Source organism: Stegodyphus dumicola, chromosome 9 (genome assembly GCF_044657685.1).
Source record: "Stegodyphus dumicola isolate Sdum_Otavi_A_Nest chromosome 9, ASM4465768v1".
NCBI classification, from domain to species: Eukaryota; Metazoa; Arthropoda; class Arachnida; order Araneae; family Eresidae; genus Stegodyphus; species Stegodyphus dumicola.
The window spans coordinates 145,001,284-145,123,179 of NC_140776.1; the positions used below are offsets into that span (position 1 = coordinate 145,001,284).

The following is a 121,896-nucleotide window of genomic DNA, read 5'->3' on the forward strand; positions in this document are numbered from 1 at the left end:
ATCATATTTTTGAATTTTCAATATAGGAAATTAATAAGAAGAGAAACATGCCAATATAATAGTTAAAATTTGTAAAAAAGTGAACTTTAAATTCGCGTAGATTTTTAAATAAACATTTATCAATTTCAAGAGCGAACTGGCATAAGTCCTTCTTCTTCAGACGCGAAACAGATTTACTGCAATTTGCCTGCTCAAGATTGCTCTAGAAATCGATAGTGTATTATATCCTTACGTATTTTTCCCACTATCGTTTTAGCTGCAGGCTCCGTAAGTTAAAAAATATTCCTGTAACTTTCCCTTTCCTCAATGCGTTCAGAGGACGCAGTCCTCTAAATTTTAAATTGGATTCGTCCACGTCGTGATTGTTTTCATCTTATTGACAAAAACAAATCCCTGCAAACTACCTGTGAAGGTAACGCCGAACCTTTCCATCTAACTCTTGAAATTTATGCCTAATACAAGAACCGACGAATAACAGCGAAGTAAACCAGAACTGACATTCACTCTATGATTTATCTAAGTCAGCTACACATTCCTCTTCTCTAATTATTTACGGATGTCTTGGAGCCTAGGAGTAGCAGCGACAACTTTAAAAACGGGAAAGCATCAGCTTTAACACTGTACAGAGAAAAAAAAAACATTTCTTATTTAATTTCATATAATTTTATCTAACACGATCCAAGACACACTTATTTCAAGGCATTTTAATTTAATTCTGAAACTATATTTCCGTTCAAGAATGTGTTTCTAGAATTTATAACAAAAAAAGACGCTTCTTTAGGGAAATGTTTAAAAACAGTTTTAACTTTGAAAATACAGCATCTTAAAACTGAATTAAAATTTTTTCAGTGCACTAAATTAGGCAAAATTCTTCTCAGTTCTACGTTTATTCGCACGATGGTTTTAGTCTTAATTTTCATTTTAAGTTAGAAATACTTAAAGCATTAATAAAAGTGAAAAAAATTATATTTTGGAAGTTTTCTGTGCGTATGTACGAATTTAGAAAAATTTCAAGTAATTTACCGTTTTTCAGTACATGATTTAAAATCATCATTATAAACTTTTAATATGGAAAAGGAATTTTTAATAAATAAAATCATTCAAAAATCTAGATAGTAATATAGTTTATCTGAAAAGAGTTCATTTATGTGGCGGCTTTTCACTTTAGACGATCTTTTATCATTGCACTCTACTTCATAACACAGTTTTCTTTCCGCAAATCTCTCCAGCGACGGGAGGGAAGGCATTGAGGGTCTTAATGTAGCAAAGAATATTTTATTTTTATCTAAAAAAAGTATTTATAATAACGATGAATAGGAAGCTGAGAATTAAAGTTAAGATTTTGGTAGGAAAAAAAGAAAAATGCAGAACTTGTAAAAACTGAATGGTATAGGAAAAATTTTAATTTAATATTCTATCATATAAATTCGTTGTGATCAACGTTCAAAGTTACCATGTAAAGAAACATTTTTGAAATTCAAATTCATCTCAAATAGATTTAGTAATAATTCAAGTCAATGTCGTTGGAAAATATTCATGTTAACGTCATTCAGAAAAGATTATTGATTAGAATATAAATTGAAGTAATTAAAAGATAAAATAAGTAAAATTAGTTGTTTATTAAACTATAGGCTAACGTAATGCATTTTATTTAGTGCATAAATTGTGTACGTTTTTATTTGTATAATGCGATGAGTAGAAAATATTGATGACCGTATCTTTTCTCTAGGCCTAATTATTAGTTCTATTCTTCTTCTTGCTACGTAATGCAAATGAGTAATGGTGCAAAGTTATGGTGGAATCAAAACGTAATTTTCTATAAATTTTTGCGTGAGGAATGACTACAATTTTTATGCAGATTTTGTGAAATATTTTAGTAAAACACGGAGAAATAAAAGTAAATAATTTTCCAAATAAAAAACTAAAAACGTAAAGCAATATCAATTTCAAACACATATTCATAAAGTACGTACGCTGTTTAAAATCTGCTTAGTTACGCAGCCAACACGGCGATAACCACTAAAATCTGGTATACATTCAATTAAATCTTTCTTGCCATAACGGGAGTCTGCTGGACAAAAGGACATGGACACGTCAATACACCCCGCTGAACGACGGTCATTTGAGTGGGGGGAAAGCAACTAAAGACAGCGAAACGTCTGCCGCTTTTAGCTTTAATCTGGATACAGAATGGGCAGAAGAAATAGTAGAATCTGGTTTCTTTTCAAGACTTGAGATGAAGAGATTTTAGTTGAGGGTCTCGGCCACTAGGAAGGTTAATTTGTTTGTAGTAGATAAGTTGCTTTTTCTACCAAGAATAGGTCGCATAGTAGCTGTGGTGATTTAAAATTTTTGTACTACGGACCGGAAGTGGGTTCTGTAGGTAAGTTTTTGATCAAGGGTGACTCCAAGGTATTTGCTTTCATTAATCCAGTCTATTTCTTCGTCAAATATTTCAGGGGGTGGAGGATAGTATTTCATGTTTCCTTTATGGAAAATTTTTGTCTTAGTTTTATGAGTGTTAATTTTAATCTTCCAAAGGATAAGCCATTTTTCCAGTTTTATGAGATAGCTTTGGTGTTGGTTTCTTACGGCGATAAATGTGCAGGCTTTTGTAAGTATGGCGGTGTCATCGGCAAAGAGTGCAAGATGAACAGAAGGGTCTTTAGGATGTCTTGTGTATAAATATTAAAAAGGTACGGCGGAAGTGCCGACCCCTGTGGGACACCGGCATTGATTACTCTGGTGGTTGAGTTAGCAGTACCGATTTTGATTCTGAATGTTCTGTTGCTGAGAAAAGAGGCTATTAAGCGAATAAAATGATCTGGAAAATTGAGAGTGATTAGTTTGTAAATAGCGTTCAGTGATAATGTTGATAACTCCAAGAAGTTGGTGGCAAGTGCTAAGATGATTACGAAAACCGAATTGTTCTTCTGGGAGAAAATTCGTGGAAGGGTGAATTTTTTGGATGTGTGACTACTACTAAGATCGTATTTTATTCTCGAGTGTCAAGATGTAGAAACACTCGGCTTCTGATAACAATCAGGAAGAACAGAAGGATCTTTAGGGATGTATTGCGTATATATATTAAAAAGATGCAGCGAAAGTGCCGACCCCCTGTGGGAAACCAGCTTTAATTACTCTGATGAATGAGTAAGCAGCACCAATTTTGATTCTGAATGTCCTGTTGCTGAGAAAGCTACCAAAGATACCAACAAGTCTGGCAGACCCAAGGGGGTTAGAAGAAGGAGGTAAGGTTCAACTCAAGCCGTGAATCTTGGCGGGACTTCTGCAAGGAAGTCTGTCATTGCAGCATTTTTTAGCAAGTCATCTTCTGTTGCATATGGATGCACAAATCGATTTTCAAAAAAGATTCCTGGGATTACTTTTCACTCGTAAGTATTGGTTTTATTATGCAATTTGATAAATATGTTGACAAATATCAAAATGTCATGTTATTTTTTTCCAGATGTGAGAAAAAAGAACTTCATAATAATTAAAATATGTTAAATACATTTTAATGTTTCTGTTTATAGCTGGTATTTTCGTTTCTTAACACACAATGATATATGCTAGAATTTAAACTATATAATTTAAACGTTTTAGGTAATTCGTTTTATAATTTTCATGTAAAGAAAGAAAACAGTTGTTACTATATTTATGAATTGTAAAGATGTTAAACAAAATAATGCTTTTCTTTATAAATTAACTAGCATTAATTTTTAAATATTGTAAACTGTTATGAATATAATTTGTGCATTTGAATTGTTTGCATAAACTTACAAATTTCTGGGCAGCATAACGATAAAAGTAAGTAAAATATTTACTCAATTAAACATGTGGAAAGAGGAAAGACGTATCCAAAAATTTATTTAGGTATGTTTCTGTAATTCAGCATAATTCAAGGCAATTTCTTTGATATTCCTAAATATGAAACACGCATAAACGGATTTCATTAAATTCGCATAAATCTGTTTTATTTTATTGATATTTATTTTCTTGTTGTTATAAAGTTGTTCATTCGGAGGTGGGACAACGTGCAAGATAAACGTCTTATCGCTTCGCTCTACGTTTCCTTGCGATGCTGCCACCCCGCTACTGCACCGATTTCATCGACCTCGCCACGGCTCTGGGTTGTTTTTTTCTTTGGCTCTTGCCTCGCAGAAGCGTCGCCTTAACTCCACTGCTGCATCTTTCGCTGGATAAAACAGGTCGTATTTTATTCTTTCTTCTGATTCTCTTTATTCACCGTGCTGATAAGGGTACCTACGGGAACGGTCTCTAGTTAGGCCTTTTTTCCAATCTATTTGCCTCACATGATTAATCAATATGACACAACAAACATAAATGTAACTAACAACAACACAAACATGGAAAATTCACCTCCAAACTCAGAAAATAAGGCCGAGAGGTAAAAACCGCTGAACACTGGTAGTTTGGTCCGCGGTTCGAGTCCCGACGAACGGGCTGGCTGCATGGGCGTTTTCGTGGTTTTCCCCATGTGTAACGTGGATACGAGCCAGTTTCCCTTAAAAAGACCTCCACGGGGCATCCCTTCCTTTCTGTGTAGTGCCTTACGGCGGAGCACGTAATAAGTAAAAAAAAAACTTAGAAAATCCTCACATGAGACATCTCAATGATGAACCCAACGTTCTCCAAATATTAAGTCACAAAATTACTTTATCCAATGACGTCGAAACTACCAGATCCTTGTTGAAAGATATCCAAGATATCCGTAACGACCGAAATGTGATTATATCCGCTGGTGATAAAAAAGAACTAAACTATCTCCTTGTAAAAGCAATTAATCAACTGCGTATGCAGGAAAACGAGATGGCCAATGCAAAAATAAACGAATTACAAACCTCTAACGACAAGCTCGCTAAACAATTTTAAGAGATTAAAAACTTCTGCGACGTACTTCAGTTCACTAGTGGTTTCAAAGAACAAAGAAAAAGAAAACGGATTCTGACTAGATTAGATAAACGGATTCTGACTCCGATGAGGAGCCTTCCCTCAAAACCAGCAATCGAGATAAACAACTAGAGAACCAAATAGACGACATGCATTTGGACAACGAAGATGAATCAGCCACTCAGCTCACTACCACCTCAAAAGACTAACCAAACAAAAATGACACCATTCCCGCAAATAGAAAACCAAACTCCAGCCCGAAAACAAGCAAAATTGATAAAGTGCCCATTATTGTCGTAGATGACGTACCAAAAGCGGATGAATTCTTAAAAAACGTAAACAAGCAAACCGGAAAAGAGATAACGGCACCTTAAAAGGACGCCGCCTTGAAATACAGCCCGCAGACTCTGACTCACATCGATTCATTCGCAAAATAGTTGAAGAGAGAAAGCTTAAGGCCCACACATACTTATTACCCGAAGATAAAGTTTTAAAAGTCATAATAAGAGGCTTACCCATCACCAGAGATCCCCAAACCATCACTCAAGAACTACTTGACAAAGGATTCAAGGTTAACTTTATTACACTATTAAGAAACAAAAAAGAAAATAAACCAATGCCGCTTTTACCAAATCAGGTTACATATACCAAAATCAGAAGAAAATAAGGAAGTATTCAAAATCAAACGCATAGGTTTTATAAACGTATCAATAAAATCATTACGCAAGAAACCTGGCCCTCCACAATGCTATAGATGCCAGGGATTTTTTCACAGTTCCCTGCTCTGCACCAGAGACTGGGTATGCGTCCGTTGCGGAGGCAATCATAAACCTATAGAATGCACCCATAGTCGCGACCAGGCAGCCATACGTTTTCACTACAAAGGTCCTCACCCAGCCAACTTCTCAAATTGTCAACCAAAAAACAAACAATTGTCTCAGACCAAAAAACAAACAAGTTCAATTCCAACCCAGTCCTCCACCAGCACTCAATCCTTGGACTAACAGAAGACAAGACTTTCCTCCGCTGACATCAAACAGTAACGAAAATCTTGCTCAAACCTCCATTCAAAACGAAAATCCAACAGAAGAAACTACCAGCACCGCAGAATCCTTCCTGTCAGACCCCTTCGACTTTTCTTCGCTAAAAACAATCTGGACCATAGTGATACAAGGACTCAAAAACATTAAAACCAAGAAATCACCTCTTGATAAAATAATCGCAGTAGTCTAAATCATTGAAAAAATAGGAAATCATCTTTAATTCTAATAAATTCAAGAATAGGCGCAACATAAAAATCTTCTCTTGGAACGCAAACGGTCTTTATCATAAAAAAGATGAATTATCCAACCTCATTATTGAAATTGAACCTGACGTAATACTCATTCAAGAGACTCACCTTAGACCAGCACTCAAAGTACTTAGTATGCTAATTATAACACCTACCTATGTCTACGGATCACGAGACAGGAAGAGGCGGAGGCATCAGCACATTTGTTAAAAGGAGCATAAAACACTCTCAAATTCCTAATCCCAGCACTACTTTTGAAAGTAACACAATAGAAATTGTAATAGAACATAAAAAATTCAAAATTTCTAATATATACATCCCACCAAATAATAATCCCAGCGCACAAGAATTGATTCACCTCCTTAATTCTAATACTTCTACCATTGGAGGGGACTTCAACGCCAAACACCCCTGCTGGAACCGAGGACCTGCTAACAAAAAAGGAAATGGCAATTTAAACTCATTCAATCAAATAATTATATCATTCATGCCCCAGACGAGCCCACCCATTACCCGTACAATAGCGCCACCACAATTGAATTCTTCATCTCAATTAAAATTACTAACAGATGCAATATCTCTGTAATTTCAGCCCTGCCTTCCAACCACAACCCATTGTATTTGAAATTCCCATTAATAAATACCTCCCCTCGCTTGACAGAAGTATATGAGTTACAAATTGAATCAAATACTCTGAAATTCTGAATAACTCCATACAAGGAAACCCATGCATCATCAACAAAGAAGATTTAGAACACGAAGTCTCAAAATTTACCAACTGCATCAATTCTGCTTTAAAGGAAGCCACCAATACTTTTTATGTGAACAAGCCTTTCCTCCCCCCTGCCTGCCGATATAAAAATAGTATTAAAGGGAAAGACCAGGACTTAGAAGAGAAGGGCTAGCTCATAGAGCTTTCCCCCCTGAAGCAGAAAGTGAGAAGTGATGACGTAGCCATGATGACACTGAGCGCGCCAATATAATTCACAGCTTGGAAGTTAGCGTTTTTGAACCAGCATTTAAAATGAGCTGTGTGTGAAAGATAGCTATAATTTGGAAGAGGCAATGTTACTGCTTTATGCATTTTAGACTGAACCATTAAAAAATTTAATAATGCTTACTCAATTTTAAAATAATAGATAAAATGTGCTACTCTTTTAACATAAAGTTCCGTGGTTTTTTTTTTTATTTTTATTTGCAGGTTTTTTTATATTTAATGCACGTTTATTTCTAATCATTTCTTTATTTTGCATGCTAACTGAGAGAATTTTTATACTGCTTCTAAGATAACTATAATAGCAGCTATTTAAATTTACTCAAAAACCAACTTTACATTGACATAGGTTTAAACATATATGACATATATGGCAACATTTCTGCTAACCTACGTTTGATTTTTTTGCCTAATTGTAAATTTTACATTGTTATAATTCTCTTCCGATTCAATATAATAGATATTTTTTAAATAATTTTGGAATTTATACTTAAATCTATATTTCAATTAAATAAATGTATATAAGATTGTTACCTTAATTTTGACAAAATAGCTTTATTCAGAGTACCTAAAACAGTTATTTAATTTTTCAAAAGTGTGAGTAAAGAAAGCAGGTCTTTTTATGCCAATTACTTTGATGTTTTAAACTATTATATTTTATCTGGAATGCTAATCTAGCACAAAATCTAATCAATAATTAGTTACAAAGGATACAATAAAAATAACTTTAACAAGTACTTAACAAAATTAGTTTGTTAAATACTTGTTATTTTTGTTGGTACTATTTTGGTACTATTCATAATACCGAAGATATTATCGATTAACTCATAGAAGTCAGATGCTTTCTGATTTCCTGTGGGGTAGAGTATACATTTTGCGGTACTTTTTGAAAATAATGTTTTCTCTGGAGCGACTTTGTCTCTCGTTTCCCTTGACCATTAACTAATTTGGTTTTAGTTTGTGACACAATCTGATTTCTTCTCAATCTCTATTTAAAACCTCTTTAATAATATCAAAATCTAAAACAGTTACATCTTCTAAAACAAATCCTCTATCTAAAATGCGGTTTCTCAGTAATTTGAGACCTCTGATTAAAACAAACTGCACATTTTGAAAAGAACCAACTTAGTCCAGTTTAGAGTCATAGCAGAGTTTTCAATCTATATGCATTTCGTCGAAACTGAGAACGCATATTTTTTCTACAGAATACAAATATTCGCCTCTTTCCTTCTTTAGAGTAAGAACATTACTTTGAATTCTTGGACTACACTAAAATTTAGAAAACACTATAAAAAATAAAATAAACACAATCTCTTTAATTTGATAATACTAGGTAAAGATATTCCAATTTTTTTCTTAATTTTTTTCTTTCCAAAAATCATAGCTTTAAGATGGCAGAGCTTTTATGACAATGCAACGTGAAATATTTTCACTAGTCCAAATGATTTTTTTCTTCTTTTTCAGTAATGCATTAATCTGCGTCTTTATAAAAATAGGCTTTAGACATTTTTCCAAATTCTCCGATTTGTGCTTCCCCCCCCCCAAAAAAAAATTTCGCTATTTGAGATTTTAATTTCTGATACCAATTTCTGTTTAGATGTCGTCCACCTTCTTTGTCGCTGAACAAACATTCTAAAATTTTTCTTTTCTCTATTTTTCAATACTTTAATACAATTTAATACAATTCCCTAAGGATATTATTTTGTTCTTCAAATTATCAATGCATTCTTGTTTATCCTTATACATTCAGGATGATCTACATTTTCATTTGTGAGTTTTATTTCAAAATCATTAAAATTTGATTTATTATTGTCATCATCAATTTCGGTTTATTGTTGTCATCATAATTTACTTTCGGCGCAGCATTCCATTTCAACAGTTTCTTTTTGTGGCCATCCAAACAAGCGATTTTTCATATCATCTTTATAAACACTGCATAGAAAATGTTCGCTGCAGATTTTTCCGCTCTTCACATTAATAGAATCTTCGCTTTGACATTTGTGTATCCATTCTTTCGTCAAAAGCAAACTCTCATTTGGATCCTTTGGTCCCATGAAATAAAATATCTCATCCTTTCATACTTCTGTAAGTGCTACGGCACGTTACTTCAGCGCAAAAAGCCATATTACGTAAACGATACTTTACAATATAAGAATTTAAAATAAAAACTGACTAAAATTACATATAGTATATAAATTATTTTAAATATATACATTATTAGAAAACAGATATATATATTATTAAAATTAATTTGGGATATGTAACCCCTAGAAAATCGTCTCGCAGCTCAATGAAACTACTGTTTTAAACGTGGGAAATCAGTACAGGTGGCATCGCAGTGACGTCAGATTATTGCCTGTTACGTCCCCCCATTAGACTCGCGTCGGCGAGGAGTCGAACAAAGAAATGAGCTAGCCCTTCTATTTATCCCTGGGGAAAGACCGGATCCATAAAAGATGGCAAAGCACCAGGGATTCACAACTCAAACGCGAATTAAACTCTATGCAAAAAGAAATCAACAGAAGAATCAAGAACTTCAAAAACGAAAAATGGACCAATTTCCTAAATAACCTAGCTATAGAGGACAATTCCCTATTTGACATTTCCCGCAAATTCAAGAAACCTTATAAAACTATCCCACCTATCCATGGACCTAGTGGAATTTCATATACAGAAGAAGATAAAGGTAAATCTTTTGCGGATTATATGGAAGATACATTCACTCTTAATCCCACTCCATACGACAATAACCATATTGAACGGGTCAACCAGGTGGTCAATAACTTCCTTGATACCCCTGCTCCGTACAACTTCACTTTCCTGACTACCCCAACAATCGTTGCCAACACAATCAGCGCCTCACAAACAAAGAAAGCCCCAGGGCACGATGGCATCTCGACCAAAGCACTGAAGCATCTTCCGATCAACGCTCATACCTGCCTAAGATAATCAACAACATTATCAAATTCGCTCATTTTCCTAACTCATCGAAGCAAGCTATAATAATTGTTTTCTAAACCGCAACAAAATCCAACCTTCCCACCGAATTATCGCCCTATCAGTTTACTTAGCCATCTGTCTAAAGTTACTGAGAAAATCCTACTTTTCCACATCCAAAAAATTCACCCTTCCATGAATTTTCTCCCAGAAGAACAAATCGGTTTTCGTTATCATCATAGCACTTGCCACCAACTTCTTAGAGTTATCAACATTATCACTGAAGGCTACAACTGCAAGTTTCCGACCGGTGCTATATTCCTCAATATTGCGAAAGCTTTTGACAGGGTATGGCATCGAGGCCTTATTTACAAACTAAGTCTTATTACAAACTAAAACTACTTATTACAAACTAAAATTCTCCAGGTCATTTTATTCGCTTAATAGCCTCTTTTCTCAGCAACAGAACATTCAGAATCAAAATCGGTACTGCTAACTCAACCACCAGAGTAATCAATGCTGGTGTCCCACAGAGGTCGGCTCTTTCGCCGTACCTTTTTAATATTTATACACAAGACATCCCTAAAGACCCTTCTGTTCATATTGCACTTTTTGCCGACGACACCGCTATACTTACTAAAGCCTGCACAGTTACCGCTGTAAGAAACCAACACGAAAACTATCTCATAAAACCGGAAAAATGGATCACCCTTTGGAAGATTAAAATTAACACTCATAAAACTAAGACAATAATTTTCCATAAAGGAAACATGAAATACTATCCTCCACCCCCTGAAATATTTGACGAAGAACTGGACTGTATTAATGAAAGCAAATACCTTGGAGTCACCCTTGATCAAAAACTTACCTTCAGAACCCACTTCCGGTCCGTAGTACAAAAATTTTAAATCAACACAGGTCCTATGCGACCTCTTTTTGGTAGAAAAAGCAACTTATCTACTACAAACAAATTAATTCTATATCGCTCCATACTGCGCCAAGCGCTCCTTTATGGAGCACCGATCTGGGAACATGCAGCTAAAACCAATATTAAACAATTACAAATTCTACAAAATAAAATTCTACGAGAAATTATCAATGCTCCTTGGTATATTCCAAACATCGACATTCACAGAGACCTTCGAATCGAACTTATTCAAGAGTATATTATACGATTAGCGGTCAACTTCTTTTATTCAGTACAAAGCCACAGTAATAGCCTTATTAGCACTCTCAGGCACTCCCCGCATCCCAGAGAAAAACATCGTTACCCAGTACCATCCTACCCACATAAGAATTACAACCTTACTTGACTCATTCACGCTTAATTGACTCTGCGGTTTACCACCCGCGGCTACATCTTATAACGACACTGAACTTGCCACACTCCCTTTTTTCGCCGCCGCTAGGGCGGACTTGACCTTCTTTTTCCGCCTCCCACACTTCCTTCCAGCCTACTCTTTTTCCTCCCACCTGATTCTTATCAGAATTCGAGTAAAAAGATGTTTCTACATCTTGACACTCGAGAATAAAATACGATATGTGTGTGTAAAGTGTGTATAAGGTTGTTGGTTTTGAAACGAAACTATTTAAAACTTTCATTTAAAAAAAATGCGACCTGTGACCATTTCTTCAGATAATTATATGCTAAATATGTGAATTTCGCATACTAAAATAAAATAACTTTCTTTCCTATCTCTTTGAGATGTTTCTTTAATAAATTATGATAATATTCTGAATAAATCAGAAATATCACTTCTGAAAGAAAACATTGGAAAGTACACCCAACAGATTGCTAATAAAACCTAAACAAATACTTGAAATATGCAGAAACATCATTTTTAATGTTATAAGCATGCATTTAGATTTCGAACTATTTCTTATTTATTTGTTAACTTTCTAATTTTCTGTACATAGTAAATTATGGATATCATTTTTACTATTTTAAAACAAAAGTTTAACGATAGTGAAGCATTTTGTTAAAAATTTAAAATACTTTTACTGGAGAATGCATGCTCGGAACAGCTTAGAGAAACACGTACGTTTTACTGTCGAAATACAATGTATTAACAGAACAAATGTGTTAATATTTTGCTAAGGACGTAGCCGTTAAACTACCTGATGTCAAGTTTTTATTCCGTTTGAGTGGTGATTTTCTAAAGGTTACTGATTACCAGTGGTTACCCGCACTGATAATGATCATAGGACTCTGAGTAAATATTTTCTCGAAAAAGGCATCGATCATTTTGTAGTCAATCTTAGGCATGAAAAGCCTGTTAAGCTGCTACTGAGAGGTCTACCTTCTGATATGGAGGTCTCCGAAATCAAAGATGAGTTAGTTAAGCAAGGATTCAAGGTTCACAAAGTAGTGCAGCTGACAAAAAATAGGATTCGGGTCCCCATGCCCTTATTTCAAGTACAGTTATTTAAAAATGAAGTAATCGATCGAATCCATAAACTGACTGACTGACCTGTGCGTATTTTCAATTACAGTGGAAAAATATGTTTCGAAATTCCAAGTTCCGCAGTGCTTTAACTGCCAGAAATGGCACCACTCCTCGGAGAATTGCCATGTTTTCCCATGATGCGTGAAATGCGCTGGACATCATAATACTCAGGACTGCGATAAAGGACGCTTAGACGTCCCTAAGTGATGCAACTGCGGAAAAGAGAGTCACCAAGCCTCGTATAGGGGTTGTGAAAATTTCCTAGCCTTAAAAGACCTAAAAATTTGCGGCGATCAGAAGAGGCCCTCTTCTGATTGCCGCAATGGTGTGAGTTATGCTCAGACTTTAAAATTAGGTAGTGAAGAACAAAACTCCAATTCCTCTTCGGAACCTGCTGCTGTGGACATAATTTTTTTTACAAATCTCACCAATGGCAGAAACGGCATGAACTCCAGTAGTTTGCCAAACGGCAGTAATCTGATGGAATTATTGAAACTAATCAAAATTCTATCTGAATTTCAAAGAGCATTTGGAACTAATCTACACAAGGTCACGCAAATTTTTAAAAGTAAACTGCCTGTTATGCAGGCTGCAAATGACTTAGGTACTAAATCTAACATCCTCTACTCTCTTATGGAGGTAATAAACGCTTTAAATTTATTTAACTTCCTGTGTCGCTTATTTTCAGCTAATGCTTAGTAGGTCTCTCAAAAATTAATTCTTTAATACATTTATCAAAATATGTAATTTTCTGTATTTAAATGTTTATATTTAATTGTTTAACTTTTGGTACCATCTCTTGCTTTGGTTAAGACTGCTGGGTATTTTTGCACTCCTTAATTTTTGCTTCCTCCTAAGTTAAAGTACTCCTCATCTTACTTGCATTTCCCAGCCTAATTTGAGCGTTGCCACTGGTGTAGCCCTGAAACATTTCATCGAGGACTTTTTCCACTTCCTACACTGTTCCTGATCGAAGTAATATCCACTTCGGAAACTCTATAATTACTCTTTCCTACGAGTTTTTCAACATAATGTTCTCCCTCTTCTATGCTCGGACATATTACAGATCGAAAATCGTCAACATGTTTAGCCCGGGATAGCGCTGCCGCGCGGGTGCCTGATGTTTGCGAACTGCGTTCGCCTGGATTCGACAGAACAAATGTGGACGCCGCTTGTTAGATAGGGTTTCATTCCTCCATAGTGAAAACTGTGAACCCTTCCTCCTTCTATTCTAACCTCCTTGGGCAGACCATTGTTCTTTAGTTTTCCATTAGATTGCTTAGACTCTACGGGCCATAGTCTGGACACTGTCGAGATGGAAGAACACGTCGTTTTTTTGAATCTGCTCGACAAAGGTTAGGTTAGGTTAGGTTATTTAAGTACGGCAAAGCCTTGAGGGCCATTTCCCTAAGGGGAAGGATGCCTTCGTGGAGGACTTTCTAAGGGAAACTGGCTCGTATACACGTTACACATGGGGAAAACCATGCAGCCAGCCCGTTAGCCGGATTCGAACCTCGTACCGAACTACCAGTGTTCAGCGACTTTACCGCTCGGCCGCTGGTGGGACTCTGCTCGACAAAGAGCGAGTCTATTGTCATCGTCTCGATCATTACAGAGATCGACGCGTTCGAAATTTTTTCGTCAGCTGAGTATCTGCCGTTTAACATCCTGACTGTCGTTTTTGAGCTAAACTGAAGACTGCGTAGGTCACAGATAGTTTTTGGAAGTGTACGTAATGGATATTTTAATTTATTAAGATTTGCGAAAAACTCGAGTGTTTAGCGATAGAAATAACGCATTTGATGCTGGCGATTCTATTTTTATTGGTTTATTTCGACTTACCAAACTTATAGCATAGAGCCTTATCAATAAATTAAGGCCATACTTTACAGGAACATCCACATCAAAGACAGCACTAACTCCTGAATTAAAGGTAAGGAATAATTTGCTTGTTTTCATATCTGTGTGATATAGGTTTCTGGCTATTGATCTATCAGATAAGTAATTCCTTAGTGAAAATAATATACACTCTTTTGCAAAAAAAATCGGAGCACCATGAAGGAAGTGGTTGTTTTAGATGAAATTGAATATGTGTATAGCTTATGCACAGGTAATAAAATGATTAAAAAATCAAGGTCATAGTACGTGTCCACGGCTCACAATCACCCATTGAGTGTTCAAATTAATAGTTGATCGAACCGCCCCTGGCAGCAATTCAATTCAATTGAATTCGTCGAGGCAAGGAGTGGTAAAGATTCCTAATGTCATCCTGCGACACATTCTGCCAGGCATTCATCAGTTGTCCCTCCAGATCTGTGATATTTTGCGGTGCCCGAATCTGGCAGCCTACCATGTCCCAGACATGCTCTATTGGAGAAAGGTCTAGTGACTTGCTGGCCAAATAAGAGTATCAACCGCCTGGAGACAGTCCAGAGATATGCTAGGGGTATGTGGCCTGGCATTATCTTGTTGGAAAATGGCCCCAGGATGACGTACCATGAACGGTAATGTAACCGGCCGCAGGATGGTATCAACATATCGTTTGAAGATGTACGGAGGATGACTGAAGATGACCTGCTGTCATAAGAAATAGAGCCACACACCATAACATCATACTTAAATGTAGTGCTTCCAATCATCATGTATGGAATTGGAGTCTGTGGATACAGGGCAGGAGAACTAGTTAGATAACGGATATTCAGAGAGCTTGGGGTTTAGCTTTAACCCGATGTTTTAGAACAGTGCCTATCGAGGCCGTCTTTGTGTTGGCTGGGCTGCCTCCTCTCTCAGTTTTATACGAATTTTATTATGAGAAACTTTTATTTAGAACCTTACGAATGGAATTGAAAATGTATGAAGATTATTTAGTTACAAAGAATGTTTTTGAAAAATTAATTATTCATTTAATACATCCTTCCAATAGATTTGTTTTTGTTTTTGATAGAAGTAATCCAACTGTTGATGTGTTTGATGTTTATACAGATGGTTCTGGGGTCGGAGGAAGCGTAAGAGCTGCCTTTGTTGTTTTTTACTATGGAACTGAGGTGTATTATAGAATGTTTAAGTTGAATATATATAATTCAGTTTTCGAAGCAGAAAGTGAAGCGTTCAAACAAGCCTTATTATGGATTAAAAATACCTTGTTTATACCCACGTCTGAAAATATTTACACTTACTGCCTCTCACTACTCCATGCGCTCTCCCGCCCAGACAATTTCAATCCATTAATTGTCGAAATTAAAAGTCATATAAAGTTCATATTTAAATATTAAGCTACATTGGGTTAAAGTCCATATAGGCTTTATTGGTAATGACAGTGCCGACAGCCTGGCCAAGCAGGCGGTCTCAAATGTCAGTGCAATGGATATTGAAGTAACAGGTTCGAAGAGAATTGCCTATTCGAAGAATGAAAAAATTTTACGTTAACAAATGGAAAATACAGTGGTTCTCTTCACCTAAAAACAAAGAATTTATGGAACTAATTAGAATCGCGAATAAAATGAAATGTATGAACAATATTTATGTTTATCAGGGTTTAACTGGACATGGTAGGTTTCCGTTCTACTTCAACTGATTTAATCTGCAGAAAAATAAACTATGTAATAGTTGCCAGGTTGATGGTGATGCTAGGCATTTTGTGGTTGATTGTAGTTTAACAGCCTCTATTAGACATAACATTACTGATTTTAATGTAAGTGTCATTAATTTTAAAGTTTTTAAATCATATTGTATTGCTCTAATGAAGTTTATCAATGAAAACAGGGCGCTGGTAGGAATCTTCTGTTAAAATTGAATTCTGTATTTATATGGGTTTTAGATATTTGTGGTATTCAATGTTGTGAATTTGTGTTTATGGATTTTTTATTGTTTGTTTGTTGGTCTGTAATTTTGTGTTTACTTATTTTTGATTTAGTATTTTTGTTTGTTGCTTGAGGGTGGCTGGGTTACTGGCTGCCCTCGTTTGTGGAGATACTGGGCCCCTTCTTTTGAGCTATGGGGACACTCGTGTCCAGGCGGGCTGAAGGGAGCCTCCATTTCTTACAATTCTTACTCCCTCGCACCAGGAGTTATGGCTGTATGTGTTTGTAAAACAAAGGCTGATTGGGACCGCAGGCCCCGTCCTTTCCAGACACGAAAACGGCGGTCATCTGTTGCAATAGTAAAGCGAGATTCATCGCTTAACACTATACGATGCCAGCCTTGCTGATCGGCTGCGACACCACTCCAGATAATACCGCCGATGTTGTGGGGTCAAAGGCAAACGTTTTAATGGCCTCTGAGAGCGTAACCCCACCTCAGACAAGCGACGTGAGATAGTGGACGGTACCACGAGAGGTATAGACGTAGCTGCAGTGCGTTGAATAGTCGACAATGATACCGTTGGGGCGGTTCAGGCCTGGCGAACAATCATCCTATCTTGCCTCGCATTTGTGCTCTTTGGCCTTCATTTCGTCGGCAATTTCCTTGCAGCAAACATCGCTGTCAACATCTTTGCACAGTAGTGTCTGTACGCTGCAGGTGGCGGCCTATTGCTCGGTATGATCACCCATCTTCCCGCAACCCTACAACGTGACCACGCTCGAAGTTGTTTAGTTGTCTGTAAGATCTTCGATTTCATCGTAATGGCATCTTTAGTTGCTTCTTCACGGAATTACAATGTCAGCAACAAAAAAGATAAAATTTCCGCCTCTGTTACTGGTTTTATACTTTTCGAAATGCGCGCTATGATCGCAATTCCCGTTCACTTGCCTTGAAACTTTGAAAATTTGCATGTTCGATCAAGATGCTTTTGCACACTAAATTTCGTCACGATCGCAAAAGTCCTTCTTGGTGCTTCGATTTTTTTTGTCAAAGAGTGTATTTAGTGTTTTCCTTTTTCACGTATAAAAAAGGAGTGCATATTTTTATTTAAAATTGTAATTTTTAAACTAATGTCTATATTAATATACACAGGAAAAAAAAAAAAAAAAGGGAACAGTTATCTCATTTACTGGGCCGATTGACAAAATTCAAATTGCGTGTTTCATGTCTCGAAAGCGCGACTTAAAATATATATTAGATATATATATAGCACTGTTCTAACGTAGGTATTTTGGCACAAAATCGGACTTTTTCTAAAATAACATACCAATTTTTGTCCATATTTCATTTCTCAAATTATGCCCAGATAATTCTCAAATTATGCCTAGATATTAAATTTGTAAAATTTGGTGCGAAATTTAAGGAGAAATTCAAAAATTTATCTTGGCGAAATTTTTTTCAGTTTGGCCAAAAAAGGAAGGGAAGAAAAGCACCTTGTTCCTACCTTTTTACATTATGCATGAGCGGAAAAAGTCACATCGTTTCTATTTCCAAATAATTTTAGCACAGTGTTTAAACCAGATCTGATCTTTTATCGCTTTCAACAAATATGTCAAATTTCAAAACGCGCCGATATATAAATTCACGTATATCTTTGGAAATTTTGAATAAAAAATTGTAATTTTTTGCAAGTATGCTTAGAAATACTTTTAAGATGATGGGAAAATTTTATAGCTTATAATTCAAAACGTTTTTTGAAAAATTTATAAAAATTACTTAAAAATACAAATTTAAAAAATAAATCATAAAAAAATGGGTGAATTTTATTTGGAATGAACCTAAATTTCGAAATGTGAAAGGGAGAATTAAATAAATAAAAAAGAGAGGTTAATCAATATATACCAAACTCAATTAACATTGAGGAGCTAAAACTCTTACACACTCGAAAACAAAATTTAATTACGAAAATATGTTTTACATTCTAACATTAAGCAATTATTATCTAAAAACCGTATTATTACTTTAAAAAAAATTATTGTTAATTGAAAATATTAATAAATATTATTTAAAACATAATTGACTGTTGCACTATAATAAATATTTTTTCATTGAAGAAATTGTTGAAAATTTTTAATGACTTTTATTAAGCCCATCTTTATAAGTATTAATGCTATTTGCATATTTATTTTTATGAAAGAACATTAATAATAGCTGATTTGGAAAAATGTTTTATCTTAATTGGTTTTGTCCCAATAATTTGGATAAATGAGAATTCTACTTGAATATTTTACTAGATGTACTTCTCTTTTTTTTTAAAAAAAAAAAAAAAAAAATTATTTTATATTAAATGCAAAATAATTTTTTTGTTTTAACAATAAGATTTTTGACAATTAATTGTGCTTGAATGCAATTTTTTGTCATTTGCTTGCTTAAAACGTATTTTTTCGTTTACGTTATTTTATCTCGTATTACCTATTTTATGCTTTGTAAGTTACGTTTATATCAGTTTAGTTCAAAATTATCTTACACTCAACTATTATACTGATATTGAGCAACACGATTAATTTAATTTGGATTTTTTTATTTGCCAAGTAAATAATGAAAGGCCAAATATCGTAACCCAAGCAAAATCACGGAATTTCTAAGCAGCCAATGGCATTGCAGAATTCGAGGATTTCGGGTTAAAACGGAGATATACGTCTCTTTCGGGAAGCAAGTGGTCTTGGATTGGCAGGTAGAGATACACTTTGATGACCGAGAAAAGAAGGCATTTACTACGGGACAAGGACTTTGGCAGTTCAAGGTGATGCCGTTTGAACTCTTCAAATCGCCGGCTACATTCGAACGCCTAACTTTGAAAGGTCTTTTTTACGAAGCCTGTTTGATATACCTGTATGACATCATCACTGTCGGAAAAAGTTTTGAAGTACATCTAGGAAATCATAGAAAGGTTTTCCAGAAACTAAAAGAAGCCAATTTAAAGCTGAGTCCCGCTAAATGCAAATATTCGGACAAGAAGTGACATACCTCGGAAGGTGTGCGCGCAGATCCTGAAAAGGTGCCAGCCGTTAGAGACTGGAAAGGTCTCGAAAATGTCCATTAGCTGAGAAGCTTACTAGGGCTTTGCACCTACTATAGGAGATTCGTGAAGGACGTTTTTTCCATCGCAAGACCTATTCACAAGCTGACAGAGAGCAAGCAAAAGTTCTTGTAGGTAAAAGAATGTGAGGATGCGTTTAAGAACCTGAAGGAAGCTTTAACATCTGCTCCAATCCTGACGTATCTTATGCTGAAGAGATCATTTATTCTCGACACGGGCACGAGCAATGAAAGTGTCGGTGCTGTTTTGCCTCAAGAAATAAATGGCCAAGAACGTGTAGTGGCTAACTGGGACGAGAACCGGAGAGGAACCTGTCTAAATCGGTGAGGAATTACTGTGTCTCCAGGAAAGCGTTGTTCGCCAAAGCCGTAGAATATTTCCATCCCTATCTATACGGCAGAAAATTCCTGCTCCGCAAGGATCATGCATCATTGGCCTGGCTTTTAAATTTCAAGAATCCTGAGGGTCAAATAGCTGGGTGTACACAGAGACACCAGGAATATGACATCACTATCCGCCATCGGAAGGGATCATCACACGGAAACGCCGACGCCCTGTCTAAAAGACCTTGTCCAGAAAGCTGCTGATATTTTTCCAGGGTCGAAGAGAAATACGAGCTGCTAAGTCCAGTCGCTCGATAAATTACATCAACATTGGCTAATCGAAGACCTATGGAGTGGCAAAGAAGTCAGGAAAGACCAGCTGAGAGACGGCGATATAAAACCATACCTGATTTAATGGAGACCTCAAACAAAAAAACCTACCTGACAAGCTGACAGAGAGCAAGCAAAAGTTCTTGTAGATAAAAGAATGTGAGGATGCGTTTAAGAACCTGAAGGAAGCTTTAACATCTGCTCCAATCCTGACGTATCTTATGCTGAACAGATAATTTATTCTCGACACGAGCTATAGTTCCACGACAAAACAGTATTGGGCTGTCTGGGACTCACTCCTTATTTGATACGGAGCCTTGTAACCGGAAATCGAATCGGATGAAGCGAAGACTTTCCGATGGCAACTCATACTTCCAAGATCCCGGATATCCTTAAAGAACCACATAGTAGACCTAAGGGAGGTCACTTCGGAATAATGAAGACCTTGCAGAACGTTCGGGAGCTCTTCTACCGGAATAATGCAAAGAATGACGTGCGAAAGTTGTGCGCGCTGTTGTGATGCTTGTGCAGGTCGGAAAGGCTAAAAGAAACGCAGCCAAGGCAAGCTGCAATGTTACAATGTAGGAGCACCTTTTGAGCGTATCCCCTGTGACATCTTGGGACCTCTGCCACGAGCTGCTGATGGCAACAAATACATCCTCGTTGTCATTGATTACTTCACCAAATGGCCTGAAGCATATCCTATTCCTGAGGCAGTCACAGCACTGGATTTTCAGGTTCAGAGTGCCTCATCAGTTACATTCTGATCAGGGAAGGAATTTTACCTTGGATATAATTAAAGAACTCTGCAAGCTACTCTGCATTGAAAAAAACCCAAACGACACCTTTACATCCCCAATTGGACGGCATGGTACAAAGGTTCAATCGAATCATCCTTAATGACCTGTCATAGGTGGTTTCCAGAAACCAACAGGACTGGAACAAGAAGTTACAACTTTTTCTACTGGCTTACCGCAGTGCTGTTCACGAGACTACCGGCTATTCCCCATCACAGATGCTGTCCGGTCGTGAAATGCCGTATGATCTTTTGTTAGTTCGCCCTCCGGAGTCTCCTTCATCGCTTGAGGAATACATTCAAAATCTCCAGGTCCGGATTGAAGTGATGTACAATTTTGCACGAGAGCGAGTCAACTTGGCGACGAAGAAGATGAAACCCGATATGACACCAGAGCTACTGGACTTCGATTCAAGGAAGGAGATAGGGTGTGGTTGTGGATCCCAACTCGACGGAAAGAACTCTGAAACTACAGTAAACAGGCTGAACGAAGTCGTGGTTCGAATCCATAAGTCATCGTTCATTACGTTCGTAAGTCGTTCATTACGACAGGTTAGCTCCTTACTATGGCCATGGTACGCAGTGTATATAATTGTAAATATTAAAAGAATCTTGTCCTTTTTTTTTCTAAATTTGTATTTGTATTTAGTATTTGATTTGATTTAAGCTAGTTATCGTAATTATTGCTTATGTTGTTTGTTATTATAATGTAATGTTTATTGTTGCCTTAGTTGCAACTTTGGTTTCCTGTCCAGGGATTGTACTGTCCGGGATGTGCAGTACTTGAAAAGAGGGCAGTGTTACGGTTTTTGTATATAGTTGCTATTTCTTTTTAGTATAATTGTATTTAAAATTATTTCATTTCCCCGTGCAATGCAGCGCATGAATAGTTTGAAGAGAAAGCTACGCCGGAGAAGTTAAAATACAGGAGCACAGCATTTAATAAATAGATATCTCGTAATTTTATATTTAAATTGAATAAATGCAATTGTGTGTTAGCTGTAACTGTAATTCTACTCTTTTGCTCTCCGAAAACCTCGAGAAAATAAAAATTCCCAGAATGTTCTCGTGCATGATTAAAAAGCCGGAAGAAAACATCTCAGTTCAGTTTTTTACTTAGTTCTTGTTGATTTTATCGAATTCGAGCTGAGGTCGATTAGCTTTCTATGCTTTGAATTGTGTTCTGTTTAACGTTTCAGTAGTTTAAAGTATAACTACTATGAGATATTGTACGATTATCTCTGAGGAAATTTCAGCATTTTGTTTTATTTCTTGGGATAAGAAAAAATATTATTAACTTTTTATCAACTTGTGCATTTAAACCATTACGAACCCGTACGCACGCAACAAAATATTCTTACCCCCACTTATTTCTGATACCCTCGGACATACAGGACGGACATTTTCGATGAATCCAAGTACCCAGGTGATGCACCACTATTATCCAGATACCACATTGTTTCAGAAAGGGCTAGTAAATTCTCCTCTTCCTGTTGAGAGATAATACAGAACAGTTTCCAAGGAGTACTGTCAGAGCCTAAATTGCAACAGAGCCGACCGGAGCTCTTATATATAGTAGTGTTCTTATGTCTCAGGATGTTGCATTCATAAAATTAGTATTTTGAAGCGGCCCAGATTATGTAATGCTGGAGTTCTCACACTTTTCCGCCCCTTTCACCACTGTTAGAAGTTCATTCCCCTTTTCCCAAACCTGAAAATTACGTATATATTTATTTAAGTTCAGTTGATTTTTTAACATGTTTTTACTAATTTATTAAAGAACAAGGAAATGTTGATAAATATCAAAACTTTATTTTACATTCATAAATTAAAACTAAATACTGAACAGTTAAATAAAAGTTTGACCACATCTCTCCCCCTGAAACTATGAAATTCCACCCAAGGGGTAATTTATCAATTTTCTAGATAATATTAAGTGTAATCAAAGCGCACCATAGCATTTAAGTGAGAGGGCTCCAGCATTTCTTTTATGTAACTAAACTACAATTCCAACGGAAAATTCCTTGGATTTCGAAAAACTGATTTTAACAATACGTCTGCCCTAATCGTTTCGAACTATTAAATGCAAGGCGTCTTTCTTTGGGAAACAAGTACTTTGATGAAAGTTGAGATGGTAGGGATGCCGCCGCCCAGGCTCATGCTCCGTGAAGTATAATGAATTAATGAATGTGGGCACATTTTTCTTTCCTTGTTACAAAGTTGCTGGACACTTCTCTTTTTTTTTTCTTTAAAATATTCCGTAGCCATGCTCTGTCACCCCAAATTTTCTTCTCCCGTTGCCGAGAACCCATAATCGGGTCCCATCAACTTCCCTCTCGTGATTTTCTCTTCTTTCAAACAACTCGTTTTTTAAATTACTTCTAACTGCCCTGTAACGAACGAATCATCCCTCAAGAGCACTCGCTTCCGACTTTGTTCAAAAGTTCTAAGTTTTTCTGCTGGTTAAGATGGTTCTTGAATTTTCTTACTTCTTTGCGTAAAATATTCTACATAACAATATAGCGCGAATAACAGTATTTTACATCGTGTTATTACGTATTTATATGATTATTACTCAATAAACGTGTGCAATATTCTAAATTTTTAAGTTATTTGATAACTACCTACCTATTTAAAACATTTTTATAATTTTACGGAATAAATTAGAATTATACGATGCTCGCTTAAGTCACTTATTTAAAATTTACGCATCTTTATTACATGCGGCTTAAATATCTGTTTGTCGCCGATAGTTTATTGGTTGCTTCCGTAACTGTACTAGCCAATGGGGTGAAGTTGCCACAGCATTCAAATAGTCCATATACACTGATACCATACATGCAGTTATCATTGTTTTAATTAAATTATCATGGTATTTAAGAACATTTAAATATTTTTAATTCATACAATTGTTGCTCATTATGCATTTAACTATATTTACATATGGATTAACTAGAAACTTGCAAACGTTGAGAAATTAAAGGAGACGAAACCAACTAACCAGTTGTGCGTAGTACATCTCATCAGGTAGGTTTACCCAAACTCCTATACTAAATATCCTTTCGCGTAAAGAGTTTAAAATTTTGCCCGATTTTATTCCGACATTGTAAACTCAATTTTCACCTCAACGCAAATTGAGCGTGTCAGGGGGAACGTGAACATTTGTCTGCATTAGCAATCATCTGTTTTTGAAATGGTTTACAACTGAACGCAAATTCAGCATCTATCTTGAGCACTTGTTTTGCTAAGTCTTCAACAAAATTGTTGAAAAGACTTTCACCAGTTGAAAATTGCGATAATTCTTCATAGTTCTGCACATTTATATTATCCAAACCCTGCTTTAATAGCTAGCTTGACAATTTCATCGACATCTATAATACGTAGATTTGCTGATGTCCGCATCCTTGCTTAGCTTCGTCATACATTTCTCAGTCATCACATTCCGGAAGAGAGTGATATCGTAGTTTTTCTCAAAATCTCTGGTGGATTATTTTTTCTCTTAATCGGTTTTTATCAATCAGTTGTGGAAATGTCTGGACAAAATAATCCAGCAGTACCAATACAATCTGCTATTTCGGAAAATGCTAATACTACGGCGTAATACTAAAACAGTGTTACGAGAGGTCTCTGAGTGAACCAGAGCTCTAAATAAATGGGCTCCAGCACGTCTTTTATGCAACTCAACCACAATTTCAACAATGAATTCTTATCTTGAAAATTTTATTATAAGCCTTAAAAATCGATTCTAACTTCTGAATGCAAGCTTGTCTTTTCAATGGACACAAACATTTTACTGAGGTTGAGACTTTTAATGAAAGAAAAGCTCTCACCCATTTGTCAAAGGCTTCTTCTCCAGGAAGTGCATTTAATTTACGAAAGCGGGTAAACTTTTCATTTCCTTGGAATACAAGACGTGATCATCCTGGTCTTACATATACCAGGCTAATGACTTCTCTCACAAAGACAGTTTCTAAAATGATGTAACCAAATATGGATGACGAAAATCAACACTTGTACAAAGCCCTGCTCTCAATTACCACTGCACTGTGCTTCCTTGCATAAGTTTTTGTATAACTGGAACTGTATTGGTCTCCGGATGGGATGTTCCTTTTAATAAAGGCCATGATGTGCATGCGATGTAGAAGTTGATGCAAAAATAAGAAAATGAGAAACTTCCAGTGAACAAACTTTCTTTACACGATTATGCTTGGCGCTAGCGACTGAACCTGTTGCTCTAAATTTAGTGATCAGTTTCTGCACAACACATTTTGCTGGAGCAACTGTCACTGGATATTTTATCTTGAACTTTTGATTTAGCGTTTCGAAAGATTTACATCCAAAATAAGTTTCAAGAATAAGCACTCTATGTTCTATTGAAAAAGGCATTCTGCGGAAATGTATTCACAACAAGCACTAAACTGACTACTGACAACACAACACTACACTGATCACTAAATCGCCATTCGACATCACGTGATCCCACTCAAGCGCCGCACTAACATCAAGATATAACAACACTCAGACTCAGATAGCTTCAAATATCATGTTCATTCCTGAGTAGAACAGTGCATGACCGCAGTACATAGTTGTATTGAACTTAAAACCATCGAAGAATATTCAATTTCGAATTCATCAAGTGAACTAAGAAAGAATATTCTAAAAGTAATTACAAAAGTCCTGACTTGAAAAACATAATAATAAAAATAACATGAAAAGTCTGGAAATTAGTTGTGGCTGTCGAGCTGAAGACGTGAGAATACGCACCACAGGATGTAGAAAGCAGTTACGAATATATAAGACACGCAATAAAACTAAGAAAAACCACACATACAAACCAAAACTACATATGCTTAAGCTACAGGTAAATACAAAACTATCAAAGTTCCCACAGAAATATTAAACTCTCAGCACAATAATATCACACATACTTAAGTTTCCATTTATATCAGGCCCACCAGCGGCCGAGCGGTAAAGTCGCTGAACACTGGTAGTTCGGTCCGAGGTTTGAATCCCGCGAACAGGCTGGCTGCATGGGTGTTTTCGTGGTTTTCCCCATGTGTAACATGTATATGAGCCAGTTTCCCTTATAAAGTCCTTCACGAAGGCATCCCTCCCCTTAGGCAGATAGCCCTAGTGTGCTTTGCCATAATTAAATACACCAAACACCATTTATATCAGATAAATTTTTGCAAAATATGTACTCCAGAATGTTAAATAGCATAAAAATTTGTCAATAGAAATGGGGGCAGCACGAACCTCATCCATACAATCAGCGATTGTTCCAATTACATCGACTATGGAATAGTCACTGAAAGTCTTATTTATTTTGCCAATGATCTTCATAAAATCTATAAAAGCTGCAGAGATGCTGCTTGCAGAATTTTTTTTTTTTCAGCATTTCTATTTTTTGTTTTATCTGCTCTGCTGAGCGATGGCAATGAAGTCTGGTGATTTACATCAACGGTTTTATTAGATTTTCCTGTATTTGTGTCTCTACTGTGGCAACAAGTGCTAGATATTTCAGAATGAGGAGTTTATCCCTGATTGTGGGCGGAAACATGCCCTCCCCTGTGACTCAGTTCGAGTTTCCTTAACATCCTGGGTTCTGATGGGTTTCTTTTTCATATTATGGGATATTTTGGATATAATCGATAACTGGCAGCATGTGCTCCCCATCCACCACAGTTCCAACACGCGAGATTATTTATAAATTTTGCTTCGCATTCCGAACTCTTATTATAAACACCGCACTTTACATATCTCGTGGAAGAATGCTGGCAATTGCCACGTTGAGATATGCTACTTTTGAACTTCAACATTAAAACAAGGAAAGTTTAAAATAAATTTCCTCAGTTTTCCAAACATTGGCTAAATGAACCTGAGAGGCAATCTTGTCCTAGTTTTAAATCTGTATATTTGATTAATCTTTCGGATGCTTAATTCATTGGCAACCAGCTCTTTTTTTACTTCTCCCATGGTGCAGTTGGAGGGCAAGCCTCGTAAAACTACCTTCATTGGCTTGTAATTTTTTGGCATGTAATACATAATTTTGGATACTATTACCTTCCACGTATCTCATAGGTGACGGTCACCGATAAGTGGTAATAATATTAAATATTCGCAAGAAATTTTAGCAGTAAAAGCCACATTTAGTTCCTCATTGAGCTTTTTGACAAAGTTATTGAACTTAAGTGAGTGAATAACCATAATCAGTATAATCCTTGGTTTGGATAAGATTTTCAAATATTTTGTATTAGACAAGTACATGTTTAATATCTTATTAGGCATAAAATTTTCTTGCACTGACAGAAAGACATGGGTTAATTATTAACAATGAAAGATTTCCTAGTCAGAATAGTCATATTTTTCACTGGCAGACAGACAGTCAGTTTTGTCAGAGGTTTGTAATATGATGCAGTGTGGCACAGTTTGCAATACAGTTACGAATACAAATTTTCTATCTGACAGACATCAAGTGTGGCATGACATCTATACAGCATTAAAGGAAGTTCAGTTCAGCTGTAATTCCTGCTACATGATAGCAAATAACTTCTTCCAGTATGGAAAATAAAACCACAAACCTATGCACACTTGTGACTTCAAGTAGCCCTATACGAAGTCAGATTTGGAGATCTTAATACCCATTTGTGTGGGAAAAAAATGGACTAAGCACATGATTGTCAAATATCAGTTGCAGCACATATGCTCAGAATGGCCTATGCAGAGGCAATTCATTCTGTATGAACATTACACTACCTGATGGTGATTGAAACAGCTTGAAATGTTCCTGTAGGCTTCTTCAAAGATAAAAGGGCTTATGATGAATCAAAGTGAACCAGCACTGCATTGCCATCTTTGGCTAATGCAAAGATGTTTCCACAATAATGTTTGTGGTTTTTGTATCACCCAGATTCAATGGCTGTGTGCATTTACATGTCCATTAAGTGACAAGTGTCCTTCAAAATTTTGCAAGATGTTTGACAGACAATAGATATGGTTTTCCATCAGTTGAAAGGCAAATTTTCAAATTCATCACATCTCCTTAAAAACTGCTTCCTTTCAATTCCTGTATAAAATGTATTACATAATTTTCAATCTGCTGAAAAGCCAATTTGCAAATTCATGACATCTACTGAAACTGCTCGATTTCAGTTCCTCTGTGTGCTGGATTTTGTAGAGATACATCTTAAAAATAATCCCAAGTGTTCACTATACGATCCTGTATGAAATGCCAGTCCAACAGGATCATAGAGTGCTATGTTGGTGGAAAAATATAATTATTCTAGCAATATGACTTCTCATTAGTTAATAAATAAAATAAAACAATTAAAAAAACTTGCTTTTCTGTTCTTGTGAAAACTACATCATGCTGCTGTCTGTATTTTTTTTAATTATTGAAGGTTTACATTTTTTGGTACTTTTGGACCACCCAGCATGTGGTTTAACTGATTTAATATTTGTCATATGAATGTATACAGTTTAGTATAAATTAAGGGAATAAAATTTTATAAAATTATTAAATATATCTGATAGTGTAAAGAATTCACATACAATTTCGTTTACATATAAAACTTTATTTTTCTGCATATTATTATTATTTGCTTACAAATCCGAAATATAAAAAAAGATTGGAAAACATTTTCCAATTTTTTCGTGGACTAGATTATCAACATTTCAAATTGAAATTTTCTTTTATAGTTATGAAAACATGATCCTTTTACACACATTTACAACTTTTTTTACAGTAAAAAAAGAAATGCTTAAGATTTTGTTGAAGAAAATTTTATAATTAAGACATTGTTATTATACTGGAAAAACTAAGTACTTCACATTAAAATAACATAAAATGAACATTACAGCTTACAAAACATTAAACGATCATAATTATGAGAACAAAATAAAACAAAGATAATTTCCAATTCATGCACCTAATGACTTAATTAGAACAGATACTGTCAGACTGAAATTAGCACAGATATTGTCAGATTACATATTTATTAAAATATACTACAAACAATAACAAAAAGGGAAAAAAAAAAAAAAATGCCACCAAAAAAGGAATATTTAAACATGTCCTTTCAAAACTAAAGTACATTAAAATTATGCAAAATCCAACATTACAAAAAATTATAGTCAAAATCCAACATTACAAAAACTTATTTTTCAGAAAACTGCTCAGTAAAATTTTACCTATGTCAAACTTTTATGCATATTGTTCAAACTTAGAATCAGATTATTAATGAAAGCTTAAACTAAAATGCATTTTAGTTCACTCTAATTAAAGTGCAAATCGGTGGGAGAAGGAGAATGCAAATTAAAAACTAATAAATTAAAATATGCAAAAATATGTCATTGTCATAATTCAAAATCCTCCAAAATTTTTTGATTTAAGTAGCCCATTTCAAATAATATGTAAATTCCAAAACAGAAAATATTTTAATTCATTTAAAACACAGATTTAAGGTTTAACATAATTAACAAGTATAAATAAACATTTCTATTAGTTTTACAGACCGTGTATGGGTGAAATTTTAACACTTTTCAGATCACATGATTTCAAGTGAACTGTTGCCAGATTTTGCAAAGAGTCTTTCTTTAAAATTTGAGTATACAGTCAAAAGTCTTTAATCCGGACTTGTCGGGACTTCGGCGATTCCGGATTATAGATCATCAGTTTAAATCTGGTACGATGGCATGCAGAAATTATAAAATTAAAAATATGAAACCGTAATTTTTGAAATAAAGGGCAATTAAATGATCTAAAAGGTATCAAAATTTACCAAAAAAAAAAAAAAAAAAAAAAAAAAAAAAAAAAAAAAGAGCTTAATATTTATTTGTTTACTTTATTAAACATTTCTTTCAATGTGCGCATGCGTAAAGCATACATTACGCATAGTCGAAATTAGAAAATTGCAACCAGAAAACTATTTGATGTGTACTCGTGATATTTATAATGACAAGGAATTTGATTTAAATCATATCAAAGACGGAATACATCGAGATGAAATAGTACATTTAGTAAGGAATTATAAGCTGAATAAAATAAAAACATCTGCCCTAAAGATAAGGATAGTGCCGACAGATCAACTTCCAGTTCATTGTGCGCCGCGACGTAGCATTCTCTACAATTAATGTCTCTTTTGCCTAATTTTGAAGTTGAATCTGACTCCTTTAAGCTTGTCAACCTGACGAAATAAATGGTTTTAATTACTGTGCATTGTCCGTGATTTAAAATGCACGTAAACATTTTTGAAAGCAAATTTATTTATTAGGTGTCTCAAAAACCTGATGTAGCCAATACATGACTTCCTTGTACAGACTATTAAATTATACACATTTTTAGCGCAAATCAGTATTCAGAAGGGCTATTAATTTTGTTTCGGCATTTTGCATTGGTTCACTATAAAAGTCTAAATCACTTTTCAAATTGTTGCCACCAAATATTAGAGCCCGGATTATATTTAAAAAAATTAAATAATGAAGAATCTGCATGAATGTATGTATGTATGTTTCTTGTATTATGAAAAAACGATGGTACCTAGAGACATCAAATTTTGAATAACATAGTTCTCCACTCAAATATGGGCATCTGGTAGACCAAATTTGGAATTTGTATTATTATCTATTTTATATTTTGTAAAACTTTAACAAATTTCTTAACAAACTCAATGATTTCAAGATTTCAAAGCATTCGATTAACACCACTTGCACCTTCATGCATGGATATTTTATGCACAAAGCTTCTTTTTTTTGTGATATTGCTGTTGAACTGAATTTTATGGATTAAGTGCAAAGAACATATTTTTAGTCCAAAGGGGCAATTTGCCCTGAAGGACTATTAATTTTATTTTGGCATTTTGCACTGAAAATTTTAAAAGGTTGTATCACTTTTCAAATTTCTGCTACCAAATATTATCGACCTGTATTATATTTGAAGAAATTAAATAATGAAGAATCTGCATAAATGTATGTATGTTTCTCACATTGTGATAAAACAACAGTACATAGAGCCATTGAATTTTGAAAGATGTCACCTTATTGCAAATATGGAGATGTGGAAGCCCAAATTTGAAATTTGTTTTATCAAACTCAAGGATTTCAAAGCGAGCAATGGCAACATTGTACAGAAAAAACATTTATCTGAAACCTTTCAGATTCCCTCCCCCTCTGTCCTTTATTTAAACTTCTGTCCTCAAATTATTCTAACTTAACCCTCTGGTTAATCATTCCGCAGGCATAAGTTTTTCTTCCTTTATCGAGGAGCGCATCCTGTTTTTATCTCGTTTAATGATTGAAATAAATTATATACTGTATTAGGCATTTAGTTTACCTTTTGGCCAACAGATATCGTTAGTCGTCCACTAAATTGCAGCATTTGAAGACACGTGGTATTAGTGCTCAAACTTCACTTTTTGTCACTTTTTTCTTACAGAAATGGCTGCTAGAAAATGTTCAGCAATTATCTTGATTATTTAATTTATTGAATCTGGTGCAAAAACTGTTGGACTTTGCCTTGAATGCTGTTTTGAACTCTATTATACTAAACTGCATTTCTAAGGTATTTTTCCCTCAGCGCTCTATATTTTCTTAAATTTTACTTTTTTATATTATGCAATAAATAGAAATTAACTGTAATTCGACTGAAATTTATTAAAAAAAAAAAAAAACTTTTTTTGAGGGGGGGGGGGGACACACCACAATTTTGGAAGCGATTTCGGTCCACAAATTGAGCAGTCAGAGGGTTAATTAACTGATCTCTCAAGGCAGGTTGCAAATGACATAAAAAATTGCAGAGTAAAACTTCTTATAATTTTAGTCACATAACGAGTATAAAACTTCCCCAAGAAACCGAACCAGACAAATGAGATTTCATTATTTGCCAAAATGAATTTTTTCTAAGAAAATTTTGTCAGCTCAAACATGAATATTTTCTTCATTTAAAGCACTTCTGTAATTGTAAGTATATGACTAGAACCAATAATTGCGAAAATAAAGGCCGGGCAAGGAGGTGGTATATGTATACAGTATAAAGTCCGTAATCCGGAATGATCTATAAACCGGATTTCAAAGCCACAAACTTTTTTTTTTTTTGTATGCTTTGCACATGCGCATTTAATGTATAACGGATGGTATAAGCTAGGCTAAAATTATCTTTACTGATTCTAAGGCATATCAGTTAATGTTGCAGATTGCACTGTTCCTTAATCTTCTAATTGGATCTGGCTTATTATTTTTTGCAGACTGTCAGAGCAATTTTATAAAAATAATGCTTGAACTTAATTGAGAACTTCCCAATTCTGGAGCTGCCAAAGGATCTACAAAGCGAAAGCATGTTTCGATGTCCATCAAACAAAAAGTGGAATTGCTGCAAAAAATGGATAAATGCATATCTGTCTCAAAATTATGCGAGGAATATGACACTGGAAAGTGAACTGTATATGACATAAGCAAAAAGAAAAAGGAACTTTTTGAATGTTTTGTGGATTTCAACACCCCACTTGCAATGAATAACAGAAAAAGGGTTCGTTATGCTAAAAGTGGCAATCATGACAACGTGATGATTGAATGGGTCAGACAGTTTCGCAGCAAGAGCGTGCCATTGACGGGTCCAATGCTAATGGCTCAAGCCAAAATATTTCATGAAGAAATGAACTTAAACACCGAGTGCACATATTTGACAGGTTGGTTAACCAAATTTAAAAATTGCCATGGTATAAGACAATTAAAAATTTCCGGTGAAAAAGCTTTAGCTGATACTGAAGCTGCTGAACAATTTGCAGATGAATTCATTGAACTCATTACTAGTGAACAATTATCCCCAGAACAAATTTACAACACTGATGAAACTAGTCTTTTCTGGAAATATGTACTGTGAAATGCATTGGCAACCTCTACAGAAAAGGCTCCAACTGGTGTCGAAGTTTCCAAACCGAGACTAACAATTTTAGCGTGCACAAGTGCAAACTTTTCGTAATCGGAAAACATGCACGATCTCGAGCATTTAAAAGAGTTACGATTTTCCCCGTTATATATCACGCAAATAAAAGAGCATGGATGACACAAGCATTGATGAATGATTACTTTGAAAATCCTTTTATACCAGAGGCTCAGCGGCATTTGAATTCGGTTGGTTTACCTGATGATTCAAAAATAGTCCTGATTGTTGACAACTGTTCAGCGCATACTTTACTTAAAGCCTTAGTTTGTAATGTATTTTGCAGTAATTTACAAAACAATCTTCTTAGTAGAACATAAATTTTATTTCTAGTTCACGGTGATAGACAAATTTTATACAATTCTTAAGTGGCAAAATTTTCATCCTACTCCTAGCTGTAAAATCTTCAGAATACTAATCTTTTTTTAACAATATCTCTCGTTGCTGAGTAACGGTTTGATACAAATATGGCGTTGCCACTTCAACAATAATTATACTTATTTATTAAATAGCAAGATATTACAATGTCTATCATTCAGCCTATGGATATAGTGCACGTGCTGAAATGCAAATATAAGTAGCATTTAAAAAATATATGTTAAATTTCCTGAACAATTCAAGACTTTTTGAAATTTTTTAGTATAAAATCTGTGTGGAGCATCGCAAGATCGTGGGAGGATGTGTCCCCAGATATGTTAAAATATGCTTGGCATAATTCATGGCCAGCTACCATATTTCATGGTGAGGACGATGAAGATGATAGCCGCAAATTTGAAGGTTTTCGGACATCACAAACTAAAGGTGAAATTCTTCAGTTATTGGATTTTGTAAAAAAACGTGGAGAAGTGGTAATAAATGAATAGAAGTTTTTCATTGTAACAACAATGCCCCAATCATCAATCAATTAACGGACAGCGAAATCTGTAGTATGGTTCTAGACTCAGAAAATACCACTTCCGAGAGTGAAGAAAGTGACAGAGAGGTTACTGAAAACGAAAAAATTTCGATTGACAAGTTAGTTGGTATTCTCAACACAGCAATTACAGGACTTGAACGGTGGAACTTTGTAACTGAACAAGAAATTATGTCTATTTATAGAATTAAAGTATTAGCACAAAAAACGAAGCAACTTAAACAACTTACATTGAAAGAAATGTTTACTACAGTAAACAAATAAATATTAAGCTTTTTTGGGTAAATTTTGATACCCTTTAGATCATAATTGCTCTTTATTTCATAAATTACGGTTTTATATTTTTAATTGTATAATTTCTGCATGCCATCTTACCAGATTTAAATTGATGATCTATAATCTGGAAAAACCCCTATCTGGAATCGCCGAAGTCCCGACGAGTCTGGATGAGACTTTGTACTGTATTTGGTATGCTGATTGCAATAAAAAGAGGAGTTGCACAACTAAATGTTATAGCAGTCCCATATACAAAATTTGAATGTTCTATGGCTAATCGTTTATAAATTATATGAGATATACATATGTACATATGCAGAGATGTCAAAATAAAACCCTTTTGAATCCTTTTACAAGCTATTTTTGAAACAAAGAGTCCTTTATTCTGTCCATACGTACAGACATCATACACAAAACTCATCCAAATGGATTTGAAAATGGTCAAAATGAATATTTTCATTCAAAGATGATATCTAAATTTTCCATGATTACTATACTTCACAAAAGAAAGTAAAAAAGTTCAAATGTGATGAAGTTCATCGAGAGGGTAAAATACTTGTTCAAATGCCTGTTAAAAAAAATTATTCAGAAATAAATTCAAGACAAGCAATTTAACATAAAAATCTTCATTTAACATTAAGGAAATTAATTTAGATTTTAGCATTTAATATTCTATTGCATTCCATTTATTTAATTTTCTCCTGCACTTGAAAATAACGTACACGGTCTTTGAAATATAGAGTGTCTGAATCAAATGTACCTATTTTGAACAGTTGATTAAAAACAAAGTTTTAGTGCTACGAGGGCAATATTGGCCACATGTGGGAGCTGAATTCATAGAGTTTGGCAACAATATTTTTTCTCGTGTCTGACACACCTGCGCTTTTGCTAAGCCAGCAAACGGAAAAATGGTGTCACCCCAAGAGAAGGCACAAACTGTTCTCTGGTATGCAGAACACAAATCCATAGTAAAAGTGTCACAGAATGTTTCAAACAGTTTATAAAAGAAATCTACACCAGGCTAAGAGCATAAAAAAGTGGCACAAAATGTTTCTAGAAACGGGAAGTGTGCGAAAAAGATCCGGAGGTGATCGGCATTCACATTCTGATTCACGAGCGGAAGATGTTCGACAAGTTTTCGTTCGGAGCCCTTGTCAGTCAATCAGGCAGGCAGCTTCTGAATTATCTATGCCACGATCAACTATTCATATGCGCAACATCGAAAACTGAGGGTGCACGCATATATAGGTTTTGATTCGGACACCGTGTACATTGTTATTTTGCACATAAGAATATCTTCAAGTATGGTAGTTACAAAAATTTTATGAAATAATATTGAAGTTTTCAAGAAATCAATTTCATAATAATTCTGTGATCCTGATAACAAAAGATAATTAACACCTGTTAAAAATATTCAGAAGTTCAAAATAAGCAATTACATTTTACAAAAATTTCTTCATTTAATATTAAGAAAAATAATTCAGATTATAGCATTTACCCTTCTATTGTATTATATTTATTTAATTTTCACCAATACCTGAAAATAACCTGTACACTCTTTGAACCATATTGATATTTTGTATATAAGAATACCTTCAGGTATGGCAGTTGTAAAAATTATTATGAAACTAACAGCTAAGCTTTTAAGAAATCAATTTTACAACAATTCTGAGAACTTGATACCAAAAGATAATTAAAATATTATCATCACCACATCAAAACTTTGAATCTGCATATTTAATCTGTATATTAATATACATATGCATAAATGTTTTAGAGTGTTTTTCAATATTCTGCTCAATACTAAATCAGAGAAATACATACAGAAATGCTACTTAAAGATCCTAACTTAAGTTTCCTCAAAAGCAAGCATATGCAAGTAAAATATTTTAATTCTTCTTTAGTAGGAAATATCCAGACATTTATGCATATAAACGCATGGTTGAGTTTCATCCAAAAGAAATTGGAAGAAAGGAACAACAATGCATCTGTGGAGTTGCTTAAAAAAAGATAAATTACTAATAACTAGTTAATTTACTTGAAAACATGTGTTTTATTATTTCTGTAATAAAATGCCAAGTAATTAAATAATTTTCTCTAAAAAATTCCAGTGATAAGTGCAATAGATTTTTTATTTATTTACTGATGATAGATTTTGTTCTGAACAATGAAATGCAACAAGAAACCGGATAATAACAAAAAATAATGATCTATTACTTTTTGTGGTATTTTTTAATCAGAGAGTGCACCATTTGCAGAACCTTACTTTACTGATACCTTTTGCAATGTCTTAGAATTCTGCTGTATGTGGAAAAGAACACATCCAATTTCTGAGCTTCTACATAAACAATGTAATAGAATGAGATAATTTGAAGTTCAGCAGTATTTGAACAAGTTTTCTCTTCTTTCAAATTTATCCATTCAGAATTACAAAACAGATTATTGCATACATGAGCATTAAAAAAAATCTGTTTTGCTATATGTTACAATGCATTAATGAGGATGCAGATTCAATTTTGTATTAATTAAAATAATTCTTTTTTCTGTTCTTTTTAAATACATATGTCAAATCTCTATTTTTATTACTATTAGAAAGTGAAACTGAGTTTCAAAATCCATACAAACTCATAAATGTGAGAAATACATATATATTACCAACAATCATAAACAATATAATAAGCTAAACATACAAGGAAAAAAAAAAAAAAAAAGGAACATCTCCAATTTCTAAAAAATATTCCGTTTTGACAAGTTATGTCATATTCTTTGTAAATAGACAGAGAAAGGCCATTTCATTTATTAAAGCACAGTGAGCATTTCACTCATTGGAATTTTTCCTATTTCACTCGACTACACATCTGTTACTTTTTCTAACTGCAGATGATTTTACAATCTGATCTAAGGTCACATAATTTCCTTGTATTACTTGTTCACATATTTATCAAGATTAAAGAGATTTATAATTTTTCTTTTACATTTTTATGATAATAGGAAACTTGTGGAAGTTTGCCTTTCCCCTTCCAATAGGACTCTTGCAGAAAGCATTTGTTTCAAAATGGTTAAAAAACATGAATATTTAATTATCTCAATGAATTCTTCAGGATGTGACACAGCGGGCAGATTGAAACCATGCCAAAACGAAAGAGTGGAACACATACATACAATCAAACCGCACGAATCAAACTCACATCCTTGATTTCAGTATAATAGTCAAAATCCATAAAAAATTATATCATTCAAGGCACCAAGGAAACTGATTTCCAGTTAAGAATTCTGAAAATGTATAAAATCATTTTAAAAATTTTATAACAAAATTTTTTTTGAAGAAATTTAATTATGAAACTCAGCAGAATTTCCCACTACATTGAGCAGAGAATGCTGGCTAGACTAGACAATTTTGTTACGAGTAGGTGCAAAGGATTATTCTTATTATCTTTCAATAATGAAAATAGAGCAAAAATTTAAAAAAAAAAAATCAATTATATACATTATAAACTATTTGAATAAGTTGTATTAAGAATTATATCAATCAGAACTGTAGCTTTCAATATTATAGTAAAATTTTGGGGCTTACATGCTGTCAGTCATTCCAAGAAAACACATTAATTTTTGGATTGGAATCAAGAAAGAATATTTCCTTTTGTCACAAATTTCAAAAAATATTTGTTCATTTTAAAACAACTGATTTAAGTGAAAAACTAGTTCATGATTTTTGACTGCTTTAAAAAATAAACATTAGAACATGTTGGACATTACAAATAACTTTCACTTTTACCATTTCAAGTGCGAGTGAAATATGGAAGTGTAAACAAACATGATTATTTCGCTGATTACTCAATACAAGTTCACCAGTTAAAACTTTTGCAAAAGTCACTATTTATTACTACTACTACTAATCATAATATTAGCAACCTACCAATGTACAATGTAAAGTTAAATAAAAAAGTAACTGTAGATTGATGCTGAATTAACACGTTCATGTCGGCATGGGATACCAGTGGCCCACACTAGCCTGTCTCATCGGGCGGCACGTACCACCGGTGGCCCGCAAAGTCAGTCTTATCGGGCGGCACGTGCCACCGATGTCACACATTTAATTGTGTTATTAGATGCTGAAAATTAAAATAATGAAAAATTAGCATTTATTTATAAAAACTTTTTAATAACGATTATAATTAATAACTATTAGCAAACTTACAACTCGTATACAGGTCTCAGCAGGTAATAATCACGCGCCACCAGACGAAACGTGGCAAAAATTCGAGCGTCGTCTCACGGCGAAGAACATTTAAATTGGCCCCAGCGTGAACGTGTTAAAATAAAACTCTTACCAGTTTTTGGTGATAATCAAATACCAGGGTTCGTACACATTTCCTTACATGAAAATTAAGGACTTTTAAGGACCATCAAAGAAAAAATTAAGGACCTATCAGGAAAAAAAAAAAAAAAAAAAAAAAAGGAATAGAATAAAGCAATTATCCATACAACCGACTTCATGCTTGTAATTTCACTTTAAGAAACTAACAGAAGTGTGTATTATGCACTATTATTAAATTCACTTTAATACTCACCATAAAACAATTTTGAAAATTAAACTAACTCCCTACAAGTTATGAAGTAGATAACATTAAATTAGGAACATAATTTCTTTAAAAACATGTATAAGTGTATTTTACACTAATAACAGTCACTATTTTAGAGATTTACATGATTATTATATAACTTTTTTGATATTTATTTAAACACAGTCAACTACTGTTATAATCACAATGTAAGAATATTTTGCAGATTAAAATAACTGATTTGTAAACATACAATTTATTTCCTTGGATTTTTGAAAGATACTAGAATAATAAACTGTACAATAAAAGATACAAAACATTTGTGCTTTTTTTAAATCTGAAATCTTTTCCGCTATTTTAACATCTAATTTATTTATGTCTATTTCCTTTTCTTTAACTATTCTTCTAAGTTCATTTGCTTTGATAAAAAAAATCAATGTTCATGCTGGTCTCAGCTTCATCTGCTAAAGTATCTACTTCTTCATTAATATCTTTAATGTCCCTTTGAAGAAATTTTTTCTTCTGCTTCATATAATCAATTTCTTCCTCAATGATATTTCTTTTCCTCTTTGAATTTTCAGATTTAGTTAAAGATTTTTGTTCTTCTAAATACTGCATATATTTAGACCTTGCAGAAGCTGCTGCTGATCTCATTTCTTTATTAATTTCGATATTAAGAACACCTCCAGAAAATTTTATGTAATCAAATACTGTGCGTTGAAAAATGTATGATGAGTCACTTAAATTTACAATTTCAATTGCTTTATTTACAGAGAAGCCCCTTTCCACAGAGGCCTGTCCATGTGACAAGATAAGAATCATTTTTACTATTTTCCATACTTTTGAATAGTGAAAATCATGAAAATAAGAAGTGAGAAATGTGTCACGAGAAAGATTTTGAAGATCAAAAGTAGAAAATTCATGTAAATTTGTCTTAACTACTTTGTCTAGAATCTCTCCAAACTGCAGCAGAATTTCATCACAATCATCTTGTAAAACACGTTTATTCCGCATTAATACTGTTAGAACTATTTTCATTTTGTTCTGGGCTTTTTCTGGACTATTAACCATCAATCGCGGGTCTATACAAGATGCATTTCGAATAAGAGAATAATTTATTGGACATTTAGACATTAAGTGTTGTACCATTGTTAAGACACATTGTTGACCTTCTTGTTTCAATGCAAAACTTTCAGCTTGTGAAATGTCCTTCTTGCGGCATTTATCATTCATTAACTGCTCAGCAATGAATCCCAAATAAACTTTACTTTCATCATTATAACAATTTGGATCATTAAAATTAAATTTATAAAGATTTTCTGCTTTAGTTATTTTTGAATAATCTAGTTTCAAAATTTTAAAGTGCTGAAGGCAATCATTCACAAGTTTTAAGATATCTTCAGCAAAAAAGGGTATAAGTGGTTTATCACTTTGATAATATTCAAGGAAAGGCAATAATATTTTCGACAGAGAGAGAAAAAAATTTAATTTTATAAGAAATGTTTTATCTTTAGTTGCCTCCAAAATATTTGAGAAGGTTTTGATGAATTTGTTTTTAAACTTCCCCATTTCAACTTTTTTAATGTACAGTAGCAAGTCATCCCATATTTCAATGGCTCTTTCAACTGCTGGGACATTTTGCAACCATCGGTAAAAGCAGAACTTCACAGGTAGCTTTTTTAAGCCAGATATACTTAAAATATCTTCACATCTTGCAGGAGAATCTTTAAAAATCCAATATAAGGAGGATAAGAATGATGGAATGTCCCAGCCAGTGGATGACATTCCATGCTCGAAAACATTGTTAAGAATGTGTAAACCGCATGTCCCTAATGTCAAGCATTGAATGTCATATTCCTTTGTCAAGTCCTGTTGCAATAAATCATAAAATTTCCAGTTTACTGCAGACCATCCATCGATATTTGTAAGAGTTATGACAAGTCTAGTTTTTCAACACATTCATAATATTTGGATAAAATAATTTCACTTGTTGCATGCCCTATAAATGCAGAAGTAAGATACTGAGTTCTGACCTTATTTTCATGATGCCAGTACCTCGCATGAATATCTAGTTGCTTCTTTTGATTTGTCAGATTAAGAGTCTCATCAAATAGTAATGTAAAAAACTAAGCATTTTTACAATGCTTTAGTAACAAAGTTTTAAAACAAGGGCCAAGACCAAAATAACAGATATAAGCACATTTCTTTTCACCACATGAAAACTGTTTTGCAATGGAACTATCCGGGAACATTTTAGTGAATAACGGCCCAATATCATCGCACGATTTAAAAGAATAGTGGCTTTTGATGCACTTAAAAGCCCCCAATATTTCTGCATCTGTAACTTCAGATTTGAAAAGAAAAGAATTGATTTTATTATTTTCTACACTTATTGATGTTGAATTAGCAGTTACATCTTTTCCTGAAGTAGATGGTTCTTCTAACTTGACAAAATTCATGATACTGTTAGAAGAAACTTGAGAAGGGAGAGATGTTTTGCACCTAAAAGGGGCATTACACGCAAGGCATTAGTAAAATTAAGTATCGCATATATATGTATATAATGTATGTATATATATATATATATAATAAGAAATGTATACTTAAAATATACATTTTTTACTATATATATACAGTACAAAGTCCGAGATCCAGACATCCAATATCTGGAATGATCTAAAAATCCGGACTTCAAAGCCACCACCAACCAATTTTTTAGGGCTTTTTTTGGAGGGAAGGGGTATGCTTTACGCATGCGCATTAGATTTTTTTCCTCATCATAAAAAAAAACATGCAGGAAATCCCGATTCTTAATCTCAGTTTGGCGCTAAATAAAATATCTCATTATTGAAGAAATAATTATTTTAGCATAAATTTGTGTGATTAGTAACTTGATTCCATAGCTGCGTATCTGCTTGGCAACATTTGTTAATTTTACAAGAAATTAATATTTTATATCCTTGATGCCGAAATCGCGAATCATTATTTATTGTATTTTGCTTTCATCACCGCATGTTTATCAACGGATGACAACTTGAGTGATGACTCATGCAGCGACGCCAAATAACAAAGCATTATCCGAATACAGATTTAAGTTTAATGCGCTAAAATGTTGACAAGGGGAGATTTAACAGAAATTTCTTTCCTTATGCTAAAAATAGATTTTGTTAATGATACTCATAGGACAAACGATTATATTTAGTGCTATTTGAATTAAGAATAACTGATTTGTTATTCACATAAAGCCAGAACCAGCACCAGAGCTCGCATGGCCGCACCAGGCGGCAGAATTTAACATGTCGGGAAGTTAAACAGAAGTTTTTCATTGCGATGACAATGCCCAATCATCAATCAATTAATGGAGGACGAAATCTGTAGTATGGTTCTAAATCCAGAAAATACAGCTACCGATAGTGAAGAAAGTAACAAAGAGGTTACTGAATGAGAAAAAATTTTGATTGACAAGTTATTCGGAATTCTCGACACAGCAATTACAGGACTTGAACAATGGAACTTAATAACTGAACAAGAAATTATATGTCTACAGTATTAGTCTAAAGTATTAGCAGAGAAAACAAATCAAACAACTCACATTGAAAGAAATGTTTAATAAAGTAAACATATAAATATTAAGCTATTTTCTTTTGTAAATTTTAATACCCTTTAAATCATAAATGCTTCATTATTTCATAAATCACGATTTCATATTTTCAATTTTATAATTTCTACGTGCCATCTTAGTAAATTTAAAATGATCTAATATCCGGAAAAATCTCAAATCTGGGATCGCCGAAGTCCCGACGAGTCCAAACCTCGGACTTTGTACTGTATCTATCTATCTATATATAATACAGAATGTATATTTTCAGTTAAACTTCTGCCCAATAACATGAATAGTAATTCATGAAAGTTAATTTTGCGTCTAGTTAATTCAGGAAAATTAGTTTCAATTAGTTGTTTTCAGCTTTAAAAATATTAAAATTTTTTTTAATTAGTTAGTTGTTTTCAACTAACAATTGTATTGCCATTAGCAAAAATAATGCATTACTATTACCAGCATGGGATTAAACCAAATACTTAATTGTCTATTGAAGCTTCAAAACGTATTTCCAAACTTCACTTTTACTCGGCTAGCGTTACCGACTTTGCCCTTAGTGACCTAAAATCGAAATGGAGCCAACAGATTTCCCGCGAAATCAATAACAGACAATCTGCAGAAATACTCATAATCTCGATATCCCATACATATAGTATGTGCAAAAGAGAATAAACTCTGTAGAATGTGACAAAAAATTAATTTATGGCTTAATTGAAACAAACACAGAAATTAAGCTAAGCAAAACCATGTAAAAACAAATTGAAATGATAAAACGAAACTTAATTTTCATGTGAATTTTCAGTGCTGACTCTCCCATTCTAGAAATTTCAATTTGTTTCAGACAAAGACCACATTTAGCTTTATAAGGATTGTCATCCATCAATATTCAGTCTTTGTAGTCAGCTTGATGAGGCCACAGTTTATTGAAAATGCCCTTTCCAGGCATCTCGTTCCTATTGGCGTCGGAAGGGTTGTGGCCTTCCAGGTTGGAACTGCTCTAATTTGGGCAAATATTTTCAGAATTCCCCCCTTTTTTTTTTCTCGAGCACCTTCATCATCACTTTCGCCTCTTAAAGAACTTCCGGCTTCACGCTTTCGTCACAATCTGCCTAAATTTATGGATAACACCTGTTTCGAAAGATTGGGTGAATAGCCAATCAGACACCGATACTTTCGTTCGAGTAGCTAATTTATTTATTTATTATTTTTTTTTTTATCGTTTGCAACGCAAATCCGCCAACAGATTGGTTAAGAGCCGTGTAATTTTAATTCCATATTCACGAGAAATCGCAATTCACACTGAGAATGGCAATCATTAGAAATGATAAGAAATGTCAAATGAGCAAAATTAAGGACCGTTTATTCATTTTGTCCAAAATTAAGGACTTTTAAGGACCAAAAATCATTTTTGAAAACATTAAGGACTTTTAAGGATCGTACGAACCCTGAATACAGCTCCCTTTTCTTTAAGAGCAACATTTTGTTTCCTCAATTTCATGATGCCTGATATATATATATATATACTTCTATTTATGCTTTGCATAACTGCAAGAAACTTAAAAACACCCAATACTGTGTTAATGTTTTTTTTTACATAGGATTTTTAATTCCAACTGCTTACCTAACAGCCATGTTTTAAAGGTGTTACCCTCAAATATCAATGACTAACATCTTTATAGAATATGTTTTCTGGCTTTGTGGATAGCAAATTTATTTACACTGGTTTAATACATAACTGCAAGTCTTAGAATTATTTGAACCAAAGGCATAGCAAAAGGAAAATTGTGATCCAAGAATAAACATAAAATTCTGATTTTAAACTTTCACCCAACAAGAGAATATGCAGGGAAAATTTACCTTATGATGAATGACATAATTTAAAGTAGTTCACAATAATTATGCATTTATCAGACGTCTCCTTTCTTCTACATCCCGTCTTAATGATCTTGGCGATGTACTACCTATTCTAGGTAAATTTCGCGCTCTGGATATTAGTCTCTCAAATCCAGCACCTCTGGGTCTAAAGAAAGGACCACCAAACATTAAAAACATATATGGAACTTTAAATAATCGTTTATTAATTTATTTCAAACAATTCTATAACATATAACTTCTGAATTAATCATAACAAATGAAACACAAATTTTGTATCTAACCCTTTAAAGACAAATATAATTAATTCTATGATCATCTACATCTTAATTGTAGTACTTTACAAATATTGTTCATTCCATAGACCTTTATTTATAGAGAGAAAGTGTCTAAGTTATTCAACAGTCAAAACTTAAGAAACTTCCCTTAACTGTCAAGCAAAATATAATTATCAGACATACACTGGAAATTTTCAAGAATTTCATACTACAGTAATAAATTTTAAGATTATTTAATTTCTATGTTATTATTAAATATGCTAATTTTGTTACTAAAAAAAGGAAAAGTGAGGAATATTGTAATTTTTGATTATGTGCCTAAAAGCTGATGATAGTAGATGAGAGGAAGAATATTTTCAACAAGGTAAGAAGTTTCGATTTTAACCAGAATGGTATTCATAGACATGAATGAATGAATACTGACTAGAAAGGGAGAAACCAATATCCCCCCCTTAAGCACAGGATTATATCAGTAATCGCACAGTCAAATTGGACAAAGGTTGAATGCACTAACTAAAAACAGCTAATAGACTAGACTTTTTTTTAAAAATAAATTTCACTTACTAAATACTTATCAAAACATATATAAAAAAACAATAATAAGAACACAAAGGAAAAGCTTTAAATTTATATTAAATTTCTATCAGAAATCTAAAGGTTGGTACCTAGAAGAAATTTATGTTTGTTGCGCTTTGGCAATTCAAATTTATTGACAGCTAATAATTAAATTTTCAAACCAATATCCACTTCAAAAAATTCCGATATGCTGAATCAACCACTAAATAACTTATTTAAAACAAACAGATTAAGAAAACTTTTTCAAGTGGGTCAAACCTTGAGAATAAATAATGACCACCTATTTATTCTCTTATATTTATTAAACTTTTCTTTGAAACATTAAATAGATAGATATGTTTGAATGCGAATAATCATACATTTTGTTTGTTACAACAAAATGACACTTGCTGGCATTTTGATTCTGATAAAATTTGCAGAAAATTGTTGCAAGGAAACTACTACAAACTATCTTCATCATGAATTCTAGATGCACATCTCTCAGCTGGGTTTTCATAAATTTTCAATTAAGAAAAATGCTATTCACATATAAATATATTTTCAAACAAAGTGAAACACTTTTCTTACTGCAAAAGTTCATTACTGAGGACATTTATATTTTGACTAGTATGAATACAAATTAGTCAAAACTGCATCTTCAGATCTTTGACTAAGATTTATACATCACACAGCAAATTAAATAATTGCAAATTAGTTTGCTCCATTTGGTAGATTTTCTAATGCAAGATCCATGTTTGTTTTTAATGGTGATGAGAGTAATATCAAATCGGATTTAAAATTATTATCACTTTCTTAAAATTCCTGCATATTAATGCTATTTTTCTTGCACATTTTTTAGATTTTTTTCATTTGAAATAATGTGGCAGGTTTTAACCACTTAACTGTTTGATTTTCCTGCCATATATTCATTGTGAAAGAAAATCGTGGCAGTGGTGGAGGAAGATTACTAGTATTAATTTTACAAAAGTTCCGAACCTGAATTAGATCAGAGCTCTCCGTTTCCTCCTCATCACTAGAGAATTCCATTAAAGAACTTTCAGGACTACCAGAATCATTTATAGAAAATTCAGATTTGCTATCTGATCCAATATCAGAATTATACTTTGTTATGAGCCATGCAGATTTAAAAGAATGTCACCCATTGTTCTTTTATTTCATGAAAAAATTTGAAAGGAAAAATATTCAAAAAGCCTAATACACTGAACAAGTGCAAACAAACTCATTGAATTTCTCCTCCTAAAGAAAAGCAGTAAAACCTATCCTTGAACTGATTTGACAATCTAATCTCTCCTGGACTACTAGAGAGACTGCAAAGTAAAAAATGTAAAAAAGTCGGGAATACCGGTGGTGTAGGGAAATACACTCCCCTAGTGTTGTACATCAAAAAGATCCCTTTTCACAGCACCCGAATGGTGCTCGGGCAAAACAGTTAAGTAGTTAATATGCAGGAAATGTGCATTAAAAAAAAAAAAATCCAGTTGTGTTTTCCACAGCTACAATTTAACTTAAAAAGCTTTAATACATACATTCATAATGATAAATTTATTCTTTCCTTGCAACTCCTTAATGATTGGTTAAACCAAAAGAATGCTGGTTCATGTACGATCATATAGTGACAAAGGCCGAACCTATTTATTTATTTCATCTATTTTTTCTGTAATAGTAGTCATGCACCTGAGTTCAATCCATAGCTCTATGTTTCCTAAAATACATGCATCATACTTACAACAAATAAATATTTGAAATGTTTTTGCAATCAATGCAAAACTGCTTCAGGGGCTGCCAGCTTGAAATCACTGTTTTATAACACAAAACAACATAATTTTAAGATCTGAATGCTAACATTTGTTGAAGTTTAAGTAGATGATGTCTAAAATGTCCTCTATCTGAAAAACATTTCTAAGATCAAAATAAAATTAATTATATTTGTTTATGCTTAAGAAATAAGATGACTCACAGTAGTACAATTACACTATCAGCATAACTGCAAGAAATTTTAAATAATAATAATATTTTCACACAATACTGTGTGTATGCTTACTTAAATAGAATTTTTAATCCATGTTTTATTATTATTCCAGATTTTTCTCATCCTATAGCCATGGTGTTATTAGTTGCTTACCTAACAGCCATATTTTAAAAGAGTTACCCTGAAATATCAAGGACTAACATCTTTATAAAATATGTTTTCTGGCTTTGTGGATAGCAAATTTATTTACACTGCTTTAATACATAACTGCAAGTCTTAAAATTATTTGAACCAAAGGCATGGCAAAAGGAAAACTGTGATCCAAGAATAAACATAAGATTCTATTTCTAAACTTTCACCTAACAAGGGAATATGCAGGAAAAATTTACAACAAATAAATATTTGAAATGTTTTTGCAAGCTACGTAAAATTGCTTCAGGGCCTTCCAGCTTGAAACCACTGTTTTATAACACAAAGCAACATAATAATAACAATATTGGCATTAAGAGCATTAATAAGCTCTTAATGCCAATATTTGTTGAAGCTTAGGTAGATTATGTCTAAAATGTCCTGGACACCTACCTGAAAAACCTTAATAAGATCAAAATAAAATTAATTCTATTTGTTTATGTTTAAGATTTCAGATGATTTTCAGTAGTACATATTACACTATGAAAATTTTTAGAGTGAATAATGAGCTTTGGTTATGGAAGGGGAGAAATGGAATGAGTTTTGAACAAAATGACAAATTTTATGCTTTTATTAGATTAGCAAGCACATTTATTTGCCAACACAAGAATTATGTTTTATTTAAAGAAATTTCTATAAACAAATACAGTTCTTTTGCTCTTTATGTAAATTTTATTACATAAGCTGACTTGGTTAAATAAAGATCCTACCACTTAAAATATCATCTTAACAACAAATAAAAAAAAAAAAAAAAAAAAAAAAAACCTGGGATTTGAAACAGAAACAATATCTCCTAATAAATTTCTCAGTTTATTTCATATCAAAAAGTTTGAAGCATGTTTAAAAAACCCTTGAAGATAATGATGAAAATTTAAACACATTTTTTTAAGCTTTCCATTAAGCTCTTCATGTAAGGTACACAGCAGTATTATGCTGAACATTACTTTAAACATTCAAATTAAATGCTCAGTTGCAAATAACAAAGTCTTCCAATCAGAAGTGAAAATCAATACAACATACTGAAATCCTTCTGTATAACTAAAAAGGGTTAAGCATGAACAATTAAGCATGAACTTTTCACCCAAAGGATACAAACTGTATCTGATGATAATTAATTTAAAATACAACAGATCTGATGACAAATTACAACCACCACAAAATTTAGATTAAAACATTATAGAAAACAATCACATCTGCAAAGCACAGATACAATAGAAGCCTTTGGCAGGCACAATGGCATCCTTTTGTCTTATGTGATGAGCCTTATTTATGGTTAAAATGTAATAAATCAATATTTAGAAGAAGTCTGGCAATACAGGTATTTCAGCATACATCTTGAACATCAATCATATAGAATGAATCCCTTGTGTCATGGAATGGTAAGTCTTTAACAGTATTAAGTCCATAATTTTTCACTGTTACTGGAATGCCGCAGACTGCAAGAGGGCATGGCCAAACTGTAGACTTTACTTCCATACTACAACAAGATAATGGAAATCCAGTTTTTAAATATTGACACTAGAAAACACTTTAATTAGGGAGCTGATGCAGGAATCTATTGTAACTATTTTGCATTGTATAAGGCAGTGGGAAGAGATACTACCAATTCTGATAGTGAAGTTGAGACTATATTTATTGCTTCGAATCAATTAAATGCTCGGGAGAGTAATTTCCCTCAGGCTGTTATTTTCTCCAATAGTAAAGCCGCTTTGCAGGCTGCAGGCTATCTCCAACAATAAATTTTGCACTTCCCAATGAATTTACCAATGCAGGAAGATTCTCAACTCTCTGGCTGACTCAATTGTCTTGTAGTGGATTCTTGCTCACTGTGGCACTGAGGAAAATGAAAGAGCCAATTTCCTGGCAAAGAAAGGAACAACTATTCTACAACCACTAATAACCAAATGATTTTTAGTTTCAAAACTCCTAATTAAATTAGAATTTAAGAAGAGATTTGCCTCCTACCTATCAAATGAAGCTAAGGGAAAGGCCTGGGAGTGCCTCACCAGTTCAAAGCCAGTTATTCCAGATTTTCCTCGTCCTATAACCATGGTGTTATTAGTTTTTAACTGGGCATGATTGTCTGAATGCCCATCTTTTTAAAATTCGACTTACAGACTCTTCAGTCTGCACTCTTTGCAACTCTGAACAGTCCATGGATAAGGAGCATATTGACGAATGCACTGAACTATTAGCTTTTAATTCTATTGTTCTGAAGTATTGGGAAGCAAGATTAAGGCTAATAGCTTGGTGGCCAAATGTCTGGCATTTGTATAAATAAATAAATAAATAAATAGGACACTCATAGGTGTGTCTTCACAATAACACAACCAAGTTCTCTTTCATCAGCATTCAGTTTAACAAAGCTTCGATTAATCAAACATATATATATCACTAGGTAATATCATATATCTTTTGGTAATTCAATGAAAAAAATGAATGATGTGATAGCAAAGATGCATGAAGCATACATATTTGTCCTGCCTTGAATATGATATTCAACACATTCCCTTCTTTAGAAAAACCAGAAAGAATATTTTTGTTTTGGATTTTGAAACCATAAAATTTTAAACTATATTTATTACATGCATGAATCCACAAAAACCAAGCTACCATTCAAGCAGCTTTTGGAAGGTGCGATTCCAACTGAAGGTATATATTTTAAATTAATGGGGTGGGTCTTTTGAAGATTATTTAAACCACTGAAAGAATAATACCTAAAAGTAATGCTAATTCAAAGCAAGAAAAATATTTTGGACATTTCAATTTCCATATTATTATAATGGTTATAGAGGGGAAGGGGAAATCAATTTTGTTATTCTTTGGGACCCTTTTCATAAAAGCACTAAATAAAAAAAATTTCCAGTTTATAGAGTAGTAAGATTCTTAATTTTACAGTAGATGTGGCAATCAACCAGTTTGTGAATGACAGATAAGCTGGAAATAATACTGAAACCATGAATACATTTACCTAAATCAAGCATAACATACGTTTCCCCCCCTTTCTTTGGAGCACACCATATCAGCAACATGTTTTAACCCTTTCTAAACAGCAGTCCAACTCCTAGAATCTCACTATGATATGAAGCGCCAGGCTTCTGTGATGTCCCCACAGGATGGGGTGAGCTTGATAGCTAAACCTAATTTTGCTAAAAAATTTGGCAAAAATATGTTTTTATTCGAATTTACTCAGTTTTTTTCAAATATTTCAGAAAATGCATTTATCTTTATGCTTGGTGAATTCCATAATTAAATACATATAAATTTTGCAGTTGTAGTGATATATGTAGACAATGAAAGAGGAATTTTAAAACAAACGTTTAGCATTTGTTAAACAACAATTGAAATATTTAATGTAAAGCAATAAACCTACACAGGCACATCCACACACACGCACATATATGTATACACAATGAAATTTAAAATTTGTTTTCTGTGTGATATAATCTGAAGCATGGATCCATGCAGTCCTATATTACAATCTTTGCACTCAAAGATGTTTCTCCCAAAGCTTACTTCCTCTGCATAGCTTGGGAGCAAAAAATGCATCTTCTCATTTTTTCTTTGTTCTCATAAAGAATTAGAGATGGAAAATGCCTTTCTCAAAGGCGAAATGGCATCATAAATATCGCTTTTGTTTTGAAATCTTAATACAAGAAATAAAAAAAAACTACCATTCTCACAAAAGAAAGAACACTCTACACTACTTATGATAAGAAGAAACTAAATAAAAATTGGACTTATGACAGATATTCTTCCCTCAAAAAGCCACTTGAAAGAAAGAAAAACAAAAATGCAGGTGCCCAGCATGCTTTTTTATATTACGGAATCATGCTATCTACTCTTCAGAATCAAATGAAACAGTCCAAGGTCAAAGTTCAGGCATCATAATTCCCATTTATCTCTGTACCATGGGCATAAGCCACTATATGTTAGAATTAAAATTGTTTACATTTAATTTCATATGACTATAATGTATATGTTACAGTAGTCTAGCCAGGCCCTAATCCTCTGAGACGCAGACGTCAAACCTGCCATCCGAATGCTACTGTGACATATATGACACACCCGTTTGGAAAGGGTTAAAAGATTATTATTTAAAAGTTCTTGACTAAAACAGTTATTGTCTAGCTCTGCAAATTCTTATGTATACATAATCATACAAGACTATTAGCAGACCATAACATTTTTAGGATAATGGAATTACTCTAAACTATGTTCAAATAGATTCTTTAGAAATATTTGTAAAATACTTACGAAGCCAAGGCTTCTGCTTCTTCTACAGATTCAGGCAACTGCCTGTTGTGGGTTTCAGGTAATGTCAATGCCAGTAATCCAGATATAATTGCTGCTACAGCAAATATTATCATTGGCAAAGGATTATAGACTTTCCTCTAAAATAAAATTCAACAGAAAAAAAGATTAACATTTTAAATAACAGAAAAGTACTGATGCTTTATAAAATGCTTCTTTGTACCTTTTTTATGTAATAAGCTGTAATTACTATTGAAGATGTATCCTACAGCCTGCAGTGAGAAAATAATGAGACTAGTTTTTATGAAGAATACAATACAAAGTTGGTAATCCGGACTTGTCGGACTTATACGATTCCGGATTAGGAGTTTTTCCGGATTTTAGATCATCAATTTAAATCTGGTAAGATGGCATGCAGAAATTATACAATTAAAAATATGAAACCGTTATTTATGTAATGTCTGATGATTAAAGAGCAATTATGATCTAAAGGGTATCAAAATTTACAAAAAAAAAAAAAAAAAAAAAAAAAAAAAGGCTTAATATTTATTTGTTTACTTTATTAAACATTTCTTTTAATGCAAGTTGTTTATAGAAAATAACTCATTTTTTTGTGCTAAATGCGCATGCGTAAACACATTCCGTGCATGCGTAAAGCATATAAAAAAAAAGTTTGTGGCTTTGAGGTCCACCGGATTACGGACTTTGTACTGTATTAATATTTCAAGGAAATTTTAAATACAATTAAGTCTTATTATAGCCTGAAATATTTGAATATAAAAATAAAACACAGCATTAAAAAGACCAATGTGATGTCTGATGGATTACTTTGGTAAATACCAGGGCTGTGGAGTTGGTACGGACAATGACAGACTCCTGAAATTTTAATGACTCCAACTTCTTCATATATATAACGTTACAGCTTTAAAAAAAAAATTTTTTTATTATAAAAGTAATAGATGCCATAGAAAAAAATTGATGCATATAGCAAATTTTTTACATCGATTTGCATTTATTATGAAATGGAAAAACTGGCATTAGTTATTTTTAAAAAACAGTAAAACTTTGGCAAGATTTTCTTTGTTAGAGGGCCATAGATCCGATTTGATAAACTTCAGAACTGAGAAAAGTGTTTCCACCCAAAATTGAGTAGGAAGAAAGAGCTACTACTGTTACGTCTACTTTCTTTAATGTTTCAGGATAGGTTTTCATAAATTCTAAAAAAGGTGTCTTGCAAGAGCAATCATATTTATCTATTTCTTCAAATAACATGTATAAATCTTGTTTGTATTTTTTCATTTTTATATCTAAAGGCTCTTGGTTCGTGCCTTAGCCTTTTCAATATCATCCAAATATTTCTCAAAATCTAATTAATCAGTGGAAGAGGATGATAGAGACTCAGTTGTAATGTCTGCAGTTTGACTGTCCTAATTTGAATACTCCAGTTGTTTCGAGAATAATTTCATTCTTAAAGAAAGTTCATAGATGGCTTTCTTTGCCTTTTTAATTTGTTTGTGATCCAACAAAATTCGCCATTTTGGATCTACATATATTGAAACCAGCATGATCTTAATTGTCTAGCAAACTAGTTTCTCTTTTCTTCATCGAAAAAAATGATTTCTTCTGCAATAAACCCTCCATTTCAGAAAGAACAAACACCACAATTCTTCCAATCTTGCCTTTTGTTAATTCTTCAGATTGTAGCTTTTTGGTGGTTATATATGGTATAAAAAGAAGAGTTTCCAATTCTGCAAGATCATTCCACTGTCTTTCTGTTAGTGAAACGTTAGGGTTAGCTACATCTAACATTCTCGTCCCCTGTTAATTCTTCAGATTGTAGCATTTTTGTGGCCATATACGGTTGTTGATAGAAGGATTTCCAGTTCTGCAAGATCATTCCACAGTCTTTCTGTTAGTGAAATATTAGGGTTATTTACATCTTCTGAAAAAGTTCTTAATCCTAACAACCACTGTATCATCAAATATGTATTTCTCCATTGCATTGCTCCTTTTCCTGCTCGCGTCCTAAGAATGGCATCAATTTTGGGAGTTCTTGCTGCTTACCTAAATTCACCAATGAGATTATTAACTAAATGAATTAGTTTAATCAATAATGGCAAATATCACACCCATCCTGCTCCCTTATATTTATTTACTAATATGTCAATAAAATAGAAAATAACTATTTATTAATATATATAGTTTATAAATAAAAATATTATCTCAGTTAGTCATTAATTTTTTTCAATTCACTTTAATTTCATTTCAAATTCAAACTGTTCAACAAAAACTGGAGTTCGAGTCAATGTGTTTTTTAGCGACTCCAACTCTGACTTCTTTTACCACCAAATCTACTCGACTCCGATTCCGACTCCACAGCCCTGGTAAATACCATTAAGAAAATTCAGCTACGCAATTAAAAAACTTCTCACTTGCTTTAATAATTGGTTCTAGTCAATAATATAGAATACAATTACTTAGCTTTAAACAACTGATCAAATATCATGATATGCAAATTTTTATAGTAAATCTTTATAAAGAATGCTACTGTGCTATGTGAAAAACTACTTTGTATTAAAAAACATTTTAATGATTATAAAAAGACTCAAATAGCCTACATTTAAATTAAAAATAAAGAACTAATGTTAAACACAAAACAAACTAAAAAACATAAATGATTTTCATATATTATAAAATGAAATAGAACAACTGATAAAACATATATAAATTATATATATGAACTGAATACTATAACTACTATACAATAACTGAAAAAACATATATTTGAACATAAACTTTCTTTCTTTAGACATTTATATCTACACAAAACCACATCTTCTGATCATAAGCACTTCTGTTTATCTAATCGATTTATGGACTCTTTTGTTTCCAAGAAATTCTTGAAATAATTTTAAGTCTGAGAAAACACTTATAATCCAAAAAAACATTAAGCATAATTGATTCAGTAGTGCTCAAAATTATAAGAACAACAATAGTTTGTAAACAGAAGAACAGTAAAAGAAAAAGAAAGAAGAAACTTACATAGCCTTTATGAAACTTACAAGAAAGAGAAAGTTAAATTACTGTTATTATAACAAACCAAAGACCTATATAACTTTCCCTCCTCATTTTGAGGTTGGACTAGTCAGACAGATTCCATTCCAACTTTTGATTTGGAGCCCTAACTTTTGAACTTAGACAAAATTAGGTTGTTACACCACTGGCTGTAAACAAAAAGATAACTATCTAGGCAGAGACTCCAAGACCACCAAGGCATAAAAATACGTAATCCACTCCAAGCTATAATCTTACTTATTCTTTGTAATTGTTTTACGTTCCTAAAGTTAATATTTTAAGTTACTTGTCAAGCTATTATTATGGGAGGAAATTCTCTTCCATGTTACATTATGTAATCAAAATGCAGAACATGCATGTCTTTATATTAATTATGATGATTTTAGATTGACCACATTCTATGATAAGGTAACAATGATCAACATTATTTTAAGTCATTGCATGTTCTGAGGAGGAAAACTAAAAAAAAAAAAAAAAAACCCAAGAAGCTTGGAAATTTCACAAAAGAAAATCATAGCATAGTTAATTATAAGATAATAAAGGTATTATAGCAAATATCGTTAAAAGGGATCATGATGTGTAACCTTATTCCGTGTATTAGCTGAATTCTTCCCCCCCATAAGTATATGCAAAATCATTTTTTCAAATAAGTTTTTACAGAAACATTTTAATCTGCATAAATCAGACTGTTTTCACTAATACTAGGATGAACTGCAGGAAGAAACGGATACCCAACAGAGTTAATAATTCAGAGATCAGTAATAAAGGAAGATCAGTGATGGTTCGGAATGGCAACTCAGCAAAAGTTGAGGACAATTTGGTTTTTATATAATAAGAATTCCAAGCTTTATTTAAACTTCTTAAATGACTATTGGCATATCGTAAGTCATTAGGAGGAAAATAAATCCACATAAATGTCAGAAACAATGTATGAAACATGTTAATATGATTCACATATGCTCACACAAGTCGTAAAGTCAAAAGTCGTTAATCCGAACTTGTCGGGACTTCGGCGATTCCGGATTATAGATCATCAGTTTAAATCTGGTAAGATGGCATACAGAAATTATAAAATTAAAAATATGAAACCGCAATTTATGAAATAAAGAACAATTATGATCTAAATCTAAATGGTATCAAAATTAAAAAAAAAAAACAAAAAAAAAAAACAACTTAGTATTTATTTTGTTTACTTTATTAAACATTTCTTTCAACGCGCGCATGCGTAAAGCATACATTACGCATAGTCGAAATTAGAAAATTGCAACCAGAAAACTATTTGATGTGTATTCGTGATATTTATAATGAATTTGATTTAAATCATATAAAAGACAGAGTACATCGAGATGAAATACTACATTTAGTAATGAACCATAAGCCGAATAAAATAAAAACATCTGCCCTGAAGATATGGATAGTGCTGACAGATCAACTTCCAGTTCATTGAGCGCCGCGACGTTCCCCTACCCCGCAGAGCAGCGTGAAATTGATAAACAGATTTCGGAATGATTAGAGAAACAAAGGATATGCCTTTATCCATTTTTTGCAGCAATTCCACTTTTTGTTTAATGGACTTCGAAACACACTTTCGCTTTGTAGATCCTTTTTACATATTAGTAAATATATATCGGAAATTCTATCTGACATAATCGAAAGTTCAAGCTTACTTTTATAAAATTGCTCTAACAGTCTACAAAAAATAATAAGCCGGATCCAATTCGAAGATTAAGGAACAACACAATCTGCAATATTAACTGAATTAGATAATTTTAGCTTAACTTATACCATCCGTTATACATTAAACGCATATGCGTAAACGTATTATGCGCATGCGCAGAAAGTTTGTAGCTTTCAGGTCCGGATTATAGATCATCCCGGATTATGGGTGTCCGAATTAACGACTTTTGACTGTACTTAAGAATTTATAAGTTAAAATGCCATACGTAATGTATGGTTTGAAATTTAACCTTTTCCTGACAATATGCCTAAAAAAATAATTCAATATCTTGAAAGAAAGGATGGAAATATAAAATATTAAATATGATCACAAAGAAAAATATTGAATTTTTAGTACCATGTACATATTTTAAATTTACATTAAAAACTACTAAAAACTAATTAAAAACTAATTAATTTTATATCAAAAATGAAAAATATATTTAAAAAATACATTATTTTTTCCACAGGTTAATATTCATATGTAATTACCTTTTTTTTTTTTTTTTTTTTTGGTGGGGAGAAGGAAAATATTTAGTCAATCACTCATGAAATTATTTTGTTGTATATGGTAATTTCAAGCTTTGCCTACATAAATGACTTAAAACAAATGAGTGTTAATTTTCATGAAGCAAGCCTGGTAGATTTCCTTTTTCATTTCTCATTCCAATCGCAAATAGTTGCATACTGGCATATGTCAATAACCAGTCACTCAGGAAGAAAGATGGGGAAATTCCTCCAAGTTCAGATATTTTACTTTGCATTATAACAAAAACTTCAAATTCAAGTCTTAAAACTAAAATAAATCAATTACCTCAGTTAAAAACTTAGCAGTATATAGCAAAGAAATCATCTAAATAAATGAACTACAGAATACTACAGAACTTACAGAAATACAACTCTGTAAATAAAATATTTAGGTTCAGAGGAGATCATGGCACACAATTACACTGAATTTTCAGATTTCAGGCTTATAAAGGCTTATTTTTCAAAAACCCACAGTAAAAATACTCATCATCACCTTCTATTAATAAATTAATTATTATTACAGAATACAATATTTCAAATTACCAATTCATTGATGAATGGAGCTATTATACCTCCAAGTCTTCCACACATGCTACTAAAACCTATTCCTGTGCTCCTCAGGACAGTAGGATAAATCTCTGCAGAATATATGTAAATGATGGCAAAAGATGCAGCTATGGCACTCTTCCCTATAACTGCAAGCATCACTGCAACCCAAGATAAAGCTATCATGTGGAATAAAGGGAAAAAATAAGAAGTATAGTAGTTTATAATGATTAATTACTAAGAATTTGTTTTTAGATAGAATAATGAAGTGCATTTTTATCTCCAAATTTTATTCTTAACCCTTTGTTGCTTAGTGTTGCACTACATGGAACACCCATCTTGAATTGCTTCTGAAACCGTTAAATTCAACCGTAAATGGATAAAAATGCCTTTATAATATACTTTGAACTTCTCTTTTTAAATAGTAGATGGCAGCATATCACAAAGAGACTCAGAATTTTCATTTATGATGTGTTATTAAAATCCACTTATTTTCTTTCTTTCTTTTCTTTTCTTTTTTCTTTTTTTTTTTTTTTTTTTTTTTTTTTTTTTTTGTGATAAAAACAATTTGTTTGAAAAATAATTTCTGTATAATTTTTATGGCTGTACTTTATATTATTTGTTATACATATATTTTTAAATTTTTCATACAAAAAGCATGCGCTGAATCATTGAATAAAACAGGGTGTTACATTAGTGGGAACACTGCGCCTTTAGCGATTTCATGTTATTATATATCAGAACATCTGTTTTAGGAGAAGACATCTGTTGTATATGTTTTCTATTTCCGTTGTTTTGGGTGGAATGAATTCAAATGAAGCAGTCTTGAGGGGTGAGGTGTGGTTTGTGCTACGAAAGCCCTAATATAGGCACCTTGAAATTTTTGTGAGTAGTTTTCAGGTGGGAATTTATCAGTATCTCAAGTCATCTTTACTTAGGCAGCTTCGCAAATTTTTTGCTGTCACTTTTTAGTTCATAACCCATTTATTTTCAATAATTGTGTAGATATTTTTTGTGTATGTATATCTTATTAACTTAGTTTCCTTTATCGTTACTATTAATTGTAGTTAATTTTTTAGTATCAATTTTCCATAAATGGTGTGGAGAGGTCTAACTCTTTTCAAAGCTCTAAAAGTGCTTCATGAATTACCCTCTGATTCTGAATCAGAGCATGAAGATAGCAGAGATACTGAGATATATACTCCTGATCAACTTATGTAATCCGATGATGATATGTTGGATGAAACTCATTTATTTGATGAGAAGGTTGATAATCCATCTCACCCAGGCCCCTCTACACAACCTCAAGTTTTTAATTGGAATTCTAAACATATCATTGCATGGAACAGAAGTTTTGTGTTCAAAACCTGCAAAGTCGGTTTGTGCTTCTATCAAAAAAGTTGTGATATGCTTTGAGCAATTTCATGAAGCTAAGAAATCGAAAAAATTTGTCAATATTTTTGTATATAGGACTTGTGTATACATATATATTTATTTCATTTATCCATATTGTTCAAGAATGTTGTATATATCCAGAAAACCATGCATACAACCATTATACAGCGTTTTTTCATTACTATACAAAAGCTTCTACTCATTTCTGTGCTTCACTGCAATGCTCGCTTAGTCGCACATTTAAGAGCTCTATCGGCGCAGTGTTCCAACACATGGAACCCCCACAGAATTAAAACAGTAAGTGCAATTTTTACAAAATTTTATCTGTATACTCCTTTAGACCTAGCTAGACTGCATACAACTTTTTTGTTGAAATTCCGACTTTAAAGTAAGTGTGCCACAAATTGTTAAAATATTTATTTTGTTTTTCTACAACTAAACAAAAATTTAACTTTTATTTTTAGATAAAGTTAGAATATCTCAATTTTGTTTGTTTTTTTTGGCTTATCTCACTTGCCTGACAGTGAGACTGAAAAGGAAAATACAAGTACATTATGCCATAAAGGAGTTGCATTACACTCTATGCACACAGAAAGTTTACCCAAGATTTTGCCAATGATGACAAAATTGAAGTATGTAGTCGACTGCTACGCTAAACCACTGAAATTCGAATAGCAGGGATAACAATCTGCAGCCACACTGATGAAAATATCCGAAGAGCTGTCTGGGTGGGTGGATGGGGTGTGATTACACATATAACTATGCTACTCATTAAATAATTTCTGGGAACTTTGTGAGTTATCATATAAATATTTTTGGTCATATGGTGCATTGCCTGATCAATACTGTTCGGTAGCTTTTTAGCAACGTGTAAATACTCAGAAAGTACCAAAATTAATTCTAATGAGTACAGTTGTATTAAAAATTAAACAGAATGATTAAATAAGTTACTTAAAATAAATAAAAATATATTATTTACTAAACAGGTTATTATATAATTCCATGAAACAAAATACAGATTTTCAAATAACTACTTTTTGATACTTTTGGCATGCCAGAACGGAGAAAAGCAAATTCTCAAAGTTTTGCATGTAAGAATAATTGCATTATAGTTGCTTTTCTTCAATCCAGCATTAACCATCTGGGCAGTACTCATAAATATTCATGTATAGATAGATACATTTACATGCTTGTCGGTTATTTGTGTGAATTGTTAAGTAGAAAAAAAACCACATTATCAAAAATGGATCTTGAGCATCAAACATAATGGCATCACTTTTTTTTTAAAAAAACCTCAATTAAGTTGCATAACTTTATGGTAGCAAAATATTTTGATGAAACTATTAAATAAAATGTATGAGCTAAAAATAATGATTTTTATTACTCTATTTTATTTCAATATTTTCTTTAATATAATCACATTAAAACATGAAATAATGTTTTAAACACTACTGCTTACCTTGAGGAACAAAGACAGTTGACCCACAAGCAAGGCCTCCAAATACCATTACAGAACATAAAACATTTCTCCTACCACAATAATATAAAGCCCAAGTAGCCAGAAATACAGCTGGGATTTCCACTGCAGCTAATATTGCAAAATTGGCATAAGTATTTTTACTTAATTTTCCAGCACTCAATGATAAGCCATAATAAACCATAGCATTTACAACCCTGTAATAATTAAAAAAAATTACAATATGGAAAATGCAGAATGTTTAAAAGTAAATTTAAATAAGCATATAAATTACCTTAACACAAACCTATTTATCTAGTATTCAAACCTGGAAGAAAAAAAAAAAAAAAAAAAAAAAAAAAAACACTGCTTTCTTTATATAACCCCCACATACTTACGGGGTAACTGGGAAAGGCATGAGACCCAGCCAAATAAATCCAGCTGGTGATGAGTTATCATCCACCACTGAGCACTTTAAACATTTTGGACTATGTAAACATGGAAAATTCCTGTTTCCTTGTTGAGATTCAAACCATGGATCTTGCAACAGCTAGCTGAACGTGCTAACCACTTACATCATGACAGCATGCACAGAGAAGGGGATGCAATAATTCTTTACAAAAGGAACCTACATTTTCAGTTTTGAAATAATGTTAAAGAGTCTCCTTATGACACAGTGCATATATCATTGCAATTTTTTGAAGTATAGGATTCTCTGCAGAGCAAATGCACATAAAGTGCAATATATCTTACTGCTCCAGGTATACTAAATGAAAACTGCAGAAAATCTTTGAAAATTTTTCATCTTACAATTGAAAGTGAAGACTAACTGTATCCTAACAAACGACGATCTCCATAATCAGACAGTAATCAGACTTTCCAAGGAAATTAAATTTCTGTACACAAAATGTTGAAATTTAAACTACTAACATTTAACATTAATTTATTAATTATTAATGTACTCTCAATATCAACAGAACTAAACTTTTTTGACAATAAAACTTAATAAATAGGAACTTCACACTTGTGCACATTTTTATTCTGTCTAAAAAAGAATTATTAACAATCAACTATGAAAACATTACCAATTAAAAGAAATATTCATTGTCCATTTTCTCATCTGAGATGTACGCACTAAGTTCATAGGTGAATTTGACTGTTGTCGCTCATCAATTTCAGGATCCGCATTACTCTGAAAACAACGAATATTTACTATTTATACATTTAAAACATTACTTAATTTTTAAAAGTTATTCTTACACAATCTCCTTCTTTGAAAATGTGAACAAGTATTCATTTCCTGAATTTACAGACACCATCTTTTTCATAAAAAATTTGATGTGGACACCACATGAATTTCTTGTACAGCCTATTAAATGATACACATTTTTTTTTTGATGGACTTCATTTAAACTTATTCCTGCTCAATCCCCCCCCCCCCCAAAAGTTCCCATAGAAATTAAAATCCTAAAAATTTTCAAATGCATGATTATGTGTTGGTCAATGAAATTTGTTAGACACTATAGTCCAAATCCTGCACACCCCCCAAAAAAAATTTGCTTCAAAAAGTTACTATCACTGGTTTTTATTTTATTTTTACCTTCATTTAGTACTTTCATACAGAAATTCATACTCTCAGCAAAAATGTCTAATGACAAAACATCCGCAGTCGCATAACCAGTTTTGGTAACACTTATCTGCTATTGCATCGAATATTTTCAAATTATAAATACTATTGATTTGTTATTCCCATTGTCTGTAATTATGCCCACTGAAGTTTTTGCAACTGATTTCAACCTCTCCTCCCCCAAATAAACCATCTTTCTGAGGCAAATGCTGCCAACACTGTTGTTTGAGTAATAATCTTTTGACATACTTTTTCTGTTTTGCACAACTGCACATTGTGTCAAAAATATATGCTTTATGAGGATGCTCCTTTTCATATTTTTTCCTTTGTAATATGTACAATTTTTTTTAAAAGTAAATTCTGTTTTTCTGAGTTAATTTGGTTGTTTTCACTTTTAGAATTAATTTTGATGTTTTGTTTCTTGGTACCAAAAAATTATTACCAAGAATATGTTTGCCAATATAACTATTAAATACTGTTTCATGTTCATTTCTTCTTCTAAGGAATGCTCTAGATGTCCCAATTTTTCATAATGGCACAGAAGCTAAGGTACAAACATGTGGTCCTTCCCCCAATTTAGGTAGTTCTGTAACTAGCAGATATTTTTTTTTTTTTTTTAACAATATTCTGCCCTTTTCTCCAGTGTCCTATTCATGACTTTTGAACATACCCTTGAAGAATTTCCAGATATACAGTGAAGCAGGATCTTAATGAAATTTATGCTTTGACTTCTTGAAATCCATACTTTCATCATAGTAAGTAAAAGCATGGCTAATAAGGTAAAGGCATTTCAAAATAAAGCTTTTGGACTTCATATAAAAACTTTATTTTGCAATGGAGACAGTATTTTTATTGATAGCACCTGTTTTGAAAGGCTGGATGAACAACTAATCAGACAACACCCTGAATTTTCATTCCATGGTGGCTGATTGTTCCTTGTTGTTTACAACATCAGTTTGCAATGGCTCCATTATGAAATGCATGGTTTGAATTCCATATTCATATATAATAGTAATATAGAATGACAGTCAGAGGAAAGGAGATGGAAATGTTAGATAAGCAAAATTAAAAACTTTTTGGAAATCTGGAGCCAAATTAAACACAAAAAATCATTAAAAAAAACACCTAAGGACTTTTATGGGCTGCACGAGTCACGAATCTAGTGTTTAATTACTTTGAGCATAGTTGCTTTTATTTCTTCATATTAGCTATTCATTGGTTGAATTAATTTAAAAACCTTATGGCTGTCTCAAGATTGAAATAAATTTTTTTGCAAAGTATCATGGATAATTTCCCCCAAAATATAATAAAACCCTATCTATTTAAAATCTTATATTTATATGAAGTCAAATATTAAGCAAGTTGTATCTAATAGTTTAAAATTTCATCCTGATTTGTTATAGCATATTTATCCATAATTAATTTCTAGAACACTTGAATGACAATCTATGAAATGACCTTTTTCTTTTTTATCTCTCATTTACAATTAGCATTGTTTTTATTTATCACATGGCAGCCTGTTGGTCACTAGGTCATAAGGCTGTGTGCTCTCCAATATTTTTCTGCAAGACAATTAAAATAAGATAATCTTAAGCATTCATCAATGTCAGCAGTGGTCATATCTTGTCCAGTTGAACATAAACACACACAATACACACAAAAGAGTTGACAATATTAAAACAAAATAAATGGGCACAGAGACAGTCATATTCAGTCAGAAGTCTAAAAAAAGCACCTCAGCTGCATGAGGAACAAGATGGAAATGGTGTTGAGGACACTCCAGGATTTATTACAGGAAAAATGAGCAGCTACTGTATGAAAGGACCATCTGAAGATCTTTTAATCTCCAGTTTTGAAGAATAAAAGGGCAAATTTCTATCTGGTTTCTGAATTAAACTGCAATCTATTTTTGCAAAAAGGTCACGGTGGGGGGGGGCACACACTGGAAAGAAACTTCACGCTGAATTATGTAGAGATTTGCACTGCTGGATATAAGGGCTCTTATTCTCCTGATTAGATCATAAAGCCTGAAGAGCAGATGTTGAATTGAAGAGGATCACAGCCCTTTAAAGGAAATTCTGGCAAATGGAAAGTTGCTGAAGAGTTACATAGATTGATTCCAGCTCACTACCAAAATGGATCTTTTCCAAATGGCACATAAAAAATGAAAAGTTCACAAAAAATACCAGTCCCAGATCCTTGACTAGAGTGCAGAAGGCACCTGTATATATGTGAAGCCATTTATAAATAGGGTAGTAATCTGAATATACATTTTATAAACCATATTTACAGTCTCTCTGTTACAACCCCATTTAACTCTAGCCATTTAAGAATAAGGAATCTTTTTTAGATAACATGCTCGGCATGTTCCCTCCAAGTTAGTTCGCTGTCAAAGATTTAGCCCATGTAAATTGAAAAATCATTAAGCTGTATATGTCTATCCTGAAAAGATAAGTTACCGTAATTTCCGGAAGAAACGCCGCGGCGTTTACGTGTTTAAAACTTAAATTTTCAGCGGGTGCGGCGTTTCTACCCATGTGACATTTAGGTGCACTAAAAATAAAATATTTCCTATGATGGTCATTGTACATAGTTTGGATGGCCTTCTCATTGTGCATAGACTGGTGCTGTTCCCACACAAAAGACCACTCAGTTGCTTTTTGCGAACGTTATTTTGTTTACATTCTTTCCCTTGAACGGACCTACATGCCTTATTCACCCTAAACGAGATCTCAGAACAATAACATTCTTCCCCCTTTCAAATCAACATTCTCATCAGTTTGAATAGTCTCTCTCCTCTGCTATTCGATGAATCTTCCAGGACCCATCCTCTCCCCACCCCTGCCTTTTCTGCAATTTTTTTCAAAGGCAGACACGACTCCACCTGCCTCGAAATAACGAACTCTAACATATTTCCCCTTCAGCATGAATGGATTTTTCTTGGCATTCTGCCAAATACAGATCCCATCAGTTTGGGTACAAGTACTTGTTGGATAGTTTTTAATTAGGGAGCGGAAAATTTTTGAAAATGTCTTTAAACGGCACAGCAGCTATACATTTCTTACCTTTAATTTATTGTTGAGTTATGGTTTCATTTCATGCATTTTTCTTAACTGGTATGTCATATATCAGAACTTAGGTTGAGTTTTTGCATCTATACGGCCCACGATGATGTCATGCGCAATTTAATCTATTGTGGCGTTTCTGTGTAATTTTAATTTTTTTCCCGCCATTTTTCTCGAGTGCGGTGTTTACGCTGATGCGGCCTTTCTTCCGGAAATTACGGTAGTTTTATTTACTTTACATGATTTATTGTTACTCTTGCACTAACGCTCAAGTCCAAGTCTAGATTCAAAACAGTATTAAGCTCAGTTTGGCCTTTTTTTTCCTCACAGATACACCAAAGCACTAAATCATCTGCAAATACAGCCAGTTTTGTCAATCCATCAGAAGTCAGAGAGATCATTTATAAAAATACTAAATAGGATGGGGCTAGTATTAAGAGCTATTTGTTCAAGTAAAATAACCTTTATGGAAGTCGTCTTAAAAGAAACTTAATGTTACTTTTGTTATGGAAAGTTCCTTGTGGTAGACTAATTTCATTTTGCTTAAATTTTGAAGTGTTATCTCCCAAAGAGAGTTGTGCAGAAGTGTTGAGAAAGAAAATCTTTGATCTACCAGAGCATCTTGCCATCAACACCTAAACACTGCAGTTTTGGATAATCCTTAATTTCCAAACCCTTTCAAAAATCTGCCTCAAAGACAGAATGTCGATAATCCTGGGCATCTTTTATAGATTGGCCCAGGAATGCGACATGTTGGCTAATTGATTGGAATGTTCTAAAATCTATTTGTATTGCAGACAAAAGATTATTTGTCTTGATATACCAATTAAGATGAAAAACTATCACCCCATGACTTTTGATATAATGCAAGACAAGGAAACAGGCTGGTACCTATTAAAATCATCTAGAAGTTTATTCCTTTCCTAGACCCTTTCCATTTTTCGTTTGTTTAATGGCTTCCTTAGGTTCCAGTATGCTAAAATCACCATGGAAACATCATGTCCTAGTTCTTTGAGCTGAGAAGAACAACGTTCTTTAATTTGCCTTCTGATGAGCTTCTGTTTTTTCTTAAGATCATAATTCAATCAACCTTTGTCTTTTAGAATAAAAACAAATAAAAGCATTCAAAATATCTCTGCCATCAGTTTCAAGCTTTCCCCCACCTCTAATTGGTTCACTAATTTTCTCATGACTTATTTTAAAATTTAGTCACAAAATTATAGATCTTTTTACCATCCTTTCTACAGTAAATCTTTAGTAATAAAACCATCAAAACAACTGCATTTTGCAGTTAAAATTTCTTTACATATAATATTGCTACTCTTTCTCCGGTATTGGATGTCTTCTATCCAATTCTTCTGTATTGGAAAATGAGTACTGTAAAATTCAAAATCATAAAATAAAATTTAGCAATTTGATGTTGCACCAGATATTATATTTGACTGCTATGCATTGCTAACCATCTGCTAATGTGGTTTTTTTTTTTTTTTTTTTTTAAATTCTGTTAACTTCCAATAACAAAAGTAATATTCAGTTTCTTTTAAGACAAATTCCATAAAGGTATTTTAGCTAGCCGAACAGCATTTAATTTGTCATAATTAATTAATTAAAAAAAATTCAAATTTTAACAGTCATCCAAAAGGGTTTGTTAAGTTTTTTTACAAACTCACTGGCCTCGCAGTCTACCAGTCTACTGTCACTCACTCCTACTAACCCCCCCTTTTTTATCTTCTTTTTACTTTACTATTATGCATTATTTTCTTCGCACTCACAACATATACAATTTAACAGCATAATTACAAAAATTTTAGCATAGCAGTATATACATCTAGAAATCCCAATGCAGCGCTAAGTGTTGGCATACATTTTTCTGGGTCCCCCTCCAGTCTCAGTTCATCATATTAATGTTATTTTCTTATTAAGATGGCTTTACAATTTTTTTTCTTTCTATTATTAACATTTTGTGTGCTTATTTTATCTATTAAATATCATGGTAGGCACTTACGCCGTACGTAACTAGGCACTTATGCCTCATAAAAATCAATTCAACAGCAAAATCACAAAATATTTTTAAATGTATAATTACTTTATGCTTGATTAAAATGCATAACCTTTAAAATTTCCAGTATCATAGCAGCATATCTTTAGAATTTCTGATAAAAAGTGTAGCATGTTGAAGATAAAAATGCTTTATTTCATATAGTGTTGTCACTGCTCACTTTGAAATTGTTGAGTTTTTTTAATAAAAAATCCTTAATGTTTTACAAATATGAAACAGATAATAAAACAAATTTGAAATTCAAAATTCGGGTTTTCAGGTGCCCACATTTGGGTGGAAGACTGACTACACTGCCCTGTTGTGCTGTAAATAGAACTGTTAAGAAATGAATAAACCTTGTTCATTTTTCTTTTTTACTAAACACAGCCTTCTACAATGTTCACCTTTACACTACCCAGGTAAGTTTCACTTCACAGTTTGTCATTTTTTTTGGGCCTCTGATAGTGTGCGGAAAATGAAAATTACTTTTAAGTATACTCAGCATTTCTGTGATAACAAAATTTTGGGCTAATAATCAGCTTTTGTTGCTAAAAAACTTCATGGTGTGAAATGAAAAAAAAAACAGCAGTTTGTTGCATGTTTTCAAACTGTTCTAGAAAATTAAATATTATTACACTGCTTATTTTGTGACTTATTTACTTGCTGATACTTGCTTCCTTTTTAAACAAAGATGATTATGGAATCCACATACAACTATTAATTTTCATATGAACTTAAAAATTCTTCTACAAAGAAATAATTTATTACTTACATATTCAGATGCTCTAAGCAGATGTTCAGGTACAGCAACATTGTTCCACCTAGCAGCTTTTAATATAGTCTGCTTTGCCTTATTGTGTTTGCCTTTAGAAATTAACCACCTAACAGATTCTGGCAAAAACCTGTAAAAAGAGTTATAAAAATATTGTAATCTAGGTGAAATAAATGCCCTATTTATGCACTCATAATGAAGTAACAAAATTCAAATATACACTTAAACAGATGCAGATGCAATAATATGCTATAATAAGTAACAATTCATTCCTAGACCTATGACATTAACCAAGATATTTTTTTCCTAGATTCCTAGACCAATGACACTAACCAAGATATTTTTTTTCATAGACATAACATTGAAAGAGGAAGGTTGCACCAGGCAATTTTCCTCATCACAAATAAATACAGATCATATTAGTTTGCATATAATGAAAATTTTTAGACGAAGGGAATTAAAATGTACAACAATTTTATGAAATACAAATAAAATTGCACCCTCAAACTGTTTTGCTCCTTTGCATGAATACTCAGCTAAATAAATGTTAAAGTCTTGTGCAAAAGTCTAAATTCCACCAGTTTAAGCATAAAAAGTAGCTGCCTATCCTGTTAGGGAAATAATAGTCCATTTATTTAACAAATAAGATAAAATAAAATTAAAAAACATACAATGCTAAGAGCTCTAAACACTTTCCACAAACTGTTTGCACACAGCAAATTTGATTGAACAAAAAATATCAGTTTACCAAATAACTACAATTGCAGATCAAATTTCTTATTACATGTAATGCTATATGGGAGTTTCCTGATTCAAAGAAGTACCACTAAATTAGGGATATACAATTAGTAATGGCATGCTGCTTTTTAGCCTTGATAACAACTACCAGATGAGGCATGGATATGACAAATTTACAGAAGTATTTCACAGACATGGTGTGCCAAATGACTTCTAAAATTTTTCATAAATCAATTAAGGATGCTAGATGTGAAGATATGCATGCTCATTTTCCCAGAATAATGCAAAACTGTTCAAAGGGATTTGTCCGAGTTTCTCAGAGTTAATTTCAGCAGGAAGTGTGTGTGATTATGGCTAAGCTTCAAGGGCTATCTGCCTAAGGGGAGGTATGCCCTCATGGATGACTTTCTAAGGGAAACTGGCTCATATACACATTATATATGGGGAAAACCCCGAAAATGCCCATGCAGCCATCCCGTTTGCAGGATTCGAACCTCTGACTGAACTACCAGTGTTCAGCGACTTTACTGCTCGGCCACTGGTGGGCTCTAATTTCAGCAGGAAGAATTCAAGGGAATGCTTTTTGAATAAGGTAGAAACCAACTGGAATCTGCAACAAAAGGACTGTCCTCTTTGCAAATTTCATTTCCATCTGAATGGCAGAAAAGCACAAAGGGATTTAATTAATCACCTAGCAGATTCAAGCTCTTTGTCTCTTGCAGTTTGTAAAATTAATTTTTTTTCTGTCCATGTACTGATATTAGACTCTTAATGTAGAAGGCAGGGGTACATAATTCTCAGATTACAACTTGGTTAATGATGAGTTTTTGTAGGCAAAAAATATCTTGGGTAACAATGCAGGCCTCGGTTTATGATGCATCACCGACTGTTGGTGGATTTCAGTTTTGAAAGATGACCCTACTGACTACTGATGAGCTAAATAAAATTTTCAAGCAGCAATGCGGAGAAAAATAAATAAATAAAAAAAATAAGTATCAGATTTTAATGCTCGCCCAAAAGGGTTTGTTAAGGTTTTCTACACTCTCACTGAGCTCGTAGTCTACCAGTCTTCTCTTGCACTCACTCCTTCTAACCCACTTTTTTTGTCTGTAGGTGTCTTTTTAGCTTTATTATTCAGCATCGTTTTCTTCATACTGACACCATATACAGTTCAACAGAAATATCACAAAAATTTTAAAAGCAGCGCATGTTCAGAATTTTTGATGTAGTGTTAAGTGTCAGCATACTCATCATCACTGCATGCTTATCAAAGCATGACAACTTGAGTAATGACTCATGTAACGATGCTTAAAACATTTTTTTTTTTTTATGTTAGTAATTGACTCATGCAGCGATGCCTAAACATATTTATATTGACATCACACTTGGCGATGATTACACATTTAAGTTAAATGCGCTAAAAAATGTTGCCGAGAAAAAAATTAACCAAAAATTTCTTTCCATATGCTAAAACTGGATTTTGTTGATGATACTCATAGACCCAAAGATTGCATTTAGGGCTATTTGAATTATGAATAACTGATTTGTTATTCACATAAATCCAGAACCTGTGCCAGGGCTCTTACGTCCGCACCGAGTCGCAGAATTTAGGACCTACAGAGTCTGCATCAAGCGATAAGATATCTAGGGCCGGCCCTCAAAAAGGCTTAAGTATATGTGGGAATTTATTTATTCAGAACTCTGATAAGCCTAAAGCATGTTAAAAAAATAGACATAAGTATAATAAATAAGTAAACCAATACAATTCAGGCTTAATCGTCTCAGTGCGCAATAGACGCAAGATAAAATTTAACGGAACAATTTGTTGTTTGTCACCAAGCTCATGATGCATAGCCAAATATGTAGAGTGAAAAATAGCTAAATTTGATGATGTAGCCGCTAATTTTAAAGGTTTTCGGATATCACAAAAAAAAGGTGAAATTTTCCAATTAACGGATTTTAAGAAATGTGGAGAAGCGGTAATAAATGAAGATAATATAAAAGAAGTTTTTCATTGTGATGACAATGCTTCAATCATCATCAATCAATATCAATTCAGCATCAATCAATTAATGAATGGCGAAATCTGTAGTATGGTTCTAGATTTAGAAAATACCGCTACCGATAGTGAAGAAAGTGACACAGAAGTTACTGAAAACGAGAAAATTTTGATTGACAAGTTAGTTGGATTTCTCGAAACAGCAGTGACAGGACTTCAACAATATAACTAAACAAGAGATTATGTCTGTCTACAGAATTAAAGAAAAAGTATTTGCACAAAAAAAGGAGGAACTTAAACAACTTACATTGAAACAAATGTTTAATAAGGTAAACAAATAAATATTAAGCTTTTTTTTTTTTTTTTTTTTTTTTTTTTGTAAATTTTGATACCCTTTAGATCATAAATACTTCATTAGTCATAAATCACGATTTCATATTTTCATGTCATCTTACTAGATTTAAACTGATGATCTAATATCCGGAAAAATCCCCAATCTGGAATCGCCGAAACTTTTATTTAAAAGAAGCCTAAAATTTTTTAAATTAGGTTTACAATTATTAAAACGTTGGAATATGCTAGGCACTGATCTCTGCATTTTTATCCAATTTCTTACAACACATAAAATTAACAGGTTTACATTTTAATTATAAGAATAAATAAACAAAAACTGTCACTAAAACTCTGTTTTTTGATAAGTTACACAGAATTAAATTTACATAAAAATACAAAAAGCAGATCATTAACAAGAAATCATTAACAAGCATAAAGTGAATTAATAGAACAGTACATATGAGTAAAATAATTCTTACCAATAATATACAATTAGAATAGCAGATGGTACTGATATAATCAATTCTAAGACTCTCCACTTTCTTACAAAATAAGCAATAAATCCCAAAATTAATTCACCAACAGCAAAAACTATTTGCATAATGTTAGCACATATAAGTCTCTTGGAAGTTCCGATGAATTCTACAGCTAGAAGAAAACAGAAACCTTAAATTAACGTGTTGTCAGAATTAAATGAGCATACAAACATTTCTTTTAAAATTAAGTGAATATATTCAAAAAGAATAATTCAATGTAGAATCAGCAAATTTTAAATATTCTGAAGAATACTATACTCAAAAAGCATAAAGACTAGACACATTTTCTTTTTCAAGCCAAGAAGCAAAAATTAAAATAAAAAAAATGTTACAGACAGCTATTAGATATTTTGTTTTTGACCTATTTGTTTTGGTAGCTTTTATACTATTATTATATATTAATAAATAACATTGTTCAGTTATATATAAATCATTACATCATTATAACATATCATAAGAATGTTACTCTGTAATATGAATAACAAAGTTAATGAGAGCAATAAATTTTACGAAATAAAATGACGAATGTTATCCTGTAATATGAATAAAAAAGTGAATGAAAAGAATAATATAATTTTATAGAATAAAAGAATATTACTCAGGTACTTTCTGATTATTTGCATTCCCACCAAAAAGCCAAGGAAATATGAGGCAACGCACGTCACCCAAAAATAGTTAGTTATGTGTCAACCTACGATATCCTCCAAAAGTACATATGTAGCAAGCCAAGTATCCCCCCCCCATTTAGGACCAGTCATTTGGAACCTAATCGTCAAGGAAGCGCTTAAAATGTATGACACTTTCTCCACACACATACCCAGGCCTATGCCGACGATTTCTTGTTAATCAGGTATGGCACAAGCCACAGAGAAATAGAGGAAAACTCAAACAATTCGCTTATATTATTTAAAGAATGGCCAGACAAATTTCAGCTGAAAATACTGATACAAAAATGTAAAGCACTTTACATTCCAAAAATGGCAGTTTCACTCAGAAATCCATTAATACGGATATCTAATAAGAAAATCAATCTGGAAAACAATATCCCTTATCTGGGCTTCATAATAGATAAAACTCTTGGCATCAACACATAAAATATATCAGAGACAAGCTCATAATCCTATGCAATTATCAGAAATTCACAGCTGCTAGCAACTGGAGGATATCCCCAAAATTATAAAAACTATGGCACCGTACAGTAACAGAAAAAATTCTACTACATGGCATTTCAGCTTGGAGCAAAAACCTCAATATTCATGCCGAAAGGCAATTACTTTCTGCAGAAAGACTTTTCTCCTGGCAATTACCAAAGTATATCGAACGGTCTCCCTCCCCAAGTGCTTTAAATTCCACCAATCACCATTATAACAGAACATTTGAGGCAACAAAAGTTAAAGTAGCATGACTGTGCCAAACCAGCACATTCAATAATACAATGTACCGTTCAACAGATTACGAAGAACATAAGCAAAATTTAGATCTACATCCAAACCATCTGTACGCAGAAAACCAAATAGCGAATTCTCCAATAGACCTTTTCCTAATGTTGTAAGAATCTATAAGGACGGATCAAAAACTAAAATGCGTGTCAGAAGTGCATTCTGAGAAGCCATCAGAGAAGGTGTGAAATTTGCCAGGAAACAACAAGAAAAGAGCGTTATAATTTCCAACAGTGCCTTAAGGCTTACAGTCTTTATGAGTGATCTATTTTTAGTCAAGGTCACCATTTATCAGAACATTACATCAGTCAGATGTTTATATTTGTGTTGGGAAGGAAGGGAAAACAAGTGCTGAGTCAAGGTCACCGTTTATCAGAACATTACCTCAGTCAAATGTTTATGTTTGTGTTGGGAAGGGAAAACAGGTGTTGCGCTGACCCAACCTTCAGCTGGAAACGGGTAGTCAATCTCCTTTTTCACTCATTCTTTTCGATGTTCTGGTTGTTTAAAAACGCCTAGAACAAGGTATCTTACATTAGAAGAAGCCCTTCAAAGATTTTTTGATGAAGAAACAGATGATGATAATGTTAATAATGACCAGAATGAAAGTGATATTGTTGTTGTTCCCCCAGAAATTGCAGAAGCTATTGACAAAGAAGAAAGGAATGGCAATGTTTTAAATAATGATAATGATATTTTACGAAATGATACTGCTGGGGAAGTTGAAATTCACGTAAGAAGTAAGTTTCAGCCTTTTAAAATCAGTTATAGGTCACACTAAAAAGTTTAAAAAGCAGAAGATCGAAATCTTGGAGTGCATAAAAAAGGAACTGTTAGTTATGTCTCAGGAAGAACATGAAGAAAGAGATAGAAGAGAAATTATAAAAGACAAAATACAAGGTAAAACTAGTGCACAGATTTTCGATTTTCGTTATGGTTTAGACATTTACTCTCTTCTCGTTGAAAAAAACATATACGCTTGGAAAAAAAAAAAAAAAAAAAACTACCAGAATTTATTGCATCTGAAGCCTATATGAGAAGATTTATTGGAATATTATTGCTTACAGGATATCATTCTTTACCTCAAGAAAAAATGTATTGGTCTTTTGATAAGGACATTTCTGTTCCTGTTGTATGAGAATCAATATCACATTTGCTGTACAGGAATATGAAGCAGAATTTGCATTTGACAATAGTCAAATTGACAATACTGATAAATTATATGAGGTGAGACCGTATTTAAACTTACTAAATATCACAACTTTTTACTAATGGAAATATAAAGTCTCTTTTAAATTTCAGACGCGAGAATGCATTATTCCTTTTGAAAACTCCTATTGAGAGTGTAGAATTAGCCATTTTATCGTAAAGTCCGCTGATAACAAAAGACTTTGCTGTAAAGAGTACCATAGCCAGACTGTTTACAGATGCAAAGTATGTAATGTAGCTTTACATCATGATTGTAATGAAGCTTTTCATGCTTGAATCTTTCAATTGAAATAATCTGTATTTGTAAAAGAAATACAATGTATATTTTAATATTAAATTAATTACAAGAAAAGTGATTTGCAGATTTATAAAACGTTATACAGCTAAAAAATAATCCTGCGCTCCTCTCAAAACATCACACGAGTACAATCCTACTCACTAAACATCCGCAGTCTTATTCCACTGACGTTGTGCGAACGCAACACTCGCTTTTTCCAAGAGCATTTTTATTTTATTTTCAATGTAAATTTATGTTATAAATGCTTATTTTAATATTTTTTATTATTTTCATGAGAAAAGAAACATTCCTTGTAGTTTTAGCAGTTAATGGGTTAAAAGAATTAACCACTACAGGCACAGCAATGACATATTTCCTGACACCACATGGCCCCTTTTCAGCCTATCTGTTTCGCTTCGGATTGCCCCACACAGATTCACGCATGTGCAGCTCAACAGGTACCATCAATCACTATAGGTTCGAGTGCAAAATCACCAAAGGCTTACAGTTCTAGCCGTATACAGCTGAATATGCACAGGTATGGCTGAAACAACTCCAAAAGAGTAAGCTACTATGAAACAAACTCAAAACTCTCATAGACTACCTGGCATTGAACTGCAAAAATCTAAAAGGTATCTAAATAAAAAAAAATATAAAAATCTGAAAGGTTTCAGATTTTAAATTACATCCAAAGGAGTGTTTTTTTAATATTTTGTATGTTACCTTTATTTATTACATATCATGTTCTACATACTCAAATTATAAAATTCAGTTTAACGTCAATATCGCAAATTAATTTTAAAATGAGCATATTTTTAGAATTTCCAATACACAGTCTCGCACGCTGGGGATAAAAGTGTTTTTTTCGTACAGTGTTGCCATTGCTTGCTTTGAAATTGTTTAGTTTTTTTAATCAAAAATTCGATGAAGTGTACAAAATCTTAAATCAATAATAAAACAAATTTCAAATTCAAATTAGGGCTTCCAAGTGCCCATATTCTATGGAAGATTACGTTATTCGAATTTTGATGGCTTTAGGACTGTTGTTTTATCACAATGCAAGAAACATACATACATTTATGCAGATTCTTCATTATTTAAACGATTTCAAAAGTGATACAGCCTTTTAAAGTTTTCAATGCAAAATGCCAAAACGAAATTAATAGTCCTTCACAGCAAATTGCCATTTTGGACTTTAAAAAAAAAAAAAAAAAAAGTCTTGACAAGGTCTCTTTATTAAGCACAGGTTACAAATATTTCGAAGTTACTTTATAAATTTTAATATTCTATAGAGATTTTTGGCTACACCTATCAACATTAGAATGTGCCACCAATTGAGTACAAATGCTGATAGTCATATAACAGGCGGTACAGCAACTCAGCTGGTGGTTAGTTAAGTCAGTAAGCATCTCTCCCCCCCCCAAAGAGCTTTTCACGTCTCCAGATAGTTTTTCATGAATTTCACTGTTTTACCACATTTTTGTCATATTCTGCGAAATCTAAAACTTATTTTTCTGCATGCACAGAGTATAATGTGGCTCACTTAAAGGTATCATGTACCTTCCCCCCTTTTTATCATAGGATTTCAGTGTTAAGGTTATGCATAATGCCACATTTGTGCAATTATCTGATTTTGTTTTAGCAGATACATCATTTCTGTTGTTACATCATTTCAGTGGGAATTGAAAGACACGAAGAGAACAACATCAACTGAGAAGTCTGCATGTCTTACATGCAAAAAAAGAATGAAAAAAACAAAGTATACACAAAGATGCTCAAATAAATGTTTCTCTCCAAAGACACTAACACATTTATGAATATGCTAGACAATGTCTGAATATGCTAGACAATGTCAGAAGTTAGCAACTTTTCAGTGGGAATGCAGATAATAAGAAAGTGCCACTACTCAGGTTATTTATTTATTTTTTTTTTTCTTTTTCCATGCATACAAGAAAATATTTACTTATATTTTAACTTTTCTAATCATGTTTAAAAAATTCACTTTTAAAATAATGAATGCAAAAACACAGAAAAAAATAAACATGTTTTACCTAATATATATCCAGTTTGAAAAAGTCCACTTACTGCAGCTGCAGTGATGAAGCGTAATAATGAGAATACATTAAAGCTTGGAGCAAAGGATGTGCCAACTGATGAAACTAACATTATTAAAGAAGCTGACATCATGACATTTTTCCGTCCATATCTGAAAATTGACAAATATATAAATGTTTATTTTGCAACAAAACTCTGTAGTATGAAAAACAGATATATTCTAAATATATTATATACTATAATATGTTATACAGTAAAAAGTCCGAAATCCAGATTCGTCGGGACTCTCGCGATTCCAGATTTTTGCAGATATTAGATCATCAGTTTAAATCTAGTATAATGGCATGTAGAAATTATAAAATTAAAAAAAAAAAAAAAAAAAAAAAAAAAACAACCCATCATCATCATTTATGAAATAATGAAGTATTTATGATTTAAAACGTATAAAAATTTTTTAAAAAAAAATAATACTTATTTGTTTACTTTATTAAACATTTCTTTCAATGTAAGTTGTTTCAGTTGCTCTGTATTTTTGTGTTAATACCTTTCTCTTTAATTCTGTATAGAGACATAAATTCTTGTTCAGTTACATTGTTGGAAGTCCTGCACCTGCTGTTTCGAGAATTCTGACTAACTTGTCAATCGTAATTTTCTCGTTTTCAGTAACTTCTCTGTCATTTTCTTCACTACCGGTAGCGGTATTTTCTGAATCTAAAATAATACTACAGATTTCGCCATTCATTAATTGATTGATGATTGAGAAGCATTGTCATTACAATGAAAAGCTTCTTCTATATCATCTTCATTTATTACCGCTTCTCCACATTTCTTTACAAAATCCGTTAATTGGAAAATTTCACCTTTGTTTTGTGATATCTGAAAACCTTAAAATTAGCAGCTATCATCATCAAATTTAGCTCTCATTCACTATACATATTTGGCTATGCATCATGAGCTTGGCGTTTAACGACAAGTTGTTCCGTTAAATTTTATCTTGCTTCTATCGTGCACTGAGACAATTAATCCTGAATTGTATTAGTTAAGTTATTTATCATACTTATGTCTATTTCTTGCACATGCCTAAGGCTTATCAGAATTCCGTATAAATAAATTCCCACATCTACTTAAACCCTATTGAGGTCCAGTGCTAGAGATCTTACCGCCTGATGCAGTCCCTGTGGGTCCTAAATTCTGCACCTCCAGATGGCAATAATAGCCCTGGTGCTGGTTCTGGGTTTATGTAAATAACAAATCTGTTATTTTTAATTAAAATAACCCTTAATGTAATCTTTGGTTACATGAGTATCATCAACAAAATCTATTTATAGCATATGGAAAGAAATTTTTGATAAATTTTTCCTCCTCATTTTTTAGTGCATTTAACTTAAATCTGTAATCATCCCCAAACGTAATGTCAACATAAAAAGTTACCATACTCCTTTATTATTCAAATACTAAAATAACAAAAAAATTGTTTAGGCATTGCTACACGAGTCATTACTCAAGTTGTCATGTTTTGATAAACATGAGGGATGAAAGAAAATGTATAATAAATAATAATTTGTCAAGTTGGCATCAGATCAATGATGTATCTATGCGGAATGTTTCGGTTTGAGATGTGTGCCAAGCAGATATGCAGCAACAGAGTCAAATTACTGATCATACAAATTTATGCTAAAATGTTAGTTTCTTCAATAAGAAGGTATTTTATTTAGTGTCAAAGTGAAATTAAGAATCGGGACTCTCCAGATGTGTTATTATGTGTGGAGGGGGAATCGCATGCGTAAAGCGTAGGAGAAAAATGTTGTTGGTTTTGAGGTGCAAATTTTAGATCATTCTGGATAATACGCGTATGGATTTCGGACTTTGTGCTGTATTTGAAACATAACTGTGACAGCATATTTCATGCTTTAAAAATACAACTAAGATTTAATTTTTTCTCCTTTAAACATTTCATTTTATTAAAAAATTAATACAAAAAAAAACTGAAATTCTCTTATTTCATTATTCTTTTAATTTTTTAATAGCACTAAGTCTTTTATGTTTACTACATTTTACTACTGTAGCTTACTTGAACTGGTAATTATTCACTACAGACCTTCTCAGCAAAATGTACTTATAATATTACTACAGTTCATAATAAGAACGGAAGTTTTCCTTCCTTCATGAAAGCCCAGTACTCCCGTGAAACCTTTCATAACCTGGGATGGTTTACAGCAATTACCAGTAATTTAATGGGAAATAAATTTAGGAATTCTAAGGCTATTACAAGATGGCTATTAATTTACACAAACCAAAACATGCTACCTAAAATAACATAAAAAACTCAATAAAGATAACATGTACAGAATACTAGTAATTTCATCTTCTAAAGCTAAAGACGGTAATAAGAAATAAATTTTTAGCAATAATGGCAATGATGATGACATGTTAAGTAGCTATGCAGTAATTAGTAATACAGAAGACAAGTGCACAGGAGAGAGTACAAGAATGCATATTAATACTTCATTTTGTTTGAAACTATTATATCACTACATCTACAGTTATTATGTCTGTTCTGACTGACATGAATGACTCTAAATACAACAGTACGTTTAACAGCTATGGTTGACATACTTTTCTGACTTACTTTTGACATACTTCATTAGAAGAGTTCTTCAAAAGCAATCAAAAGAGCTTGAATCTATGATCACAAAAGAAATATCGATGGAACAAAACTATGATCACAAGCTTTAAATCTCTGTGATCATAGTTTTGTTCCATCAATGTATTTAAAAAATGATATTTTCATTTTCCACACTTCTTCATAAAAGCAAAAATCATCTTAAGATTTGTTCCATAAATCAGAAGATGTACAAATATACACCGGAAAAATAAAGTGTATGGTTATTACATAAAATATATACTGTCAATAATTTATATGCTAAAAAAAGAGCATTGTAATAGAAACTACAATAAAACTTTAGGGCATATGTGAAGCCAAAATGTAAAGTCTTTCCCAGCTTTCAATACAGGCAGAGATCATGCATCATATAATGTATGAGATAAAATGGCCAGCGAAGAAAAATTATTTTGAGTTAAACAGAACTCGAGAATTCAACAGAAAGGAATTTATTACCATAATTCAAACACAAATATCAATCAAACTTAAAAAAATCACTTCTAAGCAGGAAATATAGATATGAATGATACATAAAATTAAAGATATCTATATGAACAGCTTAAGTAACCTTATAAATCGGTAGAACAAGCAAGATTCCTCCAACAAAGCTCAAAATCAGTAATAAGGGCATATCTTAAATTTAGTATTCCACAGAATATCAGATTTTTCAGAAAATTTTGGCAGAATGGTTAAAATTCATTCCATATAAACTAGAACTGTTATAGAATCTAAATAACCACAACAAAGCCAGATTTTTCAACAGTCGATACAATCATTTTGTCTAATAAATTGAGATACGCATTGGTTTCTGAATGAAAAATTTCACATGTGCAAAATTATACTTCTTTGAGTGCAATAGGTTTCACAATGTATCTTTTTTAATAAACAGCAGAAGAAGAAAAGAAAGAATAGATAACCTTGTTTTACCTTACTTTCTTTTTCTTATAACATTATTGTATAATATCCTTTAATATATTTTTCTGTCCACCATTTTCAGTAATATATGAGTGTGATAACATTCATAAGACTTTACTTTGGTTTTATGCAACTATGCTTCTCAACAACCAGTTTAGTTTTCTCTACTGTCTTTCACAGATAAAACAGTGAATAGCTGCAAAATTATGAGACTTTGAATCCTAGTGTGCATGTTTAAACATAGGAAGAATTTTAGACACTTTGGTAAAATGACACAAGAGAAAACACTATGTAACAGCACTAGATTCATACACAAGTGAGTTTGTGCAACAACCCCCTCCCCACAGATGCTGGGGTGGAAGTAAATAAAAGTCCTCAAAACTGGGGTGGAAGTAAATAAAAGTCCAATCTCCTTGAGGTTCTAGCAATCATTCTTTCTCTTTATTATTAAATCCATGGAAAAGACAACAACAACAAAACAAGCTGTTCTAAAGTGCAATGCCAAGCTGTAAAAGGAAAAAAAAAAAAAAAAAAAAAATACTGTGATTTTATTCCACCATAAATTGATGCCTGACGAAAACATTTGTACTAATTTGAAGAAAAATTTAATTATTCAAAATGCAGCATTTTTTTATTGGTTTGCTTGCATACGAAGTTTGCAACAAGTATTTCCTACAAACATATGTGACACTTTCTTTTTAGCAAGGACACAAAATTTGCATAGTGATAAACAATAAAATTTTCTTTGAGGTGGTAGGAAAAGAAAGAGAATTTTTTAAATATACAAATAATATAGTAAAAGTTTACAATAAATAGGGTGTCCCTTGATACTTTTTGCCGATTTTTATGACATCAAGAATGGCACAAAAAATTAATGTTTCCAAGATGGGTATCACCCAAAACAAGTTTAACCCAAACTGTTTAGAAAATCAACAAAAGTACTTGCCTTGTGTATTCTTGGCTATGTCTCATCATCAGCATCAGACAACTGCTGCATGCACATAATGCGAATCATGTAGTTCCGGAACTGATCCTAATTCTCCCGATCCCCGTATTTACAACACAACATAAACTCCACAAAAGCAGGAATACGAAATATAATTCGATGACTGTGGAAGATCAAGCTTGCGAAACCTCATGCTTAATGTGGCTTCCACATGCCCTCAATGGTGTTGGTATGAATGCCATTTTCAAGTGCCTTTTTTGCAACAAACTTCTCCTCGACATCCAATTGGTACTTAAGTTCGACCAGACTCATATCTTTTGTCAAACTTGGCATTCAGAGTTAGAACTAATTAAATCTTAATTCATATACCAATCAGTCATAGCTTTCTTACTCTTATCCTCTAAATATGAGGGAAGGAAATGCATTTATCTTAACAAACATGTCTTCATATAAATGACGGGACAATAATTAATTAGAATAAGCCAGTTAATGAAAATCAAAAGTCAATTCAATTAAAATTCTAATATTTCAAAATGTGTTTTGTAAGTATGTGATACACATACTACAAATCATGTAGACCTCAATCACTTAATCAATAAGTTCAAAGCAGATTAAATTTTAGAATCATTCAACAGATGCTTGGAACTCTATTAATGAGTTCCAAGCAGATTAAATTTAAGAAAAACATTAGCAGGTTAAAAAAAAAGGGGGCGACATAACACTGGGGAAACAGAGTTGATTCTGGGTTAACAGAAAACCGGTAACAGCATTGGTATTTGGCGCCATATTAAAGGGTATCTTTTTCTACACCAGAGCCATAATACAATTAGAGACTAAATATAATGAAGAAAAACTTACTTGTCAGCAATTGCTCCAAATCCAGCAGATCCAAACAATACTCCAACCATAAATATGGAATTCGACATTGCTCCATTCCAACTTTTCTTGCACACTATACTAAACTAAAAAAATCATTCAGTAAATAAAGAGCTGGAAGTCAAAAATATCTTCATCAAAACATAAATGTTTAAAACGTACTTCAGAAATGGCAGTTTCTTGAAATTCTGTATGTTCCCATACATAAGACTGACAGGAGACAGTTTTGTTTCTGTTAAATGCCTCATAACCACAATAGTCTTGACCTTTAATTGCTTCATAATGCATACATGGACTAGGAGCAGAATTCCCAAATTCATCAGTAATATTTGGCACTGCAAAATGTACAAATCTCTCCTCATACTGTGTTGTTCCATTATCACAATTAGGAATAAAACATCTGTTGAATGATTCATTAAAAAGAGAACATTAATATCAAGAAAGATACAAAAGTATTAGAATTAAGTATAAAAACCAAAGAAAATTTATATTAATTAGTATTAATTAGGAAAACTATATTAATTTTATACTTAGATAGTATTTTAATATGGTATAAATAACTTTTTGGAAATATAGTTTATATAAATTAAATAACAACTGAATTAGATATTTGGTGATAAGTCAAATTACCTTCATTTCATTCAAAATAAACTTAACAGCAGACACGTACATTTTAAAAGCTAAGGATATTATTATTATGCAGATTTATAGACACAGAATCTCATGAAACTTATTATGATTTCCATATTTAAAATATATGCAGTAAAATGTCCAAATTTCTGATTCTTATTTAAAGGTCATATGGTAAACTGAAAGCAGTTGGAAAGAAATAAGGTATGGCAAACAAATTGTGTTAATTCTAAATGTCAATGAATAAATTCACAAAATTGAAATTTCCACCATGTCTTGAAGACTTCATTTTAACATTTCACATATAAAGGGAACTCATAATCACTAAAACTTCAATGGAGTTTAGTTTTATACACAAGATTGATTTGGACAGCATAACTGGAATGTGTCCCAGATGCATTGCATTAAGCTGTTTGTTCTCCATCCCTTTCTAAACGTACAAGACTGATAATTGGCAGGGACAACTCAATCAGCAGTACATGGCCAGACAATGTGCAAATCACCTCTAATACAGTATATGAATGCAGATATATCACCAGCTTATGGTCTTACATTTGAGTTATAGAAGGCTATATACTCCAAGCCCAGTTGTGTAAATGATACTAAACAGAAAACATCACATAAAGCATTTGCACTGATGGAAAAATCTACTAAAATTAGATGATGACTGATATTTTGCTCTCAGTTAAGAACTGATAGTCTGCAGTTAGATTCCATGCATCAGTTCATCGCAGATGAAAGGAATAAGGCACTCTAGCAGAAAGTATAAAATAAAGCTTTTAATAGTTGTGCTAGGGAAATGATGAGACACAGCATAACTGATACAAGTATTAGCTATAGATGTTGGACTACTACAAATCCCTATTGTAAAAAACCAACCTTCCACACATTTTATGTCGACTTTGAGCACAGCAATCTGAAAAAAGCAATAAAAGATGATGGACTTCTTCAAACCATCCATTCTAGCTCCAGCTAATGAAGCAGATGGTTCATCTGCCAAAGCTTGTACTTATGTTAAATGAGATTTCCATATATCATCCTAGAATATTTTATCTCATTTTTAACTTAAATGTTAACAATTAATTTTGTCTCATTAATTTTTTTGTACTATTAAGCTGTTAAGCGTCCCCCCCCCCCCCGTGTGTTAAAATTTTTTTCTTTAATACTATAAAAAGACATAATTTCTAGTTCAAAGTTTCACTGTTCAAATTCTGTAACTGCTATCATGAGAATTCTCATTAAACAGTCAATAGAAATCTTTTCATTCTCAACAACCCTTTTTTATCACTTTCTTTACTGGTAGTGATATTTATGGATTTAAATCCATACTATTGATTTTGCCATATAATTGATAATTGGGGCACTATGATTACAACGAAGACTTCAGTCATCTTCATTAAATATTTCTTCACATATTCCATTCATCAGAAAATTTCACAGTTAATTTTTCTTAAAGTTGAACCACTTGGTGCTCTTCCCCCCTCATTTTCTCAATGTCAGGCAGTTTGCTCTGGATTCTTTTCTGATGCAACCACAACCGTTTCATCTAATTATAGTTTCTTTTCTCTCTTTTTTTTTAAATAAAAAAGGAAATAGATTTTTATGATTTTGGATTTGCCAAGAAATGAACAAGCAGTTACCCTATTTCTTCAAGAAAGAGATAATCTGTTCTTCACAATAAAAGTCTACATTTGAATAACCACTTAATAAAACGAAGATGCAACTCAAGGGCAAAATGGCGATATTTTTGGGATTTATAAACATACTTTTTTACAGATTCCACTGTCCATTGGTTGATTGCTGCTTAGGATACCATTAACTGAAAAATTTTGTTTCTTACTTGTGATATCAAAAAACCTTCATATTCATGATTGTCACCATTAGGAAACATGTCAGCTGGCTACAAATTATGCCAAAACATTTTTAATAACATAAAGACATATCCTTTTCTGATCTTGCAATGCTCCACACAACAGATTTGATATTAGAACATTTGAAGAAATTTTAGATGATCTCACTACTGCACCAAATTTTAAAAGGCTATTTTATGCCTATTTAAGGCTATTTCATTTCATGAAGTTCTGATATCCATTGGCTGAATGATGTATGTATAATTTTGAGGAAAGAGTTAAATGAAGATGTTATTGTTTATAAAATTGTAATAAAATACAGTAATAACAATATACCACACAAAATAATAAGCTGGATCAAATCAGAACATTAATCCAAAGCAAAATTCACAATAGTTGAGCTCAAGTTCATCAGAATCTTAAATTTTTTTTTTTCCTTCTTCACTACTGGGAGGGGGGGGGGAATCTGAAAGCTTTCGGATTTTACATTATGCTCAAAGGGGCTTTTTTTAATGTTTTGTGCGTTACCTTTCATTATTACATATTATGTTTTTCACACTTAGACCATAAAATTCAATTCAATGGCAATATTGCGAAATAATTTTAAAATGAGCATATCTTTAGATTTTCTGATACATAGTCCTGGGTGCTGGAGATAAGGATGCTTTTTTTCCCTCTTACAGTGTTCCCATTGCTCGCTTTCAAATCGTTGACTTTTTTAACAAAAAATTTGTTAAAGTGTTATAAAATACAAAATTGTTAATATAACAAATTCCAAATTAGAGATCCCAGATGCCCATATTCATGGAGGATTACTTTATTCAAAATTGAATGGCTCTAGATACCGCTGTTTTATCATAATGCAAGAAACATACATACATTTATACAAATTCATCATTATTTAATTTGTTTAAATATAACACAGTGTGATATTATTTGGTGACAACAATTTGAAAAGTGAACTGACATTTAAAGTTTTCAACACAAAATGTTCAAAACGAAAGTAGTAGCCCTGTTGGGCTAATGCTTTTTAGGGTTAAAAAAAATTGCAACATTTCATTCCTCGCATACACGAGTCTTTGGACTTGTTATATACAGATCAGAGATCACCACCAACTCCAGGGCCCGTATGTGTTTAATAGCAAAATTATACAGGATGATTCAATACTGTTGCAGATAATGGTATTTCACAACAAAAGAAATTTCAGCTAATTGGAAGAAAAACGGATTTATGGCTCGTTTGCTTTTCCTAAAGTATTAAATTCTCTGCTTCTACAATATATGAGAAAATAAAGTTTCATGGAAGTCCCAATAACAGATTATTTCTGTTAACACATGTTTGGGTTTGTCCCAATAATAGATTATTCCATTTAATGGTGTCTGGATTTAAGACTTTGTACTGTATAATGTTTCTCTAAAAGATTTGCTACTATTATTTTGATTTGTTATTATCAATAGTTTGTTAGGTATTAGGAAATAAATAACTTGCAATACTCTATTTACGAACACTTTCCTTTACACAAGCAAAAATGCCTCCCATTTAAGCTTGTATCATGTGAATTGTATTGTATGCAGTTGACAGGAAATGGAGACACCATTATTCTGCCAAGAGATTAGGTGGTATTGCTAGATATCCCAGCATATATAGCATTAGCACACACATTAAATATTATTGCCATTGTGGCTCAGGACATAATTATCACATTATCTCAGACACTTTACAACATTAGCAGAATTCTACAAATATATACTGAAGGACATCCAAATACAGCAGCAGTACTGTGGGTTGAACTTTTAGAAACAAACTGAGTGGATATTAAATATTTAATCAAGGCATTGTTCCTATTAATAAAATAATAGTAATAATAAATAAATAAAATAAATTTAAAGAATTTATATAAAGAGGCATATATTGGTTTCGAGTCCCGTAAGCTTGTCGATAATCTGAGCAATCCTTGCCTCCAGATGACACTGTTTATCATGTACTTGCAGAAGCTTTGTGAATTATTACTGGGGATTTTAAGCTGGTGTTCTCTAAGTAGGCACAAGGTAAGATAATGGTCAGGGGGTACCAATCTTCCCAGATACAGAGGTCAGTATTGCTGACAGCATGTTTATTAAAATATTCAAGAAAGCCTGAGGCCTGTAATAAATCTTTTTAAATGGGAGGATGTTGCAGTTAACAGTGTTGCATTGAGTGCTACTCGAGTGATTTAGTAGTATGTGTGGCAACCTTGTTCACATTCATCTCACTCTGTTTGCTATTTGATTTATACCTTGAGTTTCAGATGTTTCTTCAAATATGAGTGTCGCCAAAGTGCTGGTTGTGGATAATGAACACTTCCTGACATTGCCTCCTTGGCTATTCTATCAGCAGTTTCATTTCCAGCCACCCCAGCATGTGTTTTCACCCAGAAGAGTATGATGTTGATACCTCCGTAAGCGAGCTCTTGTTAATTTAAAATTTCAGTTAATTTGAATGAGTTTAAAGCTGAAGTTTTGAAAAATCTTAATTAAAATACGATTTCCTCCATCAAATAATGCTGGATGTTGATGATTTGCACCACAACCAATTCGTTGATGAAACATAGTCACATTTCCCTTTTAAGACCAGAAATAAATACACCATTTCAAATGCACTACAACATTCCTCGATAAAAGTTGATAACATTTTTTATTCACAACCACTGACAGGAGCTGAAATAAGGTTTCACTACTGGGATCCAGAAATAAATACCAAAGCCTATTATAAAACACAGTTGATCTCTGTGACCCCACAAGCTCACAGCCTAAAAATGTACCTGGAAAATTTGGACATCCTTTTTGAGATGAACAGCGATCACTGTTTATTGATTATGACACAATAACTGGTGTTTATTATGCTAACTGGCCAAAAAAGGAAATTAAGTGGCAAATACAGCAAAGAAGTGTTGTATTTTTAAACTAATGCTCAAGTGTTTCTCAAACTGCTTTTTTAGCAATACAGATTTCAACTTTCAGATTCATCAGTCCAAATGACTTCTTTTTGTTTAAAGACTTGAAACAGAATTTGTATGGTTTACATGTGACAGTAATAATGATGATTTACAGAGTGCTGTTCAGGAATAGTTTGAATGCAGTTAAAAAAAAAAAAAAAAAAAAAACCGTTTCCTGTTAAAATCTAATGCTTAACTGCTATGCTAGATGCAATGAAATCAGTAAGAACCATGCAGGAAACTGAGAAGGAAATTTTAGACATTTATCTTGTACACATAAGTTTAAAAACTTACTGAATGCTCTGCAAATAATTACCAAAATCTCAACTGCAGGATATTACAGTAATAATAAAAAGGATTAATGAAGAAAATATGAACGTGAATTCATATCTATATGCAATGAATAACATTAAGGCCCATTTAAGATGTGTGAGGAAGAAAAAGATCCCTTTCACATGGCTTTAAATATAGTAATTGAAATTAAAATTTTCTATTTCTAAAGTCTTCTATAGAAATGCTGCAAGAAACTTAAAAGTACATTTTAGATTATATTTCAGATTTAAATCTGCAGATTTAATGACTATATTCCAACTTCATGACTACCTAATTTTATCACATTTTAAACACTGCACTAGAAATCTTCTCAACATTTATGAATAAAAAAATTTAAAAGTAGCTTTATCCCTTTTTGTAACTAAGTCCATATTCATCAGTTGTATTATTAGGAGGTTAAAAATACATAAAACTCAAGATAAATATTTTATGCCTGTATTATCCTAAACAACATAATCTCTTTTCTTTAGGTGTGGATGTAAAGTGAACACATACGCATGCACACACACAAAGGTTCTTTTGCTAAATTCAAATACATAATTGGTATTTTACTACCACACAGACTTTTTGTGACACATAATTAAAATTTAAGCACATAAACATGAATTATATATGTATAGCTATAATGACATATGTATTGTTACATGTACATTATTGAACTGGAACTATAAATTTAATGTATCAATCAGCTGAAAATTATTTTCTAAAAGGCTCAGATGTTACATGATGCAGATTTCTAGCTAGCACATACATCCATAAATTTTTTTGAAGTTGCGGAAAATATGTGAATATCAAATGGTGCATCTTATGGTAATTTTCTACTCTGTATAATGCATAAATTAGACAGAAAGCAAAAATGATTTGTTGCTAATGCTTGTTGATCTAGGTGTTTCCAAGTTTGAAAGCATTTAAAACAGTGGGTACTCACTCTTCTGTTACTGGAACTGTATTCAGAAACGTATGCAAGTACAGATACATACACACATACTTCTGTTACTGAGGTAGGATTCAAAAATTATGTATGTATATATATGCATATGTGTGTGTGTACATACATACATGCATACATAAACACATACATTCTGAATCTGATCTCTATAACAGAAGATTATCAAATAGTGTTAGATGAATTTTGGGTTAGATAATTATTTAACATAGAGAATACAAATTCTGAATGCTGCAGGCCAGCCTGTAAAGAAAGCCACCACTTTCTATTCTGTAGATCACACCACTGCATCTTGTTTATGGAAACAATTTCAAATGGGGATAGCAATCAGAAGACTTGTACCCAGATTATTTTAGAGCCACAGTATTCTTTAAAGACCAAAGTAAAACACCTCAATGCATTATAATTTTGGAAATTTCTATGAATTTTAAAGATTATTCTCATAAAAATAGACTAAGTGCATATGTATACAGTTAAATGACTGCAGACACGAGATGCTCTCCTACTATGCACTGGTGAACACATTTACAAAGGACAGTCACACAGACATCACATCTCAGAACAAAGAAGTAAATATATAAAAAAAAAGGGGGGAATACCCAGTAGGTAGGTGGAGTTTTCTGAGCATGCAATCTAGTGGCATATTTCTATGGGAAGAAGAATGCTGCTTTGTTTGTGCATTTATTTGTACATCTTCTTAAACGGCTTCTGGTGAAGAATTAGATACTGGAACCTAAGACAGTCATTATCTGTCAGGAAAACCATTATGCTACTTTAAATTTTTTGAAGATGTGGGAAAACAAGAAGCTGTGAACATGGCTTCTCCAGAAAAGCAGGATTTTGGTACAGATTCCGGAAACAGAAAAAGACCTTGAAGTGTGTTTAAAATTATCTACACGAAATGCTGAAGGGTGATTTCCAGTGAAGAAGTATTTCGACAGTATTCATAAAGCGCTGCAATGAAATGTGATTTTCAGTGAAACATCAGCAATTTGCTTTCCCCATTAGAGCTCAGCATATCAATTTTGCAAGAACCACATGCTTTAATGAGCATATGTTAATTAATGGTGATTTTTATTCAAAAAGTAGTTATATTTAGTATGAGTAATTACTAGTGATGATAGTCATTTTATCATATACAACAAAAACCTGCACAGAGAAAAAAAAAAAAAAAGAAGATATTCAGCAAGGAGAGAAAAAACAAAGAACTATTTATTGGCAAGATATTTTTCTGAATTTCTGCAACAGAAAGCAAAACTCTTACAATTTTGTGTGAACAGTAGTAAAGTATAGAGACTTTAATGAAATTAATATTCAACCAGGACTGTTCCTACTCCATGTCTGCCTGTATACTTTTCTAACACTGCTACCCCAAAATAATAATAATAATAATAAAAGTGCTCAATGATTAATAAAATTTTTATTTCATACTCATTAAGTACTTACATATGACAAACAATATAAAAAGTACTTACAATGAATTTTAAATATTTAGGCATAGTATCACAAGAGTCTGGTCACCCGCATTCTTTTATGAGCTGCACCCCCGCTAGGAACAGCCCTGTATTCAACTAGACTAAAGAATTTCAATACCTCACATAGGATGAATACAGTAGAAATGAAAGATGATGAAACAGTATGAAAGTACTTTCTACTACTTGTCATATTGTAGTAGAAACAAACATTTAAAATTCATTGTAATGAATTTTAAATATTTAGGCGTAGTATCGCAAGAGTCCGGGCACCCGCATTCTTTTATGAGCTGCAACCCCGCTAGGAACGGCCATGTATTCAACTAAAGAACTAGATGAATACAGTATAAATGGAAAGATAGGATGAATACAGTACAAATGAAAGATGATGTTGAGGTTATTTTTTTTTCCCTGGCTAATAACAGATGATGCTATATTTGTGCTCATCTGAGCAGTAAATTTAGTTGGAGCCCTGTTCATCTCAGTTTTGGAAAGGAATTGTAATTTCAAGAAGATATGCTGCTATTTCAAATGAAAAAATCTCTTACACTTTGTCATTAACTGAATATCAGTATCAGCAGAGAATTTGGTACTTTCTTGTTAAAGTGGTAACAACTAGGCCTTAATTTCTAAAATTAGAAGTGCCCCAACCCTATAGAAAGCTGTCAGGAAAGATGAAGAAAAATATATAATTAATAATTAAAATACTTAAAAAATCAAAATTCAATAAAAGGGGAAGGAAAAATTGGTTTAGTTTTGTTCATTCAATTACGATAAAGCACAGGAGAGCTATTGCCTAAGGGGAGGAATTCTTTCATGGAGGACTATTCAGGGAAACTGACCTCCTAGCCATGCTACAGATGGGAAAAATCACTATAAAGAAAGAAATAAAAAAATTAACAAATTATTAAATTAATAATAAATAGTTAAATAATACTATAAAATATATAATCTTGTTTTATTTGGGGCTCTGGCTGGAATTAAAATGTCACCAGGAACTTTGAAATAGCTCAGCTGGGGTCAAGCTAAATCTAAGTCCTGATATAGCATATTTCAAGGGATAGTAAAAACTAAGGCCATTCCTTTTCCAGCACATCAATAGGAAAAAGTAAAATGGTTAACATGTTGCGTGGAAGAAGATAGAATAGCTCAGCTGGGGTCAAGCTAAATCTAAGTCCTGATATAGTATATTTCAAGGGATAGTAAAAACTAAGGCCATTCTTTTTCCAGCACATCAATAGGAAAAAGTAAAATGGTTAACATGTTGCGTGGAAGAATACAGAATACTAGAAACAATACGAGACCATGAAAATTTTTTTAACAGAGGCGTGTAGACATGAAAACAAAGGCAAAAGAGATGAACACTTTCTGACCATGATCCTCTGCTTATATATAAATTCTAACAGTCAAGCAGAATGTGACATGGGGGGATTTCCCCTATATCTGAGGTTTAAACTGTCAGATGCCATAAATGTAAGCTTTTGTAGAAGAGACAACTGTCTGCCATCTTTGGTTACATCATTTCAAAAAGTCTGCAGATGTTCTTATCTATGGAAGTCCCTATAAATCTTGTTTCTTTAAAATAAGTTCTTCATGTCTGTTGCAAGTCTTCCCCATATGTGATTGTAATATGTGTCGCCATCATCACACAAGATTTATTTTCTCCACTTCATTCAGATTATAGTTCAAATCAACCTTCATTCGTGTGCTTTTCATGAAGCAAAACATGTTAAATAAGAAAGGAGTTGGGGGCAGGGGTGGATTAAATTTGAACCATCTGCTGCAGAATAAGCTTGTGGTGCTTTCTTTTCTCTCACAGGAGAGTATTGTGGCTCTTATGCAAATAAAATATATATAAGAAATATGGTAAACTCAGTGCACAAAAGAAATTAATTAATTTCATTTAATTTCACAAAGTTATCAGATGTTTCTTTCCATTTGAAACCTGTTTCACTAATTTTAAAATGATGTAACTATGAACTTAATGGCTTTTGGATTATCTAAGTGCAGCTCTTGAACTTTCCTGAACTCCAACAAATGATTCTTACTAACATGAAGTTTGGCCTTCCCTGTAGTGTAATCTAAAATGTCATCTTGACTGCATACACTTCTTGTCCTTGGTACATATGCATGAAATTTATATATATTGTTGAGAAGAGTATAATATATACATGACTATATTAAATAGTTTTGCACAGATATGTTGGTACTCTTCTGTTACTAAGACCAGATTCAGAAATGTATGTATGTACGCATGTGTGTATACATGCATACAATTACATCCATACATTTTAGAATCAAGTTTAAAAATCAATTAATGTAGGATTTTCAAGAAACTTACATTTTACTGCAGAGTCACACTGTAAATCTATAAATTCTAATTGGCGTTGAAACAATATTACATAAGAAAAAGTGAAATTTTTGAAAAATTCGTCATTTTCGGAAAATGTTATCTCAAATATCAGGCATGCCAATAAAACGAATTTAGTAGGTATCACAGCTTTGATAGCAGGAGGGTTAAATTGCAAGTTTTCTTAAAGTTACTTTCGTGCTACAAAAGCACAATATAAAAACAAAACTTTTAAAATATCATTTTTAAAAAAGCCAAAATTTGATAATTAAGACTGATGCTTTTCATATTACATCACGATTCTTGACATTTTTTTAAATGTTAACTCTGCATATTATAAACTCCACTCCCACGTTACTACAACTATGATTAAAGAAACTGTTATGGGACTTGCCAATCCGTTAGATCTCAACTCTTTTGTCATTGACACCAACTACAATGAACGTCGGTTCTTCTGAACTCAGCCCTTTTTTATATTTATGTTGTTGTTATGATCAAAATTACAATGGTCTAAATTTATTACCAAAATTACCATGGTCTTATTTTGCTTCATTTCTTAAATTAGAATTATACGGATGTGTAAATTGTATGAATTCATACAGCACATTCAGGTTTTTCATTGAAAACTTGATTGTGATAAAAAGGCTTTAAAAATCGAAGGAGTTGGATGGTAATGTTAAAAACATGACTATTCAGCTCAGAAATGAGGTTTAACTTATTGTACTATAGGAATACAACTAAAAATAAAGCTATTTACTGTCAGAAGTGTTGTAAAAAAGTTCAAAGAAACAGGATTGACAGAAAATAAGACTAGAAGTGGACAGCATCAAATGTTTTCTGCAAGGGAAAACGTGGCATTATCAAAGATGTTAAGAAAAACCCTAAAATAAGTGTACCCTAGTAAGCCAAAGATGTTGCTAATACTTCACATAAAACTTTTAGTGTACAGACTATATGAGATATATGACATGGAGGACGTTATTATGGAAAGGCAGCTAGAAAGTAACAGGAGAAAGAGATTAGATTTTGCAAAATTTCATATTAATTTAGCAGACGAATTTTGGAACACAGTTAGTTTGTCCTACAAATAAAAGTTTAACATTTTCGAGAGTGATGGATGATAATATATGTGGAGAAAGCCTAACAATGAACTGGGAAAAAAACATTTAACACCAACTGCAAAACATGTTGGAAAGAGCGTCGTAGTTTGGGGCTGCATGGCAGCCCCTTCCAAACAGAGTTGGTAACCTGTGCTTCATTGATGGTATTATGACGGCTCATATGTATATTGACATATTGTGCCATAACACGAAATTCAGTGCCCAAAAACTTGACTTAGGAACACCATTTGTGTTTTAACAGGATAATGACCCTAAGGAACAGTGAACCTCACCTGGCAATAGTTACTCTATAATGTTCCTCACCAGTTAAAGACACTGCCTCAATCGCCTGACATAAATTCAATTGAAAATTTATGGCACAAATTGGCCCTAGAAGTCAGGAAACACAAAATTTCGAGTTAAGATGAAATTAAGTGTATACTCCTGCAAGAATGACACAAATTTCACAACAGGACTTTTTGAACAACCAGAACTTTGGTTTCTCTTATGAGAAATAGATTACAAGCTATTATAAATGCAAAAGGTATGAATACAAAGTATTAAATTTTGTTCCCACATTTTGCTGCATGATCTTGCCCATATTTTTTTGACATCCAAATTTACATTTTTGTTGTATATTTTGTGTAAAAGGCATAGTAAAACAAAAGTTTCATTAGATTTGTGTCTTTATTGCCTTCTGTGTTCATTATGTCCAGCTAAAATTATCAAGCATTTCCTTTGTTAGATAGACTGATCAATTATAGGCAATTGCCAATACTTTTTTTACCCACTGTATATGCAGGGTAGCAGAGAAAGGATGCTTTTGTAAAGGACTTTTTAAGATAAACTGGCTTAAAATTTCCCTTAATAATATTATTACCATTTACATAATTTAATTCATAAAAAGTATTTCTAACACTAGTACAAAATTTACTTGGTATGGTAATTTTATTCGATTTACTTCAACTTAAAACTTTTCTTTATTTATTTTTAATAGTAGAATCTAAGAAACTAAAGTAACAAAATAAGCTTTAAATGCATTTATTAACCTTTTGTAAATTTCATTACTCATAAAATACTATTTATTTAGATCAGGAATTTATCTTAGCAATACTAAGTGTTAAAAATTATAGAAAGACCTGACATATAGGATGAGTTTGTCATTTTGGTGTTGGCGATAATTTTCAAAATCGCGCAAAGGCTGCACCATATTTTACCGATTGTTTTTGGCAGTAATCTAATCAAGAGCTTATTTTTCATAGTCTAGATCAGAGTTTCTTGGAGTCGCAAAACCTGCAGGAGGGCGTCGCCAAAAATTTTAGCAGTTTTGATATTTCTTTAACTTATTATAATAATTTTACAATTACCAAATATTTTTAAACAATGTATCTGAATGTAGATAAAGATAATACAGACAAAGAAAAAAAACGAAAACGTTTCGAGGCATTCTTTTTATAATATAAACGTTCATTTTACTTGCTTTGCACGTGACATGCAAATGTGACGTCGTGAAGAAATCTCAGTGATAAAAAGGGGGTCGCGACTGGAAAAAGTTTTAAGAAGCCCTGGTCTAGATATATTTATACTTGACGGGTTTTGTCGACGACCCGCCATTTATTTCGGATCGTCAAAGCCCAAAAGTCGCCAAACAAAAAAATTGCCAAAAGGAAAGCTGTTCCGCTTTCCGATAAAATAAAATTTCTACAATAATTAAAAATACTAAAGTTACAGAGTAGGGGAGTGCTTGCATATTTAAACATCATAGCTCCTAGTCTACTCTTTCTCACGGCTCTCGTACAATTATGTAACAACGGGGGGGGGGCATCATTTTAGTGTTTTTATTTGTTTATTTATTTTTTTGAAGGGATATACTTTTCCTGTATTAAAACAAGTTTTCTTTTTTTGAAAAAACGATAAAAAAATTGTTGAAATACATTTAAAAACTAACAAAAATATTAAACACATGCATATAATACATTATTTTAATTGATAATATTTGATGTTTGGTATACGTACCTGTGTCGCGGTTCACCCATTAGAAAGACATTTGCTAACATATGAATACCAACAAATATCTGGACTACACATGCTAAAATATATACGAAAATTTGGAATCTTCCAAAATGTCCTAAATATTCAAGAATTTTGGTGAAATCCATTCTTTTAACGTCTAAATATTATAACCAAGACTATTTATAAAATACCTAACTAAAACGATTATCGCAGAATGTACTACGAATCTGAAATGATAATAATAAAATGGCAGCAAAAGAGCAATCTTAAATCGTAAAGAGATTAAACATTTCTTTTAGCGATAGCTTTTACTTGCTTCACCTTTTTAAGCATTCACAGTTGATAATGATGTCATTGTGATAATGACGAAAGCGGTTTATTACTAATTCAAAAAATATACACATACATATTCATGAAGAGAGATGCATCTAAAATAGAGAATATATTTCAAAATTAATGATCTGTTTAATTTCGACAATGAAAATAACACACAAAATACGTTAACTTTCATTTAAAGTTACAGTTAGTTACAATACTTTTCAAAAGATGGCGCTACTATCGCACACAAGTGTTTCAAGACACGTAGTTGCAATTCCAATAGGGCACGCGTGGGAAGAAAAAAAAAAGGAAGCACTTCCGCAGAGAACCCGGTAAATGTAAACATCGCCAACTTTGGCGATAATAGTTCAAACCTGGTAACCCACCCGATTTATCGTATTCGCTTGTTCGAAGTTTGCAACCATTTCTCTTGCGTTCATTTTGTTGAAATATCACTGTCGCTGTTCGCATTTGCAGATTTACATTATTCTTCTCTTATTTATTATTATTATTATTTTTTTTTTTTTTGAAATTTTTAACAACGAATAGATAGAAATATTTTCGTAGATAGAGGGCAGTTCTCGGTTCGGAATGAAAGGAAGAAAATACGGCGGGAGGGGTGAATGCTATTGTAACACGGCTGTTCACGTTGTGTGTTCTTAATTATTAACAGCTCTAAGAACCATGAGGTTTCCAACCTCTAAAATAATTTGTTTCCGTAGGCCGCAAAAATATGCATGTGCATTTTAAATAATGCTTTTATTTTTATTATTGGTTATTGTCATCTAAAATTATGAGAATAAATCAATTTTTATGGCGTAAAACTTTAACAAGATAATATATTGTCAATGCTATTAAATTGAAATAAAAAAAATATTATTGATTATCTAAGATGACAGAATAGTTTGATGCATCACCATGGTCATCAAAATTAGCAAACCACTGCTGATGTAAGGAATATATTGTTTTCTGTGTTAATTGGAATTTAAGTCAAATTTTTTTCGTTTCTCACGTTTAACCGGTTAATTTCAATACATTAATACTAATTTATATTTTTAAATGAATTTTTATTTCCGTTATAAATGCTTATATATTGTCTTATGCTTAATATATTCTTTTCTGTGCTAACTTGAATTTGATTCAAATTTATTTTCGTATATCACGTTTAACAGGTTAGATTTACATCTACATGCTTATTATCTGTGAATTTTTACTACCATATGCTTGTTTTGTCTGCTAACTTGAATTTACATGCACTAAAAATCACGTTTACAAAATATCACATTTACGGCTCGGCTCATCGTCGATGAACCGCGAGCTTGGCGAGTAAAAAACAGGTTCTTTCCCGAAGCGCCAACGGGTTCTCTGCGGATGAAAACCCAAAAAAAGTTACGGCGTCCGTTTTGATAATAGTGTGATTAAAATATAACGTCAGTGTACAAATATCTTAAAATTATCGGCAACTGCTAAATCAATCTCTTCAACTAATTTTAGAAAGTTAGGATAGCTGAATGAACTCAATGATTCAAAAGAAATAAATTCCAGAGAAAATATTAACTTAGAACTTCTCACTCAACCCAAAAATCATGACTTGGAATATCAATATATATAATTCTTTTTTCTAACGCAATTTATTAAATGTTACCATGCACTGAAGGTTTACAAAATAATTAAACCTATAATTAGGATATATTAAGAAGCATAATACCTTTTTTTACACATAAATTATTGTAAAAAGTTACTATTTAGAAATAATATAAATTATACATAATTTTATTAATTGGTCAAATAAAACAATAAAATGTCTGTACAGCATTTTGGAACTAGTAACTTGCAATGTCACTTCATCACTTAACTTACATGTATGTTAACAAATCCTCTCCTGTAATGATATCTTTTAAACACAAATAAAAACTCAGAGGAAATATAACTATAAAGGGACGTTTCTACTGGGGTTTATCTGAGCTAACAAACACAAATGAAGTAGCCGACCCATCTACAAAACCAATTTTTTTCCACAGGGCTGCAAGTTGAAAAATCTGAACTGCAGGCACAGCGGAGCTAGTCGACACATGGAACTGACTCAGTTAGCTCAGATACAGCCCAGTGAAACTGTCCTTTGGACTGACACTTTTACATGCAATCTACATAACTCTTTCAAAGCAGTTATCTTATTATACCTCCTGCATTAGATACTAAAATAATAATAATAAAGCTTTCAGATTTTATATTACACCCAAAGGGACATTTTTTCATTTACACATAGATACGTTTTGATAGCATTTGGGCTAAAAAGTTTAAAAAACAGCATATCTTTAGCATTTCCAATAGACAGTCTCATGCACTGGAGATAAAACTATTTTCTTCTGTACAGTGTGTTGCCATTGCTCACTCTGAAATCATTGAGTTTCTTAATCATAAATTCATTCAAGTTTAAAAAACAATATGAAATGGATAATAAAACAAATTTGGAATTCATGATTCATGCTTCCATGTGCCCATACTCAGGTATTCCAATGCCATGCTAAAAATGTGCTGATGACAAGAACAAATGTTCAACATTTTGTACTTTCCCAAAGCTCCAGGAACACAAATCTGTATTAGACAGCCAAATATCTTCATATACGAGTTGAAATTACCATGCTCAGTTAAATATTTACTAATTTCAAAATTACAGAAAAAATGATTGTGTGAAGACTAGAAGGAAAAAATAGTTCAACCAGAGAGGCAGTGAAAGAATTTCTGTAATTCATTCCACTTCAGAATTGTTTTATTCCAACTCTGTTTCTTTAAGAATGATTTGGGCAGTGTCATTGTAGGGTTATAACCTGAAGATTTGCAGCTTGTTTGACTAGGTACATGAGAGAAAATGACATCAACATCTTTAAATATTAAGAGTTTTAAGAATCACATGAGAAGTGACGATTTATTAGAGAAAATATTCATAAGAGAATATCAGGATGAAAGAGAATCGGTCTCAATAAGAAAGCTACAACTTAACGAACAATGATTAGATTGCCACTTTATCGATTCACTTAAATACAGTAAATTAGGCTTGGAAAACACTGCATTCATTGGAAATTCTAGAAATGACACAAGCTAGTTCAACTCGATCATTAATTTTACTGCCCCAAATCTACAGGAACAGAAATCCGCATCAGACACAACTGGAAGATTATCTTCAGCAGAATTGTTGTTGGCAGAACATTATAGTTTGGACTGGCAAGCGATCAGCAGGGTGAGGACGATCTTCAAACAACATCTTGGTAGTGAATATAAATTTGCTGATTTTTTTTTTTAAATCTTTGTCATGCAAAATATATAGATCAATCAATGGAAACCCCACAATTGTGAAACAAGCTTAATAGCTTATTTTTCTTTGTCATGCAAAACTCTTAATAAAATTCTTTGAATTCTGCAAAGAATATGACCATTAATCTTCTTTTCTAAAGCTGTTCCCCATACTCTAGAAACACAGAAAACAATAGGGATTATACTCCATTTATAAATCATACCAATAAGATTAGACTTTAAACCAAAAGTATTGTATTCTCATGTAATGCTTTTGGTGGAACTAGTCTTATACGTGTCCTCAGGTCAGCAAATGCGACGAGAAACTCCACGGTGCCATATTACTCTCTAAATTTGTTGTCTACATTTCAAACTTTAAGCATAAAATGTCTCCAAAAACGCAGTTTTCGCATATGCAAAAACCCCATTTTGAAGACAATATTTAAGCTAGAAATCCGAAACAAAAACAAAAAATTTTGATAGCAAAAACGTAAAGTTTTAGCCAAAAATATTTGGCAAGAATCCATGTACACAACGATATGTTTTAACTTAAAAAAACATCTACAAATTGCACAATATAGGCAGCGAAGGAATCTACGAACTACACACACCTCGCTTTAATAACTTAACAACAATAAATTTCAAAGAATACCATGTACACAGCATTTTGTTTAAACTTAAAAAAAAAAAATCATCTACGAATTGCACAATCTAGGCATTACGCACAAATCAACAGAATAAACTAAAATAAATTACAAATAATTCAAAAAACAACAATACCAACAGAAATTCATAGTAAAAAAGCAATGAACATAACATTCTACAAAATAAAAACAATAAAATAAAATGCACTTACCATAATGAATGTTTCTTCGGACAGCAGAACATAGCTTTAACATGCTGTCACATACTCTCTATGGTATTTATATGAAAGCCAGACTGGCTATCCACAAAATTCATACTATGGTTCACAAATAAATGTTCTAAACCTTCTTTTCCTCAATCCTTCTAAGATTTCCAGCCATTTGAAAAAATAGTAGTACAAGGCTCAATCCACTCTTTAATACACTGCTTCAGCGTTTTCTTACTTCTATCATGCACAGCCATTAAAAACAATCTCCCAGACCCTCTTGCAACCACGTCTCTCATTGCAACATAGGCCATTTCAAAGCATGCACAACACAAACCAAGGAGCAATTAAACCACTACATCAAAAAGAGTTTTCAACATCAAACGGGTTGCCATACAACACACAATCGTGCCAAAAACCAGCACAGAACACATATCGCCACATTTGGTGATCTTAGCGTGCATATAAGAGTAGAGCCCTTTTGGTTTAAAGTCACGATTAAGCTCTAAGTGTATTGACTGAAGGATTGTTACAAGAATGGTTGTCTGAAGAGTGGCTATGTGCATGGTTGCCAGAGTTTTGCACATTCTGAAAATTTGGCAACTTCTACTAAGATGGTTGTGTTAACACGCAAGTACCTTTTATTTTTATACCACAGTAAAATACTGTACTAATTATGTAGCTTACCTTTCATTCTAATCATAGTTACATGGATTCTAATGAGAGTGATGCTCTCATTAAATATTACATACAGTGACCCCAAAATTTGAGAACATACCTAATTTTTTATTGAGAAATGTAACTTTCAAAGCAAATAAATAATTTCTAATAAGTACAAAAATATTTTTATTTCAGACAGTGAATAATTTTATTTCTGACAATAATATTGAAAACTGAAACAAAAACCCTTGAAAATAAAACCATATGCAGTATTTAAACTAAATATTAGTTAATTCTGGCTTAAAAAAATTGAAAATATGCTAAAGAAATTCTGTTGCTTTTAATAAATAAGGGTGTGTCAATATTTTGTTGGGTGCTTGTTAGCCTCTATTATCGTTTCCAAATGTTGTGGCACCAGCTCGACCAAATTTCTAGTTGCATCTAGATTATAGTAAATACAACACTATAAAAGTCACTGCTGCAAGATCTAATAATTCACACATGGCACATACAATTTATTCCAGTGAGAGAATGAACTGAAATTTATAGGAAGGATTTCTTAATAATGCCAGAAAATGCGAATCATTATTTCAGGCCAGAGAATAAGCAATCCACTGTTTTACATTAGATATATGTCTTTATTTCTTGCATTCATAATTTATCATATCCACCTACCACAGTATTGATGAATACGTATGACTGCCTAAAAATAAAAGATCTGAATGGACAGCAACTACATTAAATAGTTAGTTAATCACGTTAAAATTTTCAGATAGTACTCACATCAAACCTTCAATTATTTACGATAGAGAAATAGTTAAGACTTTGAATTTATTAAGACACAAATTTTATGAAAAGACTTATTCATTAAAGCTCGCTGAAAAGTATTACCTTTGAAAATTTATTTTCGGATGGTCCATGGGAGTTAAAAAGATGCTTGAATGCATTTGCATTCCTCCAAATATTTGAGCAACGCCAGCGAGAATCATCACGCAACATTGGAATTTTCCATAATGACCAATATAATCCAAAACTAAGTCGAAATCCATGATTAACACAGTTTTTTTATTTTAATTATAAAAAAATTAAGTACATCTACTTTAAATCACCCGGCATATTTCCACGCACACATAAACTGCCGGTTATGGGACCTCCCCTTATCAACAATCCGACACAAAACAAACCACTTGTCGGCAAAGGTGCATCTGGCATCACTAGGATGTAGGATATTAGGAATATTCTTGAAGACAGATAACGAAAGGAAGTTTTTAGTCCAAAGGGGAATTTTGGCCAGAAGGACTATTAATTTCGTTTTGGCGTTTTGCATTGATTCACTACCACGCGTTGTTTTACTTTTCAAATTGTTGCCACCAATATTATCGCCCTGTATTATATTTAAAGAAATTAAACAATGAAGAATCTGCATGTTTCTCGCATTGTGATAAAACAACGGTACCTAGAGCCATCAAATGTTGAATAACGTAATCCTTCTGCGAATATGGGCATCTAGAAACCCAAATATGAAGTATGGAATTTGTTTTATTATTGATTTTATATTTTGTAAAACCTTTAACAAATTTTTGATCAACAAACTCGAGGATTTCAAAGCGAGCAATGGCAACGTTGTACAGAAAAAACATTTTTATGTCCAGGGCGCAAGTCCAGGGCGCAAGACTGTATATCGGAAATTTTAAAGGTATGCTCATCTTAAAATTATTTTGCGATATTGCTCTTGAACTGAATTTTATGGTTTAAGTGCGAAGAACATGATATTTAATAAGTAAAGGTAACCCACAAAATGTTAAAAAAAAAAAAAAAAAAAAAAGTGGGGGTCCCTTTGGACGTAATTTAAAATCTGAAACCTTTCGGATTTTTTTTTTTTTTTTTTCTTTCTTTCTTTCTTATCATTCCAGCGTGAAAAGAAATCCGCGTTTATCAACCCGTCAGTCCATTACTGAATGAAGTTCTTCAGAGTGATACTAATAATAAGATTAAAAAGTTTGGATGTTGGTATTTATTTACAGAGTAAAACTATTTGAGGAATTTCGCGGGAAGCAGATTATTACTGAAATACTACTTTTAAGTTGTCAGTAGTAGGTTTGCAAAGTTTCATTCTACCGCAATCTGATCGTTTAAAGCACAGTTTCTTAAACTGTGGGTTGCGACTCCAGTTGGGTCGCGAGACTTGCAGTAGGGGGTCGCCAAAAATTTAACAATTTTGATATTTCTTTACCAAATATTTTTACATAATGTATCTGAAAATAGATAAAGATAAGATAATACAGACAAACTAAAAACGAAAACATTTCGACACATTTTTTTTTTTTTTTTATAATATAAACCTTCTTCACTTTCAAAATTAAAGTCAACGACCTAAATCTGCAATAGTATATTACAGTACAAATGAAAAAACTGATAATTTCACTCACGCGTGAGTCGGATTTGCTCTATGATTATGTGAGTCCGACACAATTTTCGTAAATATTAGGGGGTCCCCACAGCAAAAAGTATGGAATTTGTTTTATTATTGATTTTATATTTTGTAAAACCTTTAACAAATTTTTGATCAACAAACTCGAGGATTTCAAAGCGAGCAATGGCAACGTTGTACAGAAAAAACATTTTTATGTCCAGGGCGCAAGACCAGGGCGCAAGACTGTATATCGGAAATTTTAAAGGTATGCTCATCTTAAAATTATTTTGCGATATTGCTCTTGAACTGAATTTTATGGTTTAAGTGCGAAGAACATGATATTTAATAAATAAAGCAATAGTTAAACCCTAGTTTAAAGCAATATTTGCAAGAGCTCATCTGGTGTTTGCTGAAAAATGTCAGAACATACGCCTCAATAAAATTTCAACCTTTCCTATGCTCTTAAAAATAACGAAAAAGTGAAGTTTCTGACATTCAAGTCATTACACTCAATTTGCTTAATCTACACAAATGTTAAAGTTCATAGCTAAAAGAGTTTTAAAAAATTTTACAATGCTTATTTTCGCCTTAAAGTACTTTTGAAACAGAGTTCATTGTTTTCGGATATTTGTAAGTTTGAGTTTTATTTGCAAATATCAATTACTGAATATTAGCCAAACGATTCTAGTTTACTTTCAAATATATTATTGCTCTTTTATTTATTATGTACTCCGCAACTAGACACTACACTGCGAGGGAGGGTTTGCCCTGTTTTGGAAACTTGTTCGTATCCACATTACACATGGAGAAAAAAACAAAAACGCTGTAACGTCTTAAGCTATTTTATCGACCACCACAAGTTCTCAGGAAAGGAATGACCACCTCGAAAGTTCCCACGGACAGAGTATTTCTTAGCGAATTCTCGGAAAGAGGAAGTGACCAGCAGTCACTAAACAATCTCAGCTTTTTTTGTTCCTCTTATAGTTGTTCGAAAGGAGACATTGTTCAGTTCCCTTTCATCAGTTTATAGGTTCAGTGTCTCAGACCACCCAGTTTCAGACCCCCAGTTGGAATCGAAAAGTTCCCACGGACTTTTTCCCAGGCTGTCTTCATCATATCCAGTTTTTAATCAAAGTGCTCTCGCCAATCAAGAGGCGCTTCTAAAAATTACGGACAAATAAGGATCCTAGAAGTTTTTCCGACACGCCTAGGACAACTTGAACAAAATCATGGAACGCAGTTCCAGAGAGGAAAAAAAAAAGTGAGAGTTAGTTGCAGTAAGTAGAGAGAGAAACCTTCTCTCGGTTTTTTTTTTCCAGCTCGGCCACGAGAAAATTTTTGCTTCGCTCTGCATAGAGCGATACTAATATCTCTGCAAGAGATATACAGCGAGGTAGCCGGGTTCGCCGCTACCTTACGAAGAGCATCCTGCTCGGACACAGCTCAGTCCGGCAACCACCGGCTTAGAGATTTGATTTATTCAAGACAGCCTCATCTTGAGCCTATCCTCATCTTGAACTATTTCTAAACAAGAACTATCATCTAAACAGGAGCTTATTCACCCTACTGTGAGAACAATATTTTATAAGTTTATTTATTTTTATTGTTTTGCATATAGCCTAGAAAGAACCGAAATAAAATCAGTTACGCTACCTCTTGTCTTTCGAATTCGTCACAACGCCCATGCAGGTAGCCCGTTCATCGAGACTCGAGCCTCGGGCCGATGAGTGTTCAGCGATTTTTGCTGCTCGGCCGCTGTTGGATCAACAGTTCATTTGTTTTAAAATCTGCTTGTTTGAAAAAAATATGCAAAAGATTAAAAAAAAAATATCATAATAATTTATACAAAAGGTTTTGAATCCGAACTCGCATAAATATTCAGTTACTTTGAATAAACAGTTTATATTTAATGCAGGGCTTAATTTCTAAAATTAGAAGTGTCGGTGCTCTATGGAAGACCGTCAACAAAGAGGAACAAAAGTAAATATATATAAAAAAAATGACTATTAAAATCATTAATAATTTAAAAATAAAATAGTTAATTATTACGAAAGTAATTATTAGTTAATTAATTTTAATAACCAGTATTTATCCATTATTATTTAATTAATGATTATTATTTAATTAAATAAAATTAATTAATTATTATTATTAAAATAGTTAAATAATTACAGATAAACGTAATTAAATAATTAAATTAAAATTTAATAAGCGATTTGTAACATAAATTTATTGCAAAAAATAAAATTTTCGAGATCAAATTTCTATTGAAATTGTTGTTCAGTTGCAAAAAAGAAGCGCCGGAACCTGCGGCCAAATAAGAAGCTCTAAATTCAGAACTTTGTTGAATTACAAAATCCGAGCATATTGGAATAACCAGAGCTTGCGGTGAAGATTCAAAGTAGGAGGGTGTTAACAAGAGGTCAAGTTGATATTTGCGTAGACTATAGCGCAAGGAAGCCTAAGGTTTTATGGGAGTAGATATTTTGATAACATAATGGTGATCGCCAAGATAAATCACAAAAGAGGAAACAGGAAGAAGCAATAAGAAATTAAATTAATCCGGAGTAACTGAAATTCTACAGTAACCCCAGAAGCAACAAAATTCCTCTCTGTTTCACTTAAATACTGCGATAATAATAATAATAATAAATTATCGCTGCCAATAATTCAAATTCTGTTAATATCATACCAGCGGAGGCACTGTTGGATGCAGGAGCGCAAAGTAGTTTCTTAGCGGAAAGTTTTTTCCGAAAGAATTTTAAGCGGTGTAGAGTATTTGGTGTTGAAGGAACGAAAGTGCTAACTCATATGTGGTTTTCCTCATGTGTATTAAGCCCCGTGTGTATATGAGCCAGTTTTTTTCAGAAAGTCCTGCATGAAGGCATCTCTTTTGAGTCTCGAATCCCGGAAACGGTCTGGCTGCATGAATGTTTTTGTGGTTTTCCCCATGTGTAACGTATATATGAGCCAGTTTCCCTTCGAAAATTTTCCACAAAGGAATCTTTCCCCTTAGGAAGATAGCCGTCGAGTGCTTTGTCGTAATGAAATAAATCAAAACAAATCAAACGAAGAATTAACTCGTCCTCTAGGTATTACCTACCCTTCCATTATATTTAGTGACAGGTGTGAGCTTGCAATTTTTTTTTTTTTTTTTTTACACAAATATGTCCAAGTCTATTTCCGTTGATATTATCTGCAGTCGCATTTGATATTCTGCATTTAATTTGTTTGTATGTATTTTTGTTGTTGTTGTCGTTATAACGTATGTTGAAAGAGAATTTTCACTTAAATACATCGTTCCGGACTGCATTAAAATGTTTATACCTGTGTGAGAAACTTGTAGGTATTCTGCATGAAATCGATAACCAAAACTTTAGGAGCTGCTCTTGCTTAAATTTAGATTTTAAAGTCGAATCTGTTGATATGTCAATAAAATGTTCTTTTTCCTTGGCGAACCTTCTGATTTATCATACAATGGACTTTTAGCAGCGCAATCGGTATAGTGGTTAGCGTCGCTGACTGCTGTGCCGAAGAGCCCGGAATTGAATCTCGGAGTAGGCGTGGACCTTTATAAATGTATAGTGTCCGTGCGGCATGGGGGCACTCTTAATAGGCGGCGAACCGAACGTCCTCTCGAAAGGTTGTAGGGGAAGAGGAGTGGGAAACCCTCGGAACCGTTCCTTCCGAAGGGTGCTTTCCATCAAAATCGGAGGCGGAAATGAACAAAGTCGTATTCACCTGTATGGTGCTCTCCTTTAAAACTGGGGGCAGAACTGAGCTAAATCACACTGTCACCTGTAAGGCGCTCAAGGCTGCTGCCAACGTCAGGAGTAAAATTGCCTTGCCAAGAAGAATTTCGTGGGCTTGGGCTGACAAGGTCAGACAAATGAGCATTAGCAATTAGCACAATGGATTTTTAGCCAGTTATACTTGGATGTTTCTTCTGAGAAATATTCTCTTATAGTTTTCTTCAATTGAAAAAGATGGTCTAATGCAGTGATCTCCAAAACTTCGATCGCGAGCTACTAGTAGCTCGAGGAGCCATCTTCGGTAGATCGCGTTAACTATGTTTCGTTTGGAGAGATTGCCTAACCTAGGCAAGAAGACACTGCTACAGCGGAGTTTAAACTGATTGACATTTAAAAGAATTTTCCTTCAAGCTATGAAAATATTTGGCTTCTTGTTCCTTAAAATTCCCAATTTCGGTCCAGCTTTGTCTCAAAGTGAAGGCAATGTTCAGCTCTATATATATCAGTGTGAGATTTCTTTTTCCAGCATGAAATTTACTAAAAATTTGTACAGAAACAAACTCTCTGATGAATACTGGACAACTGTATGCAAATGGCAGCCACTACCTACTTTCGAAACATTAAAAAAACTTCTTAATGACAAAAAAAGTTCCATTTTCCTCATTAATGTTTATCAGTCTGATAAAAAAGTCTGTTATTGCATTGGTTATTCATTACTAACTACACTTTAATTTCTTTCTTATTTATAATTCAATTTCAATTTCTTTTTGTTGTATACAGTTTAATTAAAACTGATTTCAAATTTACTAGAAATGTAACTTTATAAGCAATAAACAAATATAATATTAAAAAAAAAAAAAAGAGATTGGTAGTTCTTTTGCGAAGCTCACAGTAGGATTTAAAAAGTTCAGAAGCTTCAGAAGTTTGGCGACCACTTGTCTAATGTATAATTGTTAGCAGGTTAAAAACTGTCGCCTAAAGATCATATTTCTTATATCTTAAACAAAGCAAATGCAGCCTACATGGCAATTTATCCTATTATCGGCAAAAAATCGAAGCTCAGTCTAAAAATAAAGAAAATGCTTTATATATCTCTAATTCGACCGATCATGCTATATGCAGTGCCGGCATGGGCAATCGCCAATAAAACTGAGCGCAAAAAATTGGATATACTTCAAAATAAAATTCTACGTAGCATTGTGAATGCACCTTGGTACGTGAGAAACTCTATAATTCATAACGACCTGGATATTCCATTTGTGCATAACTTTATACTTATGACAGCTCACAACTTCTTCGAGAAGATGAAGCATAGTCAGTATAACGCAATTAAACAAATGTTGGATTATGATCCAACCATTGAATATACTGTCAAACGCCCAAGGACAATTCATCACAATTCGTTATGGTGGTAACTTGTAAAATTTAATTTTAAAATTTACTTGAACTCTAATTGGACTCTATCCTATTATTTGTGTTGCATCTTATACTTATGTTAATCAAGAAAATTTTTTATTCAAGATTTTTATGTTACTATTTCATTTTTTAAAATTATTTTGTATGAATTTTTACTTTATCGTATGATTCTACGAACTTTTGAACTTTTTACGGCCTATCTAACTACTGCATACTTCTGAAGGACTTTGAACTCTTATGCCATTCACAGCTTCAAACTGTCTTCGCGCCATTTTCATGATGTCTCACTATTGCGTATCCTGCACTCTTACTAGCTATATTGAGCTCACCACCTGCATTTGCCATACAACTCACTGAACCTGCCTACATGCTTCAATTTAATGCCATTGCTTACCACTGCACAATTTTTATGATGAACGCCTACTTTCGTAAGTATTAAGATATGCCTGCTCACGCAGCTGATTTTTCTTCGCCCACGGGTGTTGGTACTTCCCTAGTACCGTTTATTTGAAAATATCTTTGCCTAGTGCACTTTAATGCGATCTACTGGCAAAAACTCTTTAGTAGTTAATGACCAGAAAAAGTAAGTCATACGTCATAAGTCATAAATTCAATTAATTTTCCAATAGGAAAGTTTCGCAAAGCATTGCACGCCATTCTCTTTAACACATAATGACCACATGTTACGTTTCAAAACTAATCTGTAACTAAGTACATCTTATATTTTTTAGTTAATAAACATTAGTCAACTAGTGCAGAGTGCCTTATAATTTTAATTTTCGAACTTTTATTTTGATGCGGAATTCTAGAACTTGACTCGCGAAAACCCTCAGCTCCCAGGAACACAGTTTGAAGACCACTTTTAACAACATTTTGTAAGAGTTAGTAATTGCATGTGTACTCTAATTAAGTGAGTATTATAAGTTAATACTTTTCATTTTGGCTAATTAGTTTCATTACTGGTCCTATGTTATGCTGTTTGTTTTTATTGCGTTTTTTTAATGTTTGCATGATATGCTGTTTGTTTTGAATTTAAATCAAGTGTTCGTAATGTTGGGTACAATTTAGGTACTGGTGCGTCTGTTACTTGCACACTTTGTTCTACCGGTCTACTCTGTTTATGAATTGTTATCTATTAAATTCTAACATCCAAGTATTTGTATATAATCAGCTTTTATGAATTTCTGTAAGATTTGCATTTACTTTTTTTCTGCATGTAATGTAATTTGATCGATTATCCTAAAGTTGAATCTCTACTGTGAAATTTAGTGTAATTCAGGCTACTGGTTCTACTTACAAGTGATTTAGGAATTTTTGTGCATAGCTTTACTTATCTCCTGCCTTACCGTTCAATCAGTGAAATCACTTTTACATCCTTACTAGAACTGCAATAGCATAGCATACTTTGTGCGGATTTGTTTAATTACTTTTTTACCACTGGTGTTGGTATGCTTACCACAGTAGCTTTTGGGCTCAGGAAGGACTGCAGAATTTACAAGCTCCTATTCTTCCCATGGGGTCCAGAGGGGTTTCCTCCTCTCGTTGAGTTCTCACAGAAGGGTCCCGAGCATTGAGTCCTGCAAAAGTAAACGACTCACTCACACACTCTGAAAGCATTAATTCTCTCACGCTGCATATCCAGTCTCATCTGAAGAAGTGCAGAGATAAATCCAGGCTTAAAAAGGCAGACTTCGAGAGCATCTCTAATTACATTGCGAGCATACTTAATATTGCATCTCAACAAGAGATTTTCTTAGCGCATCAGGAAGGTCAAATTAGTTCACTGGAAAATCAGCTCAGAACACTTCTACTAACTAAAGCTCAAGACGGTCTAAACAGCAGCGAGATTGAGGCTCAACGACCTAGCCCTGAGGAAGCAGATTTAGAACAAGAAAGAGGTGACTTCATCCCTGTGTCCCATAAAAAGAGGAAGAAGTCAATACGGTCTATTGGCGAAAAAGCGCTCTTTGGAACACATTCTGCTAGTTAAGGGAAAGGGCGCCAATAGATAACAGACAGCCTGCGCACCCAGCTAGCTTCTAAGTAGAAACTGCAACAACTGGGGATAAAAATTACCCAGATATGCCCCACAAGAACAAAAGAACTGCTCATCCGTTGCGAAGAGGAAGAGCACATTGAACTACTTGAAAGAGCCATTAGAGCATCTGAATCGCTAGTTGATCACCTAGAAGTACGTAAGATTCCTCCATTGCGACGTTCTATTATTGCTTTTGGTTTACCTCCTGAGACGACAGCGGTGAACATTACTGCAGAGTTTAGTAACTTTCTAGCTGACCAAACGAAGGAAGTGATCTTTCCCAAAATCTCACGACCTCGAGCGTATGGGAACTGTGACTGGACTGTCGACATTGCTGCAGAACAAGTTGACAATATCTTAAAGTATAAGAGAGTCTTCTTTGGCTTTCACTCGTGCCCTTTTAAGGAATACTTTAGGGTGATTCGCTGTTACAATTGTCAAAAATTTAGACATTTGAGCAGGAATTGCCATACTACTCCCGCTTGTTCGAAGTGCGCTAAAGGGCACCGTTCACAGGAATGCAAATCACAGGAACAGACCTGCATAAACTGGAAGCATTTAAACGACTCGGAGGGAAGAGATCACGAAACAGACCACCGGGTCAGCTCGCCGAAATGTCCCTCGTATCGGAGGGAACTATTGCGAGTGAGCAAAGCACAACGCACCAACTAAGAAAACATGTGATAACACATACGCTGGGAGAATTGAGATTACTACAATGCAATTTGCAAAGAGTAAAGGCATAATAACCTTAAAAATAATGGAACTTTATAAAGAATTTGATACTGATGTAGCACTACTCCAGGAACCTTTCATAACCTCGGGGCAAATACCGGGCCTCCAAGCAGGCAGCATAGCTCATTATTCAGAATCACAGTTAGTGGCCATAGTTAATCATAGCCCCCTCGCACGAATTTTGCTTGACAAGACAGAGAACACTGTCACAATGGCTCTAGAGGTTACTAACATCAGATTAGTCATAATGAGTGTTTATTTCCCTCCAAGTAGGGACTTAAATGTCATGCTAAAGGAATTAAGTTCCACTGTAGTGTCTAATCCAAAATTTTATATTTTTTTGGGGGAGGGGGTGATTTTAACGCAACGAGCCTCCTTTGGGGCGCTTGCTCTGAAAATATTAGGGCCCGTAGCCTTATGGAATTTGCCGTAGCTTAGGGCTCGCGATGCTTAATACACACGACTCACCACCCACTTTCCTCACTATCAGAGCACGGGGATGACCGGATGTAACGCTGGTCTCCTCCTCACTATTCCCTCAGATGTGAAATTGATAGGTTTCTGAGGCACCATCTCATAGTGAATCATCAAATTCGACCTAGACTTCCAAGTTGTTTATATTGCCAAGCAACGATTTAAGACAAAGTAGGGTGGCTACAAAAATTCAAAGATTTAGTCCGGCCAATGGTTCAGGGGCTGGTAGAGGAGTTGAAGGAGAGTAATACAAAGAAAGAAATTGATACTGCCTACGTCAACCTAATAAAAACACTTATGGCAGCAGCAAAAATAGCCTATAAAGTCAAAAAGTATTTCAAAAGAGCTTCAATTTTCTGGTGGAGCACTGCACTCACAGTCATGAGAAGCAAGGTCAGGACGCTACTTCGGAAAGCCCAGAAGAAATTGACGCAGAACAAAGGTTTAAAAAGATGCTTGTTTACAGAAAAGAAAGGGCAGTTTACAAGAAAGCTATTATAAAGGCTAAGAATGAATCCTGGAAAAAACATTGTATCAACCTCATTAAAATCTACGGTCCAACGCAGAGAATAGCTACTGACAGGGTCTTTCACCCTTGCAACTTAGTGCCATTTCAAACCCCACCTATAGGGCAGGAAGATTCTGGAAAGAATTCTAACCACGATATTTAAAAAAGATAGAGTCAGGGGACTCAGATGCACAGAAAAGTATAAGACATAAGTTCTATACCCGCAGCTGGAGCAGTAGTAACAGAGACAAGGTACCACCAACACTGTCGGAACTAAATAGAATTATACACAATATGTCTACAGACAAGGCTCCAGGCCCAGACGGTACTAACAATGCAATGCTGAAAGTGCTAGAATTCCCAGAGCTCTTACTCACATTATGTGAAGCCTGCTGGAGAATGGGTACTTTCTCTGATCAAATGAAAATGCGGAAGTGGCTCTCTCTCTTAAAGTAGGAAGGGACCCAGCAGACCCAGAATCCTACAGACCGGTCAGCTTCCTGCCCTCTCATAGTAAATTCACGGAGAAGGTTATCTTGAATCGTCTAAATTACTATCTTAGAAGAAACAGCATTATAAGCGAATTACAGTTTGGATTCAGGAAGGGAATCTACAGAACCCACGGTCAATAATCTCATTAACAATTTACAAGCAAGAAGGCCTCCACACTTTAATTATCTCTATAGACATCAAAGGCGCGTTCGACATGTTGTGGTGGCCTGACGTGATCGAATGCATGAACGCAATTAATTGCCCACAAGAAATCATAATAGTAATGTTCTCATAAATTACCTGGAGGAAAGGCGGGTAAAGATTACAACGGATCGGGGAGTTATTCACCTGGATCTTGAAAGAGGCTGTCCTCAAGGCTCATGTCTGGGGCCTACTCTATGGAACAACCTTGTAGCAAATGCAGTCTTCGAACGTTTACAAAGGCAGTATCAAGTCAAGCTCTAGGCGTTTTCAGATGACTTTCTGATAGTGGTAACAGGAAGAACGGACATAGAGAGCAAAACCCAAAATGCAATAGATCACTTCATAGAATGAGCCAAAGAAAATAAATTGGAAATCTCTCCGACGCAGACCAAACTACTTTTCATTGGGAGTGAGGATATCCCACAAAGAAACCCCCCAGTCAAACTCAATTGAGTCCCATTAAACTGTGTTTCATCTTTAAAGTATTTAGGTTTCACATTCACTAACAATCTTTCATGGATGCCTCCTCTCCAGGAGTTGAAGCAACGTTGTGCCCGATTAACTAACTAAATGCTCCGTACAGCAGGGGTACACTGAGGCATACCACCTTGAATTCTAAAAGCATGGTACAAAACTATTACTGAAGTGATTATCCTGTATGGAGTCGCAGTATGGGGCAAAAAGGTCACAAAAGGTATGAGAAAGGCATTTCTAAACATGCAGAGAATGCAGCTGCTATTGATCTGCAAGGGATATAGAACTACGCCAACCACGGCACGCCAGGTTTTAGCAGGACTCCCGCCACTAGAACTAATTGTAGAAAGAGAATTTCGAGAGTGAACAGCCTTGAAGAGGATGGTACACTTCGGCAAAAAACCTACTTTGCTAGGGATTATGAAAAACACAGACCGGAGTTATTTGGTCACTCAGCAGACACTGATCTGAGTGCTGACATCTTTCTTAATTACTTGGCTCCACGTAGGGCGGCACTTTCACTGTACACAGATGGATCCAAGACCACAAAAGGTACAGGAAGTGCCTTCTGTGTTATAAAGGATGGAGTGATCTTGCATGAGTGGAGTTTAGTATGCATTAGTATATGTGAGAAATAATTCAGACAGAAAAATAGCCATTTTCAGTGACTCTGCCTCCAACCTGGAGGCCATAAGAGGACATAAAAGTCGGAGTCCACAAGTACAGGAAATTCGCCGTCTGCTCCTTCAGCGGCCAAAAGCAGTCCGTCAGAGTCTTCATTGGGTCCCGGCCCAAGTTGGGATCCAAGGCAATGAAGAAGCAGACAGGGCAACAAAGTTAGCAGTAAATGATGTGGGTCTACTTGAACATCCAGTGAAACTTCCATTCTCCCAAATTAAAAGAGTCACACATGAACAGGTCATTGCACAGTGGCAACAGAGGTGGGAAACAACAACAACGGGCAGATGAGCATATGAATTTTTTCCGAAAGTGGGAGAAGCACTCCGAGTCAATATTGGTGAATTAACTCACTGCTTCACAGGCCATGGCCCTTTTGAATATTATCTACATCGCTTCCACCTAAGTGAAACAGATACCCGTGGTTGTGGAGAAGTGGGTGACCCAGATCACAATCTTTTCTCTTGCCCCGACACTGCTCATCTTCATCACAAGAAACCAAGTCAGCAATTTCGGCCCCAATGGGCGAAAAATTTGATTGAGAACAACATAGCCTGAGTAAAGCTCAGAAAATTTATTATATACTGTGCAACAAAGAACCCATCTGTAAGTGGGCACAACAAAGCAACCTAGCACTTGGCATCTTGCTCGATCAGAAATTAACCAATAGCTATGCACACCTTTTCCTCAGAACAACATAAGTCTCTATGATTTGTAATGACACTCTGCAAAGCAGAACCACAACAGTAGGCATCATTACACAAAGTTTCATTAGTAGTATAAGCACTTCCTTCAATAGTACCTGCATACATGGTGTTTTTTTTTTTTTTTTTTTTTTGTGTGTGTGTGTTCAATTGTATTGCATTTATATACTTACTGCATCTATTTATAATCCTTGTTTCGTTTTGTTGCTTATTGTAACAACGGGATTCAATCTTTGCTTCAATTGTATTATGATTATTACCTTGTTCAATCATAATATCATAATTCCTTCTTTCAGCAGAGCAAGTAATTCTAACAGCACCTTCAATGCGCTGTTCAATAGTGCTCTGTGAAGTTAGCCTGAAAGTGGTATAATGTATGATAAGTATTCTAAATGTTAAGTCATATATCTGTAATGTAGCCTCATGCATGTTAGATTGTAATATTGCAACTGTGCTTGTTAAGTCTTAAATTTAATCTCTCTCTGAACAAAGGACCATCAGTGATCCCACTTAGTCGGTGACTAGGACAAGACCGTGTAGCCTGCGAGGATTTATGCATTGCTGTAAATAGCCTTGTGAACTTCTTATTCTTCATATGTTTGTAGCAATCTGTTCTACCGGCTCTCCTAAGGAGGCAGCAACATTAGATCGCTTCTGAAAAAGGACAATAATGCAGTGAGGCAATTTTTTTAACCGTAAGGTCAGCAGTCCTCTTCTGCAGCGTAAAAGTTTGAAGACCACTGCTTTAGAAAAATACATAAGAAATGAAACAAGCCGGGTCATTAAAAACTGAATTACATTTCATATAAGTGGAAATTAAAAGAATTGCTAAGATAAATTTTAAAAAGTCTTATGTCTGGGAGAATAAGTGCAATTTTATAATTAACGAAAAAAAAAAAAAAAAAAAAAAAAAAAAATGGATGCAATTTGTTATGAGCAATGATAGTTTTTAATGAAAATTATGTTTACTTACATTGTCTTAACTCAGATGACAGTTATTTACGCGTAATAGAATTCGCTAAATAAAAATTATTCTGATTTATATATATTTTTGTTCTATTATTTTTTCTGTCTGTCTGATTCTTTTCTCTTGACCGGTAAAGTATTTCTATTGGATTATACAGTCTGGGTTCTTTCTCCCGTTTTAAGTAATTGTTGAGGAAATAATGTAGTTTGACGAATCATAAGCTTAATCCTAAATCTAATCTTTTTTAAATACTTACAAACCATCTCAGATTTACATGTAGAAAAATTACATTATTTTTCTGAATTTCTTTTCCTCGCCCTCATTCTCTCTCTTTTTTTTTTTAAATATGTCTTCGTAGTAAAATATAAATATACGTTCTGTTCATTTATTCAATTATTTCTCGCTATTCGCATGTAATTTCCAATGAGAGACATACAAATATTAATAAAAAAACTTTATTTTTCTGTTACAGTAACAACATAAACGAACATGATCACACGAAATACATTTCAAATGAAAACAGTTGTAAATGAAATGTATGCATTCTTTAACTGCCAAACATTTTTACTAAAGAAGCATATTTACACGAATGATTTGAAGGCAAAAGAATAAAAAAAAGTGTGCAACAAGAAGTACATTTACTGACGACACAGAACATTGGATGAATTGCACATAAATTATTTTTTAGTAACTTCGAGGAGATAATTATTTTTGAAAATAAAGCCTGCACACAAGCCAGTTACGTCTATAGTTCTGTAATGATAGCATCAATAATAGATTTTATAATCTGTATTGCTTCCATAAGCTTTATTCTGAGACATTTGAGACTAATTACATTTTTGTTCGCTTAACCTCAAACTGAGGGTACGAGACTGGATGTGATGTTACTGGTAGCATTTCGATATTATTGACAACAAGTTTTCTGTTTCAGCATTGAAGCAAGCTATCATATTTAATTGATTATCGAACTTTGTTATCGTTATTGTTGCCAAACAAATATTTTGCTAAAAGTCTCTACCTTCACACTTCAACTTGAAATTAACTCTTTGTTCCATTGTAATACACTCAAAATTTACAAATTTAAGACCCAAAAACTATGGGATTTTAACTTTTTAAGAGCTTCTAAATTTCGTGACAGCAGCATTTGGTTATACAGAGTACAAGAACAAATATATAAGAAACAGGCATTTTCTATGATAGTTTAAAGATACATGTTGTCATAAAAATGTAACAAAATACCAAACAATTTAAATAATCAAATACCATTTAAATCATTAGAAACTAAAGATGGCGTTTCTGCTTACATTTAAATCTTAAACGAGTTCAAAAAATTTTGATTTGTAATGAACAAACATTAAGGTAGAAGTAAAGTATTTTTAAGTAAGACTATCTTAAATAAAAATTTCCATTTTAGACTTTTCTAAAGAATTAATCAAAGCTTGCAGCAAATAAACTAAATGTAAAACACATATTTGGCATACTACCATGCACATTTAAATACAGCAATTAAAATATTTATATCGTTTACACATTTATGCGTATGGGCAAGAAGACAGCAACATTCCAAGAAACATATTCTATGGTAGTGACATAAATATTATTCTCATGAGTTTTAGGAAAGTTTAATTATAACCAAATGCATTTTTCTATTTTTCTCCTTATCCAAACATTCTGATTATTAAATTGATTTGAATTTTGAGAGTAAGGTGATTTTTTTTAACAAGTTTAGATACATTTTTGTATGACTGATTAATTTGCAGCTTTAAAAAACCATCTGATAGGGGCATATAAAAACATCTAATCGTTTAAGAATTAAATATGGACCAGTTGCACATTTATAAGAACATAAATAGACATATTGGGATATGCTGACTCTAGCAACACGAAGATAAAATCTAGCAAACTTAGATAAGTGGTGTTCTTATCTACAGGTAAGTGGCGTTCTTAGTGGTGATAATAGCTTATAGGCCGCACGCAGCCTTCGAAGTTTTCACCTTTGGTATCGGTATATTGAAGAGACAATTTCAATGTTTTGAAATGATCATTATTATTTTTGCAAGAAGCGTCCCAAAATGTTAATCGAATGTACTTTCCGAATATAATTCAGAATCCGGACATAATTCCAGTGTTTCGAAATGAATGAAAGAAATGCCCCAAAATATTGTCTGTATATATTTTTCGCCCGTGCCTCCAACATGTATTTTAAATTAGCTCTTTCATGCATAGAAATTGTCCGCCAATGCTTTTTATTATCAAAAGACTGATATCAACAAGGGATATATATTTAATATATAGTTGTATTCATCGTTGCATTGATGCAAACTGAAAAAATGCCGATCTAATTTCGGGAATAAACAATACAAATAAAGAAGGATTCAAAATATTAGCAGTCCATGACAGTTACAAGTTTATGTTTCATAATTAAAAGTGCGTTAGAGTTAAAACTTCATAAATTTTGAAAGTCTGCATGAGAACTTTCATGCATTACAAGGTTTTAAACAATGCAGTCATTACTAGCTCCGAAATTTATTAACGCTAGAATAATCAGTTTCATCAAAACGATTGATTTACATTTAAATTACTTAAATTACAAAGCTGATTCGTTTAATTTAAGTTGATTGTTAGTAAATAAGAAAGTTTATATTACTCTTCGTCTACCATTCTAATTTGGTTGATCATTCCATCATATCACAATCCTTTCTAATTTCGATTCTGGTTCATTTAGGCCTTTCTTGCATCGCGGCATTCCTAAGCATACCAGAATATATCAAAACTTTAATTTCATAGTTTATAATTTACGCAGTAACGTTATCATGGGGTTAATTTCCATGACCATTTCCGAAAATTTTAAGGGATTCTCTGTAATTTCGCGAATATCAAACTTTTCTGTAAATATCCAGAATACATGCGAATTTCAAATTTTCTTCTATTTTTTAATTTCTATTTGAATTATTCTGTTATTATTATTATTATTGTCATTTAAATACTTTTAACTAATAATAATTACCTTAGTCTAGAATCTGTGAGATAAGTGCTCCTCTAAGTAATAATAATAATATCTCCTAAGTAATCATAATCAAAAATTCAGAAGACGAACTTCTAATGTTAAATTATTAGCCCTAAGTTTTATTAAATTACAGCGAAAGACCATTCTTCAGAATTACATAATAAATCTTTCCGTTGCTTTTCAGTATTGACAAAAAGTTTCGAAGCAAAAATACTCTATTTTTCTAAATTAAAAATAAATCCCATCTAAAGAAGAAAACTCTTGTTTGCAAAGATATGTATATTTAATTACTTATTATTGCATATTTAATAAATTTATTACAAATCACATTTTTTAATGGAAATGATGGTCTTAAATAGTGGTGATAATGCACTACTAGAATTGATTAAAATGGTAACAATATTTTTTTAGTTAATATGTTAGTTATTTCTGTTATTGCTACGTAACTAGAAGATTTCTTGATTTTCCTCCGCAAAATGTTAATGCACATACTCGGGAGCTGTGAAATTATTAGGATAAATCCTAGAGCGCTAAGATTTCACAAAACATCAAGATTTATCTTTCTACTATGAATCTTGAATTTTTTTCTGATAAAGGTAATTAATTAAAAAACATTTAAATTAATTTATATTCACTTACCAGTAGTTTTTCTACAAAATTTTTGTTTTGTTCAGTACCATAAGAATCAAGTTTCAATCCCAACCACATCGTACAAGTTTTCTAAGTCAGCTTCATCAGTAGTGTAACGAGTTGGGATATTTCAGTAACTCTGCAAATAATTTCACTTTCAGTAAGGCTGACTCACTATCACAAACGTGTGATAAACATCTGCTATTGATTCTATGTATTGCTGAAAAGTAATTTTACTGATTTAACAAATGGCTGACATCTTATTTTTGAGAACCTGATTACATTTCCTAAGACACAGTTTAATTCGAGAGCATTTTCGCATTAAAATGTAATTGCATCTATTTTTTGGTTGTTTTTAAACAGAACCGGATAATGAAACAAAGGATTCTGAAAATTGCTTTATTATTTATGGTTGAGGTAACTAACGTAATGAAGATATATATATATATACAGTGTTTCAAAAAAGTGATGGGACACTTGTGCTTTACAAAAGGAAACTGTAATAAAATTAATTAAAAAAACATGTAAAAATGTTTTGTGGGTGTGTTTCATACTTAAATTTAGTAACAATTATTAACATACATTTTCTCAAAATATAAAAATATTAATTTAATAAAAATATAATTGTTTAAAACGGAGCAAAAAATGGCTCACATGAGTGATGGGACACCATTAGATACTACTACGTACTACAATAAAAATATTTTTGGGGGTTTTTATTTTTACTCAAAAGCAATTGGCAATAATTTATAAAATCGCCTGCAGTATTTTTCTCCAGTTTGTTTTGGAATTTTTGTGTTTTTTAGCTCTGTGCAGCCATGAATGCTAAACGAAAAGAAACTTTGCCTGAAGTTCGAAAATTAGTTATTAATTTGCATATTGAACATGGAAAATCTATAAGAAAAACTGCTGAAACAGTTAGCTTGAGTCATTCAACAGGTTTCAAGACCATTAAACGATATAAAAAGAATCATATGATTCAGGATAAAAGAAGACCTGGCCGACCATCAAAGCTATCCAATGGAATAAAGCGAATTATCGTTCGAAATATTAAAAAAAAAAAAAAAACTCCAAGAATGAGTGCTCCTAAAGTAACTGCTGATTTACAAGCATTATACGGAGTAATTGTTAATCCTGAGACTATTAGAAGAGTAATTCGATCTGCTGGATATCACGGTAGAGCAGCCGAGAAAAATTTCTTCGTAAGTGAAAAGAATAGAAAACTCAGACGGCGTGCATTTTCAGACTGGCTTTAGCAAAATCCAACATAAATAAGAATTCTGATTACTGGAATGAAGTTATATTTCCTGATGAGAGTAAATTTAATATATTTGGTTCTGACGGTAGAATCTTGGTGTGGGGAAAACCCAGGGAAGAATTTCGAAAACAGAACTTGGTGCCAACAGTAAAACATGGTGGAGGAGGAGTTATTGTATGGGGGTGTATGTCGTCCGCTGGAGTTGGTACTCTTGTTTTTATTGACAGTATAATGAATCAGTACAAGTATATTGACATTTTAAATCAAAATTTGAAATCTTCAGCGCGAAAAGTGAACCTTCATAACGACTTTAAATTCTACCAGGACAATGACCCCACGCACACTGCTTTGAACATTAGACTCTGGCTGCTGTATAACTGTTCTGAAGTAATAAAAACACCACCACAATCTCCAGACTTAAATCCCATACAGAATATTTGGCAAGAATTGGAATCAAGAATTCGCAAACACACTATTTCTTCAAAACAACAATTAAAATCGGTGCTTCAAGACGAATGGGGTAAAATCCAGTAATCACAAAAAAAAAAAAAAAAAAAAAAAATTAATCGAATCCATCCCAAGAAGATTAAATCATGTTTTAAAAGTAAAAGTAAACCCAACAAAATATTAAAACCTTTTAAAAAAGTAAACTTTTTGGATAAATATTTGATGGAAAAGTAAGTGTCCCATCACTTATGTGAGCCATTTTTTGCTCCGTTATAAACAATTGTATTTTTATTAAATTAATATTTTAATATTTTGAGAAAATCTATGTTATGTAATAATTGTTACTAAATTTAAGTATGAAACACATCCACAAAAAATTTTACATGTTTTTTAAATTTATTTTATTGCAGTTTCCTTTTGTAAAGCACAAGTGTCCCATCACTTTTTTGAGACACTGTATATATATATATATATATATGTAATAATAAAATTCCATAATGAAGAATACACTTAAAATTCTAACTGTATGTTCTTTTCATTATTTAATGGCGACGTTCTCTTATTTGAAACTACGTGGAATTAAATCCACAGTCCCGTAGTCAAGTTGTTTTTTCCCGCCTTTTCTACACGCACAGTTTTAGAATGTTCTGGAACTATTTAAAGCGAACTGGATTGGCTGACGAGGCTGACGTCCTTTCTTGGAAGCTCCGCCTTTCCAGAGGCTATAAAAGAACTCGCAAAACGAATATCGGGGCTTTTTCTTAAATGTCACGATGCAGTAAACTTCATACAAAAAGTTATTAGTAATTCTTTTTATTTACTCCGGATATCTGATTTTTGTAACTGCCATTTCTCCTTAATAATAATAAATGGATCCTGTTTTTAAAACTTATCGTCTGATTATTTAAGCTACTACTAAAGCTGATACATCACACACATATATATAAACATATATATGATTTAGAAATCAAAACTATAACGAAAGTTGCTAATATGAAAATTGACATTAAAATTAAAACTATCATGCAAATAGTTATATTTTACAGTAAATTCAGGATCTTACAGACAACTTATTCATATTTTTAGTAATATATTATACTTAATAGCTATATCTTACGTGCAGACATAACTTAAGAAACAAAGAATGGTAGAACCACCAAAGGGTTTTGCTTCAACTGGCTAAAGAACTTTTAAAGACTATATATATATTGTAACGAATTTGGTATTTAAAAAGCTAATGTTAGTTCAATCATAAATTAAATGGCTCCCGCTCGTCTTCTGACGTGGGTCGAACTAGTTTGACACAACATAGAATAGATACCGGCGATCATCCCCCGATCAAGCAACATCCAA

General features: G+C 33.0%; 1 protein-coding gene across 6 annotated transcripts; it reads right to left on the reverse strand.

The window, feature by feature from the left end:
- Positions 1 to 28,486: 28,486 nt before the first annotated feature.
- Positions 28,487 to 119,299, reverse strand: LOC118203212 (organic cation transporter protein-like). Of its 6 annotated transcripts, XR_004760526.2 has the most exons (14): positions 101,238 to 101,696; positions 81,721 to 81,958; positions 81,541 to 81,644; positions 76,156 to 76,310; positions 71,123 to 71,291; positions 67,574 to 67,703; positions 61,157 to 61,263; positions 60,075 to 60,289; positions 57,218 to 57,399; positions 51,359 to 51,495; positions 44,075 to 44,237; positions 38,256 to 38,483; positions 37,974 to 38,169; positions 28,487 to 34,625 (listed from the first exon to the last, which is right to left on the reverse strand). XR_004760526.2 is itself a non-coding variant. In XM_085824195.1 (12 exons), the coding sequence occupies exons 2-11, from the start codon at positions 81,844 to 81,846 to the stop codon at positions 44,114 to 44,116; spliced, it is 1,449 nt and encodes a 482-aa protein (XP_085680321.1). In that variant the 5' UTR covers positions 81,847 to 81,958; positions 118,848 to 119,299; the 3' UTR covers positions 28,487 to 34,625; positions 44,075 to 44,113. The 6 variants fall into 6 exon arrangements, 4 of the variants coding, with proteins under 4 accessions (XP_085680321.1, XP_035231368.1, XP_035231371.1 ...); XR_004760525.2 differs by lacking the exon at positions 38,256 to 38,483; XM_085824195.1 differs by lacking the exons at positions 37,974 to 38,169; positions 38,256 to 38,483; positions 101,238 to 101,696 and adding an exon at positions 118,848 to 119,299.
- Between the last annotated feature and the right edge of the window lie 2,597 nt (positions 119,300 to 121,896).

Excerpts from the sequence above, each read along its gene's own strand:
- LOC118203212 (XM_035375477.2), bottom strand. The coding sequence starts at position 101,395 with ATGGATTTCGACTTAGTTTTGGATTATATTGGTCATTATGGAAAATTC. Across the intron at positions 71,292-76,155 it reads TCAAACTGGATATATATTAG|CTGTAGAATTCATCGGAACT; the intron begins GTAAAACATGTT and ends GTTTTCTTCTAG. Across the intron at positions 57,400-60,074 it reads AACTGTCTTTGTTCCTCAAG|CTTTATCTTGGGTTGCAGTG; the intron begins GTAAGCAGTAGT and ends TCCACATGATAG.